This window comes from Lissotriton vulgaris, chromosome 8 (genome assembly GCF_964263255.1).
Source record: "Lissotriton vulgaris chromosome 8, aLisVul1.2, whole genome shotgun sequence".
In the NCBI taxonomy this organism is placed as follows: domain Eukaryota; kingdom Metazoa; phylum Chordata; class Amphibia; order Caudata; family Salamandridae; genus Lissotriton; species Lissotriton vulgaris.
The window spans coordinates 1,041,545,690-1,041,689,868 of record NC_141696.1 but is presented as its reverse complement, the minus strand read 5'-3'; positions in this window follow the sequence as shown (position 1 = coordinate 1,041,689,868).

The window sequence follows — 144,179 nt, the reverse complement described above, 5'->3', positions numbered from 1 at the left end:
GTTCTTTTATATACAGACAAGAAACATGTATGCATATTTGAGTTTATCTTTTCTCTTTTCCAACAGGTGTTCACCATGTAACCCTGTAGTTTCTACTAAAAGCATTACACAGGTATACAGTTGTTTGTATTGTGCCAATTATCTTGCAATTCTTTTTGCTTTGTGATAGTTCTCACTCACTTAGTTCTGCAGTAGTAACAACTAGGTCCTGTAAGAAAGCCATGATCAATTTGTGATCAAGATTGGCTGAAACATGTAGACCTACTCAGCATTTTCACCAGCGCGCTTACACATTTATTCAGACCGCACTCTTTCTGCTCTTAACCCTTGACACCACGGATACTCAATAAATTCTTTTTTCTCCTGGTAGTTAATTTTCATTTACTTACTTCACACACTGCATTACGCACTCTCACCACACTGTTTCATGCTCCATCGATCTTAGGAGATCTAGCCCCTGGACAAAACTAAAACATCAACGAGCTCCTCCTTTACAACAGCAAGGAGTTGTAGCTCCTTGGTCGAATTATGTTGCAGCAAAGAGGAGGTCCCAAATGATGAAGCATGCCACCTTGGTGGTGTAGTGGGGACGTGTCTTACATTTATAGAGTGTTAAGTTAGCATGGGTTTATTAGAAGTTTAAACGCCATATTTTGCTTTCCTACTTTGCTTTGCACACAACACGCACTTGCGATATTGTTTAGAGAAGGCTGAGTATTTTGCTTCACATGAGAATAGCTTGTTATGCTACATTTCTAAACTGCCTCGCTAGTTTAGTCTGCACATAGAGAGCCGAGACTGTCAAGGTTATCTTGGACACTGTGTCTGTTGTTCTGAATGATCTGTGCACGTTCTAGACATAACACATATGCAGCTGTGGCCACCTCTGATACTGGCGCATTTAATATTGCACTGTGCAGGCATGATCACACGGATCACTGACATAATATCGAGGGACATAATATCAACAACCAGAAATTTCGGCGAAAAAATATCGACAGACAGAATATCGACTTTGCATCTACAAACAGGTAGGTACAAAAATATTGAGTAAAAAATATCATTTACAAAAATATCGTTTGTAAAAATATCAACTTTATTTAAAAGAATATTAAATTAAATTAATATTAAAAAGTATTTACTAAAATATACTTAAAAATACTTAAATTAACTTATAATAATGAAATAATTAATTAAAGTTATAAAAAAATGTTTTACAATCATATTTGTTAAAACATATATATATAGTAACATAATATAATTAAAAAATATCAAAGATTATTACCGTAGGATAGCGGAAGTGTAAAATACTATTCCCACTCCAGAAAGTGCAACAGTAGGGAAAGCGTTGGATAGCGTAGGGGTAAAAATTACTATTCCCACTCCAGAGAGTGCAACAGTAGAGAAAGCATTGGATAGCGTAGGGGTAAAACTTACTATTCCCACTCCAAACTGGATGAGTCCTCAGACACCCCTGAGTCCATAGCAGAGGCCCCCCTGCCAAACGCTCAAGGGGTTGTCCAATAAAAAGCATGGGAGTATCACGTAGCAAAGCACCGGCCAAAAATCAGTCAAAGAGCCAGTCATGATGGCACCTCTCTTCACCTTTCCATTGACTTTGTTGACCATCCTTACCCACACTGCCATGTTGATGGCAGGCGTCTGTTGGACTTTGTCACCACATTAATGTGGTGACTACTCTACTGTCTCATCTACCATCACTGACAATTCATTGACGATTTTATGCACTTTTTTTGTAAATAATAACTTCCATGTAACATATACTTAATGTAAATAAAAACTCTTTATACACCTTTCCATGTTTATCACAGGTTGTACAATGCTGACTCCGATTACAATGTACTAGGAGCACTGATTGTTTTGCGGCATTGAGAGGCTGAAAGGACCTTGGAAAACACAGGAGAACAACATTCACTTGTCAGGTGATGGCTTCACAACCATTACATAACACTTGTTAACAAGGTAATCAAACCTGCACCCATAACAATGAGCAACAATACTGACATAGACATCATGGAGCTGTGCATAACTACCCTGTCACAGAAACATTAGCCCTAAGCACAGAGCCAAGAACAGGCAGCAGTCACAAAGTTCCCCTGTCCTTTTCAACAACAACAAAAACAGCTGACAATGGCACCTTTGTACAATGTCACTCACCTTCAAGAGAAGTAGTGGTTGATGAGCTGTTAGCGCCGGTCAACACCTTCCTCCTCTCCACTATCCTCATCACTGGACGTGTGTGTGTTTGCAAGCGGGAGTCTCAGCTGCTCATGTTCGTCCAGGAGCAGGGGGATATCATTGTCGTATCCTCGACACAATAACCACAGACACTATAGGTGCTTCTTACCCAGAGCTTTATTACTTGCTTCTTTCTCATTCCCTGTCCCTACCTTAACCGCCCCTTTCCTGTGTCCACTCCTCCCCTTCCTCTGGCCCTTAGCTCCGCCCACTCCCAACTACTAGAATGCATCCCAACATTACATCTCCCCCCTTGTTAACGAAATGAACTTAGCGTCCAACAATTTTTTTAGAGTTCCTAGAACAGCCATACGAGGCCGCAGGCTGTTTGTTTGAGCTATGGAGACGCATCGCAGCTTGCGTTGTGTGGCTTTCTGTCTCCTTGGCGAGAGCATCCTTTATTACAAGAGTGCATCTTTGCACTTGCACGAATTCTCGTGTGATGTGCGTAGGCTCAGATTCATGGTGATTTCCACTCAACTTCTGAGTGATCCACTCACTTTCAGTGTCTGAGGTGTCCGTGAAGGGCTCCACTTGATATCGGCAGTCTGTCCTCCTTTGTGACTCTTGTTCAAGTGACGCTCAACCTCTTTTCTGAGGGGATGTTGTTCTGGTTCTCTTCCGAGCGCCCGCATGCATTGTTACCTCCTTTTGTCTTATCCGGTCGAAATCGACACTGCCTTCCTGTTCCGAGTCCTGGATACCAGGCGGTAGGGTAATATCTGCAGAGATCATCTTGATATGGCTTGGGGACTGATTTGCTGTCTCTGGTTGCCTCACCCACTCCTGCTCGCGTCTGGAGCTGGTGAACCCTGGGACCGGCTGGGTATTTGTATGTTTCTTTCTCATCCGATGATGGCCTGTCTCCATTGACGTGTCTAGCTTCCCTTGCAGATCGACTAGCTGGTCCGTTTCCATCTGGGTGCTAATGGCCACTATATCTGTTTTTCTTTTGTAGGACCTTCGAGTCAACCACGCTGCCCCCATCCGGGGTGACGGTATAGTATTTATGTCTTGATACACCTGTGACGAACATGACAGGTTGTCTGGTGGAGTGATTGAGTGTTCATGGACATTGGTTTGAGATGTGTTGCTCTTGACGGGAAGAATGTCCCTTGGTTCTCTGGTGCGTTCGGGTGATTGAGGCCTTGGCCGTTGTCGGGACCACGACTCTGTCGACTCGAAGGATCGGACCGACATGCTTTCTGAATCAGAGGAGTTCTCTGTCAGTTTCCTTTGAAAACGTTCCTTTGAGAATGTCTTAATGGGTGGACTTCTAAACTGGGTAGTCAGTGACGAGTTGCTTTTCACATCAGAGTTGTCTTTGAGGTGTTTCTCAGGGTATCTTTCTCGAGGTGTCTTCGTTGTCAATTCACTGGGGAGGTTGTTCGATAACCACGTACTTGTGTCTTGAGTTTGATCCCAAGGTATTTCATTTCTCTCTCTCTCTCATGATGGTAATGACCTCCTCTCCATTTCTTCATTATTTTGGATGTCATGAACGCGTTTGTCTTTCTCTTTTCGTTGTCTGGGTGAATCTGTCCATTTTAATGCAGTTCACTTCCTCTTCACACTTGTTTGGTGTACTGACGTCTGTGTTACCGGTGTGTTGTGTTCTCCTGTTTGATGTCTCCTCGGACTCGTTTCTCGAACTGTGAGATGCTTTTGTGTGGTCGTGTACCAATTTTCAGTGTAGACTTGATTGGTTCAGTTTTCTATGTTTTGCCTTTCTTGCGCGTTTGTTGTGCAGACTGTCCTCTGGTCCATCGGTGCGATCTGTCCCACTTGACACTTCATCTGCTTCAGAACCATTTTGCACCATCTGTCGACTGACTTCTTGAGGTTGAGTAACTCCTTGAGGTTGAATAACTCCTTAAGGTTGTATCAGTGCCACTATCGCAGTCCTGACTCATCCTGGTCTGTTGTATTGTTGACTCGGAGTATTTCATGACGCTTTGTATCTTGTTTTGTCTTGGCTCTGATCTGCTTTCACCCTCCCTTTTTCTGGTTTTGTTCGTTTCCTGGGCTTTGCCCCCAGACACGAGGGATGTCTTTTCCCAGACATCTTTGTGCCTTGCATTCGAATGTACGTCTTTTGATATGTCCCTTACTTTGACCGGCACTCCAACCTCAGCCGCTCTGATGATTCTCCTTAGTGACCACTGCCCCTGAAGAATCTTGCGCTTCATGTCTGCAACTGAACAGCCTTCGATTATCCGGTGCAGAACTGCTTCTTCATTTGTGATTGTATTGAAGTAGCAGCATGGTACCAAGCTTTGCAACCGGGCAATGAATTCTGGCAATGGTTCTCCTGGTTCCTGCCGTGCTGTGGTGAAGGCAATGCGAGCATGATCCACGTCTACCTGTGCATGGAAAAGGGCATGTAGCTTCTCTTGGAGTCTCCCATAGATCTCTGTGTCCTTTTCAGGAAATGTTCTGACTAAGCGCCGGCCCTCATTACCTACCAGCTGGAGGAGTAGTATCAGACATTTTCTATCTCTTTGTTCACCGATTGCGTCGAGAAAATCGTCCAGTGATTCTAGCCACCGGGACCACTTGGGAACCAAACTCTGACTGTCAGTCTGTGTCACTGGGGGTGGTACTTCAATGCAGGGATTGGACCGATGGGTTGCTTTTACCACCGCCATGAGGGAGGAAAGTTTTCGTCTGCTACCTTCGCAGGATTGTTCAGTTTGTTTTCCGTCTTGTTTGCTGACCACCTTCGGCCGCGGTTCTGTGTCTAGTCGTCCCCTTGATTTTGTTTTTCTTTTTGGAAGGTTCACCACCTCTGGGTGACTACTGTATTCTGTCCGCCCTTAGCACGACTGTCTCAGTAGGCTTCAATGAGTTAGGGTTGGATTTCCTGATTTCTAAATGGCCACCACTCAGCTGCTCCATACGTGATGCATGGCTCAGCGACTTCCCACTGCTGATCATTTATAGTTGCGTGATGCTGGACGTCTACTTCGGTACTTGCCTTTGCTCGTGTTTGTTACGTTCAGGATCTGTATTTGCTTGTGGTAGTTTCATCCGAGATTTGTGTGAGCTTGCGCTTATTTACGTTGAGGCTTGCATTTGCTCGGGCTTATTTCTACTTGGAGCATGGGCTTATGCTTGTTCTATTACATTTCTTGCATTTGCTGTGCATGCTTGTGGTACAATATGGCACCTTGTCCACTTTATGAGTGGCGTGGTGTACCTGTCTGTGTTAGCTGATTCTCCCATTGAGCCCAGTTAGTGTTCATGGTTGGTTTTTGAGGATGCACTTCTTGTTTGTGTTGAGGTATGATGTCTGTGCATTGGCCCTGAGTGACAATGTTGTGTATTCCTGTTCTTTCTAGGATCACATTGCCTTTCTACTGTTTGGCTACACATCTGTGGGCTTGTTGGACTTCAGTGTATGTTGTTTGTGATCTTTGTGTTAAACTTTACAGAAACACACAGTCACTGGATGATGTCATCAGTGATGTCATTTGAGATGTCATCGGTGATGTCATGACTGATGTCACTGGCCATGTCATGAGAGATGTAATATGTGACATCATCAGCAGTGAATTGTGGAGGCACAAATTATAGTTAACAGAACTAACTATAAAGGGGAAATTTCTCTGGTTTTTGTACGAGTGAAATGTCCAACTAACTATAATGTCTCTTGAAACCTATGTATTTTTCAGTGAATTTTTATGGTTTTTTAAACGCTAATTTCTAACTATAACGGGCCTGAAACCTATGTTTTTTTCTGTGAATATATATATAAATATATAGATATTTGTATCCACAAAAAGTCTCTATTATTTCTTAAAGACGATAACGGCATTCCGAGGTGGATATCTTGTATGTTTATTCACTAAGATTGTTTTGCCAAAAATGATGTTTCGACTGCTCTCCACAACCTTGCTGACCACTATTTTTATATATTATATATAAACATATATATGTAAAGACAGAGGAAGATGTATTTGACTGTATTGTTCGTCTTTTTGCATTTATCTTACATTACTTCATCTATATGTATCTACTCAAACAACAAGATGTTCTATGTACCAATCTCCTGTTACCGTGTGCAACATCTCATTTGAGTGTTGTGTAAATATTAAATATATAAATAAGTGGATAGATAGATAGGTAGATCGATAGACAGTGTAAATAGTTAGATAGACGGAGAGATGGAGAGACAGACCGACAGACAGGCAGGTAGATAGATAGATAGATAGATAGATAGATAGATAGATAGATAGATAGATAGATAGATAGATAGATAGATAGATAGATAGATAGATAGATAGATAGATAGATAGATAGATAGATAGATAGATAGATAGATATAGATAGATAGATAGATAGATAGATAGATAGATATAGATAGATAGATAGATAGATAGATAGATAGATAGATAGATAGATAGATAGATAGATAGATAGATAGATAGATAGATAGATAGATAGATAGATAGATAGATAGATAGATAGTACTGGCTAAGTGAGAGGTTTTCCTTTATAACTTAGGGGTTAAACTGAGAGGATCATGGTAGAGCTGGGAATCCAAGAAGAAGTTAGGGTATATGAGGGAAAGTCACACAACTCATTTGCCTGTGGCACTAAACTCTGGAACAGTTTTCTTGACAAAGACATGAATCACACTCCTGTTAAAATAGGGGGGGGGTAAGCATAGGCAATATCTCATGATTGGTTTAGAGCACATCATTAAAAGTACATTTTTTTGTCTGACTTTCTGCTGGAGAATATGAGAAAGCTGTCACCAGTATGACTTGGCCTTCTGCCTTACATGTAACTGTTAATGTTCATAGAAAATATTTAGGACCATCACTTAAGAGGAAATTGCCTCCTAGAGGAACTTGCCTCAAGAAACATAGGTAGCTGAGAAGTGCTGCCCTTTTTATTCAGAAGCTATCTTGAGAATTCTGTAAGTTTTTGGGCCTTTGAAGATACCACCAGATAAAAGATGCAGCCCTGCTAAGAGGAACACTGAAGTGATGTTCCTGGGTGCTGAGAGGGATGAGAAGGGCAGATGACAGTATGATAATAGAATTTCACTAAGATGCACAGCCTTATTGTATATGCTTTTGGTTTCTTTTTTAGACCAATTGCTTAAGGTGCTCCGTGGGTGGCGTCCTCCGACCTTGGGCATCAAGTAAAGAATTAATGTAAGTGCTACCAGTGGATCACTGGGATGAGAAGGGCCCATGCTTGCATAGAACAGTTTAGGAAACTTGAAATTGTATTGCAGATGTTTTGGCACACGTTCTCAAATCAAATCCTCAAGCCCTCTCCATTGAGGTAGTGCTACAACCAAACTCTGTCTATTAACACAACACAGAGCTTTAGCCACAAGAAAGATCTGCACCTGGTCACACAATTTCTGCACATAATCACCTGAAGTCTAGATATTCAAGCCTCTTCAATCCAGCCTGAAATGCAATTAACTACTCCTTTACAGTTCGACCCACATAGAATACAGCATTGCTAGAGCTTTATTTCCGTCAAGACGCTTGTAGTCAGAGATTGGACAACCACAAACTACCATTAAAGAATTACCATTTTATTTTTCATCTCTGGGGCTTTGGGGTTCATGTAAGCGGGGCAACGCTCCTCCACTCCAATGGAGGAGCCCCCCCTCATTAATATCAACTACAAGTCCCAATATATTTACAAAATCAAGTGTTACAACTTCTCAAAAAAGGGAAGCATAACTAAGATTACGCCATTATACAACATCGTGCAATTGAAAGTAAAGTTAAAAGTCTTATCACTGAAGCATTTGAAGAACACAAATGAAATTAATGCAAAGGGCTTTTGTTCATGTCACAAATGATTTTCTGTTACTTTTTTTGCTCAAAAGTTATCCTTGCCCCAAAAATGGAAACTAGGAATCCTTTCATGCTTATTAATAGTGCAAAAGGCTGAAGCCATTATTTTACGTATTTTACGTAGCAAGGCATACTTTTTGGGGCATTACGTGTAACTTCCCCTAAGGAAATTATATGGATGTTCCCCATACCTAGCTAGGAAGGCACAACCCACCATTGTAATTATTCATCATAGTGTCGTGTTGAAGATTTTTTTTTCACCCCAGTCAAGACATATGTCCAGGACCCCTTTTCACAACAACAATAAAATGTTTTATGCACTTCCTGCTAATTCAAGCCCACATAACACCAAAATAAAGTGAGTTACATGTTAAACTTACAGGATCTGGGTCACACAAAAAAATAATTGAAAAATGTTTTTCCCGGGACCACAAAATCTTTAAGATGACATTTGGTAGGGGGAGATTTAGTAAGATGTACAGGAAAGCAGATATAGGTAAAGTGGTTTAGCTAGTGAACTAGACATATTATACAGCGGTCAGTTTCCCTGGTGGCCCTGGGCAATTTCCCATGCCTCAAAACGTCTTTAATTCATGTGTCTAACAAATTCCCCAGTTCATCGTTTTTCTTTTTATCCCTGGATTATTTTTTAAACTATGCATCATGACATACAAATAAAAATAATATTGGACTAAATCTACTGCTGACGAACAAAACTAAACAGTTAATATTAAGACCCATTATATTATTTTTCTTGATGTCTATACATGCTGTCACTTCACTTCACTTGTACACTCTAGGGACAAACAGCCTAATTATGATGTTGTCTAATCCTCCTGCATACTTCCATCTCTGCAAACTCTATCATTGCAGATGAAATGAAGATTGCTGCTCTCATGCAGGATGACATCTCCAGTACCACTTAACTGCCAGCCAGGCTTCTCCTTCCAAGTGATCTTCTCTGGATTAGAAGTCAGCAGACATCAGCTAAAATATGAGGGCTGCTCATCCTGACTATTATGAACTCACCTGCCACCACTTCTCAGCCTACATGTACCTCAGCTGCCTGCCCCCTTTCCATCCTTCTACTCACATGCATGAACAGTGAACTCTATATTTTCTCATACATAGAAAATCCCATGTGAGGTGGCATACCCCCACTGATAAATCTCCACTGCAAAACCTTCTAGATATTTACTCTCAATGTGCTGGACAACCAGTTCACTATATCAGATGGCACATGCAGGGGTGTTGACATGAGAAGTTTTTATACAGCAATCCTCTTTGTTGGGAGACATTCATGAAATGCGGGTGACAATGCACAATATATTCTCCTTCCTGTAAGATCTCTCAAGGTTGAGCTGGAAACAGGCTCATGTCATGGAGAAAAGACTTGAGGAAATTATGGAGTTGCTTTGGGAAACTCTATGCAAGTTGAGGGACGATGATACTATGTCATGTAATGTTCATGCACCACATAATGCCCTTTTACAAAAATATTCCATCTCAAGCTGCAGTGTCATAATCACCTTCTCCGTGCAACTGGGAGACATCTACCCTGTTTAAGCTAAACCTTCCAAACTCCCACCTTGCTTCTAGTGCACAACGTATTGAATGTAGACCCAGTACCGCCTAGCTGGGGAAGCGTAGGTATTACTCCGTTGGGTCTGGACATCTTCCTCTACAATGAACACTGGAGTTACCAGTCAGTTCCCCATCATCACACAACACTCCCTAAGCATTTCTGTTCACCAATCCCACATAAATGTATTTCGCAAACAATGGTGAAAAAAACACCATTTGCACATACATTCCATCTAAATGTCATCTCATGTGTGCTGTAACTGAAAGATGCAGCATGCCAATTTTATGATATGCTGTTATCCTTTAGGTCGGATCAATCAATGACATAATATCAAGTACATAAATATCCCCATGTCGACATCCTATCTTTACAATGTAAAATCCAAAACATATTGAAAAAAATATTATAGATGTGAAAAATGTTGATGTACAAAATATTGTTGTTTTATATTTAAAAAATATTGTTGAATAAATTCCCTAATAAAATGAACTTTAAAAATATTTAGATGTAATGTACATTTTAACAAATATAATAAATACATTTCATTTAAAAAATGTAAACTTATATATATCAAATGTAATATATAAATGTATATTTGCTGTAAAACAGTTAATCAACTAATTACTTAAATGTATTTTTAAATATTATAAATATATATAAAATAACTAAAAATAAAAAAGAAACAAAATGTCAACTACAATACAATAATTATTAATAACACAAAAATAAAAATTATATAAACATATAAAAAAATTACAAAAGATAAAAACGTATTATAATGTTAAAAAAAATTTAAAAAATACCTACAAAGATCATTTACAAATAACTATATTTAATATAAATTAATGATAATCAAAAACAATAATTATTACACAAAATCAATATTTCTTATTCCCTACCCTATCACACCAAACATTTCACAACACACATCTACATTTCTAAAAATCTGTACCTCCATAATATTATAATTAATTATCAAATGAAAACATATTAAAAATGAAATTAGAACGTATAAAAATATATTTACCCACCAAACATTACCCCTATAAAACCAAAGTCCACACACAAAATAAAAGTACACAATTACCATAAAATGTATCAATTAATAAGTGAATAATAAGGAGCAAATATTTATTAATTAATTAAACTTAAAATACTTGCACCCTCTACTCCAACAAACATCACAACACACACATACAAATAATTACACAATTTCAACAACTAAGTTTATAATATTAATAATTAGCAACCACTTATTAATTAATTAAAAATAATTTACTTCCCACCTTTTTCCACTATAAACCCACAACTCACATCTCAAATGAATTACACAATTACCATAATTAATTTTTAATTATTTAATTACCAGTTATCAACAATTAATTATGATTTTTTAAAATAAATTAATTCACACCCTATTCCCCTATAAACCCACAACCCGCTCCTACATCAATTAATAATAATTAACTACCAATTCATGATCAATTAATAATAAATGAATTTCCACAATTAACACTATAACATCTAAATTAAATAAATACTAATAAATACAAATTAGCAATTCATTTATTATAGTTAAATTACTTCCCACCCTATTCCACTATGAACCCACAAACTGCTCCTAAAAAAAGAACACAATCAACATAATTATCAATTATTAAATAATAACAATTAACAACCAAATTATAATACATTATTAATACATTAATTACCAGAATTAACAGTATAACATCTAAATTAAATAAATACTAATAAATAAAAATTATTTTAATCCATTGATTATAGTTAAATTTCTTCCCACCCTATTCCCCTTTAAAGCCCGCTACAGAACAAAAAAACAGTTTAATTAATATAAAATGAATCACTATTAAAAATGTAACAGATATATTTAAAAACAAAAACAATACTCATTTAAAAAAATAGATCACATACTTTTAAAATATATACTAAAATACATAACACTAACATAAAAAACTATATTTTTAACCACAATATTTTTGCAATTGATATTACTGACCTCGATATTTAAACAAATTATATTTCTTACCTTAAGGTTGATTTTATGGATCACAATATTCTTGGTGTCAATATCCCTGTCTCATGATATTTGCAACTCGATATTTTTGTATATCGATAATAAAAACTCGATATTGTGTCTGTGCACCCCTTAGATCATAACTCAGGTCCATCTAGAGGCTTGCCCACACGTTCTGAACAGAGTTACAATGCATATAAGTGAGTTTAAAATGATTCATCTTAAATGTTTAAAAAAATGAAATGAGGAATGGGTTCTGGTACATGTGTAACGTGACATCTGTCCCTGCAAAGGGGAGAAAGAACCAGAGAGGGCTAGCCAACTTGTAGGCGGGTGGGCAATAATAAAAACATGGAAATATCACAAAAAACTCTGTACATTTCGTCAATTAGGGAAGGTAAATAAAAACAAGAACAATTTGGAAACAATAGTTTCCACAAAATGTTCAAAGTAATAGTCACATTTTCACAAAGCTGGACAGTGTGAATTGGTGTCACGCAAGAGGGAGTAGGGCTTCTGAGTGATGCTCATACTCACCCATTGATTTTCTGTGAGGGTTCTTCTGCTGGAGAATGGGTGGCCGCTGATGTAACTGATGGAGGTTCCTGTCTTTGGGGCACCAATGTTGCAAGTTGTCCCTGAGCAGAAGGAGTCCCATCCTCAAACTCCTCTGTGGTTTGCAGATCTACCTCCCTCTCTGTTGTTTCCTTCTTCTCCACACCTTGTACTGCATTGTGACTTATTACTTAGTAAGTGCTCACATGCCCTCCAACCAATAATCCATTTTCTCACAATTCCCCACCCACTTGTATTAGTAGGTGTGTTGAATTGGAATGCAGACTTGTGCTCTCTAGTCAGCTGGAAGTGAACGTTTTGCCTATGTTTTCTGATGTGTGTGTTTTTAATATATTTCTACTTTTCGTAGAAATGTATTTGCCCTATTTTTAATCCATGTTATTTAGTATATACATACTTTTGTTCTTTTTGTTCCTATTTTTTTGCTTTTGAGCGTATTGCTTTCTTCCATTGGCTTTTATTTGATTTCCTTGCAGTTTGTATGAGTGGCCATGTGTGGTTTGTGACCTACTACAAGGCTTGTCTGGTGTAGGCTCAAGCTTGCTTCTGTTATTGTACTACTGGGTCAGATGTGTATGTAACTTTGGTAATAGCAATTAAATTACTCTTTTGTATGTGTGTTTTTGTATGTGCATGCCTTCGCCTGTGCCCTTCTGCAGTTTTGCCCTTACTCTTCCAATTTTATAGTAGGTATTTCCTATTTTACTGCCACTTTCCCTCGCCCACCAAGATTTTAAAAAAAATAGATCTACGTGGGTGTAAAACCCCGTACCTATGAAAGATAAGAGTGTAGATAGGAGTCGGCATAGATCTGTTGCAGGGCCTAATTGAACAGTATTTGTGACTATAAAAAATAAGACTACAAGAGTGCTACTTTAAGCACAAACATGTGTTGTTGATAGCCCCAACTGTGTGTAAGACTAAGCCCTATTATGCGCTCCACTAATATGACATATACACATTAGATGACAATTGTTACTTTCTTCTGAACCATCAAATAAATACATTATGATTACGGATTTTAATCCTTTTCAGTGAACACCTTACATTCTTTCTGCCAGTTTTCATTGTCTAAGTGGATTGTACAAAAATATTTACCTCACCACATACATAAAAGGTACAAAACTTACAAAACTGCCAAATGTGGCTTGTTACTGTTGGTGGTGGCCTAAATTATAGGACTGAACTTAGGAAGTTGTCTGATTTGTCCACTTTCTACGATATATAAAAATCTAAATCCGTCTAAAATTAGTTTAGACTATATAACTCCGGATAGTGAGGTATGAGAACAACAATATAGAAGCACAAGTGTAATATTAGCAAAAACATGTCTAAGTGCCTGATTTGAAAACTTTCATTGTGTAGTTGAATCTCTTATTTGAATATTACCATTCAGGACATTTCAACTAGTATTTTTGGCACAGAAAATCCAATATCTAAGGGTAAAAACGGTGTACCATTTTTAAATTAGTTATTAGTTTAGGCATTTCCAATGGATGTCTATGTTGGAAATTGTTTCTATCCATTTATTATGCACAGAGTTTGTGCTTTTCGATCACCTAGTTTTTTAACCTTTACTGTGTCTCTCTTACTACCTGAGACTCACTTCCAGTAATTTCATGGTAAACTGAACTCCATCTTTTTACTACCAGTGTCTGTCTTTTACGATAAGGCTGCTGTGACACAGCTAGAGTAAGGGCAGTTGGCTCATCACATCTAGTTACACACGAACACATGTTCACACATGTGCGCACACGCTCACACATTGCACATGAGACAAAAAAAGTTGTGCACATTTGGGGTGTCAAAATACCCCTTTCAACAGGCCTAAACCTTACTTTTAAATATTAATAAGTCATCCTTATGCAGACCGTATTGCGCATAAAGGCAGGTCACAGATATTTAGAAGAAGAGCATTGCAATATTTATTTTATTTTTATTTATAAAGTTTTGTATAGCTCAAACAACACCCAAGTTGATATCAGAGCGCTTCACAAAAAGGGAAGGTAGTATGCAGTAGTAGGAAAAGTGTGCATAGCATGCTGAAATTGGGACTCTCAGATGTATGTAGCAATCAAACAGAGCCTCCAAATGGAGGACAGGTTCGTAAAGAGTAGTGCTAGGTCCTTTTTATGGCAGAAAATATGTTCATTAGGATTTTTTTCACTTCCTTTTTGAAAGAATCGGTGGATCAGATTGAACTGACTTTTAGTGGAAGAGAGTTCCAGATCTTCGGGGCAATGTCTGAGAAAGCTCTTTGACTCGTTCTCTTTTTGTGGAAGATCTGCGGTTTCAAAAGCAGTGAACTTTCGTTTTAAGACTGACTGCAACCCCCTGATAATTCTAGCTTTTGGGCCAGATAAATTAGGGTCTTTAAATGTAGGGCTTTGTGAGGCATGCAGCCAATCTTTAGCTGTATTTTTGCTTTATATGGCAGACAGTTTAGGGGGTTTAGGGCTGGAAAAATGTGATCATTTTGTTTTGTGCCAGTAACCAATCTGGCTGCAGCATTATAATGGAATCCCTTAGTGGGGCCAAGCTATGTTTGGGAAGACCATACGATGTGGAGCTACCATAATCAAGCCGAGGCAGAACAAGAGACTGTACCAACAACGTAAGGTCTTCAGGAGGAAGGAATGGTTTGAGATTCCGTACTGTTCTCTTCTGATGTTTAGCTCCCTTGGTTGCATTGCTGATATGCTTATGCATATTCAGGTGCATGTTTAGAGTGACTCCAAGGGATTTAGCTGAATAAATGATGTAAGGTAAGGTAAGGTAAGGTAATATTTATTTTTGTTTGATTAATTAAAATCTTTGCAAATACATAACAAAAGGAGCCCTTACACACAAATTATTAAGCTTAAGAACAACATTAAAAAAATCATCAACAAAATATTCCCAGTTTGTACAATTGGCTGAGACAAGACAAATGAAATCTTATACTTCAGTAAGAGCTGAGCTGACAATAACTACCATTGATTTACATGCCGCATGACACAGAATAACTAAGTCAGTTGTTCTAAACTATTGGGCGTTATTAATTTAAAATGCTAATGTAACTGCAGGAAAGTATTACATTTATTTAACATATAAAAAGCGTTTTCTTAACCATTAGGCAATACATAAAAGTGCTGGTGCAACTGTGAAATGCTATTATCACTTTTTAGATTTTTGGTGGCTCCCTTCTAATGCCCTTGTACTCTTATTTTTTACATACTTCAGATTACGACACACTTTTGAGTCTCTTTGTTACAGTCTCAAAGAATTTTGTTAGCCGACAGTTAAGCTGAACGTCAACAGGTTTGAAGCAAAGCTTCAATGCCTGCCTGCAGGACCAGGTGCCATAATACCTGAGAAAGGGGCATAACAAGGTGCATCCTATATCCTTTAGGATGGGGCAGTTACAGATTACATGAATAATGTCCGAATTCCGCTTCCGCATAGACTGCAAGTCGGTGTACCTTCTCTCCTTTTCCATGGTGGGAGGTGGGGATTAATTGCAATTACGCCCAACCGTAGCTTTAGAAAATTTTCCTTCATTCTTATTTTGACTCCTGCACCCAAATAGGGTTGGGGTTTGAGTCTTACGTAATCACTGAGCACTATCCATCTTTGTGCCTTTTAGTAAGAATTGCTTTGTTTTCTGAAACAGATAGCATGGACGTTGTCTTTTCATTGCTTTTTTGAAAGAAAGATGATCAGTTGGAATGGGCCAGAGTTCAGACAGACCCAGTAGCTCAATGGAGTCAAACCGATAATCGATGGCTGTGCATTTTCCTTGACGAAGTAAGGTGTTCCAGAGGTGGGAGTTTAGGGATCCTTCCTCTGCACTTCGGATTTTATGCCGACTTTTTACATAAGCACTCCTTCTTTCCACCGTTTGTCTTTGGAGCCCAAATTCCAGCCGGATCTGAGCAGGGGAGACATATTTTGGAAGATGGAAAATTGCGCAATAAGAATTTGCTATTACTACTACTAGGGCTGCCGCATATTTGCCTTCAAGAGCCTCACTTCTGTATATTATTGTCGACAGTAGTTTGGCCCGCAGAACCTGTAGGAAGGGATCAAGCGTGAGGTCAGGAAGCATCTCTTCAATGACTTCAATGCTAAATGAGTTGTAGTTCCCTTTCTCCGTATGGACTGTAGCTGAGGTTTAAAGGAGGTTTTATAGTTCATTAGTATTACTAGATAATAATAACTTGTTACCTGATCCAAACGTTGGCCATCTAGAATCCAACTGTTATTCTTCTTTTTTTGATAGTAAAAGGACACACTCATGCTTGAGGCTTTTCGCGGTCATGATTTGTTTTGAGATATGTGTCTCTGCGCCTGAATTAGTCCTGATCCAGGTATCTGTGTGTAACTCTTTGAGCCAATCCAAGAGTGAATTTGGTAAACTTCAGCTTTCAAGTTTTCCCCAGAGTTTGGCTCGGTCAATATGATCAAAGGTGGCTGTATAGTCAATAAAACAAAGGAAAAGGGTTTTTGTATTCATTAGCTACAACCATTAACAGCGTTAGGGCCAATATGTTAGTTGTTGTTCCTTAGCCACTGCAAAACCCCGTTTGAGTGGTAGGAATGATGGAGTTTTCTGAGGCCCAAGAAGTTAACTCATCCAAGATTGTTCCTGCATAGTATTTTGCATCTACGTCAATAAGGGCAATTAGTTGATAGTTGTTTAGATCATTTCTGTTGCCCTATTTAAAATTAGGACTGATAATTGATCCTTTCCAAGATTCCGAGATGGTGGCTGTAGAGTTTATGCCCTTAAAGACTGGTAATAAAGCCTTGCTCCAGAAGTCAGCGTCATGTTTGTACAACATCGGAGGGATGCCATTGGGGCCAAGGGCACCCATAGCTCTACCCCTGGCTATGAGACGTTTTATCTGTTTTTCCGTGAGTGCATACCATTCCTCTTTAATGAAGGCTAATGAATCCAAATCGGTGGCCAGGTGTATCCCCTGTTGTTTATGGATATTCGAACTATCGGCCGATTTATCTTTGATAGTGCGATTTTGTGTCACTTGTTCCCTGTTGGGGGATTCACTTTCCGTTGTGGCAATACCCGTTTACTTATTCGCTTCCACTTCGTTTTGCCTTTTGTTGTTGAAGTGGGTGGAGAGATAGTCTACCCAAGCAGCCTCTGTTATATTGGAGATTATTCCTGGATGGTTTGGTTGCTCTATTTTGTGGATCGTTTGCTCAAACTTAGCATTGTATTTTTGTTTGGCATTATGCAGTAACTTGGCCCACAGTTCATCATTCTTTAATCTTATTTTCCTCCACTTCCTCCTTTTTAGTAATGCCTTCACATGCCTATGGGTCGACTGCAAGTGCAAGTTTTTTGAAGTTGTATCAGTGTTTGGTTTATGGTGCATTTTAGAGTTTTTGATTCCGGGCTGAATTTCACTTTTGTTAGATCATCTTCTGATTGTCTTGGTTTGGTTCCTATCCTAATCGTAAATTTCCCACTGAAGGTCGTAATACAATTTTCCCATGCTTTTACCATTAGAACTGCAAATTCTTTTTCAATCTCATGTAGGATTTTGGCGGAGGCTGATAGTGCTTCAATATTGTTAAGATTGCACCTTATAATCTATAGGTTAGAGATCTCTTCAGTTACAATGGGATTCCAAGCGTCTAATATTACAGCCGGTCTCGCATGCAACAGCACTTCCTGCGGTAGGTGATCACTGTGTGCATTGTCACCTATTCCTAAGGTTAGTATTTTGTTGAACATAGCTAAAGTAAACATAAGATCTAGATAAGAGGAAGTTGTTGAAGAGTGGAATGTGGCGGCTGGTGGATTATTCTCCAGAAAGGGGCCATTCAGTGCTCTTAAATGTAAGTGTTCTAGTTCCTGCATCAGATGTTTAGACCATCTTGTTGGTTTATACATTTTTGCTCAGTCCTGATTCGGTATCCTCCATATTGCTGTGAATTCATGTGTAGCGACGTCAACTTGACCTGACCCCAAAAGGTGTAAGTTGGAATCGCCAGCAAGGATTATATGGTCGGTATCTTCCTCATCCATAATTCTTTTTGTTTCTTTTGCCAGCTCCTTTTCGCCTCTACAGACTGTGTTTTGCCTATTGTAGCTATTGAAACAAAGATCATTACACCCCTGAATGGTGACCAAAACTAAAGCCCTTTATTACCAGAACGAAGTAGGAGGTGTACCCCTAGAGCTCAAAGGCCTTATCTTCCCAGGTTCCTGGAGGAGTATCATGTCAAATGACTTTAAGTAGTTAACTACCTCAGGGTCATAAGATTTGCCTGCCTGGACATTACAGTTCCAAATACACAGTTTAGTTTTCTCTTGCTCTGCAGGGGGTATGTGTAAGAACCACTCTCTAGTCAATTTGGACGCTTTGTTATTATTGCGCTTGTTATTTGCGTCCAAGTCTGTGTTCTCGGAGTCAAGTTTGGAATTGATAGCCCAAAGCTTGTACTTGGATTGGAAACATTTATGCAAGAAGTTACCTTGCCAGGAGTTCTGCTTCTTGCCCCTCTTAATGCTGAGGTGTTCATTTTATCTGGGGTGTTGATGTGAGCATTTAGGAAAAGAGTTGGGTAGGGAGATTTCAATTGGGTTCCAGCTTTATATCCCAGAGCTTAAGCTTGCTTTCTTCTTCCTTGATTTCCACTGGAGCTCCATCTTGTCCTGGTCGCCTCAGGCCACAGTTGATAATTATTTGGAAGGAATTTATGGAGAGTAGGTCCGTTGAGCTTATGTTTGCCAAGCTCAGGATGGAATTTATAAGTTGTAGTACATTCCCTCTATTTAATATGTCAACTCTTCCCTGGGATTCATATTCAAGGATAAAAATTATGCTGACTGGTTCTTCAGTAGCACTCTCCTTTGTTCCGTGAGTTAAAATTGCCTCCTGAGGATGAGGCCTTGATGAGGCCTTGATTGCAAAAGGTTGTTCTGTCCCGCTTCTTGGTTGACAGAAGTACGGTAGATTGGCAAGAGGACAGTTAAAGACTTGCTTTTGCTAGGTGAGCAACTTAGATTTGGGGCGCGCCCGTCGGCAGTTGTGCTCGGTCTTCATTGTCAGACAGATGGACTTCATTGGAGGACGACCTTAATGTTTGTTCTTCCTTAATGCTATAAGGTAGTTCTTGCTTTGGAGTTACTGGGTCTTTTACTAATAGGGTTGACTCCTGTCTGTCATCCATTTTTTAGATGTTCCGTCTTAGTAATCTCAACAATGGCCCCTAAGTGGCAATCGTGTTTAGGGTAGGCCCTGCGATGGAGTGATCCAACCTGCCTGACAAGGTGGAGAAGGGGACTGGCCCAATTTCTTCAACATCAGAGTCTGGTGCAGCCACAGTGGCAAATGTTTTGCTTGAAGCACTGAGAGCGAGGGCTCGTGGCTTCTCATTTCGTCCCTTCCTTTTTTGTTTGTGAAGGGCTTTCTGAGGAGTGTTTTTTTTTGGCAGGACTCATTTGTGTTGGGCCCATTATTGCCGTTACATCACTGCCTATAAAAGTATTGGATATGTTGTTTGGTGTTGGATCCATTTTTTGGGGTTTTTCTAGAGCTGTCCCTGGCTTAAGCAGTCAATCTATGGAATTGATGGACCCTGAAGCACTGCCTTTTATGTCTGATAAGAGATTTCCTAACATAGATGGTAATTTTATTAGCTTATCAATTATTGGGGCGCAGGTGCATTCAAGTTGGACGGTTTGGCTTCCGTGGACTTCTTCTTGTCCCCACTTAATTAGGCTATTGAGCTCTGATAACTTTTTGTCAATCCCTGACGTAAGGTTGGCCAAGATCTGAAGGACCGTGAGCTGTAAATCCATTTTATGTGATTGGTATTGTAGGGCTGTAGTTGAATATTGCATTGTATTTAAGATTGCCACCCAATGGATTCTATATCGCTAAGATTGCATCTTTCCAACAAAGGTGTGCAACAAGCTCCTCCCATTCATGTGAGGCCAGGAAAGACATCTCTGGACTTGTTGCATGGCAATCTTTATAGGGAGACATCATACAGTGCTCAGATGGTTTGCTGTCCAATGGGCTATTAAAAGCTGCTGGGTCTGCCGGACCACCTGCTTGTAATTCTTGCTGCTGTAGTGGGAGCTGGTTTTTGGCTGCAAATCGGGGACCGTTCCCAAGTGTTCTGCAGACTGGCTTGGGACCAAGGAGTAGACATGAGGGTCCATCATGTCCCCTCGTAAATCGATTTAAATTTCCGGTTTCTCCAAAGCCTCTTGAATGCTTATATATTGTTGACTATTTGTATCCACTTGTTGGAGTTTCCCAGGCGTTAGACGATTTTGCCTAACTTATTGACAGCTTCCGCCTGGGTTGGCACACTGTCACTCCTGTCGACTCTCACACCTAAAGTTTCTTCTGAATCTCCGCCTGTCTGGGTGTCAGTGGTATATTTTAATGAAACATGGCCACCCACCATAAGCGCGTTCCTTTGATAGTTTTTAACATAATGGTGGGATAGGTGTTCTGGGGATGCGGTAAGAGGCTGGTGAGTTGATCCGAACTTCTTTGGCTGTATGGCGTTTGCAGTCCTTTTACGTTTTCACTTTTGGAGTAAATTACTGTTCCAGGATCTTTCAAGAAATAACATTTTTTAAAGATTTTTGGTTGGGAAGTACAGGGGTTTTTCCTTTGGGGGCCCCGTCAATACTTAGGAGAGCTTTGTCCATTTGGGTTCCAGGTAACCTCGTCAAGTCAGCTATTTGATGAGAAGTTATTTTCCCCGTTCTTTGCACTTCACTGGCACCTTCGCCATTGGTGGAAGAGATTATGCCGAAGCATGTGCTGGTGTCGCCCTTGGCTGTGTTGCTTTCAATGCTTGTTTTGCTGGATACTGGCCCTAATCCAAGGGCACTTGAAATTTTTATGATTACTTTTTCTTTTTTAGGTTTGGTTATTGGCCTTAAGAGAGACCTCCTTACTGGCCTGACCTCATGACTGTATTAGCTCCGTGGTCCAAGTATGCTACAACGTCGGGGCGTGGCTTGACCGCCAACGATAATGGACGCCTGAGCCGTGAGCTCCGGGCCGATCTTGTTTTTATCCTGTTGATGGGACTCCTCCAGTGGTGTCCCCGAACCTGCGTGGGAGCCGTACAACGAGGCACCGCCTGAGCACCTTTTCGGGACCCAAGGACGGCTTGAGCGAGCGCCAGGCGGTGGTGGAGGAGGCTCCGTCGGGGGGGTCCCGGCCGTCTTGCTCTGGGCCTACCACTGGCAGCGCGTCCCCGGCCTCAAGTGTGCCAGAGGCCGACGGGCACGGACTGCTCCCGGAGGGCGCCCGAGGATTCCACCACCTGCGGCGACCTGGCGGGTGAGGCTCTGGCGGCTGGCGGGCGAGCAGGTGTGGTTCTTCGCTGCGGACCTGGCCATCGTTGTGCCACCTGGTAGTTCACTGTGGCCCCCACGACCTGGAGTGGCGAAGCAGCCTTAGGAAGAGGCGGACGCCCGGGTCCCGGTCGGGAGCGGTGCCGCTTGTGGCGTGACTGCCCCACGCATCTGGCGGACGTGATAATGAGATTTGGGGAGGCGTGGCAGCCCTCGCTGGGGGGCCCCTGAGGACACATCTGTTTAGAACAGCGGGCAGCGCCGTTCTGGAGGCGGCGGACCCAGGGGGGCCGACCCAACGGTGGGGAGTTGGTGCAGCAACATGGCGCTCTGAATACTGGACTTCATTGGAGCCCTGAGGGAGCCCATGCTGGGACTGGCAGTGATTGTTGGTGAGGTCCTGGTGGGCCCTGCAGGACCAGCCGCGACGGAGCCTGAGCGGTGGGTGCATTACATGGGTGCCGCAGAGGACGATGTGCTCCTGTGGCTTGGACTAGATCACCTGCCGCGGAGAAGGCCCTGCACTTGCGGAGGGTGGGCATCGCATGTGGTACCATTTTGCTGCACCCTGGAGTTGGGGCCGCCTAAGGGTAGTGGACAGGCCTGCCCGCTCAGCGGCGCCGAGGGATTTTCACACCTGGTGGGCCGGTGAGAGCCGACCAGACCCGGTCCGAGGCTGATGCGGGGTCCTGCTATAATAGCTCCTGCGTGACTGAAGTAGTCCGCCCAAGGAAGAGGCGGACACTACAGGTGGGGCTCCCCCGTGGGCGACGGCCACAGAGTCTGGTGACCGGCTACAAGAGGGGGTCGCTCATCCCCGTGACATCCTGTTCAGGAGGCAGACGGAGTGGTCTTCCTGCTCGCCCGCCCTGCAGATGCATTGGGGGTGACGGGGGCGCGGCCCCTGCGCCAGTGGTGAGAGCCTGACGGTGCTGGAGCGTTGGATCTAACACACTTTCTTAGCACAAGGGAACTGTGGCCATGGCACGCCTGAGGCGGACCTGGCTGTAGGGCTCCCACCAGATCGGTGAGCAACTGTGGAGACCGCGGCACCACCATTGAGAGGGGGGCTGGCTTCTGGGGCATCTTGAACAGGAAGCTGGTGAGACCTCGGACCTGATAGATTGACCAGGCGGTCGCCGCAGGGTGCGGGGGGGCACGGCCCTTATATCAGCCAACGGCGCCTGGAGGAGTTGGGCAACTGCGGTTGGTGCAGACGACGAGGCCCAGGGCGGAAACATGGGGAAGCCGCGCAATATGCCGGGAACGGCGCCGGCCGACCAAGCTGAAGACTTCCCGGAGACCCAGGAGCAGGGCTCAACCAGGGGCCAGAGCGCAGGGCTGCAATAGCAGCAGATGGAGCAGATCCTCAAGGCCATAACAGACACAAGGGACGCGTTGCGTCAAGACATTGCGCAGGTGTCGACGGGCCTGGGTTTGCTGAGGGCGGACCATGACAAGCTCGCTGACCGTGTCAAGAACACAGAGTTGGTGCTGGAAAAGCTGGAGCCGGCCCAAAAGGCGACGGATGCCACGATGGATGACCTATTGCGTAGAGTACACCAACTGGAGAGGAGAGCTGAAGATGCAGAAGGGCACAACAGGCGCAATAACATTCGGGTGGTAGGATTGCCGGAAAAAATCGAGGGGAGTGACATGGTCTCCTATCTGGAAAAGTGGCTGCGGGATGTGGTGGTCCCTGAGGGCTTGACACACTTTTACACACTGGAGAGAGCTCACCGAGTGCCGGCCAAGCCTCCGGCGCCGGGCCGCCCTCCCTGACCCGTGGTTGCGCGCCTGCTGAATTTTAGAGACCGGGATATCATCCTATGACAGGCCAGGGTGGCTAGCCCGTATAAGGTAGACAACGCTTCGGTCTCTCTTTTCCCCGACTATTCTCAGGAGGTTCAGCGGAGCCGCTTTTCCTTCCTGGCGGTCAAGAGGGCCCTTCGTGATGAGAAAGTGCAGTACTCCCTGCTGTTTCTGGCGCGTCTGAAAGTGATGGTGGACGGGACAGCGACCTTCTGTGACACACCGGAGGACGCCTGGCAGTGGCTGGAACGATACCGAGCGGGCACGGACGGCGCTGGCACCTGGGATAAGACAGATGAGGTGCACCGAAGCCACGCAGGAGTGGGCGCAACTGGAATCGTATATTGAACAAACTATCCCTATCTGCGTCACAGACAGAGCTGGAAAGACAGGCTGCTCTGCAAGCGGTGTCTGCTATTTCTGGAGTGGCGAAAGACTCCACTGGTGGACTCAGGCTCCCGGCAGGGGTCAGATGAGGTGGGATCTGGGGGCTCTGATGAGGGCTCTGAAAAGGACCCAGGGGATCCGCCTCAGGTTACCCCACAGACAGCCGATGGCTTGCTGGATAAATGACCCTCCTGGATGCTGCGTGCTGTACAGTAAGGGGGCATGTTTGGTCTATAGCAGTGGGAGACACTGGGGAACATATGTTGGACGATAGGAGGTGCGCTTTATCCTGTGACAAAAGGAGATCGCCGGGGAGTGGGGAGCGCTGGGGAAGTGGGGTTGTGCATGGGGAGGGACGCTGCTGGGGTGAGGAGGTTAACATATACGAGAGCGGACCGACAAGATGTGATGGGCTGATTGCTGTCCGGCTCAACTGGTGAAGGGTAACCCCCTCTACCTCACATAACCTGTGAGTCTCTGGTTGTTACCAGAGTTTCCCCGTTGGCGGGGGTTGGGTTGGATGGGTAACACCTGTTTGGCGCCTGTTCTGGGGGAGGGTAGGTTGAGGGCTTGTTGGGGTTGTTTCAAGTTGAGGGGGTTTGTCAGTGTGCCATTAGGTTGTGCAGGGTTGGGTCCAACTGCCTGCTTCTGTATGGCGACCAGACTTGAATTAAAATGTATTACTTGGAATGTGCGAGGACTCAACTCGATGAGGAAGCGATATAAAGTGCATGCATATTTGGTCCGCAGGGGGGTCCAGGTGGCCTTTTTACAGGAAACACACATTAATCAGGTAGAAGGGCAGGAGCTGCAGCGGAGATGGAGGGGGCAACTCTTTTATTCCACTTATTCCGCTTATGCTAGGGGGACCTTGATCTGGGTGTGCGCTGGGGTCCCATTTCAGCCCATGACCGCAATGGTAGATTCGGATGGAAGGTTTGTGGCGGGTTTAGGACATCTGGATGGCCGAGATGTTACGCTTTGCAGTGTCTATGCCCCGAATTCTGACCAGGCCGCGTTCTTCTCAAGACTTTCAGGGAGGTTGGCGTCCTTATTGGTGGGCATAGTGTTTATAGGGGGGGGATTTCAATTCGCTGGTGGACGTGGAGGTAGATCATTCCCATCCTCCGTTGGTGCAATCGGTGGTGCGCAGAGTAGCCGCGGCATGACGAAGTTGGCAGGAGGAATCCTACAGAAAGGGATTATTTCTTCTATTCCGCACCCCACGACCTTCATGCGCGCCTCAATACCGTTCTTTGCACACTTGGGGCCCACGCATCACAGCGAGTATCTGGCAAGAACCATCTCAGATCATAACCCCTGCTTGATCACGGTCCTCTGGTCGTGACAGCGACTGAATCCGATGGCACTGGAAGACCCAGCGTTTCGTGCGGAGGTCAGGGAGGGCATCGAACACTACTTTCAGGAGAACTCAGGGACAGCGTCATCTAGGGTGCATGAGTGGGATGCCTTCAAGGTTTTGATACGGGCACGTATGTCTCTCGTCCACAGTGGGGGCACGTTGGACCTTGTTATGCGACATAGAGCGGGAGGAGACCAGCCTGCGTCGGGCGGAGAGGGATAGCCATGCCGCTGCGGGCAGCCTGGAAGAGGTGCTGGCGGGGAGGGAGCGGGTGGCCAACTTGGTTGAGAGACTCCGCTGCTTTGATTACAGAGAATACATGGTTCGGGTGCATGCAGAGAGGGACAGGGAGGGAACACTGCTGGCATGGTAGGCCAACCCAAACACCAGGGGCAACGCAATAGTATCCCTGGCTACACCCTCGGGGATATGGTCTACTCACAGAAAGAGATCAATGACCAATTTCTGGATTATTACACAACACTCTATCAGAGCAGGTTGAAGGTACCGCCAGATGGTCTAGATACTTTCCTGGAGGAGTCACAGTTGCCGCGATTAGACTCGGAACAGAGCGACGCGCTGGTTGCTGTTATTTCTCTGGGGGAGATTAGAGCGGTGATTACGCACATGGCCAGGAAAAAGATGCCGGGGGCGGACGGCTTACCGGTGGAATTCTACGCCACGTATATCGACCTTCTTGCACCTCAGTTACACCTGGTGTATGGAGAGGCTTGGAAACTAGGCAGGCTGCCACCGTCAGCCAGAGAGGCGATTATAGTGCCGCTATTGAAGAAGGGCGGGTTTCCCACCGCAAGGACAGCTTATCGCCCGCTATCAATGCTCACGGTAGATTATAAGGTGCTGAGCAGAATCTTGGCCACGTGGCTCTCGGACCACATGAGTACGCTGGTGCACCCAGATCAGGCGGGATTCATTCCCACACGGAACACGACGACATGCATACGGCGACTGGTGCGGATCATGGGGGTGGGAGGAGAGGGTCCGTTGGGCACGGCGGTACTCTCAGTAGATATCGAAAAAGCGTTTGAGAGTGTGGTGTGGTCGTATTTGTTCCGCGTGCTTCGCAGTTTCGGATTAGGGGATAATTTCATCCGTTGGACGCAGCCGCTGTACAACTCTGCTACGGCCAGGGTTCGTACGGCCCGCTCAGTGTCAGCGGCATGCCCGGTGGAGAGAGGTACCCGACAGGGCTGTTCCCTGTCTCCGCTTTTATTTGCACTGGCGATTGAACCGTTAGCTACACAGGCCCGGCAGGGACGACACTATGAGGGGGTGCTGTTGCGCAGTGAAATGCATTATATCTCCTTGTACGCCGATAACCTCTTGCTGTGCCTGGCTGATGTGGAGGCATCAGTGCGACGGGCCGGGAGTTTGGCGGGCTATCAGGGCTGCAGGTTAACTGGTCCAAGACCTGTCTATTCCCATTGGCTCCGGATTGCACCCGGCCTTCGATGCTGGAGGGCCTGCGCTGGGAATCGGAGTGCCTACCATATCTGGGTGTCCATATCTATCATACCCACTCGCACCTTTATGAGGGAAATGTAGGCGGACCACTGAGGGGAATCAGAGGCAGCATGGGGTTTTGGGGCACCCTTCCGCTGTCAGTAGCTGGACAAATAGCGTTGCTAAATATGGTGGTTCTTCCACGGCTGCTATATTTCTTTCGCACATTACCGGTGTGGATTCCGACTTCCTTTTTTAGGACGCTACGGTCGATGGTGATAGGGTTCATCTGGGGCTCTGGCAGAAGGCGAGTGACATTGACCACCCTGCTACGACCACGGGAGGAAGGGGGGCTGGTGGTGCCCGATTTCGAATGGTTCTACCTGGTGGCACAGCTGCAGTGGCTCACACAGGCAGTGACACGGGAGTTTAGAGGCCCAGACGGACCACAGGACAGAGTTATCCCGCGCCATGTCTTATCCTTTATAGTGCTCCAGCAGAAACTCAGGCTGGATATACTCACTCTAGAAGAGCGTACTATCCGACAATGCTGGCTACGTAGCCAGAAACGGGCGGGAATCCCCGTCCCATACGTGCCGGAGATCCCTCTGGGCATGTGCACCGCCATTCCGCATGGTGGGGGTTGGTCGGCACTAGTGGGCTGGGAAGAGTATTGAGTCCACACGATAGGAGACTTTTATAAGGATTGTGCTTTGTTGCCGTCGCAAGAGCTGCAAAGTGCCTTTGATTTGCCAAGGGGAGACTTTTTACTGCATGCCGCTCTAGTATCTGGAATCCAGAAACAGTGGAGAATGGGCCTGGTGGAACCCCCCACGTCGATGGGCTGCCAATATGTCACGATGGACGCTGGCACCTTCAAGGCTATCACCTGCTTATACAGGAGATTGGCACTGGAGGGACTACCGCCCCTGGATAGATTAAAGGGGCACTGGGAAGGGGACCTCGGCCAGTCGATACCTGAGACGACCTGGTCGTAGCTAGTGCGGAGGGCCTGAATGGGCACGCGCAATGCCCAGTTTCAATTGGTTCAGTATTTCATGCTCCACAGGGCTTACCTGACGCCAGTCAAAATTTAACAAGTTTTTGGGGGAACTCACTCAACGTGTCCCCAATGTAATGCATAGGGTGCTGATTTTGGTCATATGTTTTGGTCCTGCGCGGGGCTGGGTACATATTGGACCAATGTCATGGCATGTCTGAACAGGGTAACAGAGCGGCAGATTGAAGTAGGAATGGGGACTTGCCTTTTACTTTGGTTCCCGCACACGCCCGCCACAAAAATCACAAGTAAATTTTTCCACCAGGGGCCGATTATGGCAAAAAGGGAGCTCACCATGCACTGGAAGTCCAGAGCGGGACCCAGTTTTTTGAGATGGTGAGGGAGCTTCCAACAGTGGGCGAGCAGTGAAGGGATGCTCAGACTACAATTAGCCAGACGCACCTCCAATGACGGCGCTAGACGCGGCCAGGCCGTCGGGTGCGTTGGTAGTAGAAATTCAGTCAACAGCAGAGGCAGATGAAAGGAATGGGGGGGATGCGGCAGTGAGTCAGGAACCAACGACTGGGGTGGGGAGCGCCGGGGAACACACGGGAGATGGGGCCAACTAGAGCCTAGAACCTCACCGCATGTGACGGTTACTGCACATTGGGCATAGGCGAGAGACGAACCTGACATAGAGATATGGAGCGCGTCTGACCATTTAGTTGGGATCACTGGACCCCTGATTGGATGTAGCTGAGTATAACCTCGGAAGGAGTTGGGTACTGGAGCACAAGGGATTTATGCCATTCATAGGGGGAGTAGAGGAACACACACTGACAAGGGGGGGGGGGGGTAGAGGGGGAGGTGGGAGGGGGAGTTAGGTAGGACCACGGGATATTGAGTACTGTTGATTTGCATTCTGAAGATAGGCCCATTGCAATGATGATCTAACTGCACTGTATGATTGTAAGATGCCTGAGGAAAAGGTAATAAAAATCTGTCTAAAAAAAAAAAGTATGCTACAACGTCACCAGACTGATCCAGACTTCTCCAGGCGGCATTTGGCAGAGTGTTGTAGGATACAGATAGGATACAGGTGTCGATTAGTGATAGTGAAGGCTGACGAAGGCTGATGAAGGCTGCACTGGTGGGAGTGACCGCAGTTACCAGGCCTTGATGAGATGGAGAGGGCGGGGGCAGAGTGGAGGGGGAAGAGGAGAGAGAGAGGCACAAGAGCAGGGCATGCTGGGGCTCCATAAGCCACTCCCGAACTGGTCATGGGCTCACCTGGCACTATTCTCAGCGGTCACCACTGAAAACAGCCATGGTCATGCTGTTTCTCCACCTACCTGCAACAGCTACCTAGCTCAACTCTGCCAGACACTGCCAGACCCCACTCCAGGGGAGCCCCGATGCTCCTTCCACAAGGCTTGGGGCCTCCCCGCCGCAGCTCACTGCTCCTCTCTCCTCGTCCAGTTCTCACAACACCTCACTTGGCTCTGAGGCAAGAAGTCCAGGATCCACAACGTGCACACGGCCAGAGAGGAAGGAGACCCCAGCTCAACGCACACCACAGCTGGGAGAACAGCGAGCCCTCTCAGATCCGCTGCTCCGCTGCTCCACTGCACCACTTCTCCTCTGCTTGCGGGTTCCTTAGTGCACCACACTGCAAGCTGAGGGATGGAGGGATGGATGGAGCCAAGCAGGGGTAGGGAGGGCCGAGTGGAGGCTGCTACAGGCTGATTGAAGCCACCCTGCCGCACCACACTGTGAGCCAGGGGGTAAGGCTGCTTAGGGCTGTTTAAAGCCACCTGTGGTACTCACAGCAGGCTTCCTAGCTGGAGATGGAGCCAAGCAGGGGGCCACGCGATGCTCACAGCAGGCTTCCTTGCAAAAAAAGCCAAGCAGGAGGCCAGGTGGCGGAGCAGCTGCAAGCTCAAAAAAGCTGTGAGAAACCTCCAGCAGGCTTCCTCGCTGTTGCCCTGCGCTGAACTGCGAGCGGGAACCGGACAATCAGAAGACCAGGACTGGATTCAGTTACTGTACACACACAATAAATGATTTGGGAAGAGCAGTTGAAGGCTGTAAGCTATTTCATCCAGAGGTCGATCTTGGGAGTGTGATTAGGGGGAGCAATGAGGAAGAATTCTGTTTCTGAGGTGTTGAGCAATAGATGGTTCTCAGTGAGCCAGTTTTGAGTGTTTGTTAGAGTAGAGTTGAGTGAGATGAGGTCGTCTGGGGATGTGATTTTCAAATATATTTGGGTGTCATTCGCATACATGTGGAAAAAATGCCATTACACATCAATACATATTGCCATTCTTAACTGATATATGGATAGATGTGGCCTGATTACTGTGTTAAGTTAGCATGAGCTTTTTATGAGTTTAAACACCATTTTTCCTTTCTGCTGCATTTTGCACACAACACACATCTGCTGATTTACCTTTGAGCCTAGTAGAATGTTTTCGGTTCATACGAGAATAATATGTTGTTATACTGATATCAGCCTTGCTTGGCGAGCTGTGTCTCTACAGTGAGTGCTGAAACCTTCAAGGATATCTCGACACAGTAGTTGTTATGAGCACTGATCTTTGCACGTCCCTAGACATAACATACATGCAGCTGCAGCCAAGTTCTGGCTTTAGGCGCGTTTTATATTGCCTTGCACAAGAGCATACAAACACACTTGATGGTGCTTCGCATGCAGAGAGCTGGTTGCTGATGATGTGATCCCTAACCACTAGGATTTTGAAGTATGGGGCCGTTCTGCTAAAACCAACAAGTGACATTTTTAGATGTAATATAATATACTAGCTAGGGAGGGTGAGAATTAGGTTTTGTTAAACCCTATTCATTTAGCATAATGCTATGCTTGCACCGTTTGTGTTCTATGGTCTAGTGACTATGGTGATTACTTTGTTTCTTATAATATGTTTGCTTGTATTAGCTAAGATACTGCGCTTGAGAGCACTGCATTAGTGAATAAACATTTCAAATATGCACGTGTCCTCTTTTACTCCTTGTTCTGGACTGAAATGATTGTATAACGAAAGATTGTTCATGTGTTCCACGTAACCTGAGATGTACTAAGTTCGTGTTCTGGTTTGTCTAAGCATTGGGAGTTTATGATTACCAATGAGACACTGATTGCTAGTCTGGTAGGGGATTTTTGGGTACTAAGGTGAGTTTTGGGACATCCTAATTCACTGAGGTTCCAAGCCTCTATGCACAGTTCTGTCTGAGCACGGAATCCCTGCGACATAACCTTTGAGAAGAGAACAAGACCAGAAGTGGAAGTGTCCTTTCTGAGGTGGCCCACAACCCCACTCCCAGTGATCCACTTCAGAATTTAATAGACCCATCATATGTGTGATGTTTGATATGATGCTGTGTGTTTCAGTCATCAGTTACATTAAGGTACAAGGGGGCATATTACCAAGCAATAGCGATAATTATCGCTATTGGTTGGTTAGAGACAAAAATTTACCGCATCGCTGCGGCGATTTTTACCGCAAATAAACCTTGGTATTACCAAGGTTTAACGCAAATGCGGTAAAAATCGCCGCAAAGCATGAATATCGCTGAAAAGTCAGCGATATTCATGCATTAGCGAGCTAATGCGCTTAGCCATGTTATCCACCTCCCACTGGATAACATGGCTAAGAACTGCTCAGGGCAGGTGTTAGCTTTTGGAGATATTCCCGCTTAGTGCGAATATCTCCAAAAGTTGGTAATAGGAGATAGCGATGTTAGCGACTGTTTTCAGTCTCTAACATCTTGGCACGCCCACTTTGCATCTCATTAGTGATAAATATCACTGACATGCAAAGTGGGGCCCAAGATGGTCGCTATCTCCTACTAGCTGTTGCTAACTGGTGTTATAGGCAGCTAGGTAATAGGGAGATAATTTTATCTCCGCTTTCTTGGCTTTTAAAGCCAAAAAAGCGGAGATAAACCCCCTTGATAATATGCCCCCAAGTCTTTAACAAATCCAGATCTATCTTATTTTTTTCTCACCAGTCAATTGAAATATTGTTCACAGCAGGTATTATTAATCTGTGGGGTGGGGGACAGATGCATTGCTCAGATGATCTGAACCTCAGGAACCGATTCCGGCCCGATCTCTCACCAACATGTCTATCGGTCCAGGCTGTCAAATTGTTCACTCATTGGTAGTTATAGTTCCTGCATAAATTGGTGATCCTCACATCTCCAATTCTTCCTTTTCACCTCTATGATCTGTTATGCTGCACTGATAGGGGTGGCACTGGCTTGTACCCCTGGTTGAGAATAGGAAAGGTGCCATTCAACTAAAAAGATCTTTGAGAGTCCTTTGGCTTAAGTGTGTTGAGTTTTAAATGTTCAACAAATAGTTAAAGGCTCTGCTGTCCTGCCCATTTAGTCACCCCTATGATATGAATATTATTATACCAAGCAATAAATTAAAGGTGATGCAGGGGCAATCTTAACCTGCAGATGTTAGAGAAACTGTAAAAGGGAAAACAACCTGACCAGCGAGGAGTACAGCACTGAAGAACAACCATCAGATAATCAATAAATGATGCAAGAGCTGCTCAGTCATTCAGAGAGACTTACAGCTAGATTCATCAAAGACCCGTTTTGCGAGTCTTTAATTGCGATTCATAAGAAATCGCTATTAAGGACTTGCAAAACGGGATTCATGTAGGAATTGCAAAAAATATTGCGATTCCTACATCTTCCTTATTTGCGATTAGCAAATTGCTAATCGCAAATATGGAATAACTCCCCATTCATTCGTATGGGCCTAAAGGCTTGTCTAAACCTTAAACCTTAAATCCAATTCCTCGCAAATATGCGATTTCGCAAATAGCGATTTTTGCATTTGGGATGATGAATCCCAAATGCAAAAATTGCACTTGAAAGGGCCAAATTCTCAGAATCTGGCCCTTTGCGAGCGCAATTTAGTTTGATGAATCTGGCTGAAAAATAGTTCTCGCCGAGTGGGCTCAAAATTAAGTCTTCAGGAAAACCAGGCCAGGGCCTGCCTGACCCTAAAATGGCGCCCAGAACAAATCTTCAATGTCGCTGTGGGGGACTATAGAGGACTAAAGTCTGAGGAGGATCAGATCTCTAGGTACAACTCCTCTTCAGCTTCACACCTGCCAAGAGGTTTGAAGGCAAGAAAGATGGGTTGCCCTACAATCTGCCGACCTTGGAATCTGTCCCTTCCACCTCTCCTCTCACCACTTTTGTCCTGGGGGCCAGCTGAAGAACGTAGCGGATGACGCTTCCCAGTAACACTAGAACCGGTGCCTTTCAATGGAACTTTGACGATGCCCCATGAGCGGATACCATAACTGTTTGTTCTTACCTCGGAGCCCGAGCAACGTTGGCCAATGCCTGGTCGAGCAGCTATAGAGGAGTTTTGGCTCTGGTTCAACCCTCGTCTGACACCTACCCAGCCGGACATCTGACATTGTTTTCCTCGTCGCCCTGTTGTGTTTCCTTCCCTCAGCCGCATCTCATGTTTTATTTTCTCCAATGTCTTTACTTGAAGCCTGCAATTGTTGTAACTATCAGCCTGATTCATCATCATCCCGTTTTGCGAGGCCCTAATAGCGATTCATAGCGAATCGCTATTAAGGACTCGCAAAACGGGATTCATGTAGGAATCGCAAAATAAAATGCGATTCCTACATATTCCTTATTTGCGATTAGCAAATTGCTAATCGCAAATAAGGAATAACTCGCCATTCATTCCTATGGGCCAAAAGGCCCATAGGAATGAATGAGGAGTATTCCTTATTTGCGATTAGCAAATTGCTATTCGCAAATAAGTTTACGATTTAAAGGGTGCCAGGGGTGTCCAAAGGACACCCTGTGGCACCCCTAAAATGGAAATTTTCACAGGTGTTGCACACACACATGTCCAAAGGACATGTGTGTGTGTAACATGCAACTCAGAAAAATGCATTTAAATGCATTTTTCTGAGTTTTCGCAATTTACCGCGAGGTTTGACCTCGCGGTAAATTGCGGCCAGAAATTGCGAATTCGCAAAATTATTTTGCATGATGAATTGCATTTAAGGAATCTCAAATAGAGATTCCTTAAATGTAAGTCCTCGCAAAATTGCGAGATCGCAATCAGCGATTTTTGCATTTGGGATGATGAATCCCAAATGCAAAAATCGCACTCGCAAAGGGCCAGATTCTCAGAATATGGCCCTTTGCGAACCGATTTGGCCTTGATGAATTAGGCTGTATGTCACCTGTAATGCTCTGATCCTCATGTAAAGCGCTCTGATACCTCCGGGTCTAGCCAGCGCTATATAAAACTTCACAAATAAAAATAAATAAAATAAAAATCACCCGCCTATATGCAAATTGTAAAGGTAGAGGTTGAAACCTAGACAAATTGCCTCTGAGGCATTTCACCTTCGGTAACCTTCTTTGAAATCTTCTTCACTGTGCTCATTTTTTTTCAGTTAGTTTATTAAAGGCACTCTTTCAGAACAGTTGATTAGGATCCATTACACTTTATTCTTACCAGGTCAAAAATGTGTTCATTTACTGGGAGCATCACCTGCATACGGCTGCTGCTTGAGGTAAACCTCTATAGTCATCAATAAGTCACTTGCGACCTGTCAGTTTTTTGGTCTGTCACCCACAACTCACCAGAGACTTGGCATTTTTTGGTGTGTTTCCCTTGTCTTTTTGCTTTTTGACCTCCGAGTTTTGACTATGTTTTTGCAGCTTTAGTGTCTTCCCACTACTGTTCAGTGTTAAAGTGCCAGTGGTCCTGTTGTAAATTGTTATCATGGTTGGTGCTTCCATGACTGGCATATTTGATCTACTGGTAAGCCCCACTCATGTACTGGTAAGCCCCTAGTACAGTGTGTGCCAGGGCTTGTGAATCAATTGTTACTAGTGGGTCTGCAGCACTTATTGTGCCAACCACATGAGTAGCCTTGAAAAGGTAACTCAGGCCTACCCTTGCAGAGTTTGTGTGCAGTCTGGTACTGCCATGTCCACTTGGCATGTGTACCCAATTGCCATGCCCTAACCTTACCTTTTCATACATGTGAGTTACCCCTAAAGTAGGCCCAAGGTACCTCTGTGAGAAGGGTGCAATGTATGTGAAAGGTGGGACATGCCCGGATGTGTGTGGCTATCTTGATAGTGAAACACTGCCAATTTTGTTTTTCACTATTGCAAGGCTGCCTGTTCTCATAGGATAGAATGAGGAGTTGGCTTATAACATTTTATAATGATAACTACCTCTGAGAACAAGGTAGGAAAATAAAGTTCAGTATGCCTGAACTCAGAATGTTAAAATGTATCTTTTAGTAAGGGTAATTTTTACATTCAGTGTTTGAAAATACCACTTTAAAAAGTAGTTATTTTCTTGCATAGCCATCCAATGTGCCTATGCTAGGATGTGTATTGACTGTCTGTCTTTGGAGTGACAGGGTCTGGGTATGTGCAGTGTCTCCAGAGAGTCTGGATGAGTGAGGGCTTGGCTGAATAGACCTGGGCTGCATTTAGAGTAGTGGTAGGAAATTTCTTTTCACCTGAATGGGCCTGGTCTGCCTTACACACTGCTGTCTCCACCTCCTGCCAGGAAGCTGGACCAGAGAGGACAGGACAGGTTTGGACCAAGCATAGAAACTCTCTGCCAGAAAGAACAAAGGGATTTTGAGTATAAATATTTGGGCCCAGACCCCAACATTTCAGAACTCGTTGGAATCAAGAAACCTGCCAAGAAGAAGAGCTCGAAGAGCTGCCAGTTGGAGTACTGCCCTTTGGCTGTGTTGTGGGTTTGTTAGGTTGGTCTGCAATTGCTGCTTCTGCCTTGGGCAGTAAAAGGACTGGACTGAACTTTCTTTTACTTGTGCTAAGTATCTCAAAGGGCTTGAAGTAGAGCTTGTCTACTGTTCTGAAGTCTCAGGATAGCAAACACTTCACCAACCTCTGGGTTTTGCTTCTAGAATCACTGTTTGAGTTGCCACCGAGAAGGAAAATGCAGCCAACTCCGTCACTGACTCCATCCCTGGCTCTGTGTCCTGATGGCACCCCAGAAGGCATTGATCGCATTTCGCACTGCAACAATGGTCTCACCGATGGAGATAACCGCCGCCACCACCACCAAGCAGCTGCTGCTTGCACCGTGACCTGTGGGCACCACACTTTGCACCACCTCACTTCACTTTGCCATCCTGGACTAATCAACGCCGTCGCTGTGGCTGACTTCGACAATTGTGACTGCATCGTGGCTGGGGGCACCACTTGTAAGTTTCACGATGCACCGCCTCCTCCCACACAGCAGTATGGGCCAACTGACGCCAGCTCCTGATAACCAGCTCTGTTGCTTGCACCGCAACCTGCCAGCACCACATGGAGCACCACCTCACCCTGCACCGCAAGCCTTGGCCTCACCGATACCATCTGGATGAACGTCACAGAGCCGCTGCCTGCACCGCATCGAGAGGGCAGTGCTCCCTGCACCGCTTCCATTTTGCAACGCAACAGCAATGGTTGCCATGACCAGCTCACACCAACATGCCAGCCGCCACAAGAAAGGTACTGTTACTAAGTCTGTCCATGCTTTCGCGGGCATGTACCGATAAGGTTGGCTGTAACTGTTAGACTGTTGTGTTCAGCATCAAGGTAGCCCCGGACGGAGCTCACGACTCATTCAAACTGTGTTTATGAGGTATTTCTGCAATTTTAAGGATATCTTGCAAAATATATATTTTTGAAGTACTGTATATTGGATTTTTATCATTGTTGATCTTGTTTTGGATACATAAACATATTGGATATTTTTCTAAACTGGTGTGGTGTCCTTTTCTAGTGTTTTCACTCTATTATTGTTGGTTATGTGCACATGCTTTACACACTGCTTCTAAAATAAGCCTGACTGCTCGTGCCAAGTTACCAAGTAGGAGAGCTGGGGTTATTTTTAGGAGTGTAGCTCCCTTAACCTGACTAGAAGAAGGATCTCTACTTAGACAAAGGTGCAAAACCTTGCCTACTCGAGACCCCCATTTCTAACAATCACTGATATGGAGTCACTGTTGCTATGCTGTCATTGTATATTCACCTCACTTGATAAAGCCAGTGTCCAAACTCATTCAGGTTTGCCATTTCTTCATCTATTTACGTTCACATTTTAGTCTTCTTGATCCTGACTCAGATTTTGTGCCACATTCACCTGTTTTCTCTCTCCACCTATCAGACTACAGATAATGCATAGGTGGTGGCACTTCCTCTCTGATGCCCATTCCTTTGACTGTAAAAAGAACAATTGATGGACAGAATGCTGATCAATGTCAAACATTCAAACCAGTATAGAGTTCTGGCCCTAAATCCATTGTATTTTCTCCTCATGCCACTTCAGTTTAAACCCAGCCATATGCAATTCAGTCCCGACCCTGTTTTCCATTGGAACAGTCCAGCCTGAACTGTCAGGCCATGTGATCCCTGGACTGGACACAAGCATCCTAGGACCGGTTTCAAGGATTCACCCCTCATCAGCCACGCTAGCTTGACTCCAGTGGCTTGGAGAGCATGAGATCCACATCTGGACATACACGTCCCACTTGGGGTGACATATGCGGCAACGCCAAGCATATTCCAATTTGCATATCCACTACCGATTTCATGGCAAGGAGCCTACCATGAAAAGGGTGCCAGAGATGCAGGTAAGGGGACTTTAACAGGGCTCCCAGGCGATACTGCGACAGAGGGTGCATGCCCCTCCTGGAATTTCACCCTTATTGCTGCACAATGTGGCCACACCATGCAGGAACGTGCTGCACGCACTCTCACAGTGGCGGCCTGCTGTTAAGGATGTCCTATGAGCCTAACACAGCCACCACTGTGAGACTGCCGCAACACTGCTCTGGCAGGCAGGTGCACCACAGGCTTGGCGGTCCTCCTGGCAGCAAAGCAGTAGCGGTGTTACAGGAGTTACTCATACTCATAATCGGGCCCTTAATATATTGGTCCTCCAACCTTAACAATGGTGTCTACTCCTTTTCAGGTGGATGCGCTCAAGTGATCAGAAAAAATGCTTCCATTCACAGTACAAGAGAGCCTATAACTGAAATGGGCTCACGCATTGCCCTATACAGTATGCTGAGATGGGTGTAAGCAAAATGCGAATGACAGCCAAACTGACCAGTGAATGAAGAGGTCTCACCCAAAATGTTTCTATGCATGTACATATGTATGACTCCCGGTGAAACATTTTTACTTATCTAGTTCCTGATTGCGAGCGAGGTGGAATTCCATGTAGAGAGTTCCAGTGGCCATAATTGCTGTTGCTGTATATTTTGGGTTTGAACCCCCAGAATGAGGAATAATCATGAGGAGCAGGTTTTACTTTGTATAAGTCCACATGGTATGCCTTATTCTTGAAGATTGATCACTCCCATTTATCACATACTTTCAGATTGTGGTAAATGAGAAACACAGATTTCCTGTGAGACCGGGTTGGTAAAGGGGGTTGAGAAAGTAGGGGAGGGAAAGGGAAGAATAGTTTTGGTAGGGACCGGGGGCCAAGCTTGGCAGCTGTTGCAGCCAGAGCTTTATGCGATTTTACCAGACAGAATTTTGAGCTGTTAAAATTAGAGGCCTCATTTATAAAAAGTGTTGCATCGCTGTGGTAAAGCAACTGTGCAACACTTTTCAATGCGCTCTCCTCATGACACCATGCGCTGTATTTACAGCCATCATCCCCTTTTGTACCGCTTTGTTCGCCCTAAGTTGGTAGGGTATGCTCAGACGTGAGTCCCTTGCTCACTTGGCCACTGGATTCAAGATAGCCTGGCTGATGAGGATTATGAATCCGAAACCGGTCCCAGGATGCTTGTTTCCGGTCCAGGGAAGACATGGCTTGGCAGTTCGGGCTGGACTGTTCCCATGAGGCACAGGGTCAGACTGATTTCCATATGGCCATGTCTGAACTGGGGTGGCTGAGTGAGCTAAAGAATGGTGATGGATTAAACCCAGATCAGTTGATTGGGGGTGAGTGTTTGATTTGCTCAAACGCTTCAGCCATCATCCCCTTTTGTATCGCTCTGTATTTACTGTATGGCGCTCTATATCACAGGGATTTACAGTGTATATATGTCAGCGCAAAAATGGCACTTTGCTGGAGTGTGTCTGAAAACAGAAGCAACTCCAGCAATGCGTCTTTTCACATGGGGAAAGCCCCATATGAAATGGCCTACGTCTCCCCCTATGCCTGCTTCAAGCAGGCATAATGATTTGACACAGTGAGGCCCTAGAAGTGGCACAGTGATATCTCATATATTTCACTGCAACATTTCTATGAGGCATTTCAGCATTCAGCATTGGCTCAAAATAAGGGCCATTGGGACTAATAGTTATACTTGGAGAAAACATCAGTTTTTTTTCACGTAGCCTAGCAGGTATACTTCAGGACTAAAATGCATTTATGCTGGGTGGAACATATTCTGGCAGATACAACATTAATAATTGCGACAAGGATCGTGTTACAGTGACATACATCTATTTCCCTTTTATCACAAACCCCTTAATACCATCAAGGAATTACAATTTGTCATCTCGGACAGAAAATAATGGCCATCAAGTAAACCATATGTGCGATTTTTAAAGGAAGTCAATTAATTTCCAATGTGTGAATTGTTAATTTAAAAGTTCTGCAAGGCACTAAAATAAAACAAGAGCATGTTGCACCACCTCCCAATTTCATTTACTTTGGTACAGTTATGAAAGGTTAAATCTCTAATTGGTGTGCTAGTAAATTCAGAAGTTTGCTTTCGAACAGGAAAGTGTCATTACTTTTTGGCTGCTATCTATACACCTACGCTTTTTATGGCAGCACTAGTACTATAAGTGTGGAACTGAAAATAAGATGACACAAAGGATGCCGTGTTAGAAAAGAAAGACGCAGGGAAATGTGATTTGTTCCGTTTAAATCTCCACTTTCCTACCAGTTTCTAAACAAGGTAACTTTTCTATAGGCAAGTGCAGAAAACACGCTGCGAAGAGAAATCTCGTGAATTGGATGGGTGAAAGTTTTTTCCCAACTAGAAACTTACGGGCATATTAGCAAGGGCCATATCGCCGCTTTAGCAGCACTTTTTGCCGCTAAAGCGGCAATATTTGTATCAGCAAGCTGTCGTTAACAGAAGTTAGCGACAGCTTTTAGGCGATAGCAACCGGTTTGGGGCCTGCTTTGCATGTCAGCGATATTTATCGCTAATGACAAGCAAAGTGGGCATACCCAAACTGTTAGCAACTGTAAGTAGTCACTAACACAGCTATCGCCTGCTAAAAAAATTATTTTCCTGTTTATCCAATGGGAGGGGGATTGTCAGGGTAAGTCCCCATTGGCGTTAATGCATGAATATTGCTGGATATCCAGCGATATTCACGTATTTCGCCGCTATCACTGGATATTTTAGAACAATAGAGAAAAACGTTCCTAATATTTTCTCCGCTAACATATCCAGCGATAGGCAGCAATAAAAAAAAAATGTGCTAAGCGCATTTTGCGATAAATATCGATATTCCTTGCTAATATGCCCCTTAGACCACTTAGAAGAATGACTACTCAGGACTGAGGCCTTACATTTTTTACTGCATTTCTTTTGTGCTGCTTTGTAGTGGATACCTGATTTACTCTAAGACAACCAGAGGTAACATGCAGAATGTCATGTGACACACTAGAGTTTGTCACTCCGTTCCCTCAGATACAGCTCCCAGTGCCAATCGCAAAGGCAATTAATTATTAGTAGACTGTAGAGTGAGTGAATGGAACATCTTAAATGTTCAGTTGTGTAAAGACCTCCTGGCACAAGGACTACATAAAAAACGCACTTTTAGAAATAAGAGCACAAATAAGCCGAAAGCTCCTTCTGGAGTACAGACTCACTACTTTTCATAATAAAATGGGCACCACATTCTGCAACTGTAGGGCTACAACAAAGAAATCCGTCTCTCTCTTGTGTGTCCTTTAAACACGTGACATCCCACAAAAAGGAAAGGCACTTCTGATTGAAGCTGCTCAGCAGGGACGTAAAATAACCCTGTTAAAGTCATTATATACTATTAACCTGGATCTATTTTGTAACAGGTATCCAGTAAAGGTTCCCGTAAGAGTTTGAACCATATTCAGATTTCAGAGGCTTACCAGAAGTCTCAATGGCAAGTACTGATTTGTCTGAAGTGTTCTGATCAGATATTCTGGCATAACACAACAAACTAAATGAAACAAACTAAAGCCAATGTGGAGAAAATTCTTCCATTTATGGTAGACCCCAGATACCTTGGTAGTTTCTGTTGCTTAATAGAGGGCCCTGATGTATAAACCTCCCATCTTAACTCTGGGAGTCGCTTGAAAAAATTGAAAGGCCTGGCCTCGCACACCCCTGATATCATATTTCATCATATGTCATTCTTGCTCACCAGACAATATTCTAGTGGCGTGCCGGCTCACCTGTGGGTCTCCAGAAAGCGCAAATGGGTGATGGGTCGGGATCCAGAAACAATGACAATAAACATCTTGGAGAGCTCCAATGGGAACTTCTTTTAATTTGTTCAGGAGGAGAAAAGATGATTTAACACTATCACTGCTGCAGCAATTCCCCCTCTGTGCTGCAGATCCATGGAATACATTGTTTCATGACGAGCTCAGCTCGTCATAAGCACACGACCAGTGTACTGCATGACGAGCTGCTCGTCATGAGCATCAATGGAGTTAAACAAAAGGTGATGTGTAGGAGTTATGATTAATTCTGCATCTAAGAGTTGATCTGTTTCAGTCTATGGCCCTGTCTGGGACCCGCAGTTTTTTTTCAAGACCAAGGATCCTTAAACTCCACCTTTGTTATACACCAATATCACATGCAGCAGGCAAACACACTAAATATCTATTCTTCAAGACCAAGGATCCCTAGACTCCACCTTTATTACACACCAACTTCACATGCAGCAGGCATACAAACTAAAAGCCCGATTGTGTGACTGGTGGTGAGTGTCTGAAAAGTTTCAGCGCTCCATCCCTTTGTGTTTGCTTTGTTCACTCTAAGTTGTCAGGGTATGCCAAGACGTGGATCCCTTGCTCATTTTGAAACTGGATTCAACCTAGGCTGGCAGATATGGGGTGATGCCCCAAATCCAGTTTCAGGATGCTTGTTTCTAGTACATGGAAGACCTGACTTGGCAGTTCGGTCTGGACAATTCCCATGAGATACAGGGTGAAGGCTGATTTGCATGTGGCTAGGTCCAAACTGGGGTGGCATGGTGAGCAAAATAATGATGGATTCAACCCATATCTCTTGACTGGGGGTGAATGTCTGATTTGCTCTGCATTCCGTCCATCATCTTTGAGTCTTTTGCCTTCACTCACTTAGTGCGTCAGGAATGCCCAGGTGTGGGTCCCGTGCTCCCTGTGTCACTGGATTCAAGTTAGCCTGGCTGATGAGGGGTGAACCTCGAAACCGGTCCCATAATGCTTGTTTCCGGGTCCAGGGAGGACATTCCTTGGCAGTTTGAGTTGGACTGTTCCCATGAGGAACAGGGTCAAGACTGATTTGCATATGACTGGGAGCAAACTGGTGCGACATGGTGAGCAAAAGAACAATGGATTTAAGTCAGATCTCTTAAATGGAGGTGAATGTTTGATTTTCTCAGCATTCTGTCCATCATATGTGTCTTTTGCTTCCTCACCCTACTGCACCGGTTATGCCCAGAGGTGGCTCCTGGGCTCACTTTGTCACTGGATTCAAGCTAGTCTGGCTGATGAGGGGCGATGCCCCAAAACTGCTCCCAAGATGCGTGTTTTTGGTCCACGGTGAACCTGGCTTGGCAGTACCTGCTGGACAGTTCCCATGAGGAACAGGGTCAAGACTCATTTGCATATGACTGGGTCCAAACTGGGGTGGAATGTTGAGCAAAAGAACAATAGATTTACCCTAAATCTTTTGACTGGGGGGTGAATTTTTCATTTATTCTGATTCCATCCAACATATGTGTGTCAATTGCTTTCTCGCCCTAGTAGACTGGGTATTCACAGATGTGGGTCCCAAGCTCACTGTGTCACTGGATTCAAACATGCCTGGCTGATGAAGGGGTTCCAGCCAAAACCGGTCACAGGAGGCTTGTTTGAGGTCAAGGGTGGAGACTGATTTGCATGTTGCTGGGTCCAAACTGGGGTGGCATGGTGAGCAAAAGAATGATGGATTTAACCCAGATCTCTTGACTGGGGTGAATCTTCGATTTGCTCTGCGTTACGTGTATCATCTGGGTGTCTTTTACTTTCATGCAGTTAGTGCACCGGGCATTCTCATACGTTTGTCCTGGGCTCATTGTGTCACTGTATTCAAGCTAGCCTGGCTGATGAGGGGTGATGCCCCAAAACCGGTCCCAGGATGCTTGTTTCCATCGATGGAGGACCTGACTTGGTAGTTTGGGCTTGGCTGTTCCCTTGAGGAACCGGGTCAAGACTGATTTGCATATGGGTAGGTCTCAACTAGGGTGGCTTGGTGAGAAAAATAACTATTTATTTAACCCAGATATCTTGACTGGGATTGAAATATATCATACGAATTATCCTGACGAAAAAGGCTAATACGTATCTGAGCCCAAACTTGTCACGTTGGGGGGTGGGTAAAAACCCTAAACCTCTGTTGAGTACTTGTAGCTCAGTCCCAGTCAGAGCAGATGGACTTAACTTTACTACTAATGGGCCTTTTGCTGATGCTGGCCTGATTGTCCCTTTCCTCAGTGTTACTATGTTTGGGAAGTCTGTGCATTACAGCCTGGTGTTGTCTTTCTGTTTTTCTTTTCTTCTTCCTCTTCCTCTCTTTAAAAAATGTAGTCTCATTTGGGGGATTGGGAACCATGGTTGAAATTGCTGGTAATGACTAGGCCAGAACCCAAAGGGGTATCCTGTCTGCAGTGTCATTTGGGGTAAATACGGTTGCTAATTGCCCATGTCACTTTCATTGCTACTACTACAGCGGTCATCTGAACGAAATGGACAGTTCTGTCATGTCAGTCTCCATCTAGTGTTTGATTCTTGTGTCTGAGAATTAATTGATGCAATGAATGTATAGGGGTAGGTCATCGCCAACATAATTTTTTATGATTAAGATTGAATTTTGGGTCTGCTTGGTTAGTTTCTCTGGGCCGATTCACAGAACTAACTTACGACAAAATCCTAAACTTACTACTTTTGGTATTCACAGAAGGCATTTAGTAGTCCTAAGTTAGGATTTTGTCTTAAATAAGGATTTACCTCTAATCTCTAAGGATCTTGTACATTTGGTAATCCATGGAAAGAAGCAAGTGTTAACAGAAATCTCCACCCGACAAGATATATATATTGTTCTAAAAAATACCTTAAGAACGGTAGTTCCCAACTGAGTCTAGGTCATGCGGTCGTTGTCAAGAGCGATCAGCAAAAAACGCGTAAAAGGCCCAGGCTCCTGAATTTGGAACACATACAAAATTATGGGCATTAAAAAAATTAAAGGAAAGTGTAAGCGATATTGACTTGTGATTCGGATTTGACACACCGGGAATAAAAACTAATTAAAGTTAGTTTAATTGAACTCTCCTTACGTAATCATTGTGATACACTCAAGTCTAATTTATCTAGTCTAAAATATCTGAGCTAGAGCACCTAACTTTTAGGGGTGATGTAATATTCACATGTGTAATTGGTATGAAAAAATCACTTGAAGATATGAAATCAGACTGAAACAATTTTTTTTACTATTTTTGTCAAACAGCCTTGAAAAAGTCGTCAAAAGACGAAACAAGTGCCGGCTGTCTTTGTTTCTGTTCTTCGCATCAACACTGAGGAATATATAGGAATAAAAGAATCATTGTCATTTCAACTTGTTCTGCCTTTGATATTGCGTATATTATTCTGTGACTCACTGGAGTGAATGTTTTTTGACTGTGTAAGGTTGTGCTCTATCAACCGAATTTGTGTATTTTGCGTGTATAGGGGTACTCTTTATACATAGTGACACTGTTGAGGGCACAGTGTCTGACATAGAGCACACTGGAGAATATCCACTTTATTTCTTTAACTGTGAGGCAAAACTATCATCGATGTGCTGGCTGTAGTATACCACTGCCATCAAGTGCTCTTGGTTATGTGGCTAATATGTTGTTCCCCCATTTCTGCCCCACATACTGGGGGCTTTAAGGACTGTGCTAACCTCAAAGGGCACTTCCTATCGCAACAAAATGGTTGATGTGAAAAGGCTGATGGTTTTATCCAATATTTCTCCCCTACCAGACACCTATTTGCTATGCATAGAGACTCAAGAGAGGATTGGGTTTCATTTAAATTGTGCTTTTCAAGTTCTCAAGATTAGGAATCATGTAAGTTTATACAAAATGAAGTCTCTACCTTTAATAGATGGTACCTCCCTTAAATGGACTACAATTTCCAAACAAGTATCCACACCTAAAATCTGGGACCAGTAATGAAATGAGTACCCATTGTTTTCTGGACAGAGTCCTGCCAGGGCCTAAAATAAACTGTATACTTGCTTCACTCCAGTAGGAGCTGCCTTTTAGGTTTAGGAAAAATCTACTGGACACTTACAGGGATTAGCAAATGAGGAAACAGGCCCCTTGGGTCAATTTGTCCAAAATTTAAATAACCCCTTGCGTGCTCCAGTCGGCCCCGCCCACCTAATAGAATGCCCGCACTGCGGCGGAAAAAATGCTGCGGTTAAGGCATTAAATCCCACAGACTATCTAAGCCTCTGGAAGGGCTACAGGATAGTTTCCCTGGTCTATCCCCCCAGGGGTCTGAAAAGGCCCCTAGTCGCAGGGAAGAATAAACTATGAAGTTTGTAATCTGTCATTGAGATAAAAATCACTGTTCCTCTAGGGGGCAAATGAGGATTTAATATCACATTGGTTAATCCGGAGGAGTGAGGAAGTGAGGTGAACTCCAGTAAATATGGAAATGAAAGTATTGCTTCCTTGGCCAATTGCTACTATTGCCACCAGACTTTAAATACCTCTGTAGGGATGATGTGGGTTTCAGCACCCTGGTGGGCTTCCCAGGTCTGCAGTAGCCCAGTGAACACCAAAGAACATAAAATGAATGAAATGGTCTCTAGCACAGCGCTAGAATCTGCCACATAACAGTAATTGTCAGTCCTTCCACAGTGGGAGTTTTCTCATGCTCCACCCACCTTGGGAGAAGGCAAAACTCAGATGAACAATAAAGTGGGTAGTAAAGGAACTTGGGCCCCTGGCATAGAGGTCATGGTAATGGCAGGCCTCAAAAGATTTTTCCCTCCCTGGGAAAGTCATATCTGGGGGCAAGCCCATCATCAGCCACTTACATTTAAACGAAATCACATTTGATACCAGGGACTGTTAGTAGTGTACTGTGCCTCCCTGGAGCAGGCCAGACTCCACCCCCCATTCTTGGCAGTCTTTCACCTCTACTGGGGGACATATTGCTACATTTCTTCTTAATTTGTCTCACCAGAAGTAATGAAAGCACAGCACAGAGGACAATGAGTAGAGGCCAAGGAAATAAGCCTGGCCGTCTCGGTTTCTAATTTTTCCCTGGCTAAAAGGTCTTCTTATGAGCATGTTTATAAATAAAATTACGCAGTGCAACAAGTCTCCTTGCTGTGGTATACTGCATTACTGAGAAATGGCAGGAATGCGCTGTAGTTATCCCAATTTGGTGCATTCCTGTCCTTTCCCCAGTGCTGGCAAATAATGGGCTGGCTAGCACCAACTCAGGCACCCTTGCATCATGGTGAAAGGGTGACACCATTGCATGCAGGATTGCTTTTGTGACCTTGTGTGGCTTTATAAATCTTATTTTAGGTTTGCACTTGCATGTTCCACATTGTGCGGAGCAAATGTGACGCAGACACAATGATAAATATTCCCCCTAGTGACCATTTTTGGTCTACAGACAAGTGACAAATTAAGGGTAACATGCCAATTTTCTTTAAGAGCAGAACTGAAATACGGTTAAAGTTCAACAAAAAGCACACCTTGTACCAGACATCCCAGTTCTTCGGGCAGTTTTTTCTCTTCACCAAAAATAATCCATATTGTCCACAGCACAATGCAAGCCCCCAAGAGGTAGAACATCAGATGAGCCAACAACACCTTTGTTGATACAGTCAGTTATTAAACTAGGCTAGAATGGGGTCAGAAAGAAAGAAGCACATCATGGACTAGGAATATTGGCGCTCCACTTGGTTTGAATATTTTTTATTGACCATAAATAGTCTTTTCTGTGGGGTACATTTCATATTGGCTTACATGAGCAAAACATAATAATTTACTGTTGTTCTATGTCAGAACCAGAGGAATACACACAAACCACACTTTCCAGGTTTATACTGCGTTTCTAGTTTTCTCAGCTGGCTAAATAATGGCTGATCCAGGGGTCAACATCATAGCCATCAGAAGTTTACATCCTTTTGTTCTACAGATACCTGACATGATTTATATTTTGGTAATTTCCTGTCCCTTATAACAGGCTCACCAACTACATGTAGACTACAGGTTTTAAAGGAGGAATTGTGGGAAGAAAGAGAGCAAGACTTTTAAAAATGGCCACAAAACGAATTTCTGTCTTTTCAATTGGTTAAATGTGACGTTATGTCTTTGTAATTCCCAGATCTTATTTTTTACAGTGTTTACTATTTAAGAAACTATGGCAGTTTGAATGCAAGGCAGTTCTCACTGAATTCCTCCTGGGCTCTATATGAAAGCAATATATGGAGTCTGTGGGGATACCTTAGTGCCGGCTTGAAGTAAGGTCCAAAACCGACAGCCATCCTCACCTGAATTTAAAACCATTTTTGTTTGTCAAAATATCACTTGACATGGTAGTGGTTTTGGCTAGTACCGGTCAGTGACAATACACTCACCAACATACGTTTTACCAGAAGTACACGAATGCTGTGAATTCAATGATTGTTTACTTAGAGAAACCTTGAACTTATCTACATTAATGATGCCTTGCTAAATTCTGAATTGAGTCTAGTTTTAGCACTTTCTGACATCATCTTGAGAGCTAGCACCAATTATCTCCTCAAATGACAACTATATAAAGACCACATAAATGGCACGTATTGACCTCAAGTTAAGCTCAACTTGTTTCAGTAAGCTGGCTAGAAGGTTATCTTAACACAACATTCCTTCTGCTGATGGAATTTTTTAAATAAAAACACATTTTCTTGCAAAGATATATTTTTTACTTTTTCAAAAAATTAGCTTGCCCATTTTTCCAAGTACCTACAAAATCAAACCCAAACGTTGGGTATCTTTTCAATCCCGAACTTGTAGGAAAATAGTATACAACTATTGCATGGATATAATGTGTGGGGGGAGATAAAAATGCTTAAGCACAGCTGTCTCAAATAGCAAAAGAGAAACAGAAAGATTAGACCTATTGTGGGAAACCTTGGCAGGCATTTAGGTAGGGAGATAGTGGGTGTTAGCATTATTTATTCAATTTGATATTTGTCTGTAAATCTGACCAGTCTGAAATAAAGTCCCTGAAATTCGAAATATTTTGTCGAAACCTGAATTTCTAGGTCTTTTCCGATTGTTTATCCTGATTCCCTAGAGTTTTCCCCTTACATTTTTTTACATTCTCTGAGCAGGTGACAAATATGATAATACAGCTACAGAGGATCTCTGTATAGGTGCATTAGGGTTGGAAGGGCCTTGAGGCGCAAAGGCTGCTAAAAGAGTGCTGAATGCTCCCTGAATGTTGGAATGATTTGTATTGGGATTGAACTGATTCCCTGCTTAGTGCCTCTTCTGTTAGCATCAGTGGATTTACAGAGTACAATTTCATGACCAGTATTTCAAGACCAGAATCACTACAACTATTCATTTCTGGGCATGGGAATGCATGGAGTGGACAGGTTTTGAGCAGAGTTTTGGGAGAACTATTGAAGAGTTTGGGGAAACGTTGAACAATCATCTTGAATTTATATTGTATAAAAATGGTTGCAATAAAGCAATTTTTTAAAAGTAGAAATGCATGTCAGTTGTAAATATTACTTTGAAAATTTCAAATATTCTCTTTTCTCTCAAATACAGTTGTGAGCTTCAATTCACATTGTCTCTGTATCTTACTTTGTCATAAAGATGTATATTGCCAGATCTCCATTTATTCTTTCAGTTTTGCTGTCATTAAATAAAATTACTCCACCCTCTAGTTTCTTCCTTTTCTCACCATATATATTTGCTGATTTCCAGCTTCCTAATAGGAGCTTGATACCCCTCGCAGTACCTCTACTGCCCCCACTCATTAAGGGGCTCATTAGGATGGCGGACGGAAGTGCCTCCGCAGCCCCGAAGCATGCGGAACATGCCTATTCTGCGTCCGCCCGTCGCGGACACTCCGTCCGCCAGATCAGGATAGGAAATATGGGCCAAAATCCGTCCGCGGCAGTAGATCACGGTCCGCCGCCCAACTACACCCAACCACACGGCGGACATAACCAATCCAGAGACTCCGCCGTACGGACTGACGTCTAGGACCGTCCTCCAAATCAAGATGGCGGAAAATACACATAAAAGCGCTGCGGAAAAACAACCTGGCTGAACACTGCGGATGCCCCACAGCGACCATACCCACCAGAAGCCGCTCGCTGACATGGACCCAGCGATACACGCTTACCCGATACTCTTCGCGATCCACCACGTCCTACCCTTGGCCCACCATCGAGGACGACGCAGGTAGGCAACAAACCATTCGCTGTCTGGAGAGGAGTACCTGCAAGGGCCGTGACGTAGGGAGGGGGGAGTGACATGTATCTGAAACCACTGATTCGTGTGGAGGGGAGCACCTGCAAGGGTCGTGACGTAGGGAGGGGGGAGTGACATGTATCTGAACCCACTGCCTTGAAGTAAATACAAATACACACTAGCATCACACACGCAGGAATGACTCCGACAACCCACAACACATGATTGACAAGTTTATTTACACATAATCGGGGTAACATCACAGTCTAGGCTTGAGCATGGGCATAGTGGACACCAGAGCAGGTACATCAGAGGCAGTACATGAAGGGCATACAGCAGAATCAGAACAGCAACAGGGCATAGTGGACACCAGAGCAGGTACATCAGAGGCAGCACATGAGAGGGCAGAATGCAGTATCAGAACAGCAACAGGGCATTGTGGACACCAGAGCAGGTACATCAGAGGCAGTACATGAGAGGGCAGAATGCAGTATCAGAACAGCAACAGGGCATTGTGGACACCAGAGCAGGTACATCAGAGGGAGCACATGAGAGGGCATACAGCAGTATCAGAACAGCAACAGGGCATAGTGAACACCAGAGCAGGTCCATCAGAGGCAGTACATGAGAGGGGCTAAGTGCACCAACAGCCCATGGCAAGGCACAGGTCCATCAGAGGCAGAACATGAGAGGGGCTAAGTGCACCAACAGTCCATGGCAAGGCACAGGTCCATCAGAGGCAGTACATGAGAGGGACTAAGTGCACCAAGAGTCCATGGCAAGGCACAGGTCCATCAGAGGCAGCACATGAGAGGGGCTAAGTGCACCAACAGTCCATGGCAAGGCACAGGTCCATTAGAGGCAGTACATGAGAGGGGCTAAGCGCACCAACAGTCCATGGAAAGGCACAGGTCCATCAGAGGCAGTACATGAGAGGGCAGACGGCAGTATCAGAACAGCAACAGGGCATTGTGGACACCAGAGCAGGTACATCAGAGGCAGCACATGAGAGGGCATACAGCAGTATCAGAACACCAACAGGTCATTGTGGACACCAGAGCAGGTACATCGGAGGCAGCACATGAGAGGGCATACTGCAGTATCAGAACACCAACAGGGCATTGTGGACACCAGAGCAGGTACATCAGAGGCAGTACATGAGAGGGGCCAAGTGCACCAACAGTCCATGGCAAGGCACAGGTCCATCAGAGGCAGTACATGAGAGGGCAGAATGCAGTATCAGAACAGCAACAGGGCATTGTGGACACCAGAGCAGGTACATCAGAGGCAGCACATGAGAGGGCACAATGCAGTATCAGAACAGCAACAGGGCTTTGTGGACACCAGAGCAGGTACATCAGAGGCAGTACATGAGAGGGCAGAATGCAGTATCAGAACAGCAACAGGGCATTGGGGACACCAGAGCAGGTACATCAGAGGCAGCACATGAGAGGGCATACAGCAGTATCAGAACAGCAACAGGGCATAGTGGACACCAGAGCAGGTCCATCAGAGGCAGTACATGAGAGGGGCTAAGTGCACCAACAGTCCATGGCAAGGCACAGGTCCATCAGAGGCAGCACATGAGAGGGGCTAAGTGCACCAACAGTCCATGGCAAGGCACAGGTCCATCAGAGGCAGTACATGAGAGGGCAGAATGCAGTATCAGAACACCAACAGGGCATTGTGGACACCAGAGCAGGTACATCAGAGGCAGCACATGAGAGGGCAGAATGCAGCACATGAGAGGGCAGAATGCAGTATCAGAACAGCAACAGGGCATTGTGGACACCAGAGCAGGTACATCAGAGGCAGCACATGAGAGGGCAGAATGCAGTATCAGAACAGCAACAGGGCATTGTGGACACCAGAGCAGGTCCATCAGAGGCAGTACATGAGAGGGGCTAAGTGCACCAACAGTCCATGGCAAGGCACAGGTCCATCAGAGGCAGTACATGAGAGGGGCTAAGTGCACCAACAGTCCATGGCAAGGCACAGGTCCATCAAAGGCAGTACATGAGAGGGCAGACAGCAGTATCAGAACAGCAACAGGGCATTGTGGACACCAGAGCAGGTACATCAGAGGCAGCACATGAGAGGGCATACAGCAGTATCAGAACACCAACAGGGCATTGTGGACACCAGAGCAGGTACATCAGAGGCAGTACATGAGAGGGGCCAAGTGCACCAACAGTCCATGGCAAGGCACAGGTCCATCAGAGGCAGTACATGAGAGGGCAGAATGCAGTATCAGAACAGCAACAGGGCATTGTGGACACCAGAGCAGGTACATCAGAGGCAGCACATGAGAGGGCACAATGCAGTATCAGAACAGCAACGGGGCATTGTGGACACCAGAGCAGGTACATCAGAGGCAGTACATGAGAGGGCAGAATGCAGTATCAGAACAGCAACAGGGCATAGTGGACACCAGAGCAGGTCCATCAGAGGCAATACATGAGAGGGGCTAAGTGCACCAACAGTCCATGGCAAGGCACAGGTCCATCAGAGGCAGCACATGAGAGGGGCTAAGTGCACCAACAGTCCATGGCAAGGCACAGGTCCATCAGAGGCAGTACATGAGAGGGCAGAATGCAGTATCAGAACACCAACAGGGCATTGTGGACACCAGAGCAGGTACATCAGAGGCAGCACATGAGAGGGCAGAATGCAGTATCAGAACAGAAACAGGGCATTGTGGACACCAGAGCAGGTACATCAGAGGCAGCACATGAGAGGGCACAATGCAGTATCTGAGGCACCACAAGTACGAATCACAATTAACCCGTCCCAAGGACCACAGCAGTGGAAGACTGTTCACAATGGACAATGCACACACCATGCCCAATGACATGTGAGTGAAGTCAACAGCACCTTACATCACACTATCAGGTGGATTGCGTGAAGTACCCGCATCGGACAGACTGCCAGCACCAGAAACTGGAGTGTGACACACAGCCACAGATGTAGTGACTGACACGTGAGCCACAGACCCAGACACACTGCCAGCACCTGATACAGGAGTGTGAGAAACTGCCACAGCCCGAGTGACTGACACATGGGCCACAGACCCAGATACACTGCCAGCACCACAAACAGGAGTGTGAGACACAGCCACAGCTCGAGTGACTGAACACATGCGCCACAGACCCAGATACACTGCCAGCACCTGATACAGGAGTGTGAAACACAGCCACAGCTCGAGTGACTGACACATGCGCCACAGACCCAGATACACTGCCAGCACCTGATACAGGAGTGTGAGACACAGCCACAGCTCGAGTGACTGACACATGGGCAACAGACCCAGACACACTGCCAGCACCAGAAACAGGAGAGGGCACAACTGATACAGTGCCACTACATGATGCATGATAGCAAACAACAGACACAATGCCACTATCTGACACATGCGAGTCAACTGCAGCTGTGCCAGTGGGACCACTGAAATGATGAGCCACAGGGCTGTATGGGCCAGGAGGCAGGGTGGCTCTGGGACGGGAGATAGTTGCAATGGACCGACATCAGGGTGGGCATGTGTCAATGCTGTGTGTCTATGTTTCTTGGGGACATGTGACTGCACCCTGGACAGGACAGGACTGGCAAGTGGCCCGGACTGAAAAGAAATATCACCCACCATGGGAGGTGCATCTGCTGGCGGGGGAATGCTCTCTAGGGACATGCTGGAGCCTGCTTGTCGTTTGCTGTGTGGCTGCCTTCTGGCCTCTGCAACATGTGTCATGGGGGATGCTACTACAGGGTCCACCTGCATCCGCTCCTGATGGGCCCTGATGGGAGTGGAGGTAAGGGGTGACTCCACTGCGGAGACATCTGTATTCCGTTTCCTCAACAACAGCAGCCTCAGTGCATCAAGGGGTGATGTATGCCTGTCTTTGACAGCGCCACTGTCCATGGGAGATGCCTTGTCCCTTGGATGTTCCATTTCCGTAGGAGGAATGTTGTCTGTGGACCTTCCCTGTTCCCTGGATGGTGCCCTGTTCCAGGCAGCAGACTTGTCGTCTGTGGTGTACCTATCCCCAGAACACACCTTCTCCCTGTGTGTGTCCCTGCCCCTGGGAGTGTCCGTGCTCTTCTTAGGTGCGTTTCTCTTGTGACTGTCCTTGTCCCTGCCCTTGATAGTGGCTCCTTCCTTCCTAGTCTCCCTGCCCTTGGGAGTGCCTCCTTCCTTCCTAGTCTCCCTGCCCTTGGGAGTGGGTTCTACCTTCCTAGTCTCCCTGCCCTTGGGAGTGGGTCCTTCCTTCCTAGTCTCCCTGGCCTTGGGAGTGTCTCCTTCCTTCCTACCTTCCTTGCCTTTGGGAGTGGGTCCTTCCTTCCTAGTCTCCCTGCCCTTGGGAGTGGGTCCTTCCTTCCTAGTCTCCCTGGCCTTGGGAGTGTCTCCTTCCTTCCTAGTGTCCCTGCCATTGGGAGTGCCTCCTTCCTTCCTAGTCTCTCTGCCCTTGGGAGTGGGTCCTTCCTTCCTAGTCTCCCTGGCCTTGGCAGTGTCTCCTTCCTTCCTAGTCTCCCTGCCCTTGGGAGTGGCTCCTTCCTTCCTAGTCTCCCTGTCCTTGGGAGTGGGTCCTTCCTTCCTAGTGTCCCTGTCCCTGCTCTCATGAGGTGCCTTCGTCTTCTGACTGTCCTTGTCCAAGGTAGTGTCCATGGAACTGGGAGTGAGGCTTGCCTTGGGAGTACCTTTTGTGTGGGGTGCCTGTGCAGCATGTGTAGCCATTACACCCAACCCCTCTTTTAGATCCTGTGTGTGTACTCCAGTGTATCTGACGTTGTCTTTGTGAACAGATTTTGCTGACCTAGGGGATGGTGTCTGAGCCCTCCGTGCCTTGACGTGCTGGCTGACGCTGCTTCTAGTGCAATAACCTGTATTAGAGTCCTGTTCAGAATATTCACTCCCCCCTGAGACATCCAGTGTTGTACATGGTGGAACAGAAGTAGCACCCAGTCCATGCGACTGTACAATGGCAGACGACACACTGTTAGCCAATGACTGCACTGTCCTGTGTAGACCAGCCAGATCGCCATGCATCCCTTCCATGTCAAGCCACCACCACGACTATCCTGGGCAGGGCCTGGCACGGCAGTAGTGGACGGGGCCTGAAACGGCGGTAGTTGACATGGCCGGCACGCCGGTCCTGGGCAGGGCCTGGCACGGTGGTAGTGGACGGGGCCTGAAACGGCGGTAGTTGACATGGCCGGCACGCCGGTCCTGGGCAGGGCTGGACTGGCCGGTGTAGGCTGGATGATGCAATGTCGTTGTAAGGGGGGGTCATGACCTGCCATGTCCATTGACATCAGCTAATGGATGTGTTGGCCTGCACCTCCCCCGCCGAATACGTGCCCCGCCACAATGGCGCCAGTGATTGTACATTGTTGCAAATGAAGCATCCGTCCCGGAAGCTTCCACATGCGGGTGCCGGTGTGTGACCGTGACGGTCTGTGCACGTGCAGCCAATGGGAAGGTGGAATGTGGGCCGCGTATGCCCAGTCGTAAACAGCGGAAGCAGTGCACCGCCATGGCAGGGCCAATGATTGTATCTTTGCTGACGATGCACCTTGTTCTATTGTCTGCAGCTGCCTGATGACGGTTGTGTGCGTGATTGCGTGACTCCACATGTCATGCTCTATCCCATGTGTGTCCATACTATGGCCATCGGTGTGCCACAAATGTGCATCACATGTGCATGTCGACATTGTGTATTTCTCTACACAAGTTTGTAGTACCTCACATCTACACAGTAGATCCCGGATGTATCTGCACATTCTGATTCAGTTGTCAGTGAGTGGTATATGTCACATAATGACTATGGTGGGGGTACACTTGTGTTCAGTGCATGTGTGTTGCCTATTGTGTCACCATGCATGTGATGTACGTATGCCCACCATTATTGGTGTTGCCATTGGTGCATGATGAAATGGTGTGTGTGTGTGTGTGTATCTTTTCCTTTGTGTGCATGCACTTGCATGTGTGTATGTGATGTTGCGCCTACACATTTGGGTCATGTCACATGTCTTGTTGGCAGTAATGTTGACCTGAGACAAAGTAGCATCGCACATGTTGAGACACATCATGTTGCTAGTGGCTGCACATTGTTGCTACGTCAATCCATGTTGTAGTGACAATAAGAGATGTCACACCTATGACAATTATACACTGCATATTACGTTTTGGTAGAGTTCGTTGACATGTGAGTGGGTTGCACAGACATGCGTTGTATGTGAATTGACTTCCATTCCATCTACTCCCACACAGGAGGGCTCCAAATGTCCATCGCCCATACACTGTGCTGGAGGATATGGTTGACGAGGAGGTGATCAGGAAATTCAGGCTGGATCGACGTTGATTGATGGAACTTGTGAACCAATTGTCTCCTCACCTGCAGCCGCGAAGAACCTATCCAGGTTCCATTACACCCACTGCAAAGGTGATGGCGGCACTCCACTTTTTTGCTACAGGCACATTTCAGTACACAGTTGGACATGCCGGGGGGATGTCACAGTCCATGTTCAGCACGGTACTTCGGGATGTACTGAGAGCCATGATGCTGTACAAGCATGACTACATTCATTTCCCATAGGCGGCAGAGTTGGCAGCGGTCAAAGCAGACTTCTATGCACTGGGTCGGATACCACACGTAGTGGGTTCCATTGATGGCACGCATATCGCAATCATTCCACCACGGGCACGTGAGCAGGTGTTTAGGAATCGGAAGCACTACCATTCCCTCAACGTGCAGGTGGTGTGCCAGGCCGACAACATAATATCACATGTGTGTGCAAGATTTCCAGGCTCTGCACATGACGCCCACATCATGCGGAGCAACATTGTCCCCCAACTGATGGCAAATCTGTGTCCGACACAATCGTGGCTTGTTGGTGAGTATGCTGTGGTGACAGGAGTGATATCTGTGTGGCATGGTGTGCCCACCAATTCTGGTTGTGATGTTTCTGTCTCTCTCTCTCTTCCACCAACATAGGTGACTCGGCTTACCCAAACAGGCCTTGGCTGCTGAGTCCCATACGCAATCCAACTACAGAGGGAGAAATGCAATACAATGATGCCCATGGAAGGACACGTCGAGCGATAGAACGTACATTTGGCCTGCTTAAGTCTAGGTTTCGGTGCCTGGATAAGACTGGAGGGGCCCTGCCTTACTCACCAGGCAAAGTATGCAGGATCGTGATTGCCTGCTGCATGCTCCACAACATGGCTGTGCGCAATAACATTGAACTGCTCTTGGACCCTGATGAACAGCAAGTTCCTCGCCCTCCCGACCCGCCCATGTCGACTGATGAGGATAGTGATGAGGAGGAAGGTGTGGACCAGAGGCGCCAGCTCATTGATCGCTACTTCCCTTGAATGTGAGTGTGCTCCTCTTGTGCTGCTTGTGTATGCCCTGTGTATGTTTGCTGGTGTTGTGCCATTGTGGTGTGCATCATCTATGTGTTCTGCAATGTGATGTATGCATGTGTGTGTGTTCATTTTTTTGTACATGCAAGTCTCCATGATGTGTGTACTCTCATCCAATCATGTTGTGATCTGTGTTGTTTGTGGAATATTGCACTGCAGTGTGTTGTGATGAGTGTGAATCTGTTTCCTGACGTGTCTTTGCGGTTTCTATATTTCCCTAGGTCACTCCCGCTGCGGCATGATTCTGTACGAGTTGGATCCCTGAACCTGGTAACGTCTGTTTCTGATGCAATCATGTGAATAAACATGGAGGCAACACATCATTGAGTGAGTAAGTGGTATTTATTTACAGATTGTGCATAGGTGTTGGTGCATATTTACAAATGAGTGAAGGGGTGGGGGGTGAGAGTTAAAGGTTATGGCAGATGAATTGTCCGTGCTGACACCACATAGGGTGGTGTCTGCCTAGTGCAGCAGGCTTGTGCGAATTATTGGCTAGGTGGGACCGGATAGTTGGCAGGGTGAATGGCAGGCTCAGGTAGTGTGACAGTCATTGTCGGCTCCTCTTGGAGCGTGTGGAAGGAGCATCCACACTGCTCTCGCCCACTTCCAGCCTCGGATGGCCCCTCCGTCTTTGAGTCGGGACGGAGTCAGCTGGGGGCGCAGGCTGATCTGGTACCACATCCCTCGCCAGGGGCGCAGGTGGCGGTGGCGGTGGCGGTGGTGTTGGTGTTGGTGCCCGTGGCGTTGTTTGAGGGGGTGTGGGGAGGGTGGTGTTGGCGGCTATCCATCCCATCCACATGGTATTGTTCAGGGTCAATATGTCCACTAGTTGGCCAAGCCGCCTCTCAATGGCCCCCAACATTGCAGTGTTCTCAACAGAGTCCTGGTGGGCACGGTCTGCCTGTGCCTGGCCACGTTCATAGGTTTCCTGGACCCTGGCTAGTGCTTCCAGTGACTGTGCCACGGCATTGGGTGGGTGTTCTTCCTCAGGACATCTTTGTGCTGTGCTCCTGCCTGCCGGATGTGGCCTTGTATTTCTGCTTTGCCTCACACTCTCCCTGCGTGGCTGGGATGGTGCAGGCCCGGCTTCATGCGGTGGGTTGGCCAGGGTGGCAGGGGCAGGAGTGGTGGTACTGGTGGTGGTGGTGTTGGTGCTGGTGGTGGCTGTGCAGGTCACAGTGGCCGGTGTTGTGGGAATGGCAGAGGCCGTAGTAGTCGGTGCTGGTATGACCTGGGAGCCAGATGGCCCTGGCTGCCTGCTTGTGCCCGCACCATCCTCCGCACCGGAGCTGGCTGGGCAATCGTCCCCAGAGACTCCTGAGAGAGGCGAGTCTGGAGGCCGGATGGTGGTTCCACCTGTCAGATTACGATCACCTGCAAAACAAAAATGTGAGGATGAGTCATGTGGGCATTATGTGTTATTTTCATTTTGTTGACTATTCAGTCGGCACTGGCACTCACCCCACCCACCACCACCGCCATCCCTATGGACATGGGGGCCTGGTGGGAGTTGTAGTGCTGTCCTCTCACACACCCCACCCACCACCACAGCCATCCCTATGCACATGGGGGCCTGATGGGAGTTGGACTAGTGACCTCTCACGCACCCCACCCACCACCACCGCCATCCCTATGGACATGGGGGCCTGTTGGGAGTTGGACTAGTGACCTCTCACACACCCCACCCACCACCACCGCCATCCCTATGGACATGGGGGCCTGTTGGGAGTTGTAGTGCTATCCCCTCACACACCCCACCCACCACCACCACCATCCCTATGGACATGGGGGCCTGTTGGGAGTTGGACTAGTGACCTCTCACACACCCCACCCACCACTACCGCCATCCCTATGGACATGGGGGCCTGTTGGGAGTTGTAGTGCTGTCCCCTCACACACCCCACCCACCACCACCGCCATCCCTATGCACATTGGGGCCTGTAGGGAGTTGTGGTGCCGTCCCTTCACACACCCCACCCACCACCACCGCCATCCCTATGGACATGGGGGCCTGTTGGGAGTTGGACTAGTGACCTCTCACACACCCCACCCACCACCACCGCCATCCCTATGGACATGGGGGCCTGTTGGGAGTTGGACTAGTGACCTCTCACACACCCCACCCACCACCACCGCCATCCCTATGGACATGGGGGCCTGGTGGGAGTTGGACTAGTGACCTCTCACACACCCCACCCACCACCACCGCCATCCCTATGGACATGGGGGCCTGTTGGGAGTTGTAGTGCCGTCCCCTCACACACCCCACCCTCCACCACCACCATCCCTATGCACATGGGGGCCTGGTGGGAGTTGGACTAGTGACCTCTCACACACCCCACCCACCACCACCCCAATGGACATGGGGGCCTGTTGGGAGTTGGACCAGTGACCTCTCACACACCCCACCCACCACCACCGCCATCCCTATGGACATGGGGGCCTGGTGGGAGTTGGACTAGTGAGCTCTCAAACACCCAACCCACCACCACCGCCATCCCTATGCACATGGGGACCTGTTGGGAGTTGTAGTGCCGTCCCCTCACACACCCCACCCACCACCACCGCCATCCCTATGCACATGGGGGCCTGGTGGAAGTTGGACTAGTGACCTCTCACACACCCCACACACCACCACCGCCATCCCTATGGACATGGGGGCCTGTTGGAGTGGTTTAGACGTTGGTGAGTATGTGGACTGCATGCATGGGTTGGGGTCTGGGAGATGTGTCTTCTGAGTTGTGTGAGGCACACCATGTTGTTGTGCTCGTGGTGCTTGGCTTGTACATACCAGCCTCTTCTCCATCCTCAATTCCATCAAGGGTCTCAGGGTGCAGGATGCTCAGCACCTTGTCCTCCCACTCGGTGTACGGTAAGGGCTCCGGGGGGGTTCCACCGCCTGTGTGATTTGCCCGGAGATAGTTCTTTGCACAGATGGATTTGACTCGGGTCTTGAGGTCATGCCACCGCCTCTGAATCTCCTGCTTCGTCCTCGGGACGGTCCCAGACGCATTCACCCTGGTGACTATCCGGTCCCACATGTTGTTTTTCCTGGCTATGCTGGTCTGCTGCACTAGGGCCCCGAATAAGTGGGATTCTACACGTATTATTTCATCTACCATAACCTTTAACTCGGTGTCATTGAATTTTGGGTTCTTTTTTGGTGCCATGGTGTGTGGTGCTTGGGTGTGGGTTTGAGTGAATTGGGAGGTGCAGGTGTGTGGTGTGTAGGAATGGTGTGGTGGGTCTTTGTGTAGTGGTTGTGTTTGGGTGTGGGTTATGTGTAAGATATTGTTGTTTGCTGTAAGTTCTGTGGTGTCTCCTGCTAGCAGCTATGCTGTGATGCAGAGGATTTCCGGAGTGGGTGGGAGTTATTTTATAGTCTGTGTCTTGGTCCTGTCTGAATGGTTATTGGCAATCAGGTGCTAGGTGGGTGTGTTGCCAGGTGTGCATTATGTGGTACTTGGGGGTGGGTCATTGTGTCTTGTGATTGGTTTTGATGTTTCAGGTGGGTGGTCGTTCATTTTCCTGTGTTTGGTATTAACTTCCGTCGCACTGTATGGCATTGGTTTGACGGTAGGGATGTTGTTCGTGTTGGCCTTCCGCTGTGGAGCACGGTTTCTCGTTGCATTGGTACCGCAGCGGACGTGGATCGCGGTGGCTACCGGGGTACTTGCGGAGTTATCCTAATTGCGGACACGGACCCTACGCAGGTATAGCGGGAGGAGTGGATGTTCTCGCGGTCATGTGCGTACGCGGCGGTCGGAGTTCTTTCGGTTCCGTCCGCCTGCGACGGTCTCAGGTGTACTTGACCGCCGCGGACGGGGTTTGGCGTGCTCCGTCCGCCGCGATCGGTGTTTTATTCATATATTATCCTAATCGCTATTGCGGTTTTTCCGCGGACAGGTCCGGAGTATCTTGCCACCTTCCTCGGTGGACGGAACACGTTTACGTCCGCGATCCTAATCGACCCCTAAGTGTGATACACATTTAATAACTTCATTAAGTTTTATTTCTCACCCTTTTTTCGATTACAATGTACAATGTATTATGTATATAATTTCATCTTCTTATGGAAAGTGTTCTGATACACTGTCTATTTTCCTATTCCAAAATCTGCAAAAAAAAAGTACCTAATTTAGGATCTGGTAATATAAATGGAGGTTTACAAGCTCCTCTCATTTCCGTTTTAAACATGAAAACGAATGGTAAATCTGATCATTACCAAGAATTTATTACATTACAAAGATAGTTTCCTATTCAATTGTAACAACTGTGACAGTGACAATTAATAATATAAATACATGTGTAAATATACACTTACACTTTGGAGTAAGTTTACTACTTTTGGTTTTTCATCATTTCCAAATGTAAACTTATTTCACAGTGTAGACTTACAAGTCCACCTACTAAAATGAGGGGGTGGAGCCAAATTTACAAGTGTTGTTATTACTTGTGACTTTTCACACATAGGCAAAAGTCTATGCCCCCTTGGTGGAGATATTCACCACTGTGATGTGGATATCCACCATTGTGATAAAGATCTCCTGAATGATAATCTTAGGAGTATGATTGAAATGTATCAATATTTAAAAAAAGAATGCGTTCAGTTTATTATAAGGGGTAACTGTAAAATAGATAATTTTAGCCCATAACTAATACAGTCAAAAGTTAGAGCACATCAGGGCTTTCAAAATAGATGTTTATTAAATGATTCAATTATTAAATAATTTCAATCGATTATTTGTGTACATATTAAGTACTAAACAAAACACAATAAAACCTACCTAACAATAATATGTTTTTTAATTTTCAACTACCGTTTACTAAATATACCTAAAGTTGTTTTATTATTTTAAATTATATTTTCATTTTAATAAAAGTTTGCAAATGTAATTGATAACTTTTAATTTAGAAAATAAATACAATATTAATTAGTCACTTGTGAATATTGTAAAAGTCAAAGGGACGTCTTCACAAAGTGCATTTTTTAGTATATAGAGGGGTCGATTCTGATTCAGGAAAAACCACTCCGAATAGCCGTTCAGAGCGTTTTTCCCGTACGAATCGTACCCTGCAACGTCCCCCGTATGTACGACAAAGTACGATTCGTACCAGGAGCAGGACTCCGTCCGAATCGTACAAAGTCCGTACGACTCAAATCTCCGCACGAATCTCCCTCGGAACCCGCTGTACTCAACATCGGTACGGTTCGCGGCTGCTTTTTCCAACCCGGCAAGTACGATTCGTCTTGGGTTCGCACCGTACAACCCTTTTCCTACAGGAGCTGAAAACAGCCGTAAAAGCAGAGTTTGCCCCAAAACAGGTATGTAACGCCCCCCCGGGTAGGGCACGTACCCCCCATGATCGCAGGGGTATGGAGCGTACCCCTGCGATCATGGGGGATATGCGCTGTACCCCACGATCTTGGGGTGTACACACCATACCCCATGTTTGCTGGGTGTACGGTGCATACACCCAGTGATCACGGGGTATGGAGCGTATCCCCCATGATGGCAGGGGTACGCGCCGTATCCCTGCGATCATGAGGGGTACGCGCCGTATGGTGTGTATGTGATTGTGCGCTTGCCGTACGAATCGCCCTTACCTGACGTGGACCGTACGAATCGCGTCCTAATTCCGTCGGGACGTACGGCATGTGTACAAGTCGTACAGTTCACTGTTTCAGCCCTGCAATACGTAGGGATCACAACAATTCAGACGGATTGACGAAATACGGATCGTACTACGCGACTCGGACGGACAGGTAAGATTCGTACGGCGATGGCTCCGGATGAAAATCGTACGGACGTTTTTTTTCCAGGATCGGAATCGGCCCCATAGTAGTGCCACAATGGTACTACTAACACATTGCAAAATGCTATTCAGATACCTACATTTGTCAGCCAATACCTCTCCCGCTCCTATCATTTATGTGCAAAAATCTCCACTCAAATGTGGACATCTCCACACATGTAGATGTACATTTTATTAGTAAGCTTCCGAAAGATAGTGGAGGGGCAGAACAATGGGGAATGCTAACTCCTAGAATTGGAGGTTATTAGGCAGGAGTCATTAAAACGAGCTTAGGAGGAGTTTAAGAAGGTATATGCACCCATTCACAAAAGAGTAAGACCATTAATATTCACAAACTACACTTCTATAGTAACTACAGCCACAAGGACTCGAAATAGGAAGTAAATATTCTCGAGCTCAGACCTTGAGTAAGTACAGCACCACACATGGCTAATGACTGGTATTTCAACAGTCTACCATAGAAAATAATGTATGCTTAAAATATAAAACTACCGGTGCGGAATTTGCTGCTTGCCAGTATAGTTAGCATACTTTCTAAAACTTTGTGTTACTCTTGTTACACTGTATTCCAGAAGCTATTGTATTGTGCATGTCATATTATTACAAGCCTTTCACATGAAAAATGTACTGTGGATGTGCCATTCACTGTAAACATTGTTCCTTGTGCTCATGTTGTTCGCTGTACTTTTCTTTTTTGCACTATTTAATTACAGCAAAATGCTTCCTTGAGTCTAAAGAGGATGAGCGGATGCATTTCCTTGCACAATACTGCAAATAACAATTTTGCATTTCATGTTATTTCACATAATTTTGCAAACATTTTATCAAAATGTTGACTCATTACACAAAAGCAAATTATGTAAATTTTGAAAAACACCCCTTAATAAATGCTCATAGGAACTAATGTTATTTGAATTTAATTATACAAATGTTTAAAAGTAAACATTATTTTATTAAATGTTAAAATAGTTATATATAATAGGAAATAATTATCAGTTTATTAAAACAATGTTAGTAAACATTTTAAATGTAAAAATACATCTAATTTAAATTTAAAAAAGATAATAATAAGCATGAACATTCATTATTGTTGCAAGATAATAAATAAATATAAATGTTTTACTATTAGTGGGGTTTTTAGATTTGATATTTAATATATTTAAAAACAATAAAATATTTATTTAAACATACATTTAATATTTCTATAGCAATGTTTTTCTGCTTTTTTATTTTAAAATACATAGTTAATATTAGTTTACTTTAATACACTATCACTATCCTATTTTTGCTATTTTTAAATGTTAATATACTTTTAAAGTCATCCCTATATTTCACTATAGGCTCACACCTGTGTGTGAATAGTTCAAAGTATAAACTTTACACTCACAAATTAGGCTCCACCCGCTGAAATTGGGGGATGGGGACATGTAATTCTTTACATTTAAGTAAATTTGCATTTGTAAATGGCAAATAGCTAAAAGTAGTAAAGTTGCTGAAAAATGTTAGCGTAAACTTTCACATGAAGATTGAGTCATCTGTAAATTTAGCTATGTGAATAACCAACATTATTTTAACATGATTTACTATGGGATGTTACATGAAGTCAACAACGAAAGGAAACTGGAGGTCTAATAAGAAAATCTACACAGAACAATGATAGGAGCAGGACTCACACCAGATCATTTTACTGTCTGACTATCAGTGATAGTAATAGAATGATGACGCAATTGCGACTTCATGTCAGAAGAAACCCTGACGAGGGCAGAAAAGTAAGGATTCCCATCAACTGCCCTTATTGGCCAGTGTCATCTTTTGGAAAACCAAAGTAAACCCTGTCACCTCAGCTCTTCTGGCACCGAGCCAAATGCTGGTAGACTAGGCGTGTTGAAGACAAGGATAGAAAAATGCAGTGCAAGAGAGTGAAAGTGTATGTGAATTAAAAAAGATACATCAGTGGTCCCAGATACCTTTATTGATGACTTCTGGTGTACTTATTAAAAGTATATATACAGTATCGGTTTTGAATTAATCAACTGAAAATGGTCTACTAGTTTCAGCCGTTGCAGGTTAAAGAACCCCGGCTTTCTTCAGGACCTCGTTAGTATAGCTACTGCATAAAGTGCAATTTTGAAAAAAACAGTGATAACAAAACAGCAAAAAATCACAGTGTTAATACATGTGACCAATCACGATACCTCTGTACAGGATAGATGATAATTCATACCTATCCTGTGTGAGGTAACAAGCCTCACCTCACCTGGCTCTGACTCAGGTTTCAGGAAAAGGCATCACCCTCTCCGTCGATACCTCGGGTTGTGTCCTGAGGCAGGGGGACCTCCCCCAGGTGAGGTGAGGCTTATTACCTCACACAGGATAGGTATGAATTATCATCCATCCTGTACAGAGGTATCGTGATTGGTCACATGTATTAACACTGTGATTTTTTGCTGTTTTGTTATCACTGTTTTTTTCAAAATTGCACTTTATGCACTAGCTATACTAACGAGGTCCTGAAGAAAGCCAGGATTCTTTAACCCGCCACGGCTGAAACTAGTAGACCATTTTCGGTTGATTAATTCAAAGCCAACACTGTATATATATTTTTAGTAAGTCCACCAGTGGTCATCAATAAAGGTATCTGGGACCACTGATGTATCTTTTTTAATTCACATACACTTTCACTCTCTTGCACTGCATTTTTCTATCCTTGTCTTCAACACGCCTAGTCTACCAGCATTTGGTTCGGTGCCAGAAGAGCTGAGGTGGCAGGGTTTACTTTGGTTTTCCAGATGATGACACTGGCTAATAAGGGCAGTTGATGGGAATCCTTACTTTTCTGCCCTCCTCAGGGTTTCTTCTGACATGAAGTCGCATTTGCGTGATCATTCTTTCACTATCACTGATAGCCAGACAGTAAAATGATCTGGTGTGAGTCCTGCTCCTATCATTGTTCTGTGTAGATTTTCTTATTAGACCTCCAGTTTCCTTTTGTTGTTGATTTGTAGGATTGGGGATTGAAACTGGATGGGTCTTTAAATATTTTCACTAGGACCCCCTCTCTCTCCCTCCCCGGGAGTAGAGTCATGTGTAATTAATGTTACATGAAGTCCCAACCTTCATTATTTTCTATGGTGGTGCAATGTAGTACCTGTAAATTACCTTGAGTGGTGCCAGAATTACTCCAAGTCTTTTCTGGAGTACATTTACTACTGGAAAGTCACATTTATAGCAAATCAGCAAAATTAGCAATTAGGATTCACAAATTTGATTTTACCTACATCTGGCCCTAAATGTATTAGTAGTTTACGCTATGTGTCTACTTTGTGGGGTATGTCTAATTGTGAGGCATTACAAATATTGGAGAACAAGGTTTTACACAGATCATTGGCAGTACCCAGTTCTACTTCATCCTATATTGTTCAGAATGAACTAGCCATTCCTTATATAGAAGATTCCTTTGATATCTGTGCAGTTTCTGAATTGGCATAGCATTTGGAACAAGGCTAGAACTATGGAGGTAATTCTGATGGTGGTCAGACCACATCCAATTGCTCATTGGATGCGGTCTGACCACGATCTGCTGCTGTGATCGGACAGATGCATTACACAATGTGTGTGGTCGGAGGCAGCAAAGGGAGGGACAGTCCACTGGTTTCACCCGTCAGACCGTCAAAGGGGCAGTAATCCCTGCAATAGGGGCAGTGCCTTCTAAGACACCGTCATAGAGATTACAATGACCCTTTCTGCCTGCTCTTTCATGGGGTTGGCCCACCATGAAAAGGCAGAAGGTGACTTGGGGGCTCCCCTTGCTCTCTGATATGGGGCCTCTGCGGCACCTATGGTGCCCACATAAACATTCCTGCACCATGTGGCAGGCAATATGCAGGATGTTTTAAAATATTTTCTTTTGCGGCTTGTGCTGCAGCCCACAGCACAAGCCCCATCAGAAAATATACACTTTGCGTCCACTGTGAAGGTGGTCGCATTGTAATAGGGGCAAAGGGACCGCCGACTCCGTGTCAGGCAGTCCGTCTTCAGCTTCAGTGCGGTTGGATAAGAGTTGACCGGCATCGTAATGATGCCATTAGTTTACTAAAGACATAATAAAAGATTGTCTATTCTTCGATTGTAGAGGCAAAATTCCTTGGTTCAAACATGTGAAAAGCTGTTTAAATGTAGTGGATAAGAAATTCTCTCTGGACTACCCTATAAGTATCCTATACTATAGCAAAAAATAAATAAAAATGCTTCTCAATGGTCATAGAGATTCTATACTGAAATCCGGTGAGAGGGCCTAAGGAACAGCGGAAAGATATATTGGAAACAAACTGTATAATAAAATTCCCTAATACTTATTACTGGTACCCAATAAACAGGAAGGGTTCTATTTTACCCAGCTTATATTAGGAAGTTTACATTTTATAGTAGAATTTCCAAAAATCGGTGAGTGGAAATAGAGTTTTCCCAAATGCCCATGTAAAGGGATAACTGCCCAATCTACTGAACATTTCCTATTGTTTGATAATTGTTACCAGGATATCAGGAAACACTTTTTAAAACAGTTATTAAAAACACATAGAATATTTCATTTGAACTATTCATCTAACTTAAATACCATTGAAGTATGTTTTGCAGTTTCCATATTTATCACCTCTTTAATAAAGTGATGGAAAATGTATGTCTATTTAGAAAATCTATTTTATGAACTGGATTAAAAATGTCTCTTTTATTTGTGTGCATATTGTACTGCATTTTTACTATATTATTTTAAACAAAATTTGTATATTATCAGTCTATTATGAATTTATTTCTGAATAAAGATCTATTTAAGTGAATTGATTAGCAATGGTATTAAGCTTTTGTGTCTGTTTTTATGTTAGAACACTCCTCCATAAACTCCTCCTTACCCTCCCCAAAACCATTCCTCACTCCTCCTTAATCCCATCCGTCTTTATAGTAGATATTCCTCATTTTCCCACCACTCCTCTTAGTCCCTCTCGCCACCACTTCCTCTTAGAAAATGTACATCTGAATAGATCTTCCCATAGAAACGATAGGAGAGGTGGGAGTGCAAAGTTACACTTGTAGATTTGTGAATTATATTTTGTAGTAAGTAGAACTACTGTAGTACTACTTTACTTATTACAAAATGCACATTGTAAACCAGACCAAGAGTCTCCACAATGGTGTGTTGAAGCAAGCAAAAATATATTTACTTCTAGTCCTAGCAACACTCGAGTTCCATTATTTGAAATTTCACTTGATAGTCAAGGATACTTTTCTTCTACATTCATCTCTAAGCATTAAATCAAACTAATGTTTTGCACGATGATTTACAAGTTTCTTAATAACACAAATGTCTCAGGAGAGAAAGATTTAGCCACTCAGTTTCATTTACAATGTTGTCATGCAATAATAACTATACTTTTCTTTATTTTCAGCATTATATGCATGTATTGGGAATGTTTATCAAAAATTAACTTTTTCAGATAATGAAGGAATGCAGGAAGGAAGAACAGTTCAAATCCATCAACTTCTGCTTAACTCAAAGTTTCTAGGATCTTAATTACATCACATTTAAAGATAGAAGTGATGAATTCTGGGATGTGATTCGCTACATAATTGTGTTCTAAGTGTATAAGTACAAAGTATGTCACATCATGGCCATTATAGTCCACATAGTATGTTGTAAAATTATGAATTGAAATGTACTAGTAAATGTTTAATACTAATTCTTAAACTTAGTGGAATGCTCCTCATGATGGATATGGCAAATAGGAAATGAAGGAACTGCGATGGGACCGAGATCCAAATTAACTGACATGCCTAAAAAAGCAATTGAACAAGAAAACAAATAAAAATAACATTTTATAAAATCTTACAATTAACTCCAATTGAACTTCAATTTAAAGAGTCCCCGTTTGGAACGCAAATTATTCCTTATGATGAGTTGCACTCATAGGTACTGCAGCTGAATTATCTCAAAATAAAATAAAGCAAAAGTTACATTGAACAATAGGTTCTAAAAAACCAGAGTCAAAGTAACTGCTGCACATGGATACACCCAAGAGCTAGCAACCTAGAAGAGTGTATTCTTGGAACATAGGGCATTCATAATTCGGTCATATTCTGGTGACACTGACATTTAACTATTAAATGTTGCATAATATTTTGATATAGAAATTGGTCCAAATATTCACATGCCTGCCAGTGCCGAAGGCGGTACACTTGTGATGTGTCTCTCTCCTACAGTGGTGGCATAAGGTGTTGAGATGTTGAATCTGGAAGAAGCAGCTGGTGGTGAAGCCATATTTACAATGCATATTACAATGTACAGCCGAACATTTTACTAATATTGTGCCAATAAATTTCAAGAATGTAAGACTTGAACAATTATGCTTCCTAAGTTATGCTCAATAACATTGTAAAGTATATATCCAATGTAGTTGCAACCTACTTAACTACCTGGATTTTTTGTGTTTGTACTTTACCCGGCATTTGGATTTTTACTGTGAGAGAGTCTCACTAACTGGGTCTCCCTAGGAGAGACTGACTCACTGTAAGCTTCTTTCAAGTGGAATGGGAGGACAAGCTTTGCTGTGTGTGCCTACCTTTTAACCCGTTCGCTGCTAGGCCCCCCGTGCTAAGCCTTGTTTGTTGCTATTTGCGGTAGTTTGTGCTTAGGCCTCTTTAACACTTTGACCGCATGAGGTATCCACACTAAGGGGGTCATTAGGATCGCGGACGGACTTGAGTCCGTCCGCGACCCCAGAGCATAAGGGAACGTCCGCATGGGCTGCGGCGTTCCCTCTGTGCAGATTAGGATGTGACCGCCAGGGTGGCGGTCACATCCTCTATTTTTAACATTGCTGCGGGTGGAGCTTCAAGCTGCACCCGCAGCAATGTTAAAAATGCATGCACAGCATTTTCGTGCACAAAGCGGCAGGCACCGCGCGGTGCCTGCTGCATTGTGCACGCAAATGCAGGGGGGTACCATAGGGAACCCCCATGTGCACCCCCACCCCCCACTACACCTAGGGGGCCCGCAACGGGCCCCTGCAGTGCAGTTTCACATGCTTTTCCATGGCGGAAAAGCCGCCGCGGAAAAGCATGTTCCCAAGCACATCCTAATCTGGCTGACGGTGTCTAAGAGACACCTTCACCATTTTAGTGCTTTTCCGCCGCGGTTGTAAGCCAGCCGCGGCGGAAAAGCTGCGGACCTAAACCATGACCCACCAGCCATCCTAATGTGGCGGTGGGTCCTGGTGGGTCCGCAGAGGATTTTCCGCATCCTCCGGGCTGGCGGTGGCTTCCGCCGGCCTGGAGGATGCGGAAAATCCTCCATCCTAATGACCCCCTAAATTTGCGTCCTTTTTTCCAAACATCATGGGGATTCTAAAGGTACCCAGGGTGTGTGGTTCCCCCCAGAGGGGACCCAGAAATTAGCCAACATACAGCTACATTTTATTTTTTAGGGGGGAAATGGGAAGAAATGGCTACAGATGAAAGCATCTGTTTTTTTCCCTGCAAATAGCATCGAAAAAGGGGTCATGGTGCTAAGATCACCATCTTCCCAGCGTTCAGGGACAAGCAGGTCATTGTGGGATAACCAACATTTTTTACACACTTTTAGCATTTTTCGGGGACATAGCCTATTTTTGCTATTTTTTGTGCTTTCAATCTCTTTCCAGTTATTGGTAGATATGGGTATGAAAGCAATAATGGATCTAGGAAAGCTATACATTTTAGACACAAAACAGCCCTTTGTGTCAACATTTTCACCTGTAACTTCTTCTAATTATGACAGATGTTTAAAAGCAATATACAGTTATATCGCTGGAAATTTCTGGTTGTGGGGATATATAGGACGTGTAGGTTCACCAAGAACCCGACGAACCCAGAGCCCATAACTGAGCAGAGTCTTACAATGTTTTTTTTATTATGTGCCGGGTATATAGCAATTACTTTGGGAAAATATATACATGGGAAAATCAGTATGAAGGACACCTATGAAATTGGAATAAAATATAGAGTTAGGAACAGTAGATATGTGCACATTTCCGAAACTGCATGAGCATGAGAATCATAGATAATTTTTCGAAATGACTTCTTTTTTACACATTGTCTTTCATTTGGAAGGCAGAAATGCATCGAAAGTCAATAGATAATAACAGTTGCGCTACAATTCTGTGGTACCCTAAGTCTCCTGATAAAAATGGTACCTCACTTGTGTGTGTAGGCCTAGTGCCCAGGACAGGAAGCGGCTAAAAATGCAATATGAACATACTTTATTTTTGCAGTGAAAAAGGACCCTTTTTTGCAAAGTGCCTTGCAGTTGTTTTTGAAGTCTAGCTCTGCCGGCACCTAGGAAAACCTAGCAAACCTATCCATTTTTTAGAACTAGACACCCTGGGGAATCCAGGATGGGGTGACTTTACTGGCTCTCACCGGGTTACCCAGAATCCCTTGCAAACATAAAAAAGTATTTAAAAAAAACACATTTTCCTCACATTTCTGTGATGGAAAGTTCTGGATTCTGCATGAATAAACAAAATTCCACCTACCCGCATTCCTCAAAGTCTGAGAAAAATGGTGCCTCACTTGTGTGGGTAGGCCTAGTGCCCACAAGAGGAAAACGGGCCAAAACGCAACGTGGACACACCACAGGGCATATTATGAACGTAAAGCGATAATTACCGCTCTCCGTTGATTAGTGATGCATTTTTCATCGCAGGCTATCTCTGGTATGTATTGCCCTGGTAACGCGTTATTAACAACGCGTTTCTCCAGGGCAATAAAAGTTCCAGAGATAGCTAGGTTATCACCGTTTTGCAGGGAAAATATCTGGTTTTACAGCGATGTTCCCTGCAAAATGTCGATAACCTTGCTGATACAACCCAAAACTACTGTGTGCTAAAATGCTGGGGCAGCCTTGTAAATATTGTGATGTGATAGTAGGAAGCACCGAAACTGTAACAGTTTTGTTATCATTGTAATTATTACAATGAAAACAGCCAGTGTGCTTTGGGAGGTTGGGGAAGCTCTTCCCCACCTCCCAGAGCAACAAAACAGTGTGAAATGTGTGCTTATAAATGAATGGGTCCGTCATGAGCATAGATCAGTTAAAATAAGGTCTGCAGATGCTCAGCAAGTGTAAGAGGCTCTGAGTTGGTTATATGTGTACATGTGGCTCCTATGTGTGGACCTGGTGTGTGGGACTATTGTCCAGCTCAGCCCAGTATCTGTCGACAAGTCACCGGTCACAGGAGGGACCGTTTAAGGGTTGGTGGATCACTTGGTGTAGATGTTGCAATTTATGTTGACATTCATAGGGTACATCTGTAGTGCTTCACTGAGAAAGTCCATATGTTTTCCTGTATCATACAATATGGTTCAAATCTACGTTAGTGTACAGTTTCACCATAGTTAGTCCTAGAGACTCAAGTGATACAACATTTATATTGTAAACATACCAACTATCATGTAGCAAAGGGTCAGAGAGAAAGAAAGAGTGCCTGTATGTGTCTGCCTGTAAGTGATCTCCACTGAAAATGGTAAGCAGCGAAATCAATCTTGGGGTACTTTCTTAAATGCAAAGAAAATTCCCATCAGATTACCAACCTGTACTGCCCTCCATCATCTGGGAGCCTTCAGAATTGCAGGTAGATAATCGTACCTTTCGGAAGATTTGGCCAGACTCAGCCGAATCTTACCATGATAACCCAGTGTTAGTGTGATCTAACTAGGTATCAGGAGGTAACTGAATAGCAGTGCTAACTTGTGTGAATCATAAGTGATTAAGGTGAACTATATAAAAATGAGTAGGAAAGAGGAAAAAACATTTTAATAAGCGCCTCTGTCCTCCCAAATCTAAAAAACAGTGCAAATAGTAGTGTTAACAAATACCTACTAAGATGGAGCTTTTGTCGACATGTTTCTGCAGTTTTAACCGGGGCCCAAAGGTCTCCTACTGCTTCATCAGGACCTAATGTGCTACTGCTAAGTGTTGTGCAATGAATGAAAAATAATGCTGTTGTCACCTAAACTTCTCCTATTTTCAAGGTCCAATGGGTGTCCAGGTGTTCACAACGGTAAACAGACAGAAATATACAGGAGAAGATACAAGAAAAAAATGGATATATATCATTAGTGATGTATATTTATCACAATGTTCTTGCAAGTTTACTTTTACAAAGCAGTATGTCATGGTACTAAGAAGTAATATACCATGAAATTGTATCAACTTTTAATGAAAATACATGAAAAGTGTACAGACTTTTAATACATTGCCACTCACCTATGTTGTAGGAGAGAGTTGCCCCACCTCACCTGGCCACAGCGCAGGTAAATATGGAGCACCGCTCTGGTTAGGCAAAAAAGGAAGAGAGGGCCAGAGGAAGAACCCTGTTGCTACAAAGCTAGAATCACTAAGACTTACTGCGTAGTTTTAAATGCGTTTTGTAATTCTACAAGCCTTTAGTGCAGTGTCATCACACAACACCCACAAGCAAATCCCAAAGGAAAAATATTAGGGGTTGTTGAGACGCTTAATATGTGTTAGTGGCGCTGCATCTATCAAGCTTATGCCGCTGTAGTAATTTGTTTTTGAGGCATTCGTCATAATCGGTAACATTCTCTCAGCGCTAAGTGCACACAATAGGTATACGCTGGAAACTGTGGCTATATTACACTTGCGTTTTGGAAAGCCGTTCGTGCAGGGTAAACCATCGTGTCTCCTTGGGATATTAGCCCTGTCAATTAACAATAACAATAGTTCTAGTTCAAGGACTCTCATGCTAGACTCACGACCTCGCTTACCTCTCAGTCGGTACCCCGGACGTCCTTCTGGGCTGTCTGTGGGGAGGTACCGAACGGGGAGGCAGCGGTCAACTAAATACATCGTGGCATGTTACCGTAAACTGTGACGTCATCACTCAGTGCCCTTAAGATGTTGGGAGTTGTAGTTTAATGAACATACTGAGTTCGCTCCTGGACTGCAAGATGTACAATGCGATAGCGCGTAGATAAAATAAACGCCAGAGTCTCGTACCCAATTAAGAGTGACAGATTGTTTTATAAATATCGATGATCACTTACACCTAAATTAAGGTGCAGTATCGTGGAGAGCCAAGTTACAGTTGATATTATCATATGTGTTACGAACAAATTAAAACACTATTGCAACTAGGTATATGTCAAGAAGTGACATTATTATTTTTAGGTACTACAGGTCAACACAAGGGTCTTTAGTTGACCCCATTTAAGTAATGACCTCACTATATGTGAACAATACATATGAGCGCTAACCTTATAAAATGCCCTAGCCTACAGGAGGCATCACCAATGATCTTAAAGGGAATCTGCGCCAGGACCAACACTAATAACCATCACATTGCAATGCAGGGCACATAAAAAGTATGATTCTGAGAAATGCCAGAACATCGTAATAAGAGATTGGTGGTCTTAGGCGAATACAGCAGATTAAAGTGGCCGAAGTGATGTTTTCAGATAGGAAGGCTGGAATACAATGACTTGCCCTTTTATTATACGAATAATATGAGCATTAGAGGCATATTGAGTACAATCATTAATGGCCTCTCTGGACTACAATTCTCTACAGCCCGCATTGTAAATACCTAGTTGCAATAGTGTTTTAATTTGTTTGTAACACATATGATAATATCAACTGCAACTTGGCTCTCCACAATACTGCACCTTAATTTAGGTGTAAGTGATCATTGATATTTATAAAACAATCTGCCACTCTTAATTGGGTACGAGACTCTGGCGTTTATTTTATCTACGCGCTATCGGATTGTACATCTTGCAGTCCGGGAGCGAACTCATTATGTTCATTAAACTACAGCTCCCGACATCTCAAGGGCACTGAGTGATGATGTCACAGTTTACGGTAACATGCCACAATGTATTTAGTTGACCGCTGCCTCCCCGTTCGGTATCTCCCCACAGACAGCCCAGAAGGACGTCCGGGGTACCGACGGAGAGGTAAGCGAGGCCGTGAGTCTAGCATGAAAGTCCTCGAACTAGAACTATGATTATTGGTAATTGACAGGGCTAATATCCCAAGGAGACACAATGGTTTACCCTGCACAAACAGCTTTTCAAAACGCGGGTGTAATATAGCCACGGTTTCCAGCGTATACCTATTGTGTGCACTTAGCGCTGAGAGAATGTTACCGATTATGATGAATGCCTCAAAAACAAATAACTACAGCAGCATAAGCTTGATAGATGCGGCACCACCGACACATATTAAGCGTCTCAACAACCCCTGATATTTTTCCATTGGGATTTGCTTGAGGGTGTCTTTTTTTGACACTGCACTAAAGTCTTGTAGAATTACAAAACGCATTTAAAACTCCGCATTAAGTCTTAATGATTCTAGCTTTGTAGCATCAGGGTTTTTCCTCTGACCCCTCTCTTCCTATTTTGCCTAACTAGAGCGGTGCTCCGTTTTTACCTGCGCTGTGGCCAGGTGAGGTGGGGCAACATTCTCCTATAACAGGTGAGTGGGAATGTATTAAAAGTCGAAACACTTTTCAGGTATTTTCATTAAAAGTTGATACAATTTCATGGTATATTACTTCTTAGTACCATGACATACTGCATTGTAAAAGTAAACTTGCAAGAACATTGTGACAAATATACATCACTAATGATATATATCCATTTTTTTCTTGTATCTTCTCCTGTATATTTCTGTCTGTTTACCGTTGTGAACACCTGGACACACATTGGACCTTAAAAATAGGAGAAGTTCAGGTGACAACAGCATTATTTTTCATTTATTGCACAACACTTAGCAGTAGCACATTAGGTCCTGATGAAGCAGTAGGAGACCTTTGGGCCCCGGTTAAAACTGCAGAAACATGTCGACCAAAGTTCCATCTTAGTAGGTATTTGTTAACACTACTATTTGCACTGTTTTTTAGATTTGGGAGGACAGAGGCGCTTATTCAAATGTTTTTTCCTCTTTCCTACTCAATTTTATATATTTCACTTTAATCACTTATGATTCACACGAGTTAGCACTGCTATTCAGTTACCTCATGATACCTAGTTAGATCACACTAACACTGGGTTATCATGGTAAGATTCGGCTGAGCCTGGCCAAATCTTCCGAAAGGTAAGATTATCTACCTGCAATTCTGAAGGCTCCCAGATGATGTAGGGCAATACAGGTTGGTAACCTGATGGGAATTTTCTTTGCATTTAAGAAAGTTCCCAAGGATTGATTTCGCTGCTTACCATTTTCAGTGTAGATCACTTACAGACAGACACATACAGGCACTCTTTCTTTCTCTCCGACCCTTTGCTACATTATAGTTGGTAGTTTTATATGTATAGGGAGAGTAGCATTGTTGGTCGTTAAATTATCCCTAGGACCCCAAACCCCCCGATTGTTTTGCTATTGTAAACATACACCAGAGTTAATGTCACTTTTGTCATTTCTGCATTTCTAATGTCACTTGATCATATTATTCTGACTCATCTCATAATTAGAGTTGGGCCAAATATTTTGTTCTGCCAGAAAAATGTGAAGTTCCGACCCATTTGCAGTGTAGAATGTACTACCAGCTATAAATCACAGCGCCAGCGGAGCAACATGCCTATTTCTGCCCAATGGTGGAACTCATTGAAATCTCACAGGCCATTTGCCAGTAATATAGTTCACCAGGCCTAGTAAGGCTCATCCCAAGGAGAACAATGAGGAAAAGTTAACACCTTTGGAGACAGTCACTAGAGGAGCTAACCTTTTAGGTGTGGGAGGGAAAATATGAAGCAGCTGTGGCTGCTCAGGTGTGGTTTTAGGTTTTCGTAGATGCGTTTCAACAGACCACTTCAACTCACCTTAATTAAATGTCCCAAAATGATGTGCAGAGGGTTGAAATAGGGGTAGAGTAATGATGTGTCATCCTAGTAATAGACAAAGGAGCCTACCATTTGAAACTTTCCACCTTCACCTAACAACCTCCGCACAAGGGTATGGAATGGAGACAGAAGATGGATATGACAAACTCTAGAAAAGACAGGACTCATATCTGGGATGTTGGAACATCCTGGACTTACACTCAATGCATCTCTGTGGATCCATCTCTCCATGGACAGTTGTGCTGACCCCATCACACTATCTGAGGGACAGTAGAGTGATATACCTGTTGGGCAACCCTGAAGTACATTGGGTCTTCCGGAATTTTTGAGGACTTGGATTGCGGCTGGGCAACCCTCATCAAAGTGCCACCCTCTGAAGTCAGCCAACATCAAACTGACATGGGGGTATTTTCTCTTAAAAGCATTTGTGTGTGACTGGAGTTGACCCAAGGCTGACACCAGGCTCTGGAAAGAGGGCAGATTCTGGGACAGTGGCTGCGTGGCAGGAGCATTGCCCAAGCTTTCTCCCAACGTAGGGATCAAGTATTACACATAGCTCCTAGATGCCCAAGTGAATATTAGAGGCTAGAAGGCTGAAGTTGGATCCTTCCATTGTCTAGATGCCAACACAAAGAGCTCAGTGAGACCAGAGTTGTCTAAATTGCCCCAAATGGGTCAGAAGAAACTAATGAAGAATTGTGTTGCACTTAGAGATCCAAGTTTGAGTTAGACGCAAATGGCATTCCCTTCCAACCTTCCAAATACTCCAAGACTGAAGAGGGAGGACATACATGACTACCTCAAGGACAAAGATCTAAGAATGACCAAAAACAGGAAAGGAAGGAGCAATGTTGCACTCCACTAATGAGAATCCTCAGTGGACCAAAGGGAGAAGTGGCAGCACAGCTGAGCTCCTGAAGAATCCATTTCCAGGTAGCCCAGGCACCAGGAGCACTGTGGTATGCCTCCCCTGCTCCACATTCATATATCACCACCCACGGCTCATGGGTAGGATACAAAAACCTGCGAAGAGAACTGTGCTTGTCATGGACTCAGCTGGGTCCTTCAGGCTTAAACTCACTGATATGCCGTATCATGCTCCCCAGAGAGGGAAGGCACACCCACTTTAAAAAAAGAAAAAGGTGTGGTGCAAATACCCATTGATAAAAGCATTTCTGTTGTGGCATAAGGCTTCAGATCTAGGAAAAATAAAGATAGCTTGAGGTGAAAGGAGTGTCCCAGAATCTTCTGCAGTCATAATAAATTTGCATTTCTGGTTTCATGTTGTTCCAGATATGAGATAGAGAGAGAACTCTATTTATTTAGACCATAGTTTTAAACTCCAAGGATCTCATAAATACATAAAACCATACAAAATAATTTTTCCCTGAGTTGGTGACTCAGGGAGAATTGTCTTATCTTGGTATGCACTCATGGTCCCGATAAGAGAATAGGCACAATGACCCAGTCTCCCCCATGAGAATCTTTCAATTGGTATTCTTGGTGAAGTGTGAGATTTTAACACAATGATTTGAACCTAGGGCCGTTTGGAATTTGTGGCAGGCATATGGGAGGCACATGTAGTGAAAAACTGAGTGTCTGCTCTGTATTTCACAGTGCAAGTGGCAGCCACCTGCAACAAAGGGTGGGTGCAGTCCGTTAAGGTAGAGGTGAAGTCCATTTGCCCCCTATACAGGGCTGCCTACATGTGGTACACTAACAGAACATTGCCTAAGGGGGGGCACACAAGCTAAGTGAAAGTAATTCAAATACATTACTGGCAATGCAAAACTAAAATAGTGATTTATTACATGTTTTTATGACTGTCATTGTAAGACAGTACCTATTCTTAGTGGTGTTAGTTGTGTTCATTTGGTTTAACATTACATATTTTTGCTTGTATTAATGTGGTAACACCTTGACAAATCCAGTCGGTCTGTCCATAAATACCTACACCCCATTGTATTGTGTCCATTAAATGTGGGGGTACTGTGGTCTTAGAGTCCAGGGACCGTTAGTGGGTGTCAGTATAGATATTTCCATGTGCCAATCATGTATATATTTGCAAACTAATGTGTAATAGTGAGTGGTGTGTGTGGAGTAAAGTACTTTTTCTTGTTAAACATGAAAGCACAGACTATATTACGATTTACTGTTTGTTGTTTGTTGCATGCCTGCAAACTGTGGTACTAGCCTACATTGCATTCCTGAACATGCTTTGTACAGCTCTGAATCACTACCAGGACTGAGTCAAGAGTTTAAAAGGGGTACTTGGTACTCAGTAGACAGAAGGCAGTTGACTTATTTCTGAAAAGAACCCATGTTTTTCCCAACTAATAACCTGCATTCTTACTGTTATGTATTATTTTCATGAAACTGGATACCTACCTGGCTGATGGATAAAGTTGAATGAGGCCTTGTGGTATGCTCCTGACAGACCATGTTGGATGTGTTTCAATGATGTTACCATAAGATGCTTAGTGAATGCAGCTTAAAACGGTCAAAGATTGTGATTTGCATCAACAAGGACAAAAGCAAAGATCTTTTTAAATACAGGGCAAAAATGCACAACACCAATCAATTAAGTTGGCCAACAATCTTGGGTCAACCTCTCTTTTCATCAGTAAGTGCAAAAACATGTGCTAATTTTCTACCTAAAGGATATGTCTTTTGACCTTTCTATATACTGTGCTGTGAACAGTGTAGACTTCCAAATGTAGATGCTGAGGAAAATCAGATCTCAGCTCCGACTTTCCCATCTCATTTAAATTCCAAGTACACTCTACCATTCTTAAACTGTTATATTGCAACCGTAGATGAGCAGGTCTGAAAGAGTACTACATTAAATAACTGAAAAGTATATAAAACAAAGCCGCAAGAATCTGCCTCCACCTCAAAAAACTCAAACCAGCCTTGACTGTACCTATGACCCTTTGTTTTTCAGTACAACACAAGAGAAAGTTCAAAATATGTATTATTCAGAAAGCTTTACACACAACTGGTCCCAATTATCTCTAACTATGTACTCCAATGTACCAATCAACTAGAAATTTCAGACCTACCATTGCTTATCAGTTCATTCATACTGAACCAATAAGAATGACATTTTTCAGGTCAATGGCGACGGAGTGAGACGTATCTTTGTGTCCCTCCGGCGCCACGTGGAATTAAGCTTTGTTTAGCACCATCTTGGGGCACCGGCTGACCTCGTCCCGCAGGGATTACACGCGGGAGAGTGCCTGGATCACACGGGATCCCCTGATCACCAACCAGGCCCTCGCGAAATGACGATCACCGGTGCGGCCTGCCTGGTTGTGTTGGCGGCTCCAGCCTGAACTGCCTGCCGGGACACCCGCGCGCCGGACGCGGCCCCGGGGCGGTGGAGGATGAAGTGTGAGTCTGGAGGGCTCGAGATCCGCTGCGAGTAGGCACCTGCCGGGAGCCCTGATTGAGGAGAGGAGCTCGCCGGCGAGAGACGCGGCTGCACCCGGACCGCCTGCACGGAGCCTGAGGGAAGCGTGGACACCCGGACCTGGCTACGTAGACGCAGCCTCTGCTCAAATCAAGCCCGGGGCTTTCTGGCCTGTACAGGCTCCGACTAGACACAGGCCCTGTTGACTCACTTGCTAATGGAGGGGGGACCGGAGCCACTGCTGCGCCTCTACCTCCCCCTTCGACACCGGGGCGACCACCGGGACATTGGAGAAACGCTCCCAGCCCCGTGAACGCTGGTAGGGAGCACTGGGGCCGACATAACGGGGCACGAAGGCAGGAGCGCAGTCACCCCGAGAACTCCGGGCGGGCGAGGTCCTACCGCCCAGCGGAGGAGCACCGACTCACCCACCCTCCTCGGCGCTCTGGATTCCAGCTCCCTGGGGCCAAAGTTTGAAACCCAGCACGGTAGGAAAAACCTTGCCTGGGGTCCTGGGACAAGCGGGTTATGCATGTGGAATGAGCGGCAGCCAGCACAGACATAGACTTACCGGGGCCTACACTGAAGCCAGGGCAACCTAGGGTGATGAGCTTATGCCAGTGCAGAGCTAGATCTGGCACGCTGGGCCTCTATGCAGCACCATCTATAGCGGGTAACTGACGGCGTACTATCGACCTCCCAACCTGTCTGATCGCCCCTGCAGGAACTGTTGGGCTGGCTCAGTCAACTAGTCATGGGCTAGAATAACAGCTTAGTGGATTCTTGTCCTGCCCGCCTCGGTGGGGTTCTACGAGGGGCGAGGCCCCGTGATCCATGGAGCAGACGCTGCAAAGCCAAGGCAGGAGAGCGACCCACCTGGAGTCCTTGGAAGGGGTGGACCCGTGACAGCCTGATCTACAGTCCGGTGAGGCCGATCCGTAGGGAAGTGGCCTGAACTGATTGGTCAGCAAACCCGAGGGTCCCGGAGCCACAGACATGGCGGCCAGACTCCGTACAGATAAACATAGCAAAGAGGGATTGGTCAAAGGAACACCGCCTACGTCGTCGCCGGGGCCCAGCCAGTCGTCCCGGCGGAGTGACGATGAGGCGCCGTCTACCAAGGCCTTCATGGTCAAACTCTTTACAGCCATTAAGGAGGACATCTCGAGCTCCATTCCAAGTTGGCGTCCGATCTCCGCGAGGTGAGGAGAGATGTAGACGGTATAGGGGAGCGTGTGGCTACCTTGGAGGAGCACGACCTGGGCTTGGCAGAAGACGTACATCAGCTCTAACAGGACGTACTCCGGCTCACAGAGCAGGACCTAGATCTCCAGGCTCATGCCGAGGACTTAGAGAACCGGTCCTGCCGGAATAACATCAGAATCCGTGCGGTGCCTTGGGCGGGAGAAGGCAAAGACCTGAGAGAATATGTAGACGCCCTCTTTAGGTTTTTCCTGGGTGAGGATGACCTCCAGGAGATTTGCATGGACAGAGTCCACCGGGTTGGATTGCAGCGGGGTTCGAAGGCACCTCCCCCAGATACACTGGTGTGTGTCCACGACTTCCAATTAAAAGAACGGATACTAAGAAAAGCACGAGGGATCAATCCCCTGAAATTTCGGGATCATCACCCTCAGTTATTCCAGGACCTAGCTGCCTCGACTCTTCAAAAACGATGGGAATTTCATCCTGTTACTAAATTTCTACGGGACCAGAAGGTAGCCTATTCTTGGGGCAACCCCTTCTGCCTTATCTTTCGCTGGCAGAACAAGCAAGTTCAGGTCAGATCCCTCACAACGGCCATGGAGATCCTTGGCCTGGATGACTCTGCTGTGGCCCCCAAGAGCGAGGGATCCCCCTCGAGGAGACGACAACGCTCCCCGGCATGGCAGAGAGTGGGCCTGGCTGCGGCAGTGGGGAGACCAGACACTTCTACCAGCCTCCAGGAGAGAGGGGCGGCGGTGGCCTCTGTGGCGCTGGTGACAGATGCTACATCGCTGGACCGGCCCTCTACTGAGTGAGGCCCTGAGAGGCGGAACCGCGAGCGACGGAGGGAATGCCTCTACACCAGGTACCGAGAGTAACCTATGTCACCCCTGAGGATACAACTCCATTACGGGTTCTGGTGGGACATTAACCACTTCTACAACCCCTGACCCTTACGGTTGCTTTCAGGAACCTTTTTTGCAGGCCCTTCTGCCATTTTATTTTGCTGTGTCTGGCTGGGCCTGAGTACTTTCGGATTTGGGGGTGGGAGTGGGGGGGCTGTTGGGGTAGGGGGGAGGGTGGGGGAGAGGGGGCAGTGGTGGTAGCTGGGGTGTGTTGATGAGCGTTCCTTTACAGCTGAGGCACAACATGTGTGGAGGGTCGGAGAAGCTGAGTGAGGGGGTCGACGGGGTGAGTGATGATCATGGACTGTGTTGTCTGGATTGCCCAGATTGGTGGGGTGTGTGAGAGTGGGGTGGATCACGGTTGGGGATGTTGGGGGTTGGGAGCCCCATGAGAATCCACTTATAGAGCGAGACCTGTCGCCCCCTCTATGATGCCGCTCACTTTGGGGACGTGGAATGTGAAAGGTCTGAACTCTCCCCAAAAGCGCCAGAAGGTCTGGAAATATATACTTGACCACCAATTAGATGTAGTTGGCCTTCAATAGACCCACCTAGCTAGGCCGGGAGAATCCTGCCTTAAGCACAAGCAATTCCTCAGCCCCCACAAAGGATAGAGGAGTGGCTCTCATGTTCTACGTGATTTTGCATTTTCAACCTATGGGAGTCCATAGCGATAAAGAGGGGCGCTGGATTATGGTTAAGGGAGTGCTGCGTGGCAGACTGTGCACGTTTTTGGTCATATATGCTCCCAATGTGGGTCAGAATGGGTTCATACAGGGGCTACTGAAGATAGGTTTGGACTTCGTTGAGGGACCTTTGATTGTAAGGGGGGACTTTAACCTAGTTTGGCAAAGGGACGTGGACAGTACTCATCACCAGAGATCCGACACCGGCCTGTTCTCCACCGAGACACAACAGATGATTGCAGACAATGGACTAGTGGATGGGTGGCGCTCTCTCTACCCGCACTCCAGGGACTATACCTTTTTTCCCATGTCCACCGCTCTTACACTCGTCTGGACCATTTCTTCCTTAGCCAATCTCTTCAGGGGGACCTACACGAGGCCAAGATCTTCCCTTTATCGATCTCAGATCACAGCCTGCTTGCTATTTGCCTCCACTGGGAGCGGACGATAACACATACCACAAATGGTATTTTCCAGCCTCCCTGGTCCGGGATATACCCTCCTGCGTAGCACTACGGGAAGCTATCAGTGAATTCTTTGACCTTAACGCCACGGGCGACACATCAGCATTTAACACATGGGATGCCTTCAAGGCATCTATACGCGGCAGTTGTATAGCACTTAACGCAGCCCTTAACAAGCTGAGAAGGAAGGAGTGGGAGAAATTGGAAGAGGAACTCTCTGAGCTGCTGAAATTACGGCGCCTCTCCTACTCTGAGGGGAATAAGGTAGGGAAACATCTGGCCTGGCAACTCCGAGATAAGAGAGAGAAGGAATATATTGGGGGTATACGAGACGCAACGGGGACCCTAACGCACCATGATGGCTCCAAGGCAGGTCTCTTTGGCGGCTTCTATGAGGTGTTATACACCGGAGAAGCCCTTGACGCCAGGGCACAAAGGGAATACTTGGAAGAACTCCCGCTTCCCCAGGTATCGGCAGAATGGAACGAAAAACTCGCCGCCCCTTTCACTAGAGAAGAGGTTCTGTCAGCCATCAAGGCCCTGAAACCTCATAAGGCCCCTGGATCGGACGGATTCATTGCGATTTTTTATAAAACCTTCACCTCTGAACTAGGCGACTTTCTAGTACAATTATTTAATAGCATGGCGGAAGAGGGGGTGACTTTGGGTTCCATGGCAGAAGCGATAATCTCAGTTACTCCCAAGCCCGGAAGGACCCATCTGTGTGTTCCTCGTACAGGCCAATTGCCCTACTCAATCTGGATGCTAAAATGTACTCCTCCATCCTGGCAGGCAGGCCCAATGATTTAATGCCGGCACTTGTTCACCCGGACCAGTCCTGTTTCATTAAGGGTCGACAGACCCATGACAATACCAGGAGAGTAGTGCACCTGATCGAGAAAGCCAACAAGTTTAAGATCCCGGCTGTCCTGGTGGGCCTCGACGCCGAAAAGGCTTTTGACAGTGTGGACTGGGGATTCCTGTTCCAGACCTTAACAGCATTCGGCTTTTCAGCCAAATTCTTAATGATGCTTAGGGCCAACTTCAGCTCTCCCTGATCTAGAGTAGTCGTCAACGGACACATGCCGGCATCCATTCCACACTCCTGCAGCACTCGTCAGGGCTGCCCTCTTTCCCCCCTGCTTTTCCCCCTGAGCATAGAGCCGCTGGCTTTAGCGGTATGAGATGACCCGGACATTCGGGGTCTTCCCTTCACTGGGGAGTCGCACAAGATCACCTTGTTCGCGGATGATGTCCTGCTCTCCCTCTCGGACCCCGCCCACTCTCTCCCTCACGTTCAGGAGGCCTTAATGCACTTCGAAGGCATGGCAGTATTTAAGATCAATTATGAGAAATCCTTTGTACTTAACCTCACTCTTCCTCCGGCGGACGTCACTCGCCTCCAACGCTCATGGCTTTACCTTGGACCCTCTCCTCTATACAATACCTGGGGATTCACCTGACCCCCACGGTTGGGAAGCTCTACTCTGCCAATTTTCCGCCACTACTCACATCAATTCAGAAAACCTTGGCTCAGTGGAAACTGATATTCATATCCTGGTTAGGGCGAATTTATGCGATCAAAATGTTCCTTCTCCCTAAAGTCTTATACATCTTTCAGGCATTACCCATTGCCCTTGATGGGGAATTATTTTGGCGCATTAAAACGCTGATGCTTTGTTTCATCTGGCAGGGAGGATGGGCTTGGATCTCCTATGCTACTCTGCGCCGTCCAAGGAAGGAGGGGGGGACTGGCCCACCCGACATGCACCTGTACTACAAGGCAGCAAAACTCCGTGTGTTGGTGGAATGGATCCAACCTGCGTCGGAAAAACATTGGTTACACATGGACAGAAGTATAGCAGGGAGGACGATTTGGGACTTAGTGTGGAAGCCCAAAGGCAATAGGCCCAAGAACGCCTACATCAGCACCCCCACGAGCACTACCCTTAAAGTCTGGGACTCGATCTCTATACACTTTAACCTTGCCTTCCCGCCATCAGCGCTTCAAGGTCCTTTTGATAGCTGGAGGGAGGGGGGATACCTGGCACTCACGCACCTGTTCCACGGCTTTGCGCCTCTCACTTTTGATAACTGCATGCGGGACTACGGAGTCCAACAAACCGAGAGATACCACCATGCCCAGCTCCTTCATTAGGCATTGTTCTCTCCGGTGAGAGACGCAGCCACCAGGCCACTTACGGCCTTTGAGGCCTTCCTCTCTAGGACCTCTACCATGCGGGGGATCATTTAATTTATTTATAGTCTCCTCCTGTCTACTGTTGTATCCCCTAGACCCGGCTACATGTCCATGTGGGAACGGATGCTCGACCGGGATATCTCTGAGGCGGAGTCGTCCCACCTGTGGTCTGATATAGTGAAGCACAACCATTCAGTGGAACTGTGGGAGGCACACCTCAAAACGATGGCGGACTAGTACCTCTATCCAGCCAAGCTGCGACAGATCTTCCCGGGCTCCTCAGATAGGTGTTGGAGGGGTTGTGGTCTGCTGGGAGACTTTCACCACATTTGGTGGGACTGCTCCATCATCCGTCCATATTGGGAAGAGATTTTATCCCACATTAAAGGGATGCTGGGTTACCCGATCCCGGACTCGATGGCTCACATTTTTCTGGGCCTGTGAGACCTGGATCTTGAACATCAAACCAAGGCTGATAAGAAATTATTGTGGCTATGTGTGGGGGCGGCCAAACTCACCCTGGCTGCAGCTTGGAAGAAGAAGGAGGCACCTGCGATTTCCCTTTGGCATGCGAGGCTATGGAAGTTGTTGAGTGTGAAGAGAATGGCTGACATCTTCAGAGACGACTTTAAAAATTTCAAGATTCGCTGGGGTCCTCTGGTTCGGTTTCTTTCCAAAGGGCTTCCATCTGCAGTCTGTACGCCCAGTGTGCGTGCTCTCCACTTATTCCAGCTGTGATCATGGCCTTTTCTAGATCAGTCCTAACCTGCAAGACTCGCTACCACCACTGGGGAGGGGGGAGGGTAATGGGGGGTAGGGGAGGGGGGAGGGTAATGGGGGGTAGGGGAGGGGGGGTTCCTATTACATGTTCCTGTGGCGTCCCGTCACTATGATGTAGCGATGACATCGCTATCGTGGGGGCAAGATGGACCTTGTACCATTGATTCATTGCTTAACAACGTTCCCCGCCTCTACCCATAGTACGAACTCTGTAACTTTTACTACTGAAAGGGCCTAGGCTGAGCTAATGTTGCTTCCCAGTCGCTAAAAAGCCTTACTTAGGCCTGGACTCACGGCACCACTCTGGGGTAGTGGGCTTGTTCTGCTTGGATTCCATATCGGCCCCCTGCGTGGGAAGTTGTGCGGGACTGTCGCAGATTTTTCTTTTGTCTTTAAATACCAATAAAAACACTTTTGACAAAAAAGAATGACGTTTTGAGGTAAATCACTAAAATACATAGGTCCACGCCTTTGCAATACCTACCACTTGCACTCAGAAGTCTTACAGATCACTGTCAGTTCAGGAAAGACATAAAAACTGTCCACAAAAGCATTCAATCAACAATCTGATTGTGGGATGATCATGTTTAAAATGTTTGAACATAGAACACTTAAATGTTATGAATGCCATTCCTTTCATATTTATACACAATTTAAACTTTATCTCTGACATTCTCCTTCTCTTCGATCCCATACTTTCTACTCTTAGAAGTGGCCAATTTGACAAAAAGTAAGAGCTATAAAACACCTTAAATAAATAAATATGGCAAGAGTACTCTGAGAAGATGTGAATTTTATATTACTGCAGTGTGTATTGTCCTGTATGTCTGTGTTAACTCATTGATGCTTATACTGATACTTGTTTTGCACAGTTTCAAATCTCAGAGACTCACATTGGTTGATAATTCTCTTTTTGATTAAACAGATGACAGGTTTACAGTGTTTTATCATTTGTAACTCATTGGATGTTGCCGTTTTCCAATGTAACATTTAGATAATGCTGATTGGTTTTATATTGAACCTTCATCTGACTAATACAATGCTGCAACTGTAAAACTGTAAATATAGGTATATCTTCAAACAAATATCATTATTGTGTGTGTTGCTGGGGGTAATGACACCAGCTGGTGGGAAACAATGGTCTAATGTGAAGGAGGGAAATATTGATCTGAGATGAGAGAACATCTACTACATGGCAGAGAAAAATATGCATTGCATCACGTTGTGAGTTTAGGAAATGAATTGTGGGTGACATGTAGGCGACTGTGGTCTGTACTTCAGAAGGTATGGCAACAATGTCAAAAATGAGAGAAACACTTACTGGGCATTCTCAACCATGCAGTCTTAATAACTAATCCCAATGTGACCATAGTCAATAAATGTATGGAGCTGGGATTACAGGCATATTGGGACCCCATATTCACGAATTTGACAGGGGCTAAGGTGTCGCGGCCAAGCCCAGTAGCTTGGTCCGACCACTTTCAAGGGAAATTACACCTCATCTTTAAACCTTTAGATAGAGTTGTTCTCAAACGCTCCTGGAAAAAATTTAAACTTGAAGATTCCCATCGATTACATGATGAAAATCCGCTTGGTCCTCTTATTGATGTTGAATCTGGCTACGATCTTTTCACTGACTGGATTATCCGGGCTCTTGACTTTTTGATCCCTGCCACCTGGAGCAAATATCGCTCCCTAGAACCCAGTCCATGGTACGTAAACAAGTGGAAAGACGCTGGCGAAAAACCTACGAGGCTGGATAAAAAACACTATATCTTACCAAAGTCAAAACCTACCATAGAGCCATATGTAGGGCCCGTGCGGCCTACTACTCCCAAGAGTTTAAAACAGCTCTAATCCTTCGAAGCTGATTTTTAAAGTTCTCAAAGACTTGACTGCCAAGAGAGCACAGCAGCTGAAATTTGTTCAGTGTCCCACTGTGAAGACTTAGCGGCCTTTCTTCTTGAAAAGGTAAAGACCATTCATCGCTCTTTTCCTAGGTCCACCTCTTTGAGCGAGGCCCTGAGGCCCAATTCTACCACAAATGGGGTTCTTTTGATTCACCCTTGTATGTCGGTGGAGGTGTTCGACAGGTTGGCGTCTAAGGTAAAATCTGGATCTCCTGGCAACCCACTTAGACCGGCACAGCTTAGAGAATCATCTATCCTATGTCTTCCCCCTGTGCGGCACCTCATTAACCTATCTTTTTCTTCAGGCATAGTCCCAACTAAATGGAAACAGGCTTTTGTCACCCCTATTCTGAAAGAAACACACTCTGGATCCCCTTAAATTAGAGAATTATCGACCAATTTCCTTTCTCCCATGGGCGGCAAAGGTTGCCGAGGCTCATGTTAATGGCATTTTGTCTGAACACCTGCAAAAGGTCAATATTTTGGATCCCTCTCAGAACGGATTTTGTGCTGGCCATAGCACCGAGACAGCCCTTCTCTTGATGACGGAACATCTGCGGTCTGTGCTGGATCCCGGTCAAACTGCGGCACTGGTGTTACTTGACCTCAGTGCCGCGTTTGACACGGTCTCGCACACGATACTGATGCAACGTCTGGGAGAAGTAGGTGTCTCTGGCATAGCACTTGAATGGTTCCGGTCTTTCTTAGCAGATTGCTCATTTAGGGTTGCCACCCACCCTTTGAGTCCAAACCTTACCCTCTAGAACTGGGAGTGCCTCAGGGATCGGCATTGAGTCCCACACTGTTGAATCTTTATGTGCAGCCGCTGACTGCGGTCGCCAAGCGTTGGGACATGACTGTGATCTACTATGCTGACGACACGCAGCTGGCGGTTGCTCTTAGTGGGAACTCCAACCTTGATGCCCCCAGGTTTCAAGATGGTCTTTTGGCAGTGCCTGGCTGGATGACAACTAACTGTCTTCAGCTTAATGCTAAGAAAACGGAGGTCCTGATTGTGGGTAAGCATAGCAATCTCTGGGGTGACAAGTGGTGACCTCCAGAGTTAGGTGTCACTCCTATCCCGGTATCTGAGGTCAAAAATGTAGGTGTCTGGCTAGACCCTGCCCTCAGTTTCTGTGGCCACACAAAAAAAGTGGCAGCCACATGCTTCGAGATTTCGCGTGGTCTTAGGCCTATTTTAGAAAATGTTGATGCCCCTACTAGGTAGTTGATCATTCAGGCAACTATTCTATCACGGCTTGATTACGCCAGTTCGCTCCTGCTGGGGGCCAATCAGGCGGAAATTACCCGGATGCCGCGTGTTCAAAATGCCGCGGCTAGGGCCCTGGTAGGTCTACCGAGGTTCTGCTCTGTGAAAGAAACTATCCGGACACTCCATTGGCTGCCGATGGCGCAAAGGATTGACTTCAAGACTCTATGTCTTTCATTTAAGATTCTCAAATTGTCTTCCCCTCAGATTCTTGAGAATCTCCTTACCCCCTACGTTCCTCCTCGTTCTCTGAGGTCTTTTGGTCAAAACCTGGCTGTTGTCCCGCGGTTTAAGCTCTGTAGAGCAGGTGGGCGATCTTTCCGTGTTTTAGCTGCTAAACTCTGGAATTCACTTCCATCTCATATCCGTGCACTGGTTTATTTGCTTGATTTCAGGAGGGCTATTAAAACTTACCTGTTCCCTCCTGCACCTTAGTATTTTGCTTTATCGTTCTCTGGTTTTTCTGTTGTTCTCGCGGTGTTGTGTTTCTTCTACCTGTCCTAAGCGCTGGGACGCCCCTTTGCTGGGGCAGCTGTGCGCTATAGAAGTCATAATAACATAACATAACATAACATTACTAATGTGAGCTGTCTGGCCTGCCATGGGTGGTAAAATGATTCAGTAGATACATAGAACATTTGGGCACGTACTAGAAGCCAGTACATAAACTTGGGAAGCATATTTGGTGTGTGTGGGTTAGCATGCATGTTAGAAAGTCATCCTTTTTCCCTGTTCCTCCCTATTTTTGTTGAATGATACTGATTGTAACTTACTCTGAGTGTACCCTGGGTTCTTTTATCCAGGTCCAGGGCCAGTGCTATGTTTAAAACACAACTCGTAATAGAGTACAATTGGCAACAGCAGTCCCTATAAATCCCTAGTATATATTAGGTATTGGTGGTTCAAACTACCTATAAGTCCCTAATAGGTAATATGGCATGGAAGTTAAGAGGCCAAGCAGATTCCTGCCTTTTCATGTGTACACTGCTGAGTGCCTGCTGTAATTCTAAAAGCAGCCTGGCTTTGCAGACTGTCTTTAACCATACATTGTGTGCACACTTGATCTTGGTAGCCTGGGCACTTTACATAGTAGGTATCCCCCAGGTCTCCCCTAGGTGTTCCAGGGGAGGGTACCAAGTAACTATCAGAAGGGCTTATACAATATGTTTTATATGCCCATGTGAGGAAAAATTGCCTGTTTCGTTCTTCCCCATTGTAGATTCTTAGCTCCATAGGTAAACATTGCAATATTTTTTTAGTTGTAACTATTGCTAGGAAAAGAGTAAAGAATATTAATTCATTATTTCTTTATTTCGGCGTTCTATTGCCATAAAAGATTTGAACAACAACATTTCATAATAAAACAACCCAATTCAATTTACATACAATAATAATACAATAATAGTTAATCATTTATAAAATTAGCAATTTAAAAGTCATAAAGAGTTAAGACATAAAAAGTTACAACATTGTTGTCTAGTTCGTGGAGAAGTGTGGCTCAGGGGTTGGAGGCGGCAGACCCGGAAGCTGAGATCGGCCCTGGACCAGGGTTCAATTCCCCGCCTCGGCGGGTCTTGGGCTAAAAATTCCACGGACTCGATAATTCTCGCTCCGGTGCCTTCTCGACTCACGGGTTCACACTCTGTGACTCTGGGCAATAGCTTGCTTAATCTCCACAATGGCCCCTCGAGGCGGGATGCCTGGCTTTCACCTTGTGGATACCCTGCCGGGATATCTCACAGGGGAATACCAGGACGGGTTCCCTAAGCAAGCGCTGGGAAACCCACTGCGGGTAGCCGTGCGCTATATAAGCGCAAATACATTTACATCAGCTTAGCCTATTCTTAAAATACATAAATAAAGGCACCCCGTAGCGTTACAAGTTCAAGCCCTTTTTCCTACAAACAAAATAAATGGAATAGAGATATCTGCTGGCACTGAATACAATAGTCTGTGATGTATCAGATTTAATTATTCTAAGTGCTGTCTTACATGACCCAATTCCATATAGATTACACAAGGGTTTAATCCACTTTTTTCTGGCCGGCATGTATGCCGGGCAGAAAAAAAGGATATAGTTCAAGAATTTAAAAGATTGCTATTGATAGAGTCAACAACTGACCACTGTTGAATTTATCATAAGTAGTACAGAAGAGAAATTATAGAACTTTCTCATCTGTAAACCACAATCCAGCCTTCTAGTGGTCTCTGCTGATTGGTCAGCCATAATAGGTTTGGCCAGGCTGCTTTGTTTAGGTGATAAGTGGGCTGGCCAGAGCAGAGGTTATTTGATGGACAGAGCTCTGAAGCTAAGGAGGATGGGTCCTGCAGAGGGGACTGGGTAATTCAAACAGAGCTAAAAAAAAAGAGAACAGATCAGTAAAGAATGCAAGGTGCACCTACGGCCCCATCCTGTGCCCCAGCTAGATGGCAGGCTTAGGACAGGAATTTGCAGAGGTCAAGGGAGGAGAACTAAAGGAAATGAGACACACTGTAGGGTGGTTTCGCTAGCTCTTAGACAAATTATCCATGTTGGATTTTTGAAGTGCAGTGCTTTGTGGGACAAGTGGATGCCACACTTTGGAGGAAGTTGTCATGATTTTTGATGGCACCCAACATCTCATTGAACAAAGGTACTCACTAATTGTTGCCCCAGAACACTGAATAAACATGTGAGACTTGCATTGTCCCTCAGATCTGCTGCCTAAAACTGCAAGGAGAAGATGGACTGCCCTGCTGGAATCTTGATCTCCACCTAAAGGCCAGGGTAATTAACCTTTATCCCGCATCTTTTTTCCAGCTTACTTTCAGGCCGCATACTATTATTTCACAAGTACGTTGATCCCACGTACCAACATACCACATTTTTTCACAACGCATGTGCTTTTATCACGCATGCCTTTACAACAAAATACGTTGTAAAGGCATGTATGGTAAATGCATTTGCGTTGTAAACCACGATGATGAGAGAGGTAAGGGGGTTTGGTTTCATTTTTTTAGGGGTGGGGGTCGTGCTGGGGTAGTGATTGTGTAGTGTGGTGTTGTGTTAGTGTAGTGTAGAGTTGTGGTGGTTTTTTAGTGTAGGGTCGTGCTGGGGGAAGTGTTATAGGGGTTAGGGTAGTGTTGTAGTATTTTTTTAGTGTAGGATCCTGCTGGGGTTAGTGTTTCAGGGTTTAGGGCAGTGTTGTAGTGTTTGTGTAGTGTAGGGTCATGCTGGTGGTAGTGTTTTAGGGTTTAGGGTAGTGTTGTAGTGTTTGTGTAGTGCAGGGTCATGCTGGGGTTAGTGTTTTAGGGTTTTGGGTAGTGTTGTAGTATAGGGTCATGCTGGGGGTAGTGTTTTGGGTAGTGTTGTAGTGTAGGGTAATGCAGGGGTAGTGTTTTAGGGTGTAGGGTAGTGTTGTAGTGTTTGTGTAGTGTAGGGTCATGCTGGGGGTAGTGTTTTAGGGTTTAGGGTAGTGTTGTAGTGTTTGTGTAGTGTAGGGTCATGCTGGGGTGTAGTGTTTTAGGGTTTAGGGTAGTGCTGTAGTGTTTGTGTAGTGTAGGGTCATGCTGGGGGTAGTGTTTTAGGGTTTAGGGTAGTGTTGTAGTGTTTGTGTAGTGTAGGGTCATGCTGGGGTGTAGTGTTTTAGGGTTTATGGTAGCGTTGTAGTGTTTGTGTAGTGTAGGGTCATGCTGGGGTGTAGTGGTTTAGGGTTTTGGGTAGTGTTGTAGTGTAGGGTCATGCTGAGGGTAGTGTTTTAGGGTTTTGGGTAGTGTTGTAGTGTAGGGTCATGCTGGGGGTAGTGTTTTAGTGTTTAGGGTAGTGTTGTAGAGTTTGTGTAGTGTAGGGTCATGCAGGGGTAGTGTTTTAGGGTTTAAGGTAGTGTTGTAGTGTTTGTGTAGTGTAGGGTCATGCTGGGGTGTAGGGTTTTAGGGTTTAGGGTGGTGTTGTAGTGTTTGTGTAGTGTAGGGTCATGCTGAGAGGTAGTGTTTTAGGGTTGTTTTGTAGTGTTTGTGTAGTGTAGGGTCATGCTGGGGTGTAGTGTTTTAGGGTTTAAGGTACTGTTGTAGTGTTTGTGTAGGGAAGTAAAGTGCTTTATGGTAGTGTTGGGGGGGTCCTGCTGGGTAGTGTAAATGTAGAAAAAGGACTGTGTGTCAAGGGTGGGTGGTGCAGGGGTACTACATTAGAGTGTAGGGTAGGGTAGGTAGGGTAGGGTACTCTTACTTACCTTTACAACTTTTACAACGAGTATACCTTTAACATGCATGCCTTTGTGTTGTAACGGCATGCGTGGTAAAGGCATATTCATTGTAAAAGTTTTCGTTCTTTTAATTTGCGGCCTAATAGTACATGCAGTATTATTTTTGCGGTCTGATGGTATGCGGCCTGTTTGTCTGCCGTATAATGTCACATATTCAAAGGCCAGTACTCTGAATGCCTGTGATTGCTGCACAATCTGGCACTACAGCCCTGGTGACAGTGGCCTGCTACAAGAAGGATTAAGGTGTGGACAGCAAGATACAAGTAAACAGTGCCCACCTGCATCATCTCCACCAAGAGTCCCCATCCTTGAGTGCGTTCAGTGGACCTTCAAGGATTTGGCCGGTTGCATTGTGTGAATTGTGGTCCATGCATCTCAGAGACCATCTATGAGATTCCATACCTGTGGATTGGTGATTTTGGCACTTTAAACCTACACAGAAACCTTCAGGAACCACCTTCTAAAGTTTGGAGAACTTTTGTGAAAAAGCTTCATGAGATGACTGACTCGAGAGTCAAGCCAATTACCTTCAACCTCCGACCCTGACAGGATTTCAGACTTGTCCCGCTGAAAGCTCTGGAGTACCAGACTTCCAGGATCTGACTGGGGCATCACAGAAAGTCAAGCCAGCGACCCCTCACTGAATCCAGCCTGCTGTAAATAGTCAAAAAGCGTTGGAAGAAAAAGCTCCAGAAAAGTGTGAAGGTAAAATTTTCACAGGGGCCTCCAGCTCATTGTATCCGATCTGGGTTTCATTACGGTTGGCCTCAAACTTTGACTTTGTCCAGTCAAGCTTGACAAGATGTCCCAGAGTGGCATTATATGTTTTCAAGCCCTATAAAGAGGTTAATCTTTAAAAAGTCATATCTCCCATTCCCTACATTGTATTTTTGTAGTTTTGGTTTTATTTGTTAATAAAACTAGTCCCTATTTTTATAAATTGATGTGGAATTTATATTGTGTGTTGTGGCTTACTTATTTAATATATTGTGTTTTTAAATGTTTTACACTCCTGTCTCCTAAGTTTGGCCTAACTGCTCGTTGTAAACTACCATAGGTTGAGCAAGTAGCTAATTTACTGAGACCCTTACTGGACCTGATACTGTGTTGGTGGCTCAGTGGCTGGGATGAGATGTTTGTCCAGTCTTGATTATGCCCTTATCACACAAATGAATTTGCTGATGATATACCTTGCAATTATGCACGCACCCAGTCTAGAAAAAGGGAATTCATTTTCTATTTGTAGCTCTATGTGTAGAAGTGATATTACATGTAGTTGGCCTGCTATTATTACTTCTATAGTCTTTTGTGTTGTGGCCCGTATATCAGTCATGGATATAGTTAGATGCACAGTAGCATAGACAGGCAAATTGTGGTCCTCTGTTTCAGAAAGGAACTCTACTTGACATAAATACTTTAGTCTCTAGAACATTCAGGCCATGCAGATAGTGGTGGGGGAGGGATGTAAGGTTGCAAGGTTTCATGATTCCACTGATCAGTCAAGATTCTTTTGGATATTCTGGGTCTAACTTCAGGAAGTACAGCTGTGAACTTCTTCATTGCACCCTCAACTTTCACATGCATCCACTCATCTTGTTACTTATTTTAAATTTTCCTCAATGGTGTGTATCGTGTCCCCTTATCATTATAACTTATTGTTGACTTCTTGTCACTTGACCTTTTTCTCTGCTCCACTGAGGGTATATGCAAGACAACCACGGATTTCTCCAGGGTGTAAAATTTACAAAAATGTCTGATTTCTTGAGTGATTTTTTACTTTGCTCTCCCATATAGAGATGCAATCATATTTGCAACCTTAAAGGCATTTCTTCACAAACGTTAATTAATCTGTCATCCTGAGATCATATGTGGACACCAGTGCAAAAAGTGGTGCATGATTTTTACTGCATTATTGCCCCCTCCCCATTGTTTACAAGGTATGTGTTATAGAACGTTCAAGAAATTCGTTTTACTGTGGGTTTATAATCACATCATATTTCAGTTTTATGTTTCCAGTAGAGCTTCTCGGATTATAAATAGAAATTTCATAATGAGCAAACATTTGTCAAGGGGATGTTTCATAATGAGGCCTTTGTTTAGTTGTGCATTTTAGGTTGATAAGCATATTGAAATAAAATGTACTGCAAAGTGGTTGATTAAATCCCAGGTTGATTATTTATTAAACTGTCAACCACCTAATTGTATCCTGGGCAAAATCTAAATAAAATCACCTAGTTTAAAGCATGCAGAGAAAGTAAAATAGAGAAAAGGCAAGCCATGAAAACAAATCCATTATATCTAGATTATGTTAACGAAGTGGTCACCTGTTTCGAGATGAATAAATACACGTGATTAAGAAGTTAAATAAAGAAAATATGGCCTATGTGTGATGCTTGGAATGAGTGAATTTAATAATGTTCAATACATTCGTTCAAGGTCTATCAGCCAAAATTTCTACTCCATGTAACATTGTAATTCAAACTTTGGTATTTATTTAGCGCTCAATGACATTGATAGAGCGCGCAGGTCACCCGACTCAGATTACAATACTCAACTGGGCCCATAAACAACATATGATGAGATTTAATCAAGTAACCTGTGCACTTACTCTAATCAGTGATTTATACATTTCATTTAGGACCTATACCATTGTCTTACCAATCTTCGTCATCGGTGCCTAAAGTCCTAAGGGATCAAAGGTGTTAGCATAATAGGTAGAATAATAACATTTGCACTCACAAAATAACCACAACTCGGGTAAGGTTTAAACTCTTTATCTAAAATCTTTAAAATGTCATGATCCAAGCATTAAACAATAGAAAATTCTCAATTAGGAAAATGACGATTAGAATGAAAATATGCAGAGTTTTTATAAAGCAGTCTTTACGCATTTAACATTAGGGTGGGAGGAGAAAAGTAAACAATACAATGACATACCCACATTGAATATTTACCTAGAATGGTGTGAAGTACTAACCCTGGCCACGGGTCAATTTAAAGGACAGAACCCCGAAAATTCAGGGACCATAAAGGCAAGCAGGTGTATATCAGAATCAGGACAGGTAAAGCCAAAATGGATCAGGACAGGACCACCAAGGGCTAAGACCAGCACCGCAGTTAAAGTTGCAACGTCTAAGTTACTCCCTCTCTGCAGCTAACAGCCTGAACCCGGTAAAAGTTATCGATTTCTCCGACAAAGTGCTTCGCCAGCACTTCAGCTCTCAAACCCCGATCTGGGTTTTGAACCTTCCGACAGAGGGCTTTGCCAGCACCTCTGCTCCCGATCACCTATTGAGTGTGTTGGGTCAGTGACAGGTCAGCTATTCCGACAAGTCGGACAAATTAACTAACTAAGACTACCCCAGTTGTACTATTTTCCAGGTCAGTGTACCACCCCCCAATGTTGTAAGTGTAAGGAGAGGTCATCACACCATACCAAAATAAACTTTTAGAATGAATATTAATGTTTGCGTTCCGGCCCATCAATTTATTTTCCCATGTATGTTTTATTCCACCCAGCAATGAATGCTAATATTGGTTACATTTTAGTTCATATTTTAGATCAGCTTCCTTCACAGGGGTCAGGAGTTGAAGTTCCCAGGCGCATCTTGGTCAAGACTGTCCCTGGAGCTCTTCAATGCCATGACCCGATGGTTTTCAGACTCTGGTGCGCAGGCTCAAAGGTTTCAATATGGAGTGCAGTGGGTTTCAAAATGGAGTATCGGGTACATTTAAGGCTCAGGAGCGTGATTACATGAAAGAACAGAAAAGAAACAGTTTTAGAACAAGACTAAATAAATGCACTGTATACCACTTATCTCTACTCTGTTCCCATTATTTTATATTTAACTATTGCGTTAGAGTTAAGCAGAACGAACAGCTTAGCAAAAGCAGCAGTGCAAGCTTCTTGCATGTGAAGATATGGAGCAGCCATCTTAGTTCTAGTGTGCAGATGCAAAAGATTCCCTCCAAAAGCAGAGAGTACGTCATGTCACATGAGTGTGACAGACGCATGCGCAGTCAAAAACCCCGCGAAGCAGCGGCCATATTATTGCAAGCAGATTATCGTTAGTAAAAGCACATATGCAAGCTTCACTTAGATGTCATGTAATGCAATATTAATAGGACAAACATGTTGATTAGTACATTAACATTATGTCGAGAGGACTGAATACAAGCAAGTCGAATTACGGGCGAATACTTGCTCCATCAATCCCCTCTTTGATGATATTTTATATCATCACCAATTAATGAAACAAATGCCAATTTTTCACATTTCACCCAGCTCAATTTCTTCAAACTTTCTATTTTGTTTCTTTTCATTGTTAGTGTGAACATTTTTCACTTTCTTGTATATATTTCCATTCAACTCTTCTAATTCAAGTTCATCAATATTTCTCTTTTTCCCTCTCTTATTTACTGTATATATCTTTTTGTGCTTCCGACATTTTTAACAAATTATTATCCCTAAAATCAGTAGGCCTATTCCCATTGGCATGAGTATTCTACCTACAAATCTTTTTCCTACATTAGAAAGCCTACCTATGGAGGAGAGACCATCAGTAAGTCTCTTCCATGCACAATCAACCTCCAGTGGTTTGAGCTCTTTTTCCAAAATAGGAATATTTCTTACATACCCTTTAATTTCAAAACACTTTTGTCAGGTATATAAGTACGACAATGTTGCGCTTTCAATATTCTACAGACGCCGCCCTCTTTTGCATATAATGTATCAACAGCAAGTCGATTTTGTAAAACCATTGTTCTGATCGCTACCAATTCGGTATTGACCATTAAGACCCTCCAGCAGTATCAGTCGATAAACAATGCACTACTGTTGACAATTTGCAAATTCTTTGCGTATTCAGAGCTACTCCCACTGTAGGTATTAATGCTCTAAATATATGACCTACTATTTCTCCAAACTAGCTCTTTTGCTACGTATTAATCCATTTGTTTCTTAATTGTTTCCAGTGATTTTGTTTACATGATATATCTTTGGGAATACTATTCCAAAATAACAGCTCCCATCCCAATGATCTTGCAGTTTGTAATAAGCGTTGTTTCCACATATAAAATAAATTCCTGGAAACACAGGTTCAGTTCCATCTTTGAAGCCCCAACCCCCAATTACCTTATCATTGTGTTCACATTCACTGGAACCAATGAATATATTGTTATAATAACTTGTTCTTTCTCTATGGAGACAGAGTTTCCCTTTCTTTTTAAAATCCAGTAACATAGCAGCTTGAGTCTTTGCCTTTCTTTGAAAATTCTCTTTCCTTTTCTCAACCATATTCAAAAATATTTTCTCTTTTTCACGTAATAGGCATTATTCTTGTGTGCTTCAGCTATATCTATTGTACCTATAGTTAGAAAGAATTTACCCATATAACGTGTTACATCACTTTTAGTATGTACAGGATTCAGGTTACAACGTATAGGAAGTTCAGAAAATATCACATCTGAATTAGAATAGTATTACTGCAAAGGTCCTTTCTTATACAATAAACTAGCTAAAATACTACATGAAATACCATATGATAGTGGAAAATGGTGGTAAGTCACCTTCGGCTACCGAAGTAGGTAACTTCATACAAACATAGCAATCTTCTATTTCCATAGGTTCTACATAGTGTGCTAATTGGTTTGCAAATACATTTAAGTGAGTTCTGTTTTCAATTCCAGTATAATGTAGTCCTACCTCATCTGATGCTTCTAAATCTACCTTCTGTTGTTTAATGCTAAGTGCTTTCTCTTGTGTATCTATTTTTCTAGGTGTATCTATCATTTGTAGCTCATTAGTATTATTCTTCATGTATCTACACATTATGTAAGGAATGGCTATTGTCAGTCCTAACCATAGTACGAGTACTATCACTATACTACATGTGCATTTTCTACAGCATGTTATCAAAATCTTCAAGGACGGCGTGAGTCCTTTTAGGGCCTCTGAATTTGGTATTCAGTCTTTTCAGTCGTGGACATTTCCTTCTTGGTTGTACTGTAGATTGTTCAGTTTGACTTGTTATTTCATTTACTTGCTCTGGTTCTTCATTTATTGTCTTTAAACATCTCAGTCTTTTGACAAACCTTGGCCACTTGTCTCCTTTTCTGAGCCTTTTAGCTGGCACTGTGCTCTGGCCTTCTTCCAGTGCTCTCTTATTTTCATTCAGTTGTGGCACATCTATTTCCATGCTGTCTTCTGTATTCCTCTCTATCTGACTAGATCCAGGTCTTATTTCTGTTTCGTCTGCCTGGTTACTAATCTGGCCTTCTTCAGGTATCTGCTGAATTTGAGTTTGATTTGATTCACCTTCTTCTTCCTGAACACATTTTTCTACTCCTATCTGGCCCTGCTCAAACTCTTCGAACCCTTGATTTTCTTCTGCCTGAGCTTCCGCCCTAATACCTATCCGTCCCTCTTCAGGCTCTGGAGTTCTTGGTGAAGTACTTATCATAAGTGGACTAAGACACTTGTAACTACATTACACACAGTTGTCTAGATAACCCTCATAAACGCTATGTATGAGTTGATGCGGTTTATCTTGGTTCTCCGCTCCACATAGACGTTGTGGCATTTATCATTGGGTCATCTATTGTGCTGCATGCCAGCCTCAAGCCTGAGGTCAACTATGGAGTAGCATAGTAGTGTCCAGAGAAAGGTGCCGCCACATGAGAGGGTTAACGTTAAAAGACACACCTACATCCAAAACCACTTTATTCTAGAACGGATGTGGTCTGTTATTAAAAAGCAACATTTGGGTATACAGTTGGACCAAGTTACTGGATCCTCGTATATCACTTAGAACTGATCTAAGTTTCCCAGACCAGGCAATCCGGGGTTGTGTGCCCACTTTGGTTATTATTTCACAGCTATGGTCTCTTCATCACTTGGTTGATGCCCTGATTTTGTGCATGTCATCACTGGGCGTTTTTGATTAGTAGTATATACAAACATTTTCTGTGACACCAAAATTTTGTAAGCGATCGTGCTTTGGGTTAGGTTTAACTTAAGCCTTTACAATGGCTGACCTTACAAGAGATGTGGTACTACTCAGTTTTTCTCTACCCCATGTGCCTATGACTAATATTGGTTTTCCATCTAATGTATTCCTCTCTTGATCTCACAATATGATCGCGATTTCCCTTCTCGGCCTTTTAGTATTTGAGATCGTTTGTGACCCTTACTAATATTAATTCATTAATTTCCCATACAGATTAATTTCCCCACCTTTTGCGTCCCTTGTCCTGATGAAGACCCTCTAGCAAGGTTTACACCAGCCTGCAATTGTTTAGGTCGAAACGTCGAAACTTCCTCCTGTGCTCAGCCTCTTCCCTGATTAATCATTTGTGATTCTGTTTTGTTTGAGGCATGATTTTTGAACTAATTGATGAATTGTAGTCTCCATTGCGTTAATCAATTATTATTTCTGGTTTATTCAGGTCTTAGTGACCACTGTTATAATTCCCATTCAATACCTTCACTATGCCATCCCTACCCTTCCCTGTCCTTCTCCTTAGGGGCATCAAATGTGATTTACTATGTATTTATTTTATGAATGATTTTTTATGATACACATTGTGAATAAAAACAATGGTGTTATAATTCTCTTGCATACCGGAGCCAAGAGCTTGCATATGCCTTTCGCACTAATGTGAGCTGGGCCATGAGCCATAGTCACGACCGGCAAAACATAAGTGTCTGGTAGCAACCATCGCTGATGTTCCGACAACTCTGTCCAACAACCCGTCGAATCTAACATTCCCGTCATTTCTTTCCACATACTCAATTCTTTCTCAGTAACTTCTCCCTGAATAGTTTTCACACTTTCAATTGTGTCTTCACACATTCCAAATCCCCTCACCCAATTTGCGGGACCTGCCACATACATTCGACTAGTAGTGTTTCTAGCTGTGGTTCTCGCCAACTCGTCTGCAAACGCATTTCCACAACCCACATCGTCTATAATTTTCTTATGTGCACTGCACTTCATGATCGCTATTTGTGCAGGTAAAGTAAGTGATTCAAGGAGATCTGTCACTAACTGACCATGCTGAATCTTTGTCCCATGGGAGGTGAAGAATCCTCTCTCCCTCCACAACTTTCCGAAACTATGCGCAACGCCGAAGGCATACTGACTATCTGTGTACACATTCACTCTCTTTCCCTTCGATAGCACACATGCTCTAGTCAAAGCTATGAAGTCAGCTGCTTGAGCTGAATTATGTCCAATACGTGCCGTCTCGACAATAGTGCATAAAGTGGTGACAGCATAGGCAGAAGTTGTTTCTCCATTTGGAAGTTTAAAACAGGAACCGTCCACCCATAGGATCCCGTCCGGGTCCTTGAGCGGAGTGTCCTTTAAATCAATCCTCCCCTTCGTTTCTTCTTCTGTTCGAAGAAAACAATCATGCTTTTCCCGATCATCTTTCTCATCTGGGAGTGGCAACAGTGTAGCTGGATTTAACGAGTTACATCTTTTAATATGCATATGGCTCGCTAGAGGTGTCAGCTCGTAACCAGACAACCGAGCACTCGTGAGATGCTGTGTCTTAGTTCTATTTAACAAGGTATCCACTGCATGTGGTACCATGACAATAAGTGTGTTATCCAATACCAATCCGGCAGACTGTCTAATAGAAATTGCGGCAGCTGCTGTGGCTCTAAGGCAACTGGGCAAAGCTTTAGCTACTGGGTCTAATGTAGCGGAGAAATAGGCACATGGCCTCTGCTTATTTCTGAATTGCTGTGTCAAAACTAACAACGCGCATTCTTCTCTCTCGTGAACGTACAATGTAAAGGTCTTACTATAATCTGGGGTACCCAACACTGGAGCGGAACACAGGGCAGTACGTAGATCAAAAAAACTTTTCTGACATTCATCCGTCCAAGGAAGTGGATGGGGCGTATCTTTCAACGTTAGTGCCACCAATGGTTTCGCCAAAAGTGAAATATTGGGAATCCATTGTCTACAGTAGGAAATAATACCCAAAAGGGCACGCACTTCTCTCTGTGTGGTGGGTACAGACATTGGTGAAATAGCATGAATACGTTCTGGGGTCAATCGCCTTCCCTCCTTCGACAAGAGATGACCTAGATAGGTCACTTCTTGTCAGACATATTGCAACTTGGAGGGCGATACTTTGTGGTTCAGAACAGCCAAATGACGCAACAATGCAACAGTCACGTTCTTACACACATATTCCGTATCAGCAGCCACCAGCAAATCATCCATATACTGAACAAGCATAGAACCTGAAGGCAAAGAAAAGGTATCTAGTTGATATTTAAGAGCTTTGCTGTAAATAGAAGGACTTTCACAATAGCCTTGAGGAGCTCTTTTAAATCTGAAACTTCGGCCACCCAAAGAGAAACCAAAGATATCCCTACTTTCCTCAGCAATGGGAATGCTAAAGAAAGCATTCTTAAGATCGATCTCCGAGAACCAAGCCGCTGAAGCAGGAATCATCGTCAATAAAGCTGTAATGTCCGGAACAACAGGGAACTGTGGTACCACTATTTTGTTGACTTCCCTTAAATCAATAACACATCTATAGACAGGAGGCTGTGAAGGATCCGTCCTCTTAAGGATCGGAAGAACAGGGCTGTTACAAACATTGCCTCTAGTCTCTTCGACCACACCTTTCTGAATGAAATCATCAACAATAGCCAACAATGCTCTCTCTCCATCACTAGAAATATGATATTGAGGAATGCATGGCATTCTAACATTATCTTTAATTGTGACGACATACGGTGGGATCTCAAGACGACCCACGTCATTCGGGCCCGTGGCCCAAAGACTTTCTGGGAGAGAAAGTAATTCAGGTGGAAACTCGTGCCGAGATAAATATATAGGGGACAGCAATCTCTTTCCCAACGTGAGATGCACACCAGAAGGGGAACAATACAATGTTGCATGTAGTCTTTTTAACAAATCCAAACCCAGTAAATTCTCACCACAGCCAGTTGTCAAAATAAGCCGAGCTTCCAAGTCATAAGGACCAATCGAAACAGGCAAGGGGCAGGAAACTGGATTACAGACTGGGGTGCCAGAAAATCCCACTGAAGTATTTATTAAGCCTGACAAAGGTGGCCCAGGGAGTTTAGAATGAATGAGAGAACTTCTCATGGCACCAGTATTCAAAAGAAACTGTACTGAAGCACCCATTGCATTGACAGTGACATACGGCCCTATTTTGATCTACTGGAATCGACACAACTCCCTCACTTCGTCTATGGCTGTCCTATTCAGTCTGAAAATTGTCAGCCCTCTCTTCAACGTAGTAATCATCATTATAATACTGCGCAGACGGAACTGTCTGCTGATCAAAGTAATTCGAAGTAGATGGGACAAGGGAACGCTGCTCCTGAGAGGACGCACCTCGTCCTCTACCTCTAGATCCTGTCTGAGAATTACCACGACCTCGAGAAGAAGACATCCCATTATTACGCTGTAGTAAGACCGGACAACTATTCTTGAAATGTCCCTCTTCCCTACAATATGCACATTGATTAGGACCTAATGAAGGTCGTGGTGTAAAATATTCAGTTTTTTGCAACAATCTCTGAAACTGTGGAGGGTGCTGAAACTGAGAATTCTGCTGACGCTGATTCGAGCGAGGCGGATACGCCTGCTGTTAAATCTTTATTTTTCTTCGCCTGCTTCTCTTTCTCTTCCTTATCCCTATTCTCATAGTACTGTGCAGTAGCCAATATTTTAGCAGGAGAAGAGACAGCCCATGGACTTTCAGAACTCTTTAATTTATTTGATAATTCGGGAAGCAAATTATATCCAAACTTGTCCACAAACAACCGTTGACCACCTTCGACACTCAAATCCTGACCACTGTGGTCTATAAAAGTTTCTTCGAAACGAGTGAAGAAATCCGAAACACTTTCGTCTTTCTTCTGCTGGCATTCGGCCAATTTATCCCAATTTACTCACACTGCAGGCTTCATTGTCTTCATCAATTCAATTATTCTACATGGAAGAGCCGTAATCAAATCCTCGGGCATTGCACCACCCACCTGATTCGCATCCGCAGCTCTAATGGCAGCCCAATCACCACCTAGTTCAGCCAAATGATTTTCCCTTCAAATCCGTGCCCATATACCTTGCGGGACAACATTTCCAAACAACATATCAATATCAGCCAAATTCATAATACAAGCGTCCACTGTTTGAGACAGTTCTTTGTAATATCCAGCAGGATTTTTACGGGGGTTAGGAAGAGTTTGCTGAAGCGCAAATACTCCAGACCTCTTCCAGGGTTCGTGAACCCATATACGCTGGAAATGAGCAGGGACATGAGGCGGACCAACCACCGCTTCTCTCCATACTGGAGGTACTTCACGCATCGGATAATTCTTGCTACGCTTTTTACTGATGGGATCAACCTCAGAAAAAGACAGGGACAGAAACATTGTTCGAAATGCAATGAGTCTAGTTACTGCCTCCTCCACTCGATGTCCCACAATAAAACCCTTGTCGAAATCAGCTTATAATTTCAGGAGGTCCGAAGGAACTGTATATAACTCCATATCTTCCCAACCTCTAATAAGAGTTTGACACATAATGTTGAAAACATATCTCTGCGTGGGCTCCCCCCATTGATGAAAGCAACTCATGATATCTTCAGTACTATATTCTGGTCCATGCTCAATCCATTTGCGAGCGAGAGAACCCAAAGCTATTTTCTCTTCCGCAAAAGGAAGTTGACAACGAGATTGTCGTCTAAAGAAAGTTGGAGACATTTGCATAGACCTAACGAGAGGAGAAAAGAAACTTGAAACAGCATCTGCTATCCTCCTCTGCAAAATAGGAGAATTCCTTGAAAGGATAGGAGGTATTACAGATGCAGAAGGCAGCGGAGATTGAAACATAGCAGACTGAAGAGTAGGAGTGGGAGAAGGTGGGGGCTGAAGTACAGGCTGCGAGGGTGGAGCAGAAGCAAGTAGGGAAGCATTAAGGGGCTGAACCGGTTGCTGAACAATCAGTAATTGGACAACCACTATTTGAGGGACAGGAGGGGTAACTGTGGTGCGTTTGCATTCTGAGCATAGGGAGGAGGTGAATTTAATAAACAAGACATTAGGGAATCTTCTTCTAATTCCTTACTTTTATCTGAAGAGGAAGTAGGCAACATCGGATAGCATCTATCTATCGCCATACAATGTTGTCTCTCTGATTCCACCTTCGCATCGTCTACTTCGTTGTCCTTAAACTGTTGGGCAGCCAGCAGGACTGACATGTCTTGCGCTTTCTTATCCTTTTTTGCTTGTTTTATTTCTTTCTGTTTGGCTTCTTTACGCCACAGGCGAATTGAGTCAAACATAGCCGGCCGGGCTTTTCTTTTAAACAAAATCGTTTCTAAATTATCTAATATGGCAGGATGAAAGCTACCATTCTGGAGCCATCTTAAAACTCCACTATTTTTCGTGTATCGGACCCATGTCTTGTTAAAGGTAATGGGACCAATACCATGTTTCGAATAGAGCTCATAAGTCGGAGTTCCAACCAGAGTAATCAGGCATGATTCATCCAACTGGGAATCCCTCTTCCAACCCAAACAACAAAATCTTTTAAACGTACTCAGCCCAGGCATCGCCACTTCTCTAGACTGATCACAAACAACAAGGGGTGTAGATCAGTGGAACAGTACAATCGTACTTACCCCTTGGCTTCAGCTATTGCAATATCTGAATCAGAGACTAAGAATCAAAACAAAACAAAGGTCTGTGGGAGCGACCCACCAAATACTTAACTAAGAATCGTTCTGCGCCAGCGAAGGTCGCTCTACCAAAACTTCAGAAGGGTCCCAGACAGGGCGACAGTCAGGGCAGCAGTCGTCAGCAGCCGTCGGAGAGGAGTAGCCGCGCTGTGAAAGACCTTCGGTCAACTTTCGACATACAGGGGTCGATCACGTGGTGCGCTTCCTCTGGAGTTTTCCTGTGGGACTCCTCATGACCCTCGGGCTCAACCGCTACCACTGAAGTCGCCCCACGTTGGGTGCGAGTTAGAGAACCGCAGCCTTAAGGCTCGGCGGCACAGGGTACGCCTAAGATCCCCGGGATTCACCTACCTTGTCAAAGCAGAGACACAAACTCTTCGTCTGGCGTAGAAGATGGTATTTATTAGCTGCAGCTAGTACAGTGGTCTTAGAAGTCGTCAGTACAATGAGGTTCAAAAGAGACTGCCACTTAACTCCGTGGTGCCCAGGTTTATATACGATACAATACAATGCAAAATGCAATCACACACGAGCATGAGCTATAGGCAAATGTTATAGACAATGTTTTAAGACCTAAGCAACTCAAGTTCCCAGTTCTGTTTGTCATTCGACCCCTTAAGTAAATCACAAGCGAATCCACACAATTCGATTTACAAGCAGAGAAAACACAGCAGCGTGTCGTAGAAGGAAAGTCGAGAAACAGGAGAATACATAAAGCATATAGCGAAGGACAGCAGATAAGATAACTTAAAGGAAACAATGGTGTGAAACGATATGTAGTCCAGACGGGGATTAATCAGCTCAGACAGGAATTAGTGTACTCGGCCAGACCCTGACACTCGTTAGCAAACATAGGCGAGGATGCCACCTGACACGCAAAGCAGAAACGACAAAAACATCGCGTTCGCCAAGCTGCCTGAGTGAGGGCAACACAAAATGGCGGCGATCTCAAAATGGAGGCTGGACACGAACAAATTCTATAATTTACAGAACATCACACTTGGCTTCTTTATGCCAATTATGGGCGAATTAACTGCTCATTATTTCTTGTAAAATGCCTGCTTCAACCAAACGCTTTATTTCTGCTGCAAAACCTGCTTTTATTTCAGGGCTTATTTTTTACTGGGTAAACTGCACCTTCTTTTACTGTCACTTTTATTGGATCAACATTTGCCATTAATCCTTCATCTTTTCCGGTAAATTCCCATACATTAGGATTTACAGTGTGTTGTAATTCTTCTGGTTGGTCTTCTACAGTTAACTTTTTATTCTCTATTTCTTGTTTTGATAACATTAATTTATAGATTCCGTCTTCGTCTGGGGTTTGAATTTCAACACCACTTGGGGTGCAAAAGATGGTGCAATTCATTTTGTACAACAAGTCTCTGCCTAACAGGTTCACTGGACTTGAATCACAAAAAATCAATGCATTTCTTTAAATTGCCTATTCTAACTTCCATTGGTTCTGTGACTGGGGTACTAATTTGTTTATTAGAAATGCCCACTACTTGGATCGCTTCTCCCAAGAGGGGTAGGTTTTGAATGTCTGCTGTTCTCACAGTAGAACGTGTAGCACCAGTGTCCGATAGAAAGGTGACACAATTTCCTTCAACCTTTCCTTCAATATATGGACTTGTTTGATCTACCGGCAAGGAAGCGCCAAGTACGGTATACACCTGTTACAACGCAACTTTTACAACTACCTACTATTACAACGCAAGTTTTACAACGCATACCATTACAACGCATTGCGCTGGGGGGCGCTCTAGGATAGGGAATAAGTATAATTTACTATCCAACACCTTCCCTAGTGTCCACGGGGACTGGAGTTAGAATAGTAAATTATACTTACCACTATCCAGCACCTCTAAGCGCTATGCGTTGTAATGGTATGCGTTGTAATGGTCGCGTTGTAATGGTAGGTAGTTGTAATGGTATGCGTTGTAACATGGTACATCCGCCAAGTACGCACTCCTCGTCCTCCCCTCTCAGGCACCGTCAGTATGTATCCTCACTGAAAAACGTATCGCTCAAAAGAAATTGTGATGTTGCCGTGTCTCTCCTTTCACTTCCCTCCCAATTTGTGGTATCCCCACTCTGGTGTGCTTTGCTCTTAAAATTTGGCATAGGTGTAACGGGTAACTAGTTTTGTATTACCTGCTGCTGTTGTTTCCGTGGCACCTCATTCTGCGTCTGTGGATTTAAATCATTAGTTTGCACGTTACTGTTTTGCACAGCCTTACATTTGTTCTTCCTGTGTCCCAACTTGCCACAGAAGTGACAAGGAAACTTCTTTTTGCTTCCTCTCTATTGAATTTTACCCTTGGCTTTCCCCCATCACCATCACCCTGAGTCTGGGTATTGTTTATTTGGCTTAATTGAAGTTCCTGTTGCACTGCTAATTTTAATTGTGCCCACATTACCTTTTCCTTTAATTCTTTTCGTTTATTGTCAAGTTCTTCTTCTTAATACTTTGCATATTTAAGAATGTCATCAATCGGCTTGGCCTGCCAGCAACGAAATTTCTGGCCTTAATCCTGACACAAACCGATAGATGAAATGCATCATGTCTTTCATATCGATATTATCCAATCCACTATACTGTTTGAATACTTGTGACAGACGTTCATAATACGCATGCACAGATTAATCTTTATTATGAGTGGTTCTATCTGTTCTAGTCCAATCAGTTTCTTTTGCAGGCACCTTCCCTTTGAGGTAGAGTATTACCTGATTGTATTTCTTCATAACTTCATCAGAAGGTGCTCCTGTTTTTGGACCTCTAGGGTACTCATCACTGGGCCAATCAATAGCAGTTTTATATTCTGTCCACAAATCTACAGGAACAACAATGTCAAATAATCCATTTAAATCTTTCAAATGACATTTCAAAACCTTCATAAATCTCTCGACTTGTCTGTACCATTCTACAGGCTTCTGTCAAAGTTTTGGGAAATCCCTTGTGAATGACAAAATATCCTGTCTGGACCTTGGGACATGTACATAACATCCACCTGGTACCTCCCTCATGGGACAAAATCTTTCCACCTTGTCTGCGTCTTTTACCAGATATTCCGATGCAGTTTGTTTTGATCGGGTCTCTTCTTTTTTCTTGGCCCACCTAGTGTTCCAATTTTCACCCCATTTCAGCAATAATGTCATAAGCTCCCTGATCTGTACCTTTCTACCTGACGCATTCATATTTTCCAAATCTTTGTCAAAGAATTCAGCTCGGTATGGTTTCTGTAATACTTTAGATTTGCCAATGTCAATTACCATATTAGCTGCCATATCCATTAACTTTTCATGAAACACCCTTGTATTTCAAGAAATACTTTTGCATATGAACAACAATTCATCTTCACTGATTGTATTCAATCTATCAATTCCCACGTTTCCATCCATCATTTCTTCTAATTCGACTCTTAATTCAAATATATCCAATACTTTTGGCTGTGACTTTGGTTTGTCTATTTCTCATGCCCCTCTTTCTATTTTTTCTGGGGTTACTACTGTGGCACTTTTTGTACCTGAGGATGTCTCCATTTGTATTTCTCTTGAATTTATAGGAGTGTTTTTTCTGACCGAGTCACTCACTGGTTCTCTAATTGGCAAATCCATCAGGAATATTACTGACTCACATTCACTCGCTTGATCATTAACAATTAAGGGTTCTTTTTTTTGGCTGAACTATAGGTGTAGTCAGAATGGGAGTTTTAGGACTAGCCTGCTTATCTCTGTACAAAGGAACAACTGGGACAATAGTTTCCAGAATTGTTAGGGCTTCAGGACTCGTATTTAATTGGGAAGTTTTCTGAAGCAACTCACTTCTTTGTTTATTTAATTCTTCTCTTTCCCTGTCTTGTGGTACTTTTTCTAATGAAGTCTCATGTACCACTTGCGGAATCAAAGGTGGCTTCAGGAATGGAGCATTTGGATTAACGGTGCTTGGCTCCTCATTATAGGGTGGTGGATTTTTATTAATAAATCCTCCAAATAATCATCATCCGTCTCACCACTAGTCATTAAATGTTTCGTTTTCTTAGTCCTTTTACTTCCAGTGTGTTCTTCTAAAGTCAATACAGGATATAATCCTTCCACTAACATGGACTGTCTCCTTTGTTTCATTTGGTTGTCTCTTGTCTCTTTTGGAAATCGGGGATAAAAATCCAATTCCTGTTACTTCTGGGTCTATCTTGCTCAAAAGTCTCAGTTTCCCATTCCTCCAATGCCTCATACTGCGTTAATCTAGGTCTGTGATCAAATTCATTCATGTGTGTTCTTAAATTGTACAAAACTCTACCATTAAACGTACCATTTTCTGGAAATGCTAGAACACCATCATTGTTTGTAGACTCCATCCAATTTTCTAACCACACACAAGTGTGATAGCCCCTTTCGACCATCATGTATGATGGAGGCCTATTTGGTGGTGGAATAATAATCCCTTCTCTTGTTTTGATTGCTTTATCTTTCTTGAAATAATTCTTAATTCTTTTAATGAATTACATTTTTCTTTTCTCTCCGTACATGATATAAGGTCTTCCTCCTATATACTGCTCTTGAGCAAACCATAGATATTTCCTATCGGGTCTACCTCCTACAATCGGACCTATATGCCACATATAATTTAAATGCAAATCTTTAGGACAACTCTTAATTTGTTTACAAAATAACTTCCAATACCTGTGCGTCTTTTCTTTTCAGTGACCAATCAAAATTTTGAATTCAAAATAAATGTAACCAATAGTTGCGCAGCTTTTCTCATGAGACTTGTTCTCACGCTCCTGTACTCACCCCTCCTTTACAATTATTACCTCAGCTACACACCCGCTGTCTCAACTAATACCAGTGCGGCTCTGAGTGACGTCAGTGCAGCTCCGCGACTGACTCTCTCCTTTGCAAGTTGATACGAAAACTTAATTTCTTTCACTTTTAATGCAGATTTTATTATTCAACAACGTAAAAACATTCGCCACTGTACCTGAGTGACTAAATCAAAAGAAAGATATATTTCCACTCACTACGAGTAAATCACTTCTGCTTACTCTTCATATACTTTGAGTAGAGCCCTTCCATCTACCCTTCACGCAAGCATTAGAGAACCTGTTACTTCTTCAAACTCATCCCTTCTGGGATCCACTAAGGCCAAAGTTTCACCAGCGAACCCCTTTGCTATCAATCAAGCTCAGACAAACCTGCTACTCCTTCCGTATGACAGACGCATGCGCAGTAAGAAATCCCGCGTAGCAGCGGCCATATTAATGCAAGCGGATTATGGTTAGAAAAAGCACATATGCAAGCTTCACTTAGATGTCATGTAATGCATTAATAATAGGACAAACGTGTTGATTAGTACATTAATGTTATGTCGAGAGTACTGAATACATGCAAGTAGCATTACGAGCTCCAGCAACATTATATGGAAAAACATACCTCAGGATGAACCCACAAAGCGTTTCCCAAATTTCACAAAACAACTAACTGAGAACTCCACCATTTACAGATGTTTCCTTACCTTTCTATTCATGAATGTATACCAACCCTAAAATTTCTAAGACTGCCAGTTAGCAAAGCAAATGATGTAGTTTCTAAAATTCGACACTAATAATGGAATCTTAATGAACTCCCCAACCGTCTGCAGAGCGATATCATTGCTGATTGTTTAATCAACTTTTTTTCTATTAATGAAAGCTTTCAAAGCCTAAACATTCTAATTTCAAGCAGCACCAAAAACTAGTTGTACCTTCAACAGAATAGATTTAAAAATAACTCAGTTCTACAGGCAGAATGTTTCAGTGTTGGTAATACAGCAGTGCCCCTTCTTCTAAAATTCTCCATTCTTAACTCCATTATTAGGTATATTTTTAACATAGACACCCAATCTATCTAACACTTCTTTTTTCGGAGTTTTATATAGCGCAAATATGTCCCGAAGGTATCAGGTATCAGAGCGCTTGACATAAGGACCAAATTCAATGCTGAGACTCCAACCCAGTCCCCAGATTTGAGATCCATTGCCCTAGCTGTTAGACCACATCCTCTCCCCACTGTTTTCAATAAAAAAAATGTTAGGAAAAAATACATTAGCTAACTACCCCCAAAACAAACATGTGTTATAAAAATGTTTAATAGGTAACCTGTTAAGTGGTCCTATATTGCTATCTTGGGGTTCTGGAGACATGTACAAATCACTTGGCATTTCATCGTGGTTTTTGGTGTCATCAGAAAAACTTCTCAATGGCACCATAGACGCATGTAATACTGTTATGTATCCTTATTTATAACAAATCATAAAATATGTCCATGTTCAAGTGGAGTATTTATATATGCTTTTCAAAGTTATGTACCTTTTATGGAATGAGGGTCATATTTGCAAAGCCCTATTGCCACCATAACGTCACTTTCAGTGATGTTGTGATGACGATAGGGGCTTCACCTTAATTACAAGGAAGCGTTAAGCCACTTAACATGGCTTAACGCTGTCTTGTAAATAAGGCTGTACTCAGCATGAAAGAGGAGGGCAACTGGTGTTGCGGTGGGCATTCCAACGCAACACCCATTGATTTTTACACTGCCCCCTATTTTCAAGGGTGGAGTAAAGAGGAAGCAGTGCCAAATTTAAGACCAGGGTAAACCTGGTTTACCCTGGTGTAAAGAGGAAAAATGCTATATTTTTGCTGTTTCCATGTGTGCTGCCTTTTAAGTAAGTAAGTAAGTAAGTATTTCAGTGGTATTAACTTTACCAACAACCAGTTCTGCAGTGCTTATACAAACAAATTATGGATGGAGTTAATGGAGCGAGTTTCAGAAATAATTTTATTCTGACTCGTGAAATTAATTCCTTGTAACATGAATTAATATACTAATGTGTTATTGCACGTTTGTTGTATTAAATCAATTTAGATTAAAAGGTCATCATTGCATTACACGCGGGTTTAATGATAAATGTGCTCTTGTTGCATTTGCTGGTGCCTTTAATAATATATAACGAATGTTGTTTTGTTTGTCCTATTGTCTTTGTCAACATTAAGGCAGCTGATTCATTGATGGCATGTGCTTAATTTATATGTGCTATTGTCTACGTTATGTTGTTATCTATGTTGTGTCTGTATTTCTTTTTTATCATTTCAGATTTATGAAGAAACCTGCTGGATTTTATGAAGAAAGGTAGATTCTAAATGTGCTGCTTTTTATGTGCTTCTGCTAGGTGTCTTGTACTAATGGGATAACGTTAGTGATAGAGGTTGGGTAACAGATCGACTTTCTTTTCTTGTATTAATTATTCTTTTGTGTTTGTTTGAATACTAGCCCGAGAGAAAGGCTTGAGGCCTAGTTCTGGAAAATGATGGTTAGCCTGAATGTGAGCAGAGCCAAGCAGGGCCATGTTGAAGCTTTTCTACAAAAACTATTTTCTGAAATAAACTGAAGCCTAAACAAAGACACTTGTGCGTAATGTGCTCTGAATGATATTTCTACAAGGCCAAGTAAGTGACAAGGGATGGTTTGGCCGAGCTATGGAGGAAGCAGTGAAGTGACTTTGGATACTGTATCAATCCTTCGGAAGTCTGTGTCGCTTCATGTCAATGGACAATGATGAGTGACGTTTTAATATTTGGAAGCGGTGGCCTCTTGGTGGTCTGACAGGCAGCAATCAATCAGGGTGCCGGAAAATATTAAAAATATATCGTTTAGCTAGATTAGTGAGTTAGAAAATGTATAAAAACTTGGCCCATTGAGGGGAGCGGGGCTGACTGTTCCTGAGGGCGAAGTGCTGTCCGATTTCCCTAGGACACGTAAGAATACTGATTGCATATTGAATGTTTTTTCTTTTTTAGGTCAGAAAGCTTAACATAGGGAATTAGGGTTAATGTTTATTTTAATTCATTAATGTTGTGCAATTTTGAAGTGCCAGACCTTTTGTGCCAATAAACTAATGGATAATACTGATTCAATAAAAATGTTTGAAATTAATAAATAAGCTGATAAAGATTTTGAAACCAAAACTTCGAAACTTTAAAAATAAAAGACTTTAAACGTCGAGCTGGTCTTGATTATTTAGTTGTTACCATTAGCTATGTTCATTGACCAAAATGGTCTAAATAAAATGTTTTACTGGAGTCAATGAATAAAATGTTATACTGCAGTTGTAAATAATGTATATAGTTTGTTAAGATAGAGTGATTAATTAGGCCATATGATTCAGCTGCACACTTTTCTGTCTCAGTTGCATGGGCCTTAGTTTTGATAGTATGGTGAGTATTAGGTAGTGATTGATGTTTATAGAGAGACAGAATTTCTATAGTGACGCTGGATCAATTCTCTGGTAGCAGAGTTCGGTTGCTATGGTAACTGACATGTTACATGTTAATTACATAGGATATATGTCTAAAACATGTTGTTAAGTTTGTTCAGTTGTTGAATGGAGTCGAAAGGATTTTTCCTGCAGTGTGAAAAATTCCTGGTTGTTTGCCGGCAAAAGAGTAGTGTGACTAGAAGAGTTACACAGTGCATTTGTTCTGTTTCAAAATTGTGGTATACAATATATCGCAAAGTGTTGTGGACGTACAGCACAAGTTTAGGGACCTTAGATGTGACTGGTTAAATGTAATAGTGAGGATTGTCTATGAAATTGTAGCATTAAGCATGGGGATCTGATGAGCCCGTTTTAAAACTTTTTGTGAAAAGAGTAATAGGATTTATTCAAGCTTGAGTGAAGGGTAGGTTGCATCATCTATTCTTATTAACCTTTGATGATTTCTGTGGTTGTTCAAGTCCTGCCAAGATTTCATGTGTGTATGATCAGGGTTTTCCGTTTGAAAGCGTGAATGATCGTATAGAAATAGCATTGTCTACTTTATGCGAAAATAAATCTGAATGTTTGTAAAACTATTACTTTATTTAGCGAAACAGACAAGTGGTTTGTTTATTTGTAGTTTCTAATTGAAATTCATTGGAAAAGTATTGTTTAAAATGGTGCTGTGAAAAGTTTTTGTGAAGGAGGAGTGAGTTTACGGAGTAACACACTGTGAAGCTGCAGCGGCAGTGTACGTTATTTCGGTCCGCGCTGTGATTGGCTAACATACGTCACAGCAAGCGCACTGATTGGTTCACGTGACAGTGACGAGCTGATACCAGATTGGTCAGTTCTGAATACTGTATTTCCATTGGTTGAGCAAGGTAGTGACGTGGCTTGACCTGATTGGCTTGTTGGTGTCTTTCGCGCACGGATTGGTTGAAATAGCGGAACACCAAGAAAACATTTTGATCGTTTCGGAATAAGTGATTTTGATTTAAAACATGAGTTATTGGTATGATAAAGAGAAAACGAAGCCTTCATGGTTCCAGAAAATGAAAAATGTATTTAAACCTGACAAGAAAATTGAAATGCATGGTGGTAAATTACTTCATAAGTACAAAACACCCGCAGCCTATATGGAAGGTGAATATGGCTATCATACTGTAATTTGGTTTGAAAATTGGATGCATTATACACAAAAGGATGTATTAGCATAGCCGGAAGATGGGTCATTTAATATGAAGGTTTTAAGAAACCTGAGAGAAAAAATGATGGATCTTGTGCCGAAGCCTAGACCTACACAATTTGAGGCTTTAGTTGAATGGGAGGTTGAGATGATGGAACTTGAACGTGAAAGCAAATGTTCAGTACCTAGAAATTCAAAACAGATTCTAAACAGAGAAACACATGAGGACAAAGTGAGACGCTGGAGAAAAGCAGACATGTATGATGGTCTGTACCCAGTGAGAATAATGATCACTAAAGATCCAGGTCAAAAGGAAGTTCAACAGAAGAGTAGACTTGATGAGGAATTAGATGATGCAATTTTAGAAGACATTTATTCTACTAAACGCAAACCGCCACCTTATCAAATAGATTCTCAATCCACCCCGAGAGTTTCTACAGGAACTTCTCCAAGTGCACCTCCTCCTAGGGAAGCTAATGAAGGTTCACCAAGATTTTTAAAATTTCCTGGAAGAGTAGGGTCAATAAATAATTCTAGTACACCCAGAGAAAATAGATTTCCAGAACAGAGAAATATTTTTCAAAATAATCGGGAAAGAACTCTTGCTGACATGCCAGAAATTTCAAGTTATAATAAAGCAAAGGAAGATTTAATTCAGCAATTAACAAAAAGCATGGAAGCAGTGACAGTACCAGTAACAATTGGTCCTGTTGTGCCAGTTTTTGATCAGGGAGAAAATAGACTTTCTGCTTTGACAGTTCCATTGAATGTAGAAATTCAAAAAGTGGCTGAAAAATGTTATTCAGAACTTTCAGAAATTCACGGAAAAAAATCTAAGATGCCAAATTTAACTTTAAATCGAAGTTTTAACAGGTTCTCAGACACCATCTATTGCAGAATCAGATCCAGGTCCTTCAGAAAGAGAATAGATTTAACACAAAATGCATTGTCTCCAGAAGCTCCTGAATTTAAAAAGCTTGATGTTGCAAAATTAAAGGCTGATTTGGAGGAATTAATTATTGGCACAATTGGTACTGACAGTCTGAAATTGTATCAGGATGATGAATTACTTTTTATTTGTAAGAGTATTCAGTGGAAAACGAAAAACAGGTATGAGCAACTGGAAGAAATGGCTGCTGAATTAGAAATTGATTTGAGCAAACAGAAACATTTGCAGAAACATTATAGAGTGGATTTTTCTGAAAAGGATATTGATAATCTCAATACTGCTGGAAGAATGATCCATATTAGAGAATTCATAGCTTTTCTCAAAAGATTAGGTGAATTGGGAAAATGGAGAATGAAATGGTCAAAGAATAAAGAACAAGAGCCAGAAGTGAAACTGTTTCAGAATTTCGAATGAGGGAAATAGCAGGTGGAGGATATGTGCATGTCCCTTGGTCGAGACAGGATATTCTGTTGTTTACCAATGATTTTCCTCGGCTGAGAGAAAAGCCTGTTGAATGGTATCGACAGGTAGACAGATTTATTAAAGTGTCAAAAGTTCTGTGGATTGATTTAGATTGTTTCTTTGACATAGTTGTCCCATCAGATCTTTGGACAGAATGCTAAATTTCTGTGAGTTGGCCAAAAGAAGAACCTGCTCGAGACACAATTACAGGTGGATGTTATGGATATGTATAATAAAGTAATTTATTGGCTGAAAGGGAACATTCCCCCGAAATAAGTAGATTGGGCTAAAATTGACAGGACAAATCAAGAGCCAAAGTAATCAGTACATTCTTTTTATGAAAGGTTGCTGTTAGTATTTAAACAATACAGTGGCTATGAAAAATTAAGTGAAACAGACATGAGCCACTTTATTTACAGATTTGTCTACGGCCTGAGACCTGAAATTGGTTAGATGATTAAAAATGGAATTGTGTGCTGGCAATCACTTTCGATTGATGACATCCTGAGAAAGGCAAAATATTGCAGTGATGAGATAGATGCCAAGCAGAAAAATCTTAAAGAGAAAGCAATGTAGGCACAAGTGAAAGTAGCTGAACAACAGCAAATGGCTTTTGATAATAAAAATGTGCAACAGAATCAAGGCAACTTTAAGAATAATTTCAATAATAAACCTAAATTTAATGTAAATGTTGAAGAGCTAAAACAGAAGCTCCCATGTTTTAATTGCGGCGAAATTGGACACTGGAAGCGAGAGTGTAAAAATCCCCCCAGAAATTTTAAAAATACCTCATTGAATTCACAGATGCAGTGTTGCGTGTTTATCTAGGATCCTGATCAATACTGTCACCTTATGCCCCTATTTGGCTATAAATCCATTTATTCCCTATATTGGCATAATCGTTCAAGTACAATATTCAGAAAGTCATCTCTGGCCTCACACGAACAGAGCCACATTCCAGAATAGTTCTCTCTGCCACTTCCTTTGCAACCAATTAGTGCAATGACAGAGCAGAAGATTCCTAGATTAACACTCCGAGTTCTTCAACAAGATAAAAACTCAGCAAACCTGGAAATCCCCCTTGCTGTGTTTTGATTAGTAATAGAACTCTAATGAGCAACTGATAAGCGATCACTTCCTAATTGACATCTTTATTGACGTCTTATGTCCAGCAAGCTTACGTCAAACATGGCACCTTTCAGGTATAAATACTACCAACGTTGCCTTAAGCAATTGCTGTTGTATGCTGTGTTGCTGATGCTGCAGCTGTCTGCTGTTTGCTGATACCGTTGCTGCATCATTGCTGTTGGTGAAGCTACTGATACCATTATCGCTGCTAAAGCGCGAACGATGGTGTGGTGAGCTTAGGAGCTGAACAGCCGTCCCTCTGCGAAGAGCCCAGCAGATGCCAGCTGCCCGCGGACGCTGTCCCCCCTCCTCCTCCTCGACGCGCTGAAGAGAGACGCTGCCTTTCTCCTGCAGAGAAATCCAGCTCCAGCGTTTCTGGTCTACCCTTGCGGGTGACTGGGATACCGAGACCCCCTGAAGGAGATACCAGACCTCCATCATTCTATTCAGAGGTATGGTGTTGACTAAACCCTTAGGGAGAATTCTTGAAGCAAACCTTGGCAAAACCAACTTAACTTAAAGCTACTTACTTACTCCCCTTCCACGTGTTAGGCTTAGGTCAGGCACACTGGGGTAGGCGTAGGTAGAAGCACCAGTTGAGTATTTTAGCCTAATGTATATATGACTGTATATATGTTTTATTCATTTTAAACCATTGTATGGCTAAGAAACCCTATCAATGCTTTTACAGTATTATCTCGCAATACTTATCTTACTGTACGTACTTTTCATAATAACAAGTCTTGCAATTGTGGCAATTCATTTCTCTTGTACGAGAAGAAAGACTGTTCAATAAATGTTAACCCTTTATTGACAAATGCCCGTCTCTCTATTCTCTACATATTGTGAAAGTAATCTGCACTAATCTGACTGAGTGAAATACCTGTCTATTGTTTCACACGACCCTAGAGATTGACTCTTGATCTGAGGAGCAAAGTTGTCATGTTGCAAGGTTGTTGGAAAACTGAATCCCTTCTTGTCTGTGCCAGGGAAGCTGATCACTTCCTATGCAGAGAAGAAAGTTTCCAGTGACCTCTGAGCTAGTTGGTAACAAACCCAATTAAGTTTAGCATAGTCAGTAGAGGCCTGGAATATCCGAACTTCTACGTCGATACTACTGTTTATGTTATTCCAATGCACAGGGCCTAGTGGGAAACTAGGAACTACACTACATGGCGCCCAAACGTTTGGTAAGGCGATAAACTAACGCAAGACGTTAGAGTAACTCAGTCGTGCATATTTCACACCCCTTTCTCCCGTAAATACTCCAATAGACGTCTGGAGTGGGTGAAAGGTTAAAATCCACCCGACCTTAGTAGGAAGAGATTCCTATGTAAAGCTCTGGTATATTCAACGTTGAAGGATACAGTGTTCCAAAATATTGTGCACCTAATCTTTGTCTCCTTGGAGACCAACTCTGCAAAAACTTTACTGACAATAAAATGTCAGACTTAGAAAACGGAACCACTGGGGCCGCAGCAGATGCGACTCAGCAGGGTCCCGAACACACTGACCCGGATGCAATTATCATCCAGGTCCACTTAAGAAAATCTATAACTTTAAAACTTGTAGAAAACGGACTGACACCACAAGGTGGTACAGTAATTTTCGTGATAGAGGCACACGAATATCGGCAGACAGAGGTATTCTATTCATGGATAAACTTTCCAGCGGCAAACGCTAGAACAAAAGAGTTTCACTATTACAAGATAGAGGAACCTCCGGAAGAGTACGCTCCTTTCGAGGAGACTGAAATCCCACTAAAATTCCAAGAGCACTTGCTCTGGTTTAATGGCGCCCTAAAACATAATGATCACATAACCAGGCTCGGTCCACTAGGTAGACCAGGAGCAACGTGGCCGGTTCTAGCCAGCTACACACCACATCCGGACATTGCAAAAATGTCAAAAGAAGAGCTGTTAGTACAGCTAAAAACACTTATAAAAATACATAGGCAATTAGTCCAATATGTAATGCGGACTGCAACAGTCCAACCAGCTGTTAATGTACCACAGCTGACCCCTCATCAGGGGAACACTAATAAAATCACACCACAGAACATACAGTCATGTCTTGGTAAAACACCCATAAAACGGGAACAAATTCCTTTCTAGTTAGCACAGAAAATCACTCAAATAGAGGCAGTATTTCCTGATACTACCCCTATTGAGAAACACAGAATCTTGACCATCGGCCTTCCAATGGGAATCGCACCACACGTGGAGGACTGTGACACTTGGGGTACAGTCTTTGCTTCCATTTACACAAAAACACATGGTGTTCCGTCTATGTCGGTAATACCAGAAGTGCTAAAACAGATTCAGAATGAATACGGTCCAGAGCCCGCTTTAACTCTTGGTATGAAATTACTGAAAGACTTCAAGCAGGTCTCAGCTATAATATTAGCCAACATAAAAGGAGAAGCAGCATCTGTGGCGATTCGCCAGAAGTTGAGGGAAACAGATATAAAAGATCAGCCAATTGAGCTTGCCAAAATCATAGAAAAATGCTATGAAGAATTAGGTAGAGACAGCTTGGGTGGAAAACCGGTAAAGCCCCAACTACTCGAAAATCCTGAAAAATTATTTATTAAAAATAATTCAAACACTCCTAAAAAGAGCTGGGATGGAAATAAACAATCCACTCCCAATGAAAAAGTTTTCCAGTCCAGAGGAAGGTCTCCTCGACGGAGGGAAAGAACTCCGACATGAGAACACCAGTCTCCCCAGAGGGAGCCCTCTGAGAAAAGATATAACCTTAGAAATAGGGATAATTTGAAAAAACCTGATAGATATCAAAGTATTGATACACGTCCCTCTCGATCTTTTTCGCAGAAATCGGAAAGAAGAGGACAGTCAGACCCAGGAGAGCACACCAAGTCCAAAGACAAGGAACCTGCTCAGAGTAAAAAATCTCAATTTCCAAAAAAGAAGGTAGCCAGTATTAGAGTAATCGAACATGACAAGAATACTGAGGACACAGTTGAAAAACAGGGAGTGGGCATTGACAATGTTAGACAGTGCAGCAGAAATCAGTATAGCCCGCAAGATCTTGATGAGTCATCTGGAGACAGTGGACACGAATGAATTCATTCAGGTTGAAACTGCCGACACCAGACTTAGCGAGCCCCATAAGATATACAAAATAACATTGCGTATAGAGGGTGATAAGACTAGGAAAATAAAGGGTCTATTTTGGGATAAACTCCCAAAAGGCTATGATATTCTGTTAGCTGAAAAAGATTGGCCCCCAGAGTTTGTCAGGGAGTGCTCTTGTGGCGAAGAAATGATTATGCCTGCCTTCTCGAATCACATTCCGATTCACAAAAAATATACATATGCAAGGAAATGGGCAGTGGCCCAGGCACCTGCATTATATAAAAATCATGTAGGATGGGATGAGGACTCACCCCCTCACAAAATCCAATTAAAAAGTGAACCAACTGCCCAAAGGCAGTATCCCATTAAGCAAGAAGCTAAAAAACAAGTCAGGGAGATCTTAGATCAACTTGAATATCAGGGGGTGATTGAAACATGCACCTCTCAAATGAACAATCCTTTGTTTCCTGTCTCCAAGCCAGACAATTCATATCGTCTAGTTTTGGACTACAGACACCTTAATGCATGTTGCAAAACATTTGCAGTACAAAACTCGCATAGTGCAGCCCTAATGAATAATATAATTAGGAAAAAATATAAAACAACATTAGACATATCTAATGGTTTCTTTTGTCAGAACATTGCTCCAGAAAGCAGATACTTGACCGCTTTCTCAGCATTTGGGTCACAGAAAAAATTCTGTCGACTCCCACAGGGGTTCAAGAACAGCCCAGGACTATTCTCAGCTAGGGTAACAGAGTTACTACAAATATATGATGATGAGGCATTATCTTACGTAGATGATATCTATCTCACAGACGACAACTTGGATACTCACTTGAAAAGAGTGAACACCATTATACTTGGGTTCGCAGCAGAGGGTTACAAATTCAACTTTAAAAAGTCTCGAATTGCCCATCTGACAGTACTATTTTTAGGGTACAAATTATCAAGTGAAGGAAAAAGCATAGCGGACAACTTCTTAGAGAAGTGCGCTGTACTCCAAGCTCCAAAAACGCTGAAGAATTTACAATCCATACTAGGTTTTCTGAATTTCGGAAGAACTTACATTCTAAGTTACGCAGAGAGGGTTAAACCTCTTTACGAACTAATTAAACCTGATTTTAAACAAATCAACTGGACTCAAAAACACACAGAAATTTTGAGATCACTGCAAACAGACATGTTAGCTAAAACAAAATTAGATACACGTGATAACACACGCGATCTTGTAATCCGAGTCATCCCAGGAAGATGCAGATTCACGTACCTGACCTCTAATGAGGGAGAAAAGGTACCAATAGCTTACAAATCTCACTTGTACACACAAGTAGAATTAACATTCAGTCACACAGAAAGAACTGTGAAAGCAGTGCAAATCACATTAGCAAATGAACGAGAACTAGCACACGGCAAACGGATTAATATCCTCACAGCGGAATCCGCCTTCGAGGCGCTATTCAGCCCAGGAAACCTGCCTACAGTGTCACTGGATCCGAAATGGATACAGTGTGTAGATTCTCTAGGAGCGAAAGAGGTGAAATACTATTTCGCCCCGCAATTCGAAGAACTGAATGATTTAGAATATGAAGAAGAATATCCTCTGCCAATCGAACTTCTGCCTCTCCCACAATACGCCTGTATAATCTATACAGATAGATTTGTACAGCATTTCAACGTAGAGAGCAAATCCTACGATGCAGCCTGTGCGATTGTTAAAGGTCGTTGGCTGTGCGGTAAATTCAGACCGAAAGTAACAAAAACTGAATCTGTAAGAAACTGTTCGGTTCAGAGAACTGAAATCAGATCTTTAAAGATGGCGCTCGAAAATGCAGAACGTGAATTCCCGACACTTATCGTGTGCGATTCTCATTTTTGCGTCAACTCTTACAATAATAAACTGCAGAGCTGGAATTGAAAAGGATTACAAAGATGACACAGGTGCCACAATAAAGCAGAAATTGCTCTGGAACGAGGTAGCTCTTTTACACAAGGAACTACAAAAGACTCACGTGATACACGCACAGAGTCTTCAACGTGATGGCGTTCACGTTGCTGGGAATTCATTGGCTAATACAGCCACAGCGGAAGCAACTAAACCGGCTTCCGTAGCCACAAAAAAGCGTACAGAAAAATACATAGACGGGGAAACCATGCTGGCAGTAAAAACGACCGTAAAAGGCGACTGTGCAGCACTACCCGTGAACTATCCACTCAATTATGCATACGTAATCGATGCAAACTCCGTTCCTTTTGCTCGAATCCCTGGAGTGGGGGAAAGAGTAATTCCAAACAGGAGCAGGAGGAGCTTCCTCTTACTGGAAGCACACATGGGGTTGGGTCTGAGACACCAAACAATTAAGGATTCTTTGAAAGAATTACAATCAGAGTACTGGTGGCCAGGAATGAGCATAGAAATTCAATGTGAAGACTGCAACAGAGATCGCAGTAATGAACAGGCCAGTGTAGTTTCAGGAACCCTGATAGACAGCATAAGGCGGTCTATCTGCGCAATCAAAGAAGAGAAGCGCGTCCCAGTGTACACCATTAAGACAAAAAGCACTTAAAAAATGAGGCCCCCAGCGCTCGGCTGATACTAGAACGGTTATAAAAGATTTGCGAGTCTTTATCGGCACCTACGCAATTACCACGTTCCATTCTGACCAGGGTCCTGCTTTTAGCTCTCGAGCTTATAGGGTGGCCATGGCCAGCATGGGAATTGGGTTGCGGTATTCTTGTCCGTCGCACCCCGAAGGGAATAGAGTGGTAGAAAGAAAAAACCGAGACATAAAGCGATCTATAACAGCGAAGGTATTAGGTTCAGGCGCTGGGTCAAACATCTAATAAGTGTCCAGACCAGTCTTAATAACTTGCCAAGAAATTCTCTAAAAGGTTTCAGCCCTTACGAACTATTGTTTGGAATTAGAATGAACATTCAGGACCTCGATAGTCAGATGTCAGTTGTACAGGAAAAAACAACAGACTTTGACATCAAGGATCGTTTGGCTGTTTTACAGGAACTGAATGAAACAAGAAAATCCTTAAGCAACATAAAGTTAAAGCAACAGCCATCTACCACTGACGAGGCACCACAAGCAACAGCCCCAGCAAGACCTGTCTGGATTCCAAAGATTGGGGATCTAGTCAGAGAAAAGATCGCGGTGAAGAAGGAATTTGGGCCTTCTTACAGAAAAGCAGTACCTGTCTTGGCAGTCACCGGAACAAGATCAGTTGTACTACCGCCCCTTGCTGGTAAAAAGGAGAACAGAGTCGTGTCCATCGACCTGGTAAAACCACAAGCATGTGGCCTATAATCAACAGTAGGCCCAGTGGACTCCCAAGAAACAACAGAATACCCAAACTTGCAACAATCCAAGAGGTTCAAACTGAAAGACTAATCACATTTGATCAGACTGCAGTGCACAGTGAAGGACTATGCAATAATGCCATGGAATTCGTGCCTCTTGAAACACAGATTGAAACAGTTCGTCAAGAAACACCAGTCTACAATAATGTGGCATCAGAAAATGCTACGGAAAGACAGATTGAAAATACAATCCCAACAATTGACAGAACTGCCTCTGGTTATTTCATCAACTTCGACAACTTCTCTGAAGATCAAAACGACCCCGAAGTGATGCCAGAAACAAAAAAGACTTTTAAAGAAAAAGCAACGGAACTCTTTCATCAACTGAAGGAAATCTACCTTGTTTCCCCTTGGTTAGAGTTCTGGGTCGGTCTAGGTGTATTTTTCCTCCTGCTTTGGCTCATCATGGTACTCTGTTTGGGAAAATTCATTGAGGGAAAATATAGTACAATGGACACAGCAAGTCAGAACATCAACCTAGTCCTCAAACCACACAGATCCTCCCACGTGAAGAAAAGAGAACTGTCAACAGTAAATGTCACAGCCATTCCAATACCTGGTGGGGTAGTATGGGAGAAAACAGACTATGAGATATATGGTCCGGTCGAGATCCTGAAGTATCCTCATCAACTGAAGGTTTCCTTAAGTGACTTTGTAAAACCTAGTTCATTCTCTGATGATTGGGACTTTAACAGTATTAATGACATGATGTCTGATTTAGTAATGTCAGCTAGATTCACAGATCATGATTACTTACAAGGTTCATCTAGTTATGAGCAAACATTCTGTTATACACATTATGGTGATCACTAATTGCATAAATCTGCACAGCCTAGAAATGTTTTTAAGTATAATCAATGGGAACATTGTGCTACACCACCTAAAAGCAGTTCTAAGACATTCTTTGAGAAATTCAAATACTTCTCAGGGTTTACCACCAGTGATGCAGAAACGTTTTATTACAAACTGTTAGATAAAACAGGAATGAAAACAATGCTGACAAATTCTAAATTGATATATTCAGAAGCATTTTATGAAAAAATGATGACATTTGGTTTTGATTATTGGAAAAATAACATTGAAACGAAAACCATTTGGGGTACAAAAGATTGGCAGGTACAAGGCCTAGAAGCACTATTCAGAACCTGCATGATACCAGAACAAATGATGTTTTTAAATGACACAATTCACCAAACATCCTGTCTTGGCCTAGCTAAGATCAAAGACCTTAACCAACCGTCTATTCCAAAGCCAATACCTGGAAATGCACCTACAGATATTGAGTTAGACGTATCACAAATTTTACATTTTAACAGAACACATCCTGATTGGAAAAAGTGGTTAATCTGGCCTACTGACACAAACAACTGTCAAGATAGATTCCTGAATAAAACACTGGGGTTGAAAATGACCAGACTAGACCCTAGATACTCCCAGAGACAACATCCAGGGATAGTCACAACATACAGTGTAGGGAAACTCTGCCTTGAATGGCTAACATCATCCACACTGGCTGAAATTAAGCAACACTTGTCTTTACTAAAAGATGGTGCTGATTTGCTCGATTTCATTCTTGAACCACACAAACAGCGTCAAAAGCGTTTCATAGCGACCAGTATCTATGCTGCGTACAACGAGGCTTGGAAAGTCACACAAATTGAAACAGCAGAAAAAATACGAGAAATTGATCGTATTAATTTGGAAAAATCACTTTCTGTAGTGGACAATGGGTTAATGACTCTGTCCTCCAGAATATATTCGTTGGACAATATTGTATCTTCTGCCTTTGACATAATAGACAGAGACTTGCTAATGTTACAACATGGCCAGTCTCAATTACGTTCTATTGTACAATTAGGCTGGACGCTGCAAAATCTTCGTTCAGGCTATGTGCCTTGGCGTTTAATCAACACAACGTCATTATTTTCCATTTTTAACCTTACTGATAAACAGATCGGTTTGGCACAGAAAGGAGCAGACTATACAATCCTGAGCATCGAAAAACTTGAGAGATTACCATTGACAATGTCAGAAAGTCCTGTCATTGAATGGATAATACACGGAATTATCACCATTCCGATAACAACTTTCCGATTTAAAAAGTGCCTTGAGTACATACCTACTGGCCAGTATGAACGGTTGGGTAAAGGATATGTAAAATCAGAATGGAAATTACCATACACACATTCATGCTACAGTGACAGTGACAAAAATTTATTTCTTAGTGGTGAAAACTGTAAACATTTACTAAGCGGTACACTTTTGTGCCAGGGTATCAATTTACACGGAGCTTGTGATGGAAATTCTAACAACCTTTCATGCCACCAGCTTGTCACACCTGCAACTCAGATAGAGCCCTTCTTTATGCAACTTGCAAACGGGAGTTACATTCTTAGAACGGATAACAGATGTTGTGGCCTTGTTCCAGGGAAAAGTTATCTAGTAAGCGTAACATCCATGGTCAAATGTTGTATGCAGGCATTGTTTCCGAGCGGGCTTGCAGACACAGAGACTCCCATCTGGCCTCGTCTGAATCTCTATTCTATACGAATTGATACTTTAAGCATAATGAAGTCTGTGCTTTTGCAGACAACAGTGCCTATAACGTCATCAAAAGAGACGTATGATCTCCTAGTTGCAAGGACAGCTACGGAAGTTCATGAACTTTTATCAACAAATTGTCCTGTGCATTTCGTAGAAATGCTTAGCCAACTCCTTAACATGTCTAGTGCCACAGGCATCCCAGGCATATTTAAGACGATTTTTACGGGACTGCTAACACCTTTTCAAGCAATCTTGGGAATCATTCCTAATTTTGTTCACTCTGTTTTTGGCGGCATACCCTTATTTTTGGGACTTGTAGCAGGGATTTTATTTTTGACCGTCCTGCTTCGTTATGGCAAGCCAAAGCTCAGACATAGCTCCAATGGGAATGGAGGAGACAATCCTAGCAATGCGCTACCGGGACAGGATAACTAACGTCCTTGGATTGGCCAGGCTGAGAGATCTAAACATGACCTGGTTCCTTTCGTTCAGACCTATATGGCAACATTGCATCTTACCTGTGCTATGATGTATGCTGTGCGTTGATGAATGCGTGTTGGACATCTGTCTTTCACTTCCATCAGCAGTACCAATGGACGTCGATACTTTGCTAAGTCCGATAACGGCTCACGCATTGTGTTGTCCCCAGCGGCTACCAATCCTGATGACGCCATTCGTGGAGACTCCTGTGCTACAACCAAGTGGTAACAGTGGAGCGCGGAACAAAAGAAACATCATCCAGGTACAACGATCTGAGAGCATTGCTGACCCAGACTATGATGACAGCAATCATTCTCACACCTGCCAAGTTACAGCACTATCGAATTTGGTTGAACTGTCACCTGATTTTGTAGACCAATTCTTTGAGAGCCTGTCTGATATGATGTTCTCACCCGAACAGAAACAATAACTTTGAGAAGCATTCCGACACACAGCGTTTCCATGAACTCTGAATTCGGCCTTCAGTTTTGAACAACAAAAACTGCACTTCATCAGGAATCCTTGTCATGCCACGGACCTCCGCATCACCTAAATCCAGCCTGCTGAGCCGCTGCTGCTCGCCGGACCCGCTGCGCGGGTCCCGCTTCGCGGACCCGCTGCGCGGGTCCCGCTTCGCGGACTCAGGCGGCTGTGGGACAATTGCTAGGGGCTTCATGTAGACACCGGCAGGGCTGCGAGGGTAGAGCGGGTGGACTCAAACTCCCAGGAGTCCCCGCGCGCCCGTTGTCAGCTGGGCTCCTCTCCCTGCCGGCCCCGCCTCCAACATAACACCACTTAAGCGCCTCCAGCCCACACAGGAGTGGAAAACTTCATCAGGAATCCTTGTCACGCCACGGACCTCCGCATCACCTAAATCCAGCCTGCTGAGCCGCTGCTGCTCGCCAGACCCGCTGCGCGGGTCCCGCTTCACGGACTCAGGCGGCTGTGGGACACTTGCTAGGGGCTTCGTGTGGACACCGGCAGGGCTGCGAGGGTAGAGCGGGTGGACTCAAACTCCCAGGAGTCCCCGCGCGCCCGTTGTCAGCTGGGCTCCTCTCCCTGCCGGCCCCGCCTCCAACATAACACCACTTAAGCGCCTCCAGCCCACACAGGAGTGGAAAACTTCATCAGGAATCCTTGTCACGCCACGGACCTCCGCATCACCTAAATCCAGCCTGCTGAGCCGCTGCTGCTCGCCGGACCCGCTGCGCGGCTCCCGCTTCGCGGACTCAGGCGGCTGTGGGACACTTGCTAGGGGCTTCGTGTGGACACCGGCAGGGCTGCGAGGGTAGAGCGGGTGGACTCAAACTCCCAGGAGTCCCTGCGCGCCCGTTGTCAGCTGGGCTCCTCTCCCTGCCGGCCACGCCCCCTAGGCCACCCTTGTGCTTCTTTAAGAGGAGCAGTCTTTCCCGCTGCGCGGGAGCGCGCGGGAGGGCGCCGGGAGAAGCCCGGGACAAGGGCGGGACTGTTTGAGGCCGTTCGAGGACTAAGAGGACTGGCCTGGCCCCCCCCCCTTGGTTCTTTCCATCGTTATCGTGCCTGGACCTTGAGTTTAGTGAGTACCATATAGAAATTATAACTTTTATACATTATGTGTACTCGGGGGAGTCGCAGTAAGACTGCGCTGGGTTTAAGTAAGCCAAAAGGTACCTTGGACGATTTCCTTGTAAAAACAAATTTGGCAATAGATGCCGAAATTACAAAAATGCAGAAGAGGGTTTCAATCGAGTTAGACGCTGCGCGCAGACTCTCCCAAACATTTGCAAATTCTAAAAAATCTTCCCTGGGAAACATAGCGTCTGCTGCATCTCCCCAACAGGTTGCACGTCCCCCCCCTTTGTTGATTCTCGCCGATGTTCATCACTCCCCCCCTTTTTCCTCTCCACCACCATTAGATTCTTCCTTTATCTTCTCACCCATGACCTCCAAACCTAGTGAGGGCCAACTGCCTACTGAACAGGGAAACCCTACCACTTTGCCGGACACAACTGTCCCTTCCTTTTCTATAGCAAAAAGTACAAACCCAGGTCGCCAAGGTCCGAAAAAGAAAAACAATGCAAAATCTGCTTATGCTCGTAAGAAAGCCAAAATTGCAAGGCAGCAGTTTTTCAATCATAGAAGAACTCTACCCAACACAGGGGATTCTAAACAAACATCACCTCCAGCTATCCAGCCATTAGGGGGTAATAGCAATCTCACTTATTTTAATTCCACTACTGCCCCTGCTGTAGAGAATCCTACCATCCTTGTCGAGAACTTAACAATGGGAGGGCAAAATGAGTCAGGGAGGGACATGGATAAAGCGGGTGATGATGAAGATTTTCTCCAAACAGTCTGGGTCACCTTAAAACAACTATTGACACCCTTTGAACTCAGACTGTCACGTATTGAGAATCACCTTCTTGAAATGGATAAAACCTTAGTATCCCTGGCCACGCTTAGCCTAAAACAGCTGGAAGCAACACATCCCCATATTACTGAGGGTCCCCCCCAGGTTAGTAACGTTGGCATTCAACCCGCTCCAGTCTCTAACACTGGCATCAAAGCAGCTTCAGCGTCTAAGGAGGCCCCCCCGTCCCTTTAATTTTGCCCTCACCTTTACCCCCCTCATTACCCAAACCTACTCCAATTCCCAAACCCAGGACAATTGCAAATGTCGCTGTCAACCCACCAAAAATAGAGAAAAAACCGCCCAAAAAACATGTCCAGCCCAAATCTTCTTCTAGAGCTGACCAGAAGGCGAGCAACCCTATCACTCCTCTCTTAGAGCGCATACCTAATTCACATCAAAACCACCAGAACTTTCGCGGAGGCTATATTGATCTCCCCCCTGAGGCTGGGCCCTACGTTGTTATCTTGGCTGGGGTACCTCCGCTTGACCCTGACATTGTGGAAACCCAGTGGTCCTTAAAGAACAAAGTGATCTACTGGTTAAATGTCAACAGGCAGCTCCCTCACACCAACAGGAGTAGGGTCCTAATGGTCAGGAGAGTCCCATGGGTGGGCCGTACTTACAAATCGATACCAGGAGACTGCATCGTGGTGTCATTTGCAGACCCTCATACAGCCCATCTCATCACCACATGGGACCCATACGCGACTGAACAAGCCATTGTCACTAAACCCCTTACCTTTTTTTACCCTCCAAAAAAGGTAGTAGAGTGTCCTGGGACCTGGACCATAGCCCACAATCATAGATGGAAGGGGCAGGGGCAGGGATGGCAACCCACTAACAATTGGTGGGAAGGAGCACCCACCATGAATAGGTTTGGATGCCTAGATCAGGTGGATTGACTGGGAACCGTCGATCCCACACCCCGGCCAAGTGACCAAAATCACGCAATGATTGCCAGTAGTAGTGATACTTCACCACTCATTGTTAACAACTCGACCCATTTGGTGGTGGAACAACCCTGCCCTGTCCAGCACCCCCTCCCACTGCGAGCCACACAACACCTAGATAGGGTACATTTCCAAGTCCCGGTAGACGTAACGGAGAACGTGGGCCAAACACATCAGGAAGTTAGTGAACTAAAGCACTCACTATTATCCTGGAATGTAGCAGGTCTAGGCAATAAGATCATGCACACACCCTGGCTGGAGACCGTGCAGAAACATGGTATACTCTGCCTGCAAGAAACTTGGCTTGCAGAGGAAAGGCATATTATGGGGTATCGAACATTCCATTCACCCGCTGCTCCCTCTCCCCAGGGTCGCAATAAAGGGGGTCTGTGCATATACATCTCAAATGTAGGGGATATAAAGGTATACAACTTCTACTCTGACCAATATTTCCAAATCCTTTCTTTTAAATGGGGCACCACACAAAAGGTCATACTGGTGAACTTTTATAACAATATGCCAGTAAATGAAATGGAACTCATTTTGAATAAAATGTCAAACCACATCCATAAAGTGAGAGATCAAAACACGGGAGACCATACAGTTCTCTGGGTGGGAGACTTCAATTGTGCCATCTGCCCATTTTCTGAGTTAGGTTTGTGCGGCCTTGCAGATCGTGAGGAGGATGGCCCTTTCCACTTCTCACACACCAATCTGGGGTCTCTCCTTAACAGTATTATATTTTCTTTTGATCTCACCTTCATTAATCAGGCATGCTCTCCCCCAGTTCCCTTTGCCCCAACATATAATGGAAGAGGCTGTGAAACCATAATTGACTTTGCACTGATATCCCCCACTAAACCCAATTTTATAACTTTTTGGGAGATAGGGGATGACCCAATGAGTCACCATTACCCTATTACCTTTGGGGTTAGGCTCCCAGTGGAGAAAGCAAAGGAATCTAGCGGCCCACTTTATCCACTAGAGGTCACCTTAACAAAGATAAATGGCTATGTGTTAAAGTGGGAGAAATTGAACCCCACAATCTTCTTTCACAACCTTATATCATCCTGTTTTGCAGACATATTTGTCTGTTTAGAAGAAGATATTGACCCTAAGGCGATTATGGCAGCTTTCGCTAATATTCAGCAGTACATAAAAGAAGTTTTAACCAAGAGCCACAAAAAGAATGGGAAACACGCATCCGGGTGGTTTGACTCTAGGTGCACAGCTGCTCTAAAGAATTTGAAGAAAACTTTAAACGCCATTCCGAAAAACAGGGTTCAAATTTCCCAGGCCAGACGAGAGTATAAGAGAGAAATTAATCGCCGGAAAGCAACTATGAAAAGGGAGGCCTGGGAAGCTTTGGGAGAAGCTGCCAGGAACAAGGACACTAACCTCTTCTGGAAAGTGATAAGATCAGTATACAACACAAAAGACACTGACAATTGCATAGATGTAGCAATCACGGCAGAGCTCTGGGTAGAACACTATGGCAAACTCTACACCAACAGCCAGGGGGACAACCAGAATCAACAAAAGGCACTCTTATCCTTGAATAAACTTACGCAGGACTATCAGTTAAGTGATCCCCCAGTTTCCCCATACCCAATCGACTTGGTCTTTACCACCCTAGAAGTTGAAAATGCGATCAGGGAAAGCCCTTCAGGGAAAGCCCCTGGCCCGGACCACACACCAGTGGATGTCTATAAAACAAATCTGGAATTTTGGGCTCCCCTCTTAACTAACGTTTTAAATATGGGAAACATATGCGGCTTAATTAACACCTGGTCAGACGCTATTGTGGTGCCCATCTTTAAAAAGGGAAGTAGGGACGATCCTGCTTGCTACCGTCCTATATCGTTATTGGACGGCCTCATGAAAATCGCAGGAAGGATCGTCCTTAAGAGAATTCAGCACTGGGAGACGGAAAAAAAGGTCATCTCGGAACTCCAATATGGCTTCCGAAAGGGATTGGGTACCCAGGAACAATGTTTAAACCTGTCCTTATTGATGTCCAAATATACTGAGGCCAAAAAAGGGGACCTGTTTGTTACATTTGTTGACCTTAGCTCAGCATTTGATTGTGTGGATCATCTGCAGCTCTGGTCAACATTGGAGCATATTGGGGTGGATCCTACCATCGTGGTATTTATAAAAGAACTGTACAGAGATGCCGGTGCCAGAGTGAGGTTCGGGACCCAGGGGCAATGTACTCAGAAGTTTGCCATAAATAGAGGGGTTAGGCAAGGCTGCATACTTGCGCCCCTTCTATTTAGCTTTTATATCAACTCTATTGTAGAGCATTTAACAAATCTGCCAAGTGACTATCCAGCTGTCAATGGTAGGCCTGTACCCATCCTATTATATGCCGACGACGCGGCAATTATGTCTAGGACTAAGGTAGGGTTGCAGAGAGCGGTAAGAGAATTTTCATCCTACATGGGGAAAAGAAATCTGAAAGTGAACATCTCCAAAACTTTCTCCATGCCGTGCACCCAAAAAAGCAAAAGGCCACAATGTTCGATATATCTTGACGAGCAAAGAATTGAGAGTACAGACACTTTTTGTTACCTGGGTGTTGTTTTTGAGAGGAAAGGAGCCTGGAAACATGCAGTATCAGCTAGGAGGCTTGCCTTTACCCGTGCTATTGGGGCCCTGAGAACTTTTGCAGCTAAAATCGGGGGTAAACCAACTGCTGAGATGATACAGATCTACCAAGCTAAATGTGTAGCGACAGTTACCTATGGAGCAGGCCTATGGGGCTTTGAAGATGTGTCCTCACTCCAAATTTGCGAGAATCTTTTTATTCGTTATTTATTAGGTGTGAGTAAATCTACTTCAACCTTTATTACTCACATTGAGACTGGCCTCAAATACCTTAGCGACACCATAAAGCTATCACCGTGTTTGCTTTGGCACAAAATCTGGACCACTATGGAATGCAAATTTAATAGAAAACTCATCACGGATTGTATGAACTTGGATGCTGCATCCAAAATCAAATGGCTGCGACACGTCCGGTTGATGTTCTCTAAGATTGGACATCCTGAATACTATGACGACCCAGAGTCCTTAGAACATTTGTCTAGGTCAGCTCTCAAAAAACTTTTAATCACACACCTGGAAGGCGTTAGATGGGACACTGAGAAACTCAAAAATACTACCTTGAGTTACCAAATAATCACCCCCATCGAAGGTCTGCAATTGTATCTCAGGACTGAAACTGCACCTTATCCTCGTATGCTTCTTACCAGGCTGCGTTTAGGAACTTTCTTCCGTATGGTCACTCTTCCAAAACAAAATGATTGGATTTCGCCGAACCTAATTTGCCCATGCGATGATCATTCATCACAAAGTAACATTCATATTATGTTCTTCTGCAATCTGTATTCTGCCCCAAGGAAATTGTACCTCTTACCTCTTCTTAAACACTGGGGCATAAGAACATGTAAAACCGCTTATTTGAAGTTACTCCTGTTGGATGAGGTGTATGTCATCTTTGTCGTTTCCCGCTTTTTAATGTCAGTGATGAAATACAGAAATTCTATGCTGTAAGCCTTACATGTTTAAAACTTATTAGGCGCTTTAACATGAGGCCGATTGCCGTAACTTCATCATCGACTTTTTTACATATGGAAAACTGTTTCATAGATTCTCATAAATGTTTTGATGGGGAAAACTTTTTAAATTTGTTGTATAAAATGTACTTGTATGCTTTTATGATTTTATCAGACAAATCGAATAAAGCTAAATTTGAACTTTGAACTTTGAACACTGCTAAAAGCCTTGGAACTCTATTTCCCCGTTCAAGCATTAATTCTTTTGAATTGAACACTTTTTAATATTGACCCTTTTTTGGCACGAACAATTCTTTGCTTAAAGTAAAAACTATTCTTAGAGAACAGAAGCTTCAACTTCTATTTCTAAACACATCTAGAGACATAATAATTTTACATCAGCCTCTAGCACATTTATTGCAATGCATTTATATGTGATGATTTATCTCGCCCTTCTTCTGTTTCAGAGATATTTCATGTGTAATTCTTTTTGCATAATCGTTCATTGATTGCATATGCTATAATTTTTGAATGATTTCTATGCTTCAGAAACGTACAGTACCTATAATTTTCACGTATTACAATATACGCTTATTTCAAATGCTTTTATGTATTTTGGGGTGGGCAATGTTACACGTGCATCTTATTGCTCTAGTTTTAGTAATTTGTTGGACATGAACCCGTGGAGTGGGTGTTGCGTGTTTATCTAGGATCCTGATCGATACTGTGACCTTATGCCCCTATTCGGCTATAAATCCATTTATTCCCTATATTGGCATAACCGTTCAAGTACAATATTCAGAAAGTCATCTCTGGCCTCACACAAACAGAGCCACATTCCAGAATAGTTCTCTCTGCCACTTCCTTTGCAACCAATTAGTGCAATGACAGAGCAGAAGTCGCTATCTGAAGATTCCTAGATTAACACTCCGAGTTCTTCAACAAGATAAAAACTCAGCAAACCTGGAAATCCCCCTTGCTGTGTTTTGATTAGTAATAGAACTCTAATGAGCAACTGATAAGCGATCACTTCCTAAGTGACATCTTTATTGACGTCTTATGTCCAGCAAACTTACGTCAAACATGGCACCTTTCAGGTATAAATACTACCAACGTTGCCTTAAGCAATTGCTGTTGTATGCTGTGTTGCTGATGCTGCAGCTGTCTGCTGTTTGCTGATGCCGTTGCTGCATCATTGCTGTTGGTGAAGCTACTGATACCATTATCGCTGCTAAAGCGCGAACGATGGTGTGGTGAGCTTAGGAGCTGAACAGCCGTCCCTCTGCGAAGAGCCCAGCAGATGCCAGCTGCCCGCGGACGCTGTCCCCCCTCCTCCTCCTCGACGCGCTGAAGAGAGACGCTGCCTTTCTCCTGCAGAGAAATCCAGCTCCAGCGTTTCTGGTCTACCCTTGCGGGTGACTGGGATACCGAGACCCCCTGAAGGAGATACCAGACCTCCATCATTCTATTCAGAGGTATGGTGTTGACTAAACCCTTAGTGAGAATTCTTGAAGCAAACCTTGGCAAAACCAACTTAACTTAAAGCTACTTACTTACTCCCCTTCCACGTGTTAGGCTTAGGTCAGGCACACTGGGGTAGGCGTAGTTAGAAGCCCTGGTTGAGTATTTTAGCCTAATGTATATATGACTGTATATATGTTTTATTCATTTTAAACCATTGTATGGCTAAGAAACCATATCAATGCTTTTACAGTATTATCTCGCAATACTTATCTTACTGTACGTACTTTTTATAATAACAAGTCTTGCAATTGTGGCAATTCATTTCTCTTGTACGAGAAGAAAGACTGTTCAATAAATGTTAACCCTTTATTGACAAACGCCCGTCTCTCTATTCTCTACATATTGTGAAAGTAATCTGCACTAATCTGACTGAGTGAAATACCTGTCTATTGTTTCACACAACCCTAGAGATTGACTCTTGATCTGAGGAGCAAAGTTGTCATGTTGCACGGTTGTTGGAAAACTGAATCCCTTCTTGTCTGTGCCAGGGAAGCTGATCACTTCCTATGCAGAGAAGAAAGTTTCCAGTGACCTCTGAGCTAGTTGGTAACAAACCCAATTAAGTTTAGCATAGTCAGTAGAGGCCTGGAATATCCGCACTTCTACGTCGATACTACTGTTTATGTTATTCCAATGCGCAGGGCCTAGTGGGAAACTAGGAACTACACTACAGCAGAGTGAGTTAAATCAGCAGCAAAAGCAACAGCTACAGCAGCAGTTAAACAAGTTGAGTCAGCAGCGACAGCTACAGCGACAGGTAGCAAATCAGCAGAGCCAGATTCAACAGAGCCAAATTCAGCAGAGCCAGATTCCACAAGCACCATTTCCAAACTGTGTAAATGCTCAAAGGTTTACACCAGAAACAGGTTTCTGTGGAGGTAATCAGGTAAATAATGGATCAAAAATGAATATGTCCAATGCTTCTCAGCAGTTTTGGATGAAAAATAAGGAAGAGAGTGATTCATCAGAAGATTACTCATGTCGGTGCCTGAGAGAAGAAGAAGAGTGTGTGCTTGGACCCACTCTTGAGGTAGATCAGTCTGGTCCATTTGTTAATGGTAAAGTGAATGATGTAGATATCACTTTTCTTGTGGACACAGGTGCTACCCGTTCTACTGTTAGATCATCAGAAATAGAAAACCTTCCTCTCTCTGGTGAGTCCATCCAAGTTGTAGGTGTAGCAAATCAGCAAATTAAAACAAGTCTGACAGAACCTGTAAAAGTGGAGATTGGAAATTACAAAGATAAACACAGGTTTCTGGTTTGTGACAGTAGTCCAGTAAATTTGTTGGGTTGTGATATATTGTGCAGGATGAATTGCAAGATATATTGCTCACCAGATGGCATCGAGTTACAAACATCAGAAGTAGATGGTCTTTACAAATTAACAATGTTGATGGTCGAAGAGGAAAGGAAATTATTATTTCCTGTCTTTGACAAAAATGATTTGCCAGAAGAGCTCAAAAAGCCAGTCAAACCAGAAATTTGGGACCTAACTGGAAATGATATGGGTCTTATGAAAAATGTTGATCCAGTAAAAATTACTGTAAAACAGGGAACAGATTTCCCGAATGTTCCACAATACAAAATGAAAGCTGAGACAATTGAAGGTGTCATTCCAGTGATTGAAAAGTTAATAAGTCAAGGTGTACTAAAAGAGATTGAGAGTAGCCCATGTAATTCACCGATTATGGTATTAAAAAGCCAAACGGAACATACAGAATTGTTCAGGATTTATGGAAAATTAATCAAATTGTTGTTCCATGTTGCCCAATTGTTCCAAAACCTGTGGTAATTCTTTATCAGATTCCGCATGACGCAGAATGGTACACGGTCATTGACCTGTGTAATGCCTTCTTTAAAGTTCCACTGCATCCAGAGAGCCAGCAAATGTTTGCATTTAGGTTCCAAAATCGCATTTTAGCATGGTGTCGTATCCCACAGGGTTATACTGAGAGTCCATCTATCTTTAATCAGTTATTAAAGAAATCCCTGGAAGATCTGATTTTACCTGGAAATTCAACATTAGTCCAGTATATTGATGACTTGCTCGTGGCAGCAAAGACACGAGAAAATTGTGTAACTGACACCATTACCCTTTTAAATCGATTGGCAGATGAGGGACATAAAGTGTCACCTGCGAAATTACAGTTTTGCAAACAAGAAGTAAATTATCTTGGTCACAGAATTGCAAAAGGAATTAGACAAGTGACTATTGAAAGAATTAAAATGATTCGAGCAATACAGCCCCCGACAACACAAAGACAGGTCAGAATGTTTCTGGGAATGGTTGGATATTGTCGTCAATGGATTAGTGGGTTTTCGGTAATTGCAAAACCACTACAAAGACTGACAAAAGCAGACATTAAAGATCCAATCAGATTGACAAAAGTTGAATTAGAAGCCTTTGAACAGTTAAAAAGAAGCTTATGCGAAGCACCAGCTTTGGGTATGCTAGACTATGAAAAAGAATTTGAGTTGTACTGCAGTGAAAGGGAAGGTTGTGCACTGTCAGTCCTGATCCAGAGACATGGAAAACTGAGAAAACCAATTGCTTATTTCTCAGCTGTTTTGGACCCTGTTGCAAAAGCTTTGCCAGGTTGCTTAAAAGCAGTGGCTGCAACAAGTGTAAGTCTTGAACAAAGTGAGGGTATCATTATGGGATTTCCTGTAAAAGTATATGTACCTCATTCAGTTGAAATTCTTCTTACTAGAAGCAAAACTCAGCATCTAACCAGTAATAGGTTGACAAAGTATGAGGAAACAATTCTGGGATCAGATAATGTTTCTATTGCAAGATGTGTGAATTTAAATCCTTCCACATTATTGCCGGATGGTGTTGTTACTGAGGTTAACAATGAAACTGACATTGATCATGAGTGCCTGGATGTTGTAGATTACTGCACTAAACCTCGTCAGGACATAAAGGATGCTCCTTTACCTGAATCTGATTTGGTTTACTTTGTTGATGGTTCCTGTCTAAGATCAGACGAAGGAATTCTAAGAGCAGCATACTCAGTATGTACTGTTTCAGATGTTGTAGAGGGTTCACCTCTTGATGGAATTAGTTCAGCCCAAATTGCAGAATTAATTGGTTTAATTCGAGCTTGTGAAAAAGCAGCTGGTAAGAAAGTGACCATAGTGACTGATAGTCAGTATGGGTATGGCGTAGTTCATGACTATGGTCAGCTCTGGTCTCATAGGGGTTATTTGACCTCTGCGGGAACGCCAATCAGAAATGCAAAATTGATCAAAAGATTGATTGATGGCATTCAATTACCAGAACAAATTGCTGTCATAAAATGTGCAGCTCATGAAAAAGGAGAGGATTACATTACTAAAGGTAACGCCTACGCTGATGAAATTGCAAGGTACTGTGCAAAGAATAATTTTTCAATCAATTGGGAAAAAGACAAAAGTCACATGTTGAACTCTCTCATGCTAATATCTGTAGTTGAAACATGGCAGGGAGTAAAATAATTACAAGATGAGGCAGATGATGAAGAGAAAAACACATGGTTAAAAGCAGAATGCAGACAGTGAGAGGAAGCTGGAGTTTGGGTCTACCAAGATGGCAGACCTGTAATGCCAAACTGCATGATTGCTGACATGGCACGGATGTACCATGGTCCAGGGCATTTAGGGAGAGATTCCTTGATCAGATTATTCAGAGAAACATGGTTCAGTCCGAAATTCAGAATCATAGCAGAGTCACTTTGCCAAAGATGTTTGACCCGTCAACAAATGAATCCAAACAGGAAAACTGTTGTAAGTTTGGGAACCATAGGACGGGAGGGTGGTCCTTTTACCAGATTACAGATGGATTTCATTGACATGCCAAAGCACAACAAGCTGAAATATGTGCTTGTATTTGTTTGTCTGTTTTCAAGATGGGTGGAAGCTTTTCCAACACGTCATAACGACTCAGTCACTGTGGCAAAATTGCTTTTGAGGGAGATCATACCTAGATATGGCTCTCCGGTAACTATTGAAAGTGATCGCGGAACGCATTTTGAAAACAGATTGCTAAAACTGATTTGTGAAGCTTTAAACATTGAACAGAAGCTGCATTGTGCATACAGACCAGAAGCATCAGGTGTTGTAGAGCAGATAAATGAAACAATAAAAAACAGGATTTCAAAAATGTGTTTAGCCACAGGAGTGAAATGGACAGATGCTCTTCCACTTGTTCTGATGTCTTTGAGAAGTACTCCAGAGAAAAAGACAGGCCTTAATCCCCATGATATCTTGATGGGCAGAGTAATGAGGCAAGCATTTGTTCCAGTTGGCAAGCTTTTGAGTATTAATTATAGTGCAATCATTGAATACTGTCAGAACCTTTCTGATGTAGTTAATTCTGTATTTCATCAGGTGGGAACAGATGTAATAACTAAGGAAAAAGAACAAGCTCATGATCTGTTGCATGGAGACTGAGTGAGAACAAAAGTGCATCGAAGGAGAAACTGCCTTGTACCTAGGTGGCAAAGGGCAAGACAAGTAATTCTTGTCACAACAAATGCTGTTAAGTGTAGAGGTCTGAAAAGGTGGGTGCATGCAAGCCATACCATTCGTGTACCACCTCCTGATAATTTTGATGAAGATAGTGAGACAGCAACTGATTCTGATTCAGAAGGAGATCCTGAAGATCAAGAATCTGATGATCAGCAAGAAGATCAACATCTGGAAAATCTAGATGCAGATCAGGCCTTGAGTGAAAAAGATCTGGAAATTGTGACTGGAGATCAAGATGTTGATGATGATCTGTTAGAAAAAGAATCTCAAAAAGAAAAAGAAGATTCAGAAGAAAAAGACTCTGAGCAGGATAAAAATCTAAACCAGGAGAGTATTGAAAGGCAGAAGAGTAGCTCTGTGTGCAGGAGCAAGATTTCTGAAACTGGGAAGCTGAAGGTGATCCCTAAAGGAGAGGAAGAATTACCAAGTACCAGCTGTAAGGATGATGTACCTAATGGAGTGAAGCTGTCGAGTAAAGAAGTTCCTAAATACAGATTTGAAGTCTCAGAAACAGACACAGATGGGAGTGATGAAGAGTCTGAAATAAGAAAATTCAGAAAAAGAGCTTGGAAAGCTGAAAGTAATGAAAACGTGCCGAAAAAGAAAATCTTGAGAAAAAGGAGATATTTGGCCAGAAGAAAACCTGAAATTCAAACTGGTGAAGAAATCAAAGGAACAGATCAACGAAATTCCTAGTCAGGGAGGTGATTCTTATAAGAAAGACGAAAAGAATAAGAAAATTGAAGTAATCACTCGTTTGCCCCTCCATGCGCCCGAGGCAAACTAGGTATACCGCTTGACTATACCACTCAAAAACTAATATGTTTTCCAACAGTGGCCTCCCTTCCCTCTAATCCCGTGCAGCCTAATGACCCTAAATTAGGAGTCATTTTTTACTCTCAGCGTAACCACCCCCCGGGTTACAGCTTTTTTCGCCCTGTAACTATTTTTGTTATCAGGAAACAAAGGAATGCAGGTATGGCAGGGCGTTAGTGTACCCTGACCACCCATTTCCTTTCTTGGTCCTGAAGAAAAAAGGCAATTTCCATTACGGTTTGAAACATGTAGACCTTCCACTTATTTACAGATACACATGGTCATAAATAACCTTTTATTGTATCTACACACACGCTTTTAATATTGTCCAGTAGTCTTAAGAATAAAATATTTCTCCTATAAGCCATACCAGGACAATTTTTAACACACTTACTTTTTTCTTGCACTCATTTGAATTTAATTTGAATTTAAAAACATTTGTATAGCGCACTTCTACCACGCGGTTTCTTGGCGCTTTTAGATTGCGAGGAGACAAACAGGAGCGGAGGGAATCTAGACATTATAGACTCGGGAGAAGAGCAGAGTTTTAAGACCTTTCCGGAACTCAATGTAAGAGGGTGTCATACGGAGTTCTGTCGGGAGGGTGTTCCAGAACGCAGGAGCGAGAACTGCAAATTTTGTTCCGCCCGCCTTTTTCTTTCTGAAACGGGGGGTAATTAACAGGGCCTGATGGGTGGATCGAAGCTCTCTACCCGGCGTGTAGGGCTTGATGGCGGAGCAGATGAACTCCGGGGCAGTGCCCATTTTGGCCTGAAAGGTGGTTCAGCCAAGCTTGAACAAGGCTCGCTCTTTCACCGGCAGCCAGTGCAGGGCCTGCAGTAAAGGAGTAGCTCGATGGAATTTGGGCAGGCCATGAATCAGGCGGGCGGCCTGGTTCTGCACTAGCTGCAGACGGTGAATGGCGTAGGCTGGGGCGCCATTGTGAAAGATGTTGCCATAGTCAAGGCGCGAGAGCACCATAGCCATCACTATGATCTTTAGGGCAGGTAGAGAGAAAAAGCGAGAGATCTTCCTGATGGTTCTGAGGGAAAAAAAGCAGGAGGAAACAACCGAATTGACCTGTGAGTGAACGGAAAGTGAAGAGTTCAGGAAAATACCAAGGGTTTTGACCTTGGGGACAGGGAGCGGGGGGACACCAAGTGAAGAAGGCCAGTGGGAAGGGGACCAGGGACTGCAACCACCTCCGGTCAAGACTAACTCCGTCTTGTCCGGATTGAGTTTGAGGTGGTTGCAGTTCATCCAATCCTGGATGAACAACATGACGGATTGGACGTTCAGGGAAGACGAGGAAGAGTGGGAAAGGTTGAAAATTAGCTGGAGGTCATCGGCGTAATTGAACACCGTGACCTCGAGCTGCTGTAACATAAAAATAAGGGGGTAGATGTATAAATTAAACAAAAGAGGGGAAAGTGAGGAACCTTGGGGGACTCCACATACAACCTTACGAGAGGCAGCGGTGAAACCAGCTAGGTGGACCGCCTGAGCCCTATCACTCAGGAAGGACTCAAGCCAGGTGAAGGCCAGGCCCTATATGCCTGCCGCCCTGACACGGGTGAGGAGGATGGAGTGGTCCACCGTGTCAAAAGCGGCGGACAGGTCTAAGAGGATGAGGGCCTGCGGGAGGTTGGTATCAATGCCCTCGCGTAGGCTGTCCATCACTGAGGTCACCACCTTCTCCGTAGAGTGGAGGGGGCGAAAGCCCGCCTGCCGGGGGGAGAGGCAGTGGTTAATTTCCACGTAGGTGCTCAGGGTGCTGGTTACATGGGTTTCTAGAACCTTGCCCAGGTAAGGCAGAAGGGAGATGGGACGGTAATTAGAAGGGGATGAAGGGTCGGCACCGGGCTTTTTTAGGATAGAGATAACAGCCGCAAATTTGTGAGCAGTGGGGACCACTCCATTGCTAAGTGAGTCATTCAAAAGTGTGAGGGGAGGGGTAGGGCAATTTAGGAAGATTTCTCTCAGGATGTGAGCAGGGGCAAAGTCTAGGGGGGAGCCTGACTTTACCTTTTGGAGCAGGGGAAGAAGCGTAGCCTTAGTCAGGGGGGGGATGGAGGTGAGTTTGGAAGTGACAGCAGGAGGGGAAGGGTTGGTGAAAGTGGGGGAAGGGAGGGGGATGTTGGCCTTGATCTTTGCGACCTTATCAACGAAGTAATGGTTGAGTGAGTGGCAGAGCGGTTGGGAGGGGGGGATCGAGGCCGTGGCTCTATTAGATGAGGCAAGCTCATGTACTGTAGCAAAGATTTCTTTGGTTTGGGATTCTGCTGCCAGTATCCTGTTAGAATAGAACAGGGTCTTGGCATCAAGGATGCCTTGCTTATATGCCTTGAGCACGGAGAGGTAAGTGTTTTTTTTGGCGGGGCAGTATTCTCTTCTCCATGCACGCTCTGCTCTGCGTGCGGCCAGTTTCTTCTCCTTGAGGTCAGGGGTGAACCAGCGGTCAGCAGCATGGGCTCGCTTGACCGCGATCCGCCTCAAAGGGGCAAAGTCGTCGCCTGCCTGGGTCAGCCAGCCATCAATAGTGGCCAGTTGGGCCGGGGCGGCGAG